This window comes from Rhododendron vialii, chromosome 12a (genome assembly GCF_030253575.1).
Source record: "Rhododendron vialii isolate Sample 1 chromosome 12a, ASM3025357v1".
Taxonomy (NCBI): domain Eukaryota; kingdom Viridiplantae; phylum Streptophyta; class Magnoliopsida; order Ericales; family Ericaceae; genus Rhododendron; species Rhododendron vialii.
In genome coordinates, this window is record NC_080568.1 from 28,246,092 (window position 1) to 28,386,878 (window position 140,787).

At 38.7% G+C, this 140,787-nt stretch overlaps 13 protein-coding genes, 2 long non-coding RNA genes and 1 pseudogene across 25 annotated transcripts in view; 9 read left to right on the forward strand and 7 right to left on the reverse strand.

The window, feature by feature from the left end:
• The first annotated feature begins 4,598 nt into the window (after positions 1-4,598).
• On the forward strand, positions 4,599-12,472 carry LOC131311957 (ABC transporter A family member 2-like). The gene is made up of 16 exons (XM_058339625.1): positions 4,599-5,076; positions 7,571-7,802; positions 7,922-8,091; positions 8,191-8,376; positions 8,499-8,594; positions 8,673-8,873; positions 9,045-9,201; positions 9,293-9,519; positions 9,790-9,907; positions 10,005-10,081; positions 10,203-10,292; positions 10,387-10,530; positions 10,608-10,910; positions 10,991-11,071; positions 11,460-11,633; positions 12,041-12,472. Exons 1-16 carry the CDS (start codon positions 4,705-4,707, stop codon positions 12,305-12,307), a joined length of 2,895 nt encoding a protein of 964 aa, XP_058195608.1. The 5' UTR covers positions 4,599-4,704; the 3' UTR covers positions 12,308-12,472.
• A 3,359-nt stretch (positions 12,473-15,831) lies between these two features.
• LOC131310874 (uncharacterized) lies at positions 15,832-20,340 on the forward strand. 2 transcript variants are annotated; one of them, XM_058338123.1, is made up of 6 exons: positions 15,832-15,979; positions 16,098-16,212; positions 17,917-18,274; positions 19,037-19,505; positions 19,592-19,647; positions 20,055-20,340. In XM_058338123.1, exons 1-6 carry the CDS (start codon positions 15,943-15,945, stop codon positions 20,094-20,096), a joined length of 1,077 nt encoding a protein of 358 aa, XP_058194106.1. In that variant the 5' UTR covers positions 15,832-15,942; the 3' UTR covers positions 20,097-20,340. The 2 variants fall into 2 exon arrangements, with proteins under 2 accessions (XP_058194106.1, XP_058194107.1); XM_058338124.1 differs by having other exon boundaries at positions 19,598-19,647.
• A 751-nt stretch (positions 20,341-21,091) lies between these two features.
• Positions 21,092-25,491, reverse strand: LOC131310873 (putative pentatricopeptide repeat-containing protein At1g31840). 2 transcript variants are annotated; one of them, XM_058338121.1, is made up of 3 exons: positions 22,702-25,491; positions 21,923-22,424; positions 21,092-21,845 (listed from the first exon to the last, which is right to left on the reverse strand). In XM_058338121.1, exon 1 carries the CDS (start codon positions 25,308-25,310, stop codon positions 22,728-22,730), a length of 2,583 nt encoding a protein of 860 aa, XP_058194104.1. In that variant the 5' UTR covers positions 25,311-25,491; the 3' UTR covers positions 21,092-21,845; positions 21,923-22,424; positions 22,702-22,727. The 2 variants fall into 2 exon arrangements, with proteins under 2 accessions (XP_058194104.1, XP_058194103.1); XM_058338120.1 differs by having other exon boundaries at positions 22,634-25,491.
• Positions 25,492-30,237: 4,746 nt separating this feature from the next.
• Positions 30,238-37,725, forward strand: LOC131311509 (delta-1-pyrroline-5-carboxylate dehydrogenase 12A1, mitochondrial-like). Of its 2 annotated transcripts, XM_058339006.1 has the most exons (16): positions 30,238-30,710; positions 31,650-31,729; positions 31,986-32,089; positions 32,192-32,259; positions 32,471-32,528; positions 32,641-32,754; positions 33,033-33,116; positions 33,779-33,883; positions 34,219-34,332; positions 34,907-35,038; positions 35,147-35,236; positions 35,417-35,506; positions 35,934-36,143; positions 36,469-36,579; positions 37,141-37,220; positions 37,307-37,725. In XM_058339006.1, exons 1-16 carry the CDS (start codon positions 30,625-30,627, stop codon positions 37,443-37,445), a joined length of 1,665 nt encoding a protein of 554 aa, XP_058194989.1. In that variant the 5' UTR covers positions 30,238-30,624; the 3' UTR covers positions 37,446-37,725. The 2 variants fall into 2 exon arrangements, with proteins under 2 accessions (XP_058194989.1, XP_058194990.1); XM_058339007.1 differs by lacking the exon at positions 30,238-30,710 and having other exon boundaries at positions 31,644-31,729; positions 32,188-32,259.
• An 844-nt stretch (positions 37,726-38,569) lies between these two features.
• LOC131309931 (pentatricopeptide repeat-containing protein At2g18940, chloroplastic-like) lies at positions 38,570-46,800 on the reverse strand. 3 transcript variants are annotated; one of them, XM_058336650.1, is made up of 3 exons: positions 42,354-42,480; positions 41,070-41,796; positions 38,570-40,958 (listed from the first exon to the last, which is right to left on the reverse strand). In XM_058336650.1, exons 2-3 carry the CDS (start codon positions 41,479-41,481, stop codon positions 38,881-38,883), a joined length of 2,490 nt encoding a protein of 829 aa, XP_058192633.1. In that variant the 5' UTR covers positions 41,482-41,796; positions 42,354-42,480; the 3' UTR covers positions 38,570-38,880. The 3 variants fall into 3 exon arrangements, with proteins under 3 accessions (XP_058192633.1, XP_058192632.1, XP_058192631.1); XM_058336649.1 differs by lacking the exon at positions 42,354-42,480 and adding an exon at positions 46,710-46,800 and having other exon boundaries at positions 38,570-41,566; XM_058336648.1 differs by having other exon boundaries at positions 38,570-41,796; positions 42,354-42,479.
• Positions 43,946-46,854, reverse strand: LOC131309932 (pentatricopeptide repeat-containing protein At2g18940, chloroplastic-like). The gene has a single exon (XM_058336651.1). The coding sequence runs from the start codon at positions 46,628-46,630 to the stop codon at positions 44,060-44,062; it is 2,571 nt and encodes an 856-aa protein (XP_058192634.1). The 5' UTR covers positions 46,631-46,854; the 3' UTR covers positions 43,946-44,059.
• A 1,162-nt stretch (positions 46,855-48,016) lies between these two features.
• On the forward strand, positions 48,017-52,330 carry LOC131310658 (uncharacterized). 2 transcript variants are annotated; one of them, XR_009195286.1, is made up of 3 exons: positions 48,023-49,415; positions 51,249-51,331; positions 52,018-52,330. XR_009195286.1 is itself a non-coding variant. In XM_058337811.1 (2 exons), the coding sequence occupies exons 1-2, from the start codon at positions 48,245-48,247 to the stop codon at positions 52,020-52,022; spliced, it is 1,176 nt and encodes a 391-aa protein (XP_058193794.1). In that variant the 5' UTR covers positions 48,017-48,244; the 3' UTR covers positions 52,023-52,330. The 2 variants fall into 2 exon arrangements, 1 of the variants encoding a protein (XP_058193794.1); XM_058337811.1 differs by lacking the exon at positions 51,249-51,331 and having other exon boundaries at positions 48,017-49,415.
• A 382-nt stretch (positions 52,331-52,712) lies between these two features.
• On the forward strand, positions 52,713-64,233 carry LOC131309625 (uncharacterized). Its single transcript, XM_058336232.1, has 6 exons — positions 52,713-52,781; positions 55,093-55,230; positions 55,906-56,382; positions 63,425-63,610; positions 63,714-63,980; positions 64,080-64,233. Exons 1-6 carry the CDS (start codon positions 52,713-52,715, stop codon positions 64,203-64,205), a joined length of 1,263 nt encoding a protein of 420 aa, XP_058192215.1. The 3' UTR covers positions 64,206-64,233.
• Positions 64,234-80,992: 16,759 nt separating this feature from the next.
• LOC131310659 (low affinity inorganic phosphate transporter 1-like) lies at positions 80,993-81,723 on the forward strand (annotated as a pseudogene).
• A 9,196-nt stretch (positions 81,724-90,919) lies between these two features.
• LOC131310011 (uncharacterized) lies at positions 90,920-106,595 on the reverse strand. Its single transcript, XM_058336771.1, has 13 exons — positions 105,107-106,595; positions 104,421-104,583; positions 102,925-103,037; positions 102,706-102,807; positions 101,248-101,317; positions 100,733-100,788; positions 97,747-97,797; positions 97,512-97,616; positions 96,915-96,959; positions 95,487-95,589; positions 93,350-93,555; positions 91,656-91,739; positions 90,920-91,337 (listed from the first exon to the last, which is right to left on the reverse strand). The coding sequence occupies exons 1-13, from the start codon at positions 106,436-106,438 to the stop codon at positions 91,173-91,175; spliced, it is 2,595 nt and encodes an 864-aa protein (XP_058192754.1). The 5' UTR covers positions 106,439-106,595; the 3' UTR covers positions 90,920-91,172.
• On the reverse strand, positions 99,434-100,726 carry LOC131310012 (uncharacterized). The gene is made up of 2 exons (XR_009195082.1): positions 99,965-100,726; positions 99,434-99,860 (listed from the first exon to the last, which is right to left on the reverse strand). It is a non-coding gene; the product is annotated as an uncharacterized LOC131310012 (long non-coding RNA).
• Positions 106,596-107,975: 1,380 nt separating the features above from the next.
• On the reverse strand, positions 107,976-114,192 carry LOC131311075 (pentatricopeptide repeat-containing protein At1g71490-like). 4 transcript variants are annotated; one of them, XM_058338397.1, is made up of 5 exons: positions 113,853-114,192; positions 112,194-112,291; positions 109,853-112,093; positions 109,546-109,748; positions 107,976-108,691 (listed from the first exon to the last, which is right to left on the reverse strand). In XM_058338397.1, exon 3 carries the CDS (start codon positions 111,974-111,976, stop codon positions 109,919-109,921), a length of 2,058 nt encoding a protein of 685 aa, XP_058194380.1. In that variant the 5' UTR covers positions 111,977-112,093; positions 112,194-112,291; positions 113,853-114,192; the 3' UTR covers positions 107,976-108,691; positions 109,546-109,748; positions 109,853-109,918. The 4 variants fall into 4 exon arrangements, with proteins under 4 accessions (XP_058194380.1, XP_058194376.1, XP_058194377.1 ...); XM_058338393.1 differs by having other exon boundaries at positions 109,853-112,291; XM_058338394.1 differs by having other exon boundaries at positions 109,853-112,291; positions 113,825-114,192.
• Positions 114,193-115,739: 1,547 nt separating this feature from the next.
• On the forward strand, positions 115,740-117,935 carry LOC131310906 (uncharacterized). 2 transcript variants are annotated; one of them, XM_058338172.1, is made up of 3 exons: positions 115,743-116,202; positions 117,059-117,419; positions 117,450-117,935. In XM_058338172.1, the coding sequence occupies exons 1-3, from the start codon at positions 116,079-116,081 to the stop codon at positions 117,757-117,759; spliced, it is 795 nt and encodes a 264-aa protein (XP_058194155.1). In that variant the 5' UTR covers positions 115,743-116,078; the 3' UTR covers positions 117,760-117,935. The 2 variants fall into 2 exon arrangements, with proteins under 2 accessions (XP_058194154.1, XP_058194155.1); XM_058338171.1 differs by having other exon boundaries at positions 115,740-116,202; positions 117,059-117,935.
• Positions 117,936-119,829: 1,894 nt separating this feature from the next.
• Positions 119,830-126,837, forward strand: LOC131311147 (protein QUIRKY). Its single transcript, XM_058338481.1, has one exon. The coding sequence runs from the start codon at positions 123,200-123,202 to the stop codon at positions 126,359-126,361; it is 3,162 nt and encodes a 1,053-aa protein (XP_058194464.1). The 5' UTR covers positions 119,830-123,199; the 3' UTR covers positions 126,362-126,837.
• An 8,496-nt stretch (positions 126,838-135,333) lies between these two features.
• Positions 135,334-140,787, forward strand: part of LOC131311548 (homeobox-leucine zipper protein HAT5-like) — a 7,387-nt gene continuing 1,933 nt past the window's right edge. Inside the window, exon 1 of the mRNA XM_058339045.1 lies at positions 135,334-135,846. Coding sequence (XP_058195028.1) covers positions 135,708-135,846 — 139 coding nt within the window. The 5' untranslated portion in view covers positions 135,334-135,707. The remainder of the gene's footprint in view (positions 135,847-140,787) is intronic.
• Positions 135,347-139,549, reverse strand: LOC131311549 (uncharacterized). Its single transcript, XR_009195505.1, has 2 exons — positions 138,465-139,549; positions 135,347-136,288 (listed from the first exon to the last, which is right to left on the reverse strand). It is a non-coding gene; the product is annotated as an uncharacterized LOC131311549 (long non-coding RNA).

Here is a 140,787-nt window from a genome sequence, read left to right on the forward strand (position 1 = left end):
TTCTCATCACCTACCATATATAGACTATTCAATTTAGCCGTCTTCTACTGCTTATTTGGGCCAACTGAACCATTCAGGAATATGTTCATAAAGCAAAAAATCATTCGGGAATATTACGTGGGAATTGATATTCAAATCTCTTTTATTCAAATGCAATTTTTTTTATTAGAAATATAAAATTACAAAATTATACTTTTATATGTGAAAAAATAATCAAAAGCTAATGTGTTAAGGATATTTATGTAGTTTTACATGGACAAGGACAAAAAAGAGGAGTCCATTCAGGTAAGAGTGGAGCGCTAAAATTATTTTCTAAGGCCATCCACAGTGGTATGATCAAATGTCAATTGTTTTTAAAGTTAACAATGTTGGTGCAAAAGATTACTCACAATGGTATAATCAAACTTAGCAACATCCTTAGAAATAATCAAATTTTGGGCTTTGGATAACCAAAACTAACAACCTTTTTCAATAATCAAAATTTATGGATCCTACACCACATAAGTTAACTAGTTCCAAAATTTGTATACACACGTGTTTCAACTAGTATTTTTTTCTTCCCTTCTTCGCCCACTCTTTTTTTTTTTGGTTAAAAAAATAAAATTGAAGAATAAAAATTTTATGTAGCCAAGCTTTTTCGCTATTATATATCTTTTTCACTTCGCCAACAAACTATTTCTCTTTCTTTTCCTCCAAAAGTGAAACTCATATCTCTCGATCATCTACAATTCAATCCATCGTCGCCGGATTAAGGTGTTTCACTCTTTTTTCCTGTTTCTACTACCCACCTCCGGAAAAAAAAAAAGAAGGAAAAAATCATAATAGGAGGCAAGGAAGTCACTGATTTTTTTTTTCAAAATTAAGAAAGGGAATCGATATATTTTAACTCATAAAAAACGTAAATTGAGGGAAGTGAATGACGGGAAACAGGGGGAGAGAGAATGAAATTGTAGTGGACCCCATATTTTGATTATGGATTAGACGTGACCAAAGTGAAGCTTAACATTGTTAAGCTTAACAACCTCTTAAGTGAATAATCAAAAGCTGATGTGTCAACTTTTAATTATCCTTTTTTGATTATACCACTGTGGATGGCCTAAAGGAGAAGGCTTCTTGACAATTGCGATAACCAAACAGCTCATGCGGTTGGCCCGTTCTTTTTTAGAACTTGTTGTGAACTTTAGTTCCGCCAAAGCTCATGCTCATAGGATATCGATCTAAACATTTTTGAAACACATTTTCTATTAAAATACAAACTGAGAGACACGGGATCAAATTCATCTAAATTCATTTATCTCAAGAAAAATACATTTTGAAAAGATATCATTACATATTCGATGAACATGAATTTTTGCAAAATTAACATTTGCAACAAGTTTTACAAAGTGGACGGTTTGGATCATCAAACGGACCCTGTTCGAACCCGTAATTTGTGGCGAACTGCACACTGCAGTTGGGTTAGCCCAACTGATGAGAGAAGCCTACTCCTTTTTTATTATATATAATTAAGGATCTCTCTCTCTCTCCTTCCTTCCTTTCTTTTTTTTTAAATTAATTTTTGCGCTTCATTTTTATATGCAAACACTCCACTTGAAGTTGCGTATAGAAACGGAGCGCCAAAATCAGCAATTTTTTTGAGTAACACTACAGGTACAGAAATTTTGGGACCGAATCCGGACCGACGGCCGCCGGCGAGCCATCTCCGGCCACCGGACGGCCGATCCGAGCCGTCCAAAAATTCTAAAAAAAAAAACCGAGGGGCCCCACGCGGGAATCAACGTCATCCGAGGTGTGTAGGGTGCTTGATCGGAGCACCCCTTTTCGTATGTGTATATGTATACCTCTATCATTTTTGAATTTTTTTTTACTGACCCTCTCTCTCTTTGTTATTTTGGTCCAATGTATAGTACTCCTATATAGACTTGCGGCACAAGTAACCTAAGATGTTCCATGTTCTCAAAAGATTTTTTTTTTTATGACACGTCTGATTAGCACTACCTTTTGTTTAGCCATGAATCCAGTGGGTCGTGCTTAATCTCTTTCTTTATTTAATTATATTATATCAAATTTAACTTTTTGTACCATTTATAATTTTTAAAGCATGTCCTGTTTGGGCGGTCAAAGATTTTGTTAATTTTTAAACAAGTACTATATGCTTCTCAAGTAAGTAATTGATTTGTACTTTACTCTCAGCTTCACCATCAGTTACGTAGACACTTTTCCTTAGTCTGAAATGACTAGTTTGCCCCTTAGGATTTTCGACCCAAATGACCAATATACCCTTTAACCTTTGACCAAATGAGTCTGACTCTCTTCGCCCTCATTGACAGTGTTGCTTAAAAATTAGTGAGGCTCATGATCTGATCAATTGATCACTTCTTGGTATAAACATTATTATTATTTTTTTTTATGGATCGAATCTATACGATTTCCGCTAATGAGAATGAGGGTGCGTGCTGCTCACCCACATAAAATGAAAATGAACAGAATAGTTCTCACGTCAAATCGAACGGGCCGGGGGAGGCCACAAAAGATTATGCCAATTCTTTGTTGTAGCTCACTCAAAGAATATTCCTGACATATGTCAATTCTTTCTCCATCAAAAAGTCTCATAGTTCTCTTCACACTTGTTATACCTACTCAGATGGAGTACTACACAATTTAACTTTAAAATTAATAGAGTGGTTAGAAATATGTGTTTGAGGGTTAAGAGACTCCAGTACTGGAAGTAACTACATATAATTGCCCAATGGAATGCAATTGCCACTTTGCAACAATCAATAATTGACTTGTCAAAGTCCAAGGAACCATTGTTTAGTACTGCATTTAGTTTACCATGAATTATTTGGAGATTCATATAATCCAAAATTGTGTATTCTACTGTATGGTGAAATATCGTCGGACTTTTTCTTATCTTATTGTTGCAAGTATTTCAAAATATAGCTAGTAATCAGGAAATATGTTTAGGCAAAAGTATCCTGTTTGTAATCGGGTTCTCTTTCTTGTATATATGTAGGTAGTCGGGGCTGTGATTGTTGTTGCTGGGGTTGGTTTCACTAGAGAAGGAAAGACCGAACTAAGCTATATATGGCCAGCGGTTGCCCAAACGACGTAGGGTAAGCGTCGCAAAATATCCGTCTCTGGAAGCTTACGAGGACACTTTAATTTCTCAAGCGTTGGAATTTGAAAAAAACTATATTAGACTTTGGGTTAGCAATTAGTGTCTTTTTAAACATAATTTTTTCCCCTCCCTCTTAATTTGCTGCCACCATGCGCAATTTGTTTACGAAAACAATAAGTGAAAATTAACTATAAGGACGGTAAAATAGTTTTCATTTAGGGGAAGGACGCCAGCAAAATAGTTTTTAGTTGAGGACCTTCAACTTTTTGAGTTTTTTAGCCATAAGGCTAAAATTTTAGGCACTTTCATAGGGTTTTAGAATACACTTACTTAGCATATTATAGGATTTTAGTAATTTAAGCACTTTCATAGGGTACCCTAGGGTTTTAGGCATTTTCATAAGGTAATTTAGAATTTTAGGCCATTTCATAGGCACATTTGTCCTTATGTTTGATTGCAAAAGATATTTGTCCTTGTGCTCAAAAAGTGTAAATATTAGAGATTTTTTGCTAAGTCTCCCAAAAACTTGTAATTAGTGCAAAGGAAACCCCACAACATATAAGTTTCTCATCCTTGTAGGTGTTATCAACTCCTTTGAGATTAGTTTATATAGGATTTTGCTTTAATTTTAATTAGGATCCCAGCTAATAATGCACAGTGGGATTGGTCTCCGGCCAGGATTAATTGAGAAGCACGATAGTTGGTCCGGAAACCTGAGTTACCAAAAAAACTGTATAAGCTTATCAGAACTACTATCTAACAACTGCAATCCAGACACCTAAGTTAGAAAAAAACGTATAAGCTTCTCCACGCACTAGCTCTATTATCAGCTCAAACAACTGCAATCGGCAATCCACAACAGGGTTTAATGTTCGTTCAAACTATTAATTGAGTTTAATCTCAAAGATTTCTACTATACTATTCGTTTTTCTGTCTTCAAGCGTTGAACAATTTTGAGATTAGAAACATTTATTAGTGTTTGGATTGAAGGAAAATAAAAGAGCCTCACTTTTGGGAAAATAGAGTTGGGTCACTTAAGTGCGTAATTTCTGTGTCATTGAATGGTTGTATCGATCGAACTCCGTTTTCCGACGCTGATTTACAGTATGTGCCTATGTCTTGACGATAGAGATTTAGGTATTTCTACTTTGTGCAATTAGTCTCCACCCTATTTGTTTCGGGTTGCCATTAAATTTCATCTCTTTGTATTTTAGGTGAATTCCTTTTGTAAGTGTCGTTGAAATAATATGATTGCTATTGACTCGTAAAAAAAAAAAAAAAAAAATTGATTAACTGTAGCCCATAGGTGCACTTGGGAATCCAAAATGCATTGCCGTTACCGTTACCAATCCAATGGCAATTCCCGTAATTCCGACACAAATACAGGACAAATTCATCTCTCAATCGCGCGTTTTTCATTCCCCAGTACAGTCGTCTCAATATAAACACCAACCACCACATCTCTCTTAAATACTGAAACAGTGAAACAAATTCTGGAAAAAAACACACACACACAGAGAGAGAGAGATAGATACATACGGAGTATAATTCTAGAGAGATTGAGAGAGAGAGAGAGAGGGGTGATGGAGCCGTTGGTGAGGGGATTCCCTCTGCTAGCCCAGCAATTCAAATCCCTGTTCAGGAAGAACCTCATCCTCTCATGGCGGAGCAAGCGGTCCACCTCCCTCCAGCTCTTCTCCTCGGCCTTCTTCATCTTCCTCATCTTCTGCATCCAGAAGGCCCTCGACGCCCGCTTCAACACCACCACCGCCTTCGAGAACGTCTTCGACCCCGTGGCCCTCGTCTCCCCGCCGATCCCGCCGTGCGAGGAAAAGTTCTACACCAGGCTCCCCTGCTTCGACTTCGTCTGGAGCGGCAATGCTAGCTCCAGGATCGCGTCGATCGTCAGCTCGATCATGGCGAATAATCCTGGTCGCCCTATTCCTTCTGACAAGGTAAAGTTTTTAGGTCTTGAGATTTGGATTTCTGCTTGTTCAGTTTTTGGAATGTAACAGTAGCGTTTGCAAAGCTTATTAGTGTTTTTTTATACGGTCAAGAGTGTCTAAGTAAGCTTACGTGCACCTCAACTATTTCCCTCGCTAAATCTCTTGTGACCGCCTTAAGTGATAGCCTTAAGTGATTGCCAAGTTTCGAACAATCTGGGTTATTAGCTTATTAGTTTATTTAATTAGCTGAATAGGCTTTTAAAGACGGGCCTTTTTTTGGGTGGATTTGTTTTTTTTTGTTTTTTGTTTTTTTATGCCGGGGTGGAATTGTTTTTTTGTTTTTTGTTTTTTTATGCTGACCTTTTCAAGATTTTTGTTTATTGTGGAGATGATGGGGAGGGATGGAAAAAAAAAATCTCTTTCCATTCTGGTTTAAAAGAATTTTCAAGAACGAGAAGAGAAAATAGCAAAATAGAATGTTGGAAATTTTGTGTTAATTATAATTTCTATTTATCTCTTTCGTTTATATTTTGTCGACGGAGTGTTTGAGAAACTGGGTTGTTTGGATTGGTGTTTGAATTTTTTTTTGAAAAATAGTAGGGGTAATAAGTGAAGAGAGATAGGGAAAAAATGTTGGAAGTAAGGAGAATTTTTTGAAATTTTTTTTTTAAAAGGGGAGTGAACAAGGTTCTTTAATTCGCTTGGAATGGGCTTAAAGACTGGCCCTTTTGGGTGGATATTTTTTTTATTATTATTCTTACCTTCTCCAAAGTTTTTTGTATCTTGTGGAGAGGAAGGGAAGAGAAGGGGGAAAAAAATTCTCTTTCCATTGTTTGGTTTTACAAAAACCGAGAAGAGAAAAATAGGAAAATAATTTTTTGGGAAATTTTGCAATTCTCTTATTAATTATTCTCTCTATTTTTCTCTTTCTTTTAATAATTTCCGAGAAATAAAAATTACTACCAAGGCCAAGGAATATGGATCAATAAACTATATATATTGCTGATCAAAAAAAAAAAAAAAAACACGTATCTTTTGTATCATTTTTTTTTTGGCTTTTCCGTTTTATCTATGAATTTGTTTTAGGTTTCTTAATCTTGACCGGAAGTTGAAAATCTTCAATAAATGCCAGAAGATTTTAAAGAAAAGAATTATGCTTTTTAGACATCCCAACTTTCCAAATAAAGAGTTTAGTTGAATAAGAAATCTGCAACTTTTTGTCAAATGGTAATAAATCATGAACCTGTGGATCTGTGGCTTCAATTTTTCGAATTGTTTTCTATGTTTTGAAAGTTGAAATGCTCACTAGCAACTGCTTGTCAGACCTTTCTTTTGGGTCCTAAACCATTTGGGCTAGATGTGGTTCCATTTCATTACCCTTTAGATCATCTTCAATGGTAACTTGATAGAGTGGCTAGGTAAAGGCTTTATCGTAAAGCCGGTAAAGCCAGATTCTTGTAATGAGCAGCAGCGCCCAAATGTCATATGTTAGGCTTGATATTCCGATTACAGGACGTTTGGGCAGATTATGTGGGATTACCAAAGAGGCTTGCCAATTTTGGCAATTGCTAAAAATTTGGCAGTTTTAAAACACATTTCACGTCCTCTATTTTTGGAAAATTTACATGCGTGACGTGTCATACCCATGTCGTGTCACGTATACATGTCAATGCCTACCTGAATATAGAGATTCCTCCTCCCTTATACAATTTGACATTCTTGTCTTCTCATGTAGTAGGTGTCCTCTTGTGGTGCAGTGAAATAGCCTCTTTTTTATCCCTCATGAATATCGTCGATGAACTTGACCGCTTATATAGACTTTTCCTTGTTATGTATTCCTCAAAATTATTTGCTTCCTTTTCAATTCCTTGTAATTAGACATCCTTCCTAAGACTTTCTTAAATATAAACAAATCTCAACTCCTCCACATCCCAGGGCCTTGTGTCAAATGTTACGTCTACCAACTTTATTCTCGTGATTGTACGGCTCTCTCTCAACTTGTATTACTCAATTTGTTTTTGTCTTGTGCATTGGATTGGGATCTGAGATGAAATGGAGTGCTTAAAATTTTGAGGAACTTTCCTTGTAGTATCTATCATCAAGAAGAGCTAACATCTCTTGCCACAAATGCTCTTCTAATCATGTCCGAGACACTCAAATGAAAAAATAGAAATTAATGACTTGCAGGTATATATGTGCACTTAGTTTCATACTGAGCGAGCCATTGTCCCAATTATTGGGGGTTCTACATAGATCCATTTCCTCTGGTTGGTTGTCTAGTAGAGAACAACCCAACTGATGAATTCTTAGACCCCTCTTCTTAAAGGTTGAACTTTAAGTTATGTCTATCGACCTACCGCAACTTCCCTCCTATCCCAGGCTAAGGACCAGCCAAGTAGAAGATACAACATTAACCATCACCCAGATATTGGTGAAAGTTGAACTTACATAACTGTTAAAGGAAACAACCACAATATCATAGTATCATACCTTGTTTGTGCAGGTTATGTCATTTGGAACTACAAGTGAAGTGGATGACTGGCTTTTCAGCAATCCTATGACTTGCCCTGGAGCTCTCCATTTCTCAGAGAAAAATGCGACGGTAATAACTTACGGTGTACAGACTAATTCTACTGCTGTTGGAAAACTAGGGCACTTTGAAGATCCCACATTCAAATTCCAAATTCCTCTACAAATTGCGGCAGAGCGTGAAATAGCAAGGTCCTTGATTGAAGGTAGTAAATATATCGCAAGTTCTTATCATTGCAAATCTCAATATGCATCTTAGGTGTTGTAAACCTCGATATCTCGGGTTCACTAAATGCATTACTTACTATTACTCCATACACCTCAGATCCAAACTTCAGCTGGGTTGTCAATCTGAAGGAATTCGCACACCCTGCAGTGGCGACTTTCTCTGCTGTGGCTACAGTAGGACCAACCTTTTTCCTTGCAATTGCCATGTTTGGCTTTGTCTTTCAGATTAGTTCGTTGATCACAGAGAAAGAACTCAAACTTCGCCAGGTATTGATTTGTTACATCGCGTTATCTTAGAACGAAATGTGTACTTTTCTTGTCCTTGCAAAACAGTTTTCAGTCTAGTCATGTCGCATTTCCTTACAGGCGATGACAATGATGGGTCTTTATGATACCGCCTATTGGTTCTCGTGGCTCATGTGGGAAGGAATTATCACTCTCATCTCATCGCTTCTCACAGTTCTCTTCGGGATGATGTTTCAATTTGATTTTTTCTTGCACAACAACTTTGGAGTTGTGTTTCTTTTTTTCTTTATATTCCAACTGAATATGGTAAGCTTCCATAAATATTAGACTTCATTTCATATATTTTTGCCTCAACAATATCATCTTGTCCTTGTAAAGCAAACCTAATTATTAAGAATCGTGCTGGCTGATCTATCTTTCATTGCTAGATCGGTTTCGCCTTCATGCTTTCGGCCTTCATTACCCAGTCATCTTCATCAACAACTGTGGGTTTCTCTGTATTTATTATCAGCTTTCTAAGTCAGGCAAGTTACCCTCTTTTTGATGTTGAAACATGTATTGCTGACCTAATTAGCATAATTGATCTCTCTTTTCCTTTGCAGATTATTACACAATTTGGATTTCCCTACAGTACTGACTACTCTAGTACCTACCGAGCCATCTGGTCTGTGTTTCCGCCAAACCTTCTCGCTGAAGGTCTGACATTGCTTTCTGGTGCAACGGCCACTTCCCTAGATCCTGGAATCAGTTGGCGCAGAAGAGGGAAATGTGCTCCAAACGATACAGAGTGCGTGATCACAATTGTAGGTTCACTGTTCACTTATTCAACTTAAGTCCCTTCCGTCTTTGTGGTTTTTGTGTGCACATGAGCATGCCGTGTATTTCTGATTCTTATCTTACCACCTTTATCTTCTGCAAACCTTAACAATGGTCATTGCAGTTAACACAAGCATAATTTGTTGTGTTTTTGGCAGAATGATATCTATATATGGCTCATATCAACATTCCTTGTGTGGTTTGTTTTGGCAATCTACTTCGACAATATTATCCCAAACTCTTCTGGTGTAAGAAAATCAGTGTTCTACTTCTTAAACCCTGGATATTGGACAGGGAAAGGTGGAAAGGTGGCAGGTAATTGAGTTTGTTCGAATAATCTATCTTCCTTAATTTTCTTGGTTGGATGTTACTGGTAAACTAATGCTTCATCTTGTTCTTCTATTAGAGGGTGGCATATGTAGTTGCACAAGATCGGTTCCCCCGCCGGAAGATGTCACTCCGGATGATGAGGACGTACATGAAGAAGAAAACACTGTTAAACAAGCAGCAAGTGAAGGTGAAGTCGATACAAATATTGCTGTTCAAATACGTGGTCTTGTGAAGATGTATCCCGGTACGACAAAGATTGGTTGTTGCAAATGTGAAAAGACCTCGCATTATCATGCTCTCAAGGTAACAGTGTCCTTTCACCTTTTGTGTTACTATATTTTGGGCTTCTCCTAAGGCAAAAATATATTTTTAAATAATGTGCGCAGAAAGATTTTAGGCTATGCTTACGGCGAAGAGGAGTTATTGCTCAAATAAGAACTCCAGTGTGTTATAGGTGTGAGGTTCCTCTAATAGGATCTACGACAACCCCTCCCCACCATGCAGAGGGGAAAATAAATAAATAAGTGGTATACATTTATGCGTGCACAAATATAACGTGGACCTTACTTTCAGGGCTTATGGGTGAACGTTGCAAAAGATCACCTATTCTGTCTCCTTGGGCCCAATGGAGCTGGAAAAACTACTGCAATTAACTGTTTGACAGGAATTACACCAGTGACAGCTGGAGATGGTAATGACTTCTGCTTCAGATTTCCACGTTCATCGGCTGGGATTTATTTGGATAAAGACCGAAGACATTTACCAAACATAACATGTCTTTTTTGCAGCATTAATATACGGATGTTCTGTTAGAAGCTCCGTTGGCATGTCAAATATTCGAAGAATGATAGGAGTTTGTCCCCAGGTGACTCCTGCTTCATTCCTTTCTGTTTCTTTTCAATCTTTCACTATTTTTATAGATGTGATTGTTCCATCATTTAAAGATTAACTCAGAAACAGAATTGATTCTGTTACACTTTTCATAGTTTGATATTCTTTGGGATGCTTTGTCTGGTCAAGACCACCTCCACCTCTTTGCCAGCATCAAAGGCCTTCCCCCAGCTTCAATTAAATCGGTGCATGCTATGACTGATTTCCTTGATAATGTCTCATTAAGTATCCATTTTCAATTATATTTGTTCTAACATGAGTCTCTTTTCCCAAGCCCAGGTTGCACAGAAATCATTAGCTGAGGTAATGCTCACGGAGGCAGCCAAAATTAGAGCTGGTAGTTACAGCGGAGGAATGAAACGACGGCTTAGTGTTGCAATAGCCCTTATTGGTGATCCAAAGTTAGTCATATTGGATGAGCCGGTATGCTAGACAATCTTCCTTCTTATTACAAGTCCACTTTAATAATTTTCTCACCAGAAGTTTCCTTTAATTTGCAGACTACTGGTATGGATCCAATAACTCGGAGGCATGTTTGGGACATAATTGAGGACGCAAAGAAAGGACGTGCCATTATATTAACTACCCATTCAATGGAAGAAGCTGACATTTTAAGTGACCGCATAGGGATCATGGCAAAGGGTAGGCTTCGCTGCATTGGAACCTCTATCAGGTTGAAGTCAAAGTTTGGAACTGGTTTTGTCGCCAATATAAGCTTCTCTGGAGCCGCAAATGAAACTCCTGTCGGAGGGGGTGATGAGATTGTTGTGAATCACGAGCCAGTGAAACAGTTTTTTAAAGATGTGCGTGGCAAGAGCAGTTGTTTAAAAATTTTAGTTGACTAAAAAACATGTGATTTTGACATGCATATTATTTTTGACAGCATTTGAATGTCGTACCCAAAGAGGAGAACAAGTCATTCCTGACATATGTTATTCCCCATGACAGGGAGGGACTACTGATGGTAAGTACTCGTCACTTCTTAACTGTATCAAGAGTTTTAGTCCCTGCTTATTTGAAACTTCAGTGATATCCAATTGTAATTGAGAACAATGGGAAGTTAACCATGCTTGCATCAATACTGATGTAAGTGGACAAGAAAGTCATGATCCATATGGCTATGACCAATGGCTTCAAATTTGCTTGGGGAAGCATTCCTCTACGTGGATCATGATTCCATTGGCAAAGCTATTTCATAATTGCCATGTTAATAGTATTGAGGGCCTCATTTTCATGTTTTTTGCACCTCTCTTTGGGTTTCTATGAAAATCTCCATAAGCTTTTTTCGTCTGGGTCTTGTAAATCCTGTAAGATTTCACAATTTTGTGTTTTTGTCAAATGCATCCATGTAGAACTTCTTCGCGGAGCTCCAAGACAGAGAAAAAGAATTTGGCATAGCCGATATCCAACTTGGTCTTACAACTCTCGAAGAAGTTTTTCTTAATATAGCAAGGCAAGCAGAGCTGGAAAGTTCTGCATCAGGGAGCTTAGCGACTCTCACTTTGACTTCAGGGACCGCAGTTCAGGTATGCTATATAATTACTCTATCTTAATTGTGTACTGAGAGCATCTCCAATGTTGGATATAGGTAGCTATGGTGGAGTTTCTATATGTAGCTTTCTCGTTATATAACAATGAATAGAGTCAAATTGCTATATTGCAGAAACAATGCTCTAATGAGGTGATGCTATTTTTTCTATTTTCTGACCAAAACCATATAGTTCCTTGCGGGATCATTAAGAGAGGGAGAGAGTTCTTTTGAGCATGCCATGGCCTAGCCAAAAAAAAAAAGGCATAGCATTGGTTTGTAACTTCATGTGAAATATAGCAACAGAAACTCAAATAGAAAGACATTGGAGGTGTTCTAACATAAATTAGTTGTTGTCATGAATTGAAATCGGTTTCCTGTTTCTGTTTTGCAACGACCATGAAGATACCCGTGGGAGCAAGGTTCATAGCAATTCCAGGAACTGAGTCTGCAGAGAACGCAAAAGGTGTTATGGTGGAAGTATACTGGGACCAAGATGATTCCGGTGCCCTCTGCATTTCTGGCCACTCACCTGAAACTCCGGTACCACCTCATGTTCAACTAACGGCTCCTTCAACCGCCACTTCTCGTAGAAGTATCTTAAGACGACCTGGACCAACTTTAGGAATCGTGATTGACCCTAATCAAATTGGTACAGAGACTTTTGGATGATATCTCATTGTTTGTTTCCAATATCACAGAGGTACATACAGGTTTTGAACATTGTAACATTGTTGGACATTCATTATATAGTGGCTCTCTCATTCTTGTAGTGTGAAAGGACCGAAGGTATACAGATTTTGGCTTCAGCAATAGAGTTGTATTGATTTATTGTCATCACTGAAATAATACTAATATTTTGCACCTTTGGCATTGAAAGAGTCTAGGGGTGCACACCAGCCCGGTAGCTCGCCCAACTTAGCCCGTATTTTTAGGGTTCTGAAAAAGTATTTAAGCTTATAGGGTTGGGCTAGGTTGAGATTTTAAGTCCATTTAGTAAATGGGTTAGGTTTGGAAAAATTCCTTAAGGCCCAACCCATTAAAAATAAAACAACTCTTTTTTAATAAGAGGTCCTGACTTGAACCGATATACTAATTACTCATAGTTGTCTTCCTTCTTTTTTTTTTTTGGGCTCTATATGAAATGTTGTTAAGAAGTGTGATTTTAAAGGAGAGTCACATAATTTTTTGCATAATACAGCTTCATGGATGTTGGAGAATTCCAACTTTTTGAGCACTTATAATTGCTTTTTGTGGAGACAATTTAATTGTTAAAACTTTTATGGGTCTTTTTTATGTCGGATACAATGCTTTAGAAAAATAAATGGAGTTATTGGACGGGCTTGGGAAATACAATTTTAATTGGGCAGGACTTGGGACTATTTATTGAAGCCCGATTATTAATTGGGCGGGTTTGGGTATGCGTAAGTCTCTTTATTATGTAGTGTAAGCACGGTTTAAATCCGGCCCGGCCCGATATTTTTGCAGCCCTATGAAAGACTATCTAATTATATAAAGAAATTACTTGTAAGATTAAATTATGCTGCATTATTGCTACTTAAATTGTGTATATGAGCAACAATAGTTTCTGAATAAAACATTGAAATTAATGGAATAAGAATTTGTCATTTTCACGTGGGTGCATGTTGTTGGGTTCAAAACTTTGGACTTTTGTAAATGGAACCTTTTTTTAACCCATTCGGATGAAAGGGTGTGAACCCAAGATTTGCGGTACTGTTCCATACAATGGTGTCGGGGGTTCGGGACCGGTGAGTAGTGGTGGAGCCAGGATTTTAACTCCGGAGGGGTCCGGCTTAGACGCTTAGTAGATATATATTTTTCATCGGAACTTATACCTATTATATCATAAAGTTTTTACTTTTCAATTCATTATATTTGTTCATTAAAATAATTCTTTAGGCTACTATCACGTGCTTATTTTTTTTATTTATGAAAGAAATTGATAAATGAGAATGTAAAATAACTTGTATTTTTTAGTATCAAATTGAACCAAAATTATTAAGATTATAAGTAGCTATACACAAATAATTATCAAATAATATTTAAAATTAGGTATATACAAAATAAAAATTATAAAATTCGGACGCTCGGGGAGCTGGGGCCGGAGCCCCCCCGGGCCCCAACATAGCTCTGCCCTGCAAATAAGCCGAGTCGAGCTTTATATTACTCCGCATTCGAGCTTAGCTCATTTAGTAAACGAGGGTACCCACTTCATTAAAGCCAATAAACTTCTTTTAATAGTTTACATTTACGCGGTGAGAATCCAACTACCAATTAATTGAAGTTACTAATTTCTGTTGAAGCTCGCGAAAGACGATGCATTTATTATTGTGAAGAGATTGCCTTATTCACGGAGGCTCCTCCGCGCCATCCCATTTCAGCGTTCGTCTCGTCAATGAACGGTCCAGATTTTAAAGAAATTATTCTTACGAATAGTTATATTTTCTCCCTTAGTCCACTATATTTCGGTAAATAGTTATTGAAAATCATACATAACATTTCGATAAATAGCTGTTGAAGACAAGATTATATTTCGGTAACTACATGTCGAAAATATGTTCAACCTTCGGTAAACAACTGCCGAACATACATTTTCGGTAAATAGCTATTGAAAAAAATATTTTATTTCGGTAATTGTATACTGAAAATGTATCTCAATTTCTGTAACTAACTGTCGAGTATAATTGAAAATTTTTAATGGGCTAAGAGAGAAAATACGAGACTGCGAATAGTCGCCCCCTCATTATATTTATGCGGCCAAAAAGCTACTACTAGCGGAGTATTATCCAAATTAAACTTACTATTTCTGCAAATGACGATGAAAACCGCGTCGAATAAAAAGTCCGGACCAATCCGGGCATCCCCCACCGTGCAAGCTGGATAATGAAGAAACATACTTTTACCCAAACATGGGGAGGTGTAATCCGTTGGCTCAAAAGATTTCTAACGGTGTAAAAGATTTAAAATTTCGAAATTCGAATTATGTGCGCCTTGGATGGGGTGGGCCACGAAATAGGAGCCGTTCAAATTATTCTTCCCATTTTTCACTTTGATGATCAACCAACCACTCTTTGACTATTTCGCTTTCGTCACCAGAGGGAAATACTAGTAGTAATAAGTAGTAGGAATTTGTACTTAACGTCAGTAGACTTTTTGACAATAATAACAATAATAAAGTTACTTAAGATTGAGATTTGTGTAAATGGTTATGAGAGTTCAATTACTATGAAGAGATGAAGTTATATATTGAGCAGGTTGGATAGTCAAGGGTGATCGCGGTGAATCCTATTTCAAAGGATCAAATTAGAATCCTCGCATGTAACTATCCCCTCATATAATGTGAAATGAAACTCACGAATATCTCCTTTGATGATCTAGTTGTCCATTTTCGTAGATTTCAATGTGTACAATATCTATTCAAAAATCATGTTAATTAGATATTGGTAAGAGTTTGTTCGGGAAAAAAAACATTTTGAGAGGAATTGATGGTTGCAATCTTATCGTCTATTTCTCTCATGACAAATACTCCGTATAATTAGATAATGATGTCCAATTAATGCAACCTTTTATATTGATGATTTACACATTGAGACCTATACAATGAATGAAACAGATTATTAGAGATCTTTAGGTCCCATTTCTGCATAACATGATAAATCATCAAATGAGAGGAACTTGACTCGTGAAGATCATATGAAAGCATCTCCAACCCATCAAATCATTATTGATCAACAGTCTATTTTTTTATTTTATTTTAGGTCACATGAAGGACACACAAGAAAACCCCAAGGGGCTTGCTTCCTTCTAAAGTCTTATATTCGAAATTCCTTAAGTACTATCAACTCATTTTTGGTCAGTTCATACAGAGGTTTTGTTCCGACTTGATTGGGCTCTTTGTAAGTGAACTGTGAGATTGGGTTTCCACCGGTATCAACTGAAGGTGTGCGTAAACTAACCCTTACACTCGAGCTATTAAAAAAAAGTACGACACGAGGACCATGACTATATTTGGCTTAGATTTTGAAGAAGATTTTGCGCAAACGGGCAAACACTCGAGTTATCAAAAAAGAAGAAAGAAGATGAAAAACATCATTGTTCGTGCACAACACATAAAATACCAAAGCCGGCAACGGGGCCCACACAGTTTTATCCCGCCCAAATGCCCAATTAGATCATCCTATAACTGCCTTTGTCTACGTACATATACCCTCTCCTCTTCTTCACTTTCCCCTAATTTTCTCTCTCTCTCTCTCTCTCTCTCTCTCTCTCTCTCTAGCGAAGAACCAATGGAGGACTCCGCTATAGACCAATCATCGGCCCCCGGTACGACAAACCTACGCCCTGCTCTCTTTCTTCTAGTGAAACATATATGTATATAGATATGTATGTACGTATAGGCACTTGAGTCTAATTCGTTGTCGATGATATCCTGATTTTGCAGCCATTGCCGGGAGATCATCGTCCAAACTTCGGTATCCACTGAGATCGGCCGCTAAACCGAAGGACGAGAAGCCGCCGCCGCCGGCCGAATTGTCAAACTCTTCCGTTCCTAGAAGGTATACAAAAAATCTCCTGTTCCCTTTTTTATAACTCTGTTTCGAGAAAATAGCGCCGTAAAATCCGGTGAAGGGGTCCCACAAGAAGGCTCGAGGCCAGGGCGACTGTTCACCAAAAACCACAATTCTCCACGAAGTGATAAAGCAATAAAATGTTTCGGGGAGTTGAAAATAAGCATAGGTTCGGAAATTCTGAATATGTCAACCGTTCGAACTGCTGCTGAATCCATGAGCAGAAAAGAGACTCGTGTGGCGAATTTTTTTTTTTTTATCAGAAAAAAAATCCTCCATGGTAGTTTTTGCGATCACAGATTTTCGTTCCTCCGGATACAATTTATCCGTTCAAATTTCTACAAGTGGTTTAGTCTATCTTCGATTAGACGGACTAGTAATGAGGGACTACATATCCTCATAAGATGATTAAATATTGAGGAAGTATGCAATCTCATAAGATGAGTAATTCTACTGGACAGATAGGGAGCGATTAGTGGTATTACATCCCTGAAGTAATGTATATCTCCTGTTTGGTAGGTGGTCGGGCGGTTACATATGTCATCCATGAAATTTGCAATCTACTCTCATTAGAGTGAGGACTAATCTGGCTCATCAAACAGACCCTTAGAGTATAAATAATTGGTGACTTTAGGTTTCGGTGCGTAAATGTCCCTGGTTTGGTACTGGTGTTCTGCGAATCGGACACTTCATGGTTGAATTGTGTTTGTGAAGGACTATAGAGATATAGTGATTAGTAGGCTGTAGCGCCGACTTCTAATTTGATTTTTCTGGTTGAGATGAGCAAGGCATAAAGAATATTGAATGTTGAAGAAAATTATAGTTTACAACTGTCAAGATGCTTGATTAGCATGCATATGTTAAATTTAGTACCTGTGAAGCATGGATGCCGATACAGGACAAAAACACAGTACAGGTCCGGATGCAGCGATATGGGAAGACCTTAAAAAATAGGGTACGGGCACGGCTACAATACATTTATATGAGTATTTGTCTTTATCATTTTTACATTTTTAGTATTGTAAAGTAGACAACAGCTCAAGAATAGTGGAAAAACATTCCAATATTTGTTTCTTAAGTACAAAATTCGCAAGGACTAACTGATTAAGTACTAGTGTAGGAGCCTTACTTTTTAGTTTCATTATGTTTCTAATGTAATTTTATATGTAGTATGCGCGGATGGGCAAATGTGCAATTTATGTGCAAATGTAAGTAATTGCAAGCGAAAATTGGAGCGGTTGGGAAAGGAGCAGATAAACTTCAGTTTTAATGAATTTTATTCCATGTTGATGCAATATAAGCTTACCTTTGATACTTCATAGTGAAGTTCCCCAGTGTCAAGGAAGAATCAGAGAACAGTTCTCGTTTGCAGTTTTCAGATTCAGTTTCAGCGAACACTTTCAGAAACTTATTTTGTTGATGGTGTTTGGAACTTTTTATCCGGGATTTTTTTGGGAAAAGATGCCATTTCTGAGAGAACATCTATTTTCTTTCCTGATGTCAAAAACTGGTCCGCTTACAATGATTAAGGTATGAAAGCAATGAGTGTTTTGTGTTAAAAACAGTCTCAAAGAAAATGAGGATGACTGGTTCTGAAAAACATTCAGTTTTTTTTCCATATTTATGTCATTAACAGCAACGCAAATTATTTATAAAATTACAGTTTGCTGATATGTTGGGATGCTTCTTCAGGGGAAGATCTGCATCAAATGTAAGTCAGAGTGTGAGTGTCCTTGATCTCTCTAGCAAGGAAAAGTCAGGCAAGCCTCCAAGAAGGCTCTCAATTCCAGCCAAGTCAACTGTTAGCCCTGTTCCAAAAACTGTGGGCGATATTACGCCAATCTTGGAGGCTAGCGCAAGAAGTTCTGTTCGTATTTGTGGGAAAAATGGCACACCGGTTTCTGATGTTCCAAAGTCATCCAACAGAAAGAAGTTCAGTATTCTGTTATCAGCATCGTATTGGCTATCACAGATTAAGCTCTCAGAATGCGCTGCTAAGCACACTATTTCACTTGGTTTCTTCAAACTGGCTTTAGAGGCTGGATGTGAGGTATGACAAATCATATTTATCCTTAATTATTTGCAGAAAATACCATATAGCTGAGATGAATATTTTTGCCTCGAGGTTTAGAAGAATAATTTTTCATATAATGTACCTGTTGGACGCGTACAGGTTTGCAATCCAAACAGTTTACTCCTGTTCTCATGTTACGGGAATACTTAAAATTACTAAAAAATCTGGATCATTTTGCAGACCACTGTTTGCTGAGATTGGCTTTTGTTGCATATAATGTAGTGCTTTTTCCGACAAGGTTAAACAAATAAACAATATAGATATAGTGTTTGTTATTCATGACTTCATTGCAAACCAGAGTTTTTGTCTGATTGACCATTCATTGTCTGAGACTAGGACATTGGAAACAGTTTTATTCATCAATTACACATTCTATTTTCCATGAAATTATTGGGATGTGCCTGACCTGTAACTTGCAATGAAGTGAGTTCGACAAGAGAAAAACAAGTTGGAAAAAATAACTTGACTTGGAGTCTTGGACAAAGAAAAAGAAGTGACTTAATGGTAAAAATTAGCTTACACCCTTTGAAGTAGCGTATGTCCTTTGGAGGGATGCTAGTCCTTTTGATTGTGCAGCTGCTGCAGCATTTAGATGAAACTACTGTTGCTTGTTTGGCAACAGCGACTACATTCACACTTGAAATTGGTGGTGATGATCTATGAATGTTCATTTCTCGTGCCGTTAGAGTGTTGATATTGACTTTTTTTTCTTCCTTCTTTCTTTTTTCCATCTTTTAGTCTATTCAAAGAATGAGGGATGAGCTAAAATCCTATGCACAGCGACATAACTTAGCTGAGCTTGGAGAACCTGTGAAAGAATTGTTTGAAAGCTACGGTATTTCAGAAAAATCTGAGCAGTTGCAAGTCTCTGAAATCTGTTCCCAAGCACCTGAAGAGGGAACACGGTCATCTGATGATGACGTACACAGCTCTTCTTCTGGAACCAGAACTGGGAAACTGAAACCAAAGTCTTCGAGTACTACTAATAATGCTACGCAAGTTTCCCCAGCCAAAGAATCGGCCAAGAATACTCGAATAGATAAACCAGGAACGAGGACCAGAGGATCATGGAATAGGAATTCTGCGGATGCAAAATCTGGTTTGATAACTGCAGGGCGTAACGCATCTAAGAAATCCCAGAAGCCTACTAAACAAGAATCTAATGATAAGATTAAGAGGCAAGGAGAGCAAGCAGCTAGTGAACAAGGTAATCCCTTAAGTGTGTATGTAGCTAATTTCATAGCACATTTTTGCATATGCAGTGTCGTAAATTGATGGGTTTATCTTTTGTAGATTCAGCCAACCCTTGTCAAGCAAACGAAGCACTCCAAGAAAACAAGGAAAATATGGTAAAGTCTAATTTCTGAGATAGTTATGGAATTATACCGTGAGCATCTTCTGCAAGATTGTGTCAATTGATCAGAGCAATTTTTTTTTTCTCTCTGGTCAACCAAAGGTTTTAAGCTTCTTCGATTTTTTGAACAAAAACCTGGCTTGTTAAATTGTTCTTATTTGGGTGACTAAGATATGTGTTTGGTAGAGGATTTAGTCTTTTGTAATTGATTCTCAACACAACCCCAAGTACGTTTCTATAGCGGTGCAGAAGATGCCCCTAACAAAACAAATACTAACCTAACTAGCTGTCACAAACATGTAAATTTTAACTTACTTTGGTCTCTGTATAGTTATATGATATAATTAAACCCGTTTATATATTTCCCTTCATAGTTATCATTTGTACTTTTTATTGTTGTAGAATGCTCCTCAGGTGGAAGAGATCAGTTTGACTGAAGTCTAGACTGAATCCTGCGCCAAGCATGCTGAACTATCCAATTCTCATGTTCTTATTCGATTGTTTTCGATGTTCTTTGTGAAGGTTTTTAGTTTTTCGGGTATAGATAGGACTATTTTGAAATGCTTCTGTGTGTTTTCCCATGTGTTTGCTAATTGTATTGAAATTGTTTTCGCCTGATTCGGGAATTATTCCGGGCTTGATTTTTGTGCATAAGGTATGATATGGTTTTTATCTTTTGGTTGTATTATGATGCCGTCTTGGTCCTGAAAGAGAGTTTTCATTTGAGCTGTTTATATTTCCTGTCAAAATTTCCTGTTTGGTTATTGTGGTCTACAGGAATGCTATCAGTTGTGAGAGATAAGAAGTTCTAACTTAGAACCCATTCACTGGATTCCACTCTAGCTAGATGGTGATTTTGTAATGTGTGATCACATGCTCTGATTCAGTTCAATTATCTTTCGGTCCCTGTATGGGATAACACAAGCCGTCACCAGTTACTAATACCGATCTTGAGCTGATTTTTTTGTGGGGGACCAAAAATTGATTGGGATGATACAAGCCCTTACCGATATCCCCTTTCCGGGCCATCTTTTATCTTTCTTTGTCAATAGTATTTTTGTAGTGTGGAGTCTTGAATACCCAGAAAGAATTGTTCCCAGTAGAACTTCTTGTCAATCATCAGGGATTCAAAGGCCCCTGAAGATTTCCTTGGCCTTTTCAATTTCAGTTACCGTATTCACTATCAACCCCAACATTCTGAGAGAGCCTCATCAATTGAGAGGACGCCCAGAAACAAACTGCTCGTTGGCTTCGATCAAGAAAATCGAAGTGGGTTCCTTGTTTGTTTGCTTCTTCGTGCCTTGTTGATCCTCCTATGGGCTTCAAGCACCGTAATTTCCCCCTTCTGGAATTTGTGAGGGATTTATGCTAGAAACGAAAAAAAATGAAGGAAAATTATGAAATTTCATTAGTAAATCTCCTCTACAAATTCATGATCCAATCATTGCCTTGGATATCTTCAAGTGGAACATTAGTTTCTACTGCAGTAAAAAATGCAACAAAATAATAAAGGGCACTTTCTTTGGAAATTTCATAACCCACAATTCTTTTCTCATGTGGATCATTCTAAAAACAGACAGCTATCTCAATCCCTCAAAGAACACAAACAGAAAATGTTGAAAATTTTCTCTGCTACCTAAATCAGTTTTGACTGCTACCCTTGGGGTGACGGTCCTAAAGTATGTTAACTGGATTTTCGCCGAGCAGTTGAGGGGGACAGACAGCTATCTCAATCCCTCAAAGAACACAACAGAAAATGCTGAAAATTTTCTCTGCTACCTACATCAGTTTTGACTGCTACCCTTGGGGTGACGGTCCTAAAGTACGTCAACTGGATTTTCGCCAAGCGGTTGAGGGGGACAGACAGCTATCTCAATTCCTCAAAGAACACAACAGAAAATGCTGAAAATTTTCTCTGCTACCTACATCAGTTTTGACTGCTACCCTTGGGGTGACGGTCCTAAAGTAAGTAAACTGGATTTTCACCAAGCAGTTGAGGGGGTGCTCGGTCAATAATCAGGCGTCGAATTCTGGTCAGAATTCTCTGTCTCGATAGGTGTTCCGATGGTTGTGATATTGAATATGCATAGAGTGATACCTTCACGATGTGATTCAAGTAGATCAGCAGATTTTATGGTTGCTTCACATGGTCTCCCCCTTTCTTCTCCCGCTTGCACTGGCTCTTACACCTTTCTACATCCATGAAAGAAACAGATTATGTTAAACGAATTCCAATGACTTCATTAAAAAAAACAGCAATTCATACTTACTTTGATTCTCAATGCCAGTAAACTTTTTTTGTCCCGTGCTAAAAAGCCTGGAGGTTCGATCACCACCTCTCCCAGGACCGTAATGATTATCCCTGCCCAATGGGTCTCCTCCCAACTCCCTTGATTACATGACCTAATTTACTCTTCATAATATCTTCGAACTACCTATGGATTTGGCTGAATGCTTCCAGTTCTTCAAATAAAAACTGGAACACGAAATCTTAGTCACATAATCCTTCAATAAGACTTTCCACCGAGCTCATCACTGAAGAATGGTGGCTTGACTTTTGGGAATTAGAGAAGAACTTCTTCACGCGGGCGGCATATGTACAAGGCTGAGGAGGTGGACTGGAATTGCCCAGAGCACAGATTGTAGCTCCCGCTCTCAATACTCCCACTCTAATTCTTGCTCTTACGAATTTCAGTAGTTTGAGATGTTTTTGAAAGACTCTTTCCTGCTAGCGCACGCGCATTAGGTGACTTAGCACAAAATCAACTAAATCTGAACAAATAGGAGGAAAACTAAAACAGAAGCACATCAGTAGTATAAATCACAACCCAATAACCAATTTCATTTCGTGTGCAAGAAACACACAAGGTATTGAGAATCATATGCAATTGATCATTTACATCCCAAAGGTAATTTCCAATTGAAAAAACTGTATAGCACAAGATTGTAATTTGTATATTCTCATGAACAGTGAGACTCACAAGTGGATACATGTACAAAAAGTCAGTCAATAACCAATAGTATCACCAATAGGTTGGAGTTACTTTACAGAAAGGAAGCAGAGTAGATTGTCCGTCAAATGTCAATGTTTCTACGTCCAGATCTACCTATGGCCTTCACTTGAGTATGCAATTCTTTTTCAAAACCAGTTTGAAGATTGTAATCTGCGAGTGTCCTCTGTACAAAACTATCTGGCAATATGTTGTCTCCCAGCATACGGTTATATACCATCGTGGCTTCCGCTAACCGTCCAACTTCACAGTAACCCCGGATCAAAATGCCATATGCTACCACATCAGGTAATAAACCCTGGTTTAAAGCACAATCGAATATATTAGAAGCTTCCTCCACAAGTCCCCTTTTGCATAGACCATCAATCAAGATGCTGTAACTCACAATATTTGGAGAGACATTCTGCCGTAGCATCTCCTCATGAAGCTCAAAAGCATTTTCCATACAATAGGATTTGAAGTGGCCGTCAATCAAACAACTATAAGTGACCACATTGGGTTCCGGACCTTTTTCAATCATTGTGGAGAATAACAACATGGCGTCATCCATTTGTCCTTCTTTACAGAAAGCATCAATAAGAATGGTGAAAGTTATGGCAGTGGGTTGGATCAAGCCGCGTTTCAGCTCTTCATAAAGTTGAACAGCCATGCTCAACATTTTCCAAGAGGAGTAGCCACAAATCATTGTGTTGTATGTCACAATATTCGGTTGTGGCCCACAGTCATGAACCTTCTTGAAAAGTTCCAATGCATTTTTTAACCGACCTTCCTTGAAAAACATGTTAATGAGAACATTGTAAATGGTAATGTCAGGATTTACTCCATTTTTTAGCATCAGCTCAAAAATCTGGAGCGCGGCTTTTGGATTCTTTTGTTTGCAGAATCCATCAATGAGAGCACAATACGCTACAAGGTCCAGAGAAAAACCCCTCTTCAGCATTTGGAAGAAAAGAATTAATGCCTCAAGTGGCCTCCCTTTCTCCGTTGTCCCTTTAATGAGCACAGTATAAGTTACTAAGTCGGGAATTATGGTGTACATACCCATATGGACATATAGCTTCACAGCCTCCTTTATTTGATTCAATCTACACCAACCATCAATTAAGCTGTTGAAAATAAACACATTTGGTCTCAAACCTCTCTTCACAGCCCCATAGAAGAATTTAAGAGCATCAACCATCTGCCCTTGTTTGCTAAGAGCACTTACAAGGACACCATAAACAATAACATCAGGAATATGGCCCTTATTTACCATATCCTCGTACAAGTCAAATCCATCTTTCAAATTTCCCTGTTTGCAGAAGCCATCAATGAGACAACTATAAGTGCAAACAGACTGCTCAATTCCTTGTTTCATAATCTGACCAAATAAACCACAAGCCTCAAGAAGTCGACCCTTTTGACACAAGCCGTTTATGAGAATGCTATATGTGACTATGGTCGGCATGATTCCTTCTTCCAGCATTCTATTGTATATTTCAATGCCCTTCTCTAAATGTCCAATTCTCACATGTGCATTGACAACTGAGCTGAAAATCACCACATCCAATTTGATGCCTCTGTCCAGTGCTGCCAAGAGAAGACGATGTCCCTCCTCCAACTTCCCCACCCTAAAGAGCCCGTCAATGAGAATGCTATAAACGATTAGATCAGGAGCTATACCCATCGTTATCATGAGCTCATAAAGATCAAAGGCCTCCTCCATTTGCGAATCCTGACAATACCAGTTAATCAGAGTGCTAAATGTCACCAAACTTGGCTTTGGACCAACCTTTGCTATCAAGGAAAAGTACTTAGAAGCAACTGCTATAGAATTACCTTTACAAAGACGTTTTATAACCTTATTACAAGTAACAATATCAATAAAAAATCCTCTCTCAATCATTGCGCTATGAAAACAGAAGCCCATTTCAACCTCATCCTTCAAGAAGAAACCATTCATTACAAAATCATACACATTAATACACAGGCTCTGCTCTTCCCTCAACCCATTACCCATTTTTCCATACACGTCCAAAATATCGTCAATCCACTTCGAATCCACCAAAGAACTTAACAATGTGGATAACGCATATGGCGATACTGGGATACCCGACTCAGACATTCTAACAAATATCTCAACCGACCGATCAACCATCCCAACTCTACAATAATTCCCGACTAAGAAGCTATACACCGTACTAGGATTCGAGCCATAACTCTTGAAACCCCTTTCCAACACAGAGAAAGCATCTAAATTCCCAAACTTTCCAACCATTTTGTCAAAAACCCATCTAGCAGAATCAAACATTCTCTTGCTGAGCAACACATGGGCAAGCCCACAAAAGGATTCAAAAGAGTGGTTAAACCCTAGGAAATTCTCAGACCATTCAAAAAACCTGATTGCTGAACTGGGTCTGGAGCGGAGGTGAAAAAGAATTGGTTCCACGTGGTGGGGTCGTAATTCGGAGAGGGTTTTGGGGTTTAAGAGCTTCAGGTTTTCTTGGCGAAAAGCTCTTGTGATTTGGTCCACTACTAGGGTTTTTGTGAGTGAAGAGTAGTGACTGATAGATGAAAATGCGAATAAGGGAGAGGTTGAGAAGGGTTTGAGGAGCAGTGGGAGTACCTTTCTGGATGATGCAGAAGTAGAAGCGAGCACCACCGCCATTTGCTTGGATTATGACCGTTGGAAGTTCCATTTATTGGAAGCTTTCACGGATGCCTGAGGTATTCGCCGCCTCTGCTTGGATGCCCGGAAAAGGTAAGGTCATGTCGATGTTGCGGCGGCGAAAGAAACTTGTTTCGACCCGGATCCAACCCGGTATTAAGCGGGCCATCCGGCAATGTTCCTAGGATCTGTCTACCCTTTTGTTTTAAAAATGGGTAAATTATAGTTAACCCCCTCTAACTAAGCCTTGCATGCACTTTACCTCCTCTAACTTTTTTTTTTGGCACTCAACCCCCTCTAACTAACTGAAATTCAAACGGGCATAACTTCAAACGGTCATAACTTCTTCGTCCGAAATAAAAAACATGCAAATTATATATCGATTTCGAGGTTTTGAAGTCAGTTTTCCAATGAAACCAAAATCACATCACGATTCAAAGCACACAGAAAGTTATGATCAAAATGGTCTTTCTGTCTACCAGCCCTTACTCTTTTGATCATAACTTTCTGTGTGCTTTGAATCATGATGCGATTTTGGTGTCATTAGAAAGCTGACTTCAAGACCTCGAAATTGATATATAATTTGCATATTTTCGATTTTGGACGAAGAAGTTATGACCGTTTGAAGTTATGACCGTTTGAATTTCAGTTAGGTAGAGGGGGTTGAGTGTCAAAAAAAAAATTAGAGATGGCAAAGTGCACACGAGGCTTAGTTAGAGAGGATTAACTATAATTTACCCTTCAGAAAAGGGGGCTGCTATTCGCAGCCCCGTATTTTCTCCCGTAGCCCGTTAAAAAATTTCTACTAATTACAACATGACCCCCTAATGTAGAATGACCTACTTACCCTTATACCTATACATGAATTGACTTATATGCCCTTATGATCAAAACCCCTAAATTATCCACTACCCCCTTCCCCCTTAAAATCATCATTCACGTTTTAAAAGAAAAAAACAGACACAGACCTCCTGTTCTTCATCTTCGACTTTCTACTGTTCATCTTCTCTCCTTTATCTCTAAATCATCATTCTTTTTTCTCCTCTCTCTCAAATTTTTCAATGGAGGAGGAGCAAGGACGAAATATTGTATCAATGGAAGGTTCAAGTTCAAGTCCTTCCATTGATCCATTTTTTGACCCACTTGTAGGATTGGATTTTGAAATTGAATCAAATTCTATTAGCAACCATATGATGACAGATGAGAAGAAAGATACTGTGATGGACATTATATCTTGGAAGCCACGTGAGGAGGTAAGTTTTCCGTTTACAATAGCCTCTGCTTTGTTATTGTGGCGTTTGGATTTACAAAACCCAGTTTTACGAGGGTTTTCGATGTTTCTGGTTTGAATAGAATAACCACTGTAATTTCAGTAGTTAACCACTGTAAAATATTACCATACTCGACAGTTAGTTACCGAAATTGAGATACATTTTCAGCATCCAATTACCAAAATATATGTTTCTTATTTTTGTTGTATGCATTTCCGACATGTAGTTACCAAAATATAATCTTGTTTTCAACAACTATTTACCGAAATGTATGTATGATTTTCCTATATAGTATTAAGTTCGGCAGTTGGTTACCGAAGGTTGAACATATTTTCAACATGAATTTACCGAAATATAATCTTGTTTTCAACAGCAATTTACCGAAATGTATGTATGATTTTCCCTATATAGATAGTTCGACAGTTGTTTACCGAAGTTTGAACATATTTTAGATGTGTAGTTACCGAAATATAATTATTTTTTAACAGCTATTTACCGAAATGTATATATGATTTTCGTATATAGTGGTTCGGCAGTTGTTTACCGAAGTTTGAACATATTTTCGACGTGTAGTTACTGAAATATAATCTTGTTTTTAATATATATAGTTCAGCAATTGGTTACCGAATTTGTACATATTTTCGACATGTGGTTACCGAAAGTGATACTTATGTTCAACAGTTATATACCGAATTCTATGTATTTTCGACATTCACTGACTGAATCCCGAGAAGTAGAAAACTTGTTTTAATGGACTTTTGAATTTTTGATACTTTCTTCAGGGTGATACTTCAACGCATGGCAGTCACATAGGTCTAGTGACCATAGCACTGGAGTTTACGACGGAGAATGTGAGTGCGCACGGCAGCCACATAGGTCTAGTGGCCCAAATGGGAGCAGGCCAAGGAATAGGAGACACTTTTTTCTGCCCAAATAGAAGCGTTTAAGCCATAATATGAAGTGATGTAGCAACCGCCGAGTTCTTTGAAGTAGATTAGTTTTGTTTTATATGTATGGTTATCATGTTGACGCTTTACATTGCAATGTTGTTGACTAAGCACATCCATGGAGTTTGGTTTAGCTCTTTGTGCCATTTATTTTATAATGGGGTTGATGTGAAGAAATTGACTGAGCACAGGTTGATTTCATCATCTGCATTCCGAAGTTAATGTAATGTTCCTGTAGCTACATATCGATATTTTTGTAATTTTTCAGCATTTACAACCCGAAATTGTTATAATATTTCAGCACTTGGATACTGAATCATTGGTACTATTTCATCATGTGGCTGTTGAAATATGCTTCTTTTAGAACAAACAGTTAGGTGGGCTCTCTGAGGCTATCGTGTTCCACGGATTTATTGCCATATTCCCAAACTCTGATCATTCTTTAGACTATTTAAAAGTTCACAGTGCAAGTCCCCAATGTGCCATTTGACTGCTAATGTGAACTTGATTTTTACTCAAACATCCAACCAGGAAGGAAGAGACAAATATCTAACACATACTAAGAAGACATTTTCAAACACACTTGGGTTTAGTGGTGCCGGTTGGATTGGCAAAAACTTGTAAAAGGGTCTCAAATTTTGCAACACCATAGAATTACATATGCGGAAATTAAACCAGAGCTTTTAAAGATGCTGACGTATGATTTAACAAGACAAGAGAAAACCTTGCTGATAAGGTCATAAAGAACATACATTTTCTGAACTTTAGAAACTAACGTATCACCTCTAACCTTCGATATTATTGACTTTAACAACTAAATGTTCACATTAGAAATTGACCTTCACTGTTGTTAGAAGAGAAAGTTTGAGTTAACAAAATTATAGGGGCAACAACAGGTGAACTATGTTCGGCGAATACACTGTGAAAACACAAGTGAATTACAACTACCAAGTCCTGCAGATGAGTCAGATATATTAAGGGAATTCCCATAGTCCTTCCGTGAAAAGAAGAAAAACAGTTTTGTGCGATTGATAAATGTACAAAATCCCCCAAAATCAAGTAACTCACGTTTTCAAGTCCAGAGATGCCAATTCCTCAATGGGAGTCAACTTCTTCTCCAAGGATCCTGCAAATCAAGAGGATAACCCTCTATTCATAAAAGATTAAAAACAAGAATACACCAAATTTGTAAAGTTCTGCCAAAACAAAACAAAAACCTAGGAAATGAATTTGAGCCGGAAAAAGAAAAAAATAGAACCAAGGTGGACAGGAGTTAGCCAGAATGGCCTGCTATATGAACACATTTTGCCTGCCTATCCAGCAAGTACAAAAGCATCAGCATCAAAGCAAGTCCAATAAAATTGACATCAACTAAAGAAACTGTAAGAATAAACACATTAAATATCTACATCGCAGTAATTTACAGAAAAATATAAATAAAATTGGAAACAGAGAGAGAGAGAGAGAGAGAGAGAGAGAGAGAGAGAGAGAGAGAGAGAGAGAGAGAGAGCGGTACCTGAGGCGGTGGTGCGGCAGCAGGAGTGGCGGGGCTGCGGTGGTGGCCATGGAGGTGGAAGTCGTGGGAGATAGAAATGGCGTGGTAGACGTAAATGGGTGGGCTGGCTTAGGGTTTCTATTTGGATGGATGGGTGGAGGAGTTAAAGTGTAATTTTTGAGAAGGGAAGGGTATAATGGGAAGATCAGGTCTATTTAATGGGTTATGTAGAGAAAATTTTGTTTTTTAAAATATTGAAAATGGGCTATGTGAAGTAACGGGCTACGGGAGAAAATAGCGGGCTGCGAATAGTCGCCCCCTTAGAAAATGTTAGGATACAATATACAAGAAACTTGAAATATGAAGCATTTGTCTAGGTGAATTGGTATGTGAAATTACCCTCTTACCCTCATTCCAAAACTCGAAATATGAAAATGTTCATAAGAAAAAATGAACGGTTCAAATTTACAATCATTTTCTTTCATGGATATTTTCATGTTCCAAAAATCCGAATGTCATGTATTGTACTCCTTCCCCTTGTTCTTTTTTTTTTTGACAAGCTTCCCCTTCTCTTAAGTAATTGATTTCAATTATTTTTTTATAACTACACTCCTTTTTTTATCCTCTTGTGATGAGAATTTACAAAATTAATCTTTTATTGGAATACTCTTTTATACTCGGGCTTTGCATAAAAATAACCCTTGTTAGCAATTTCGGTTATCAATTTAATGAAATTTGACGGAAATGGCCTATTTGACTAATGAAAGATAACTTTGGAAGTAAAATTAATTTTTCTTTGAAAGTTTAGGAGTCTATTAGACATCGAATGTAAAGTTTTTTTTCCTAGCTCAAAATGACAACATTGTAAATTCATATTACAAGACAAAAGAAAGAGCGAGGTTCAATGGTTATCAAAAAATGGAAATGTGAAAATCACGACTTTTTAGTCAAGTCAAGGTGAGTATGGTACTCAGTATTTAAAATGAATTTTGCCCTCATTATTATAGTTCTCACAGTTTAAACGTATGTCTATCTTCCAACACTTGCGGTGTAAATATTTGATTTAAGATTATACTACAAAACAAAATAACCAAACATTTGCAATAATAGGGAACGAGTAACACCTAGTCAACGTGACCCAAATTTTATCTCACATTATCAAAGAGCACTCTTTTTTTTTCCTCAATCCTATATTCAAGAACACATGCTTATACAGTATTACCCAGTCCACCCGATTTTGTAGTATCAATCCTTATCCCATTTTAACTTCCCATAACAAAAACGAGTTGTTCATACCCTTCATGCCCGTTCAAAAAAAATACCCTTCATGTAGCTCAACCATATGATCAATGATTCAATCAAAATCACACATTTTTCGTAGAAGTATTTAATTCTCCACCTTTGATGGACTAGGGTACACAAAACGTAACAACCACCCACCACAGGGGATAAAGAATTCTCAAAGTAACGACCTTATTGGGAAGTGAAATGGCAGCAGCCGTAGCACTTCAGAAGAAAGAGAAAGAGAGCCCTTCACTGATTGAACATTCTTAAATCAAGAAAGCGTTTACTGGGTTTTGATCAAATTCCATTTGAAAAGTATGTATAGATTAAGAGTTTGCAGAGAGATGAGAGCAGTTGCTCCCCGAAAGGCTTTGAACTGGTTCAATTCTTTCAATTCATCAAGGTACTGTCTTTTCCACATAATCCTAGGGTTTGAATTTATGGGTCCTCTGGAATTGGATAAAATAGTTCTGGGCTTTGGTGATTTGGGCTATCGTTTCTCAATCCCAGTTTTCTGATGTGGGCTTAATTCCTGATTCTTTCAGCTGTCATTGTGATGCTGTGAGGAAGTTTGTTACTCTTATTTTATGTGATTTGATCTAGTTTTCTGGTATTCTTTCCGTTTTATTAGGAGGGTTCAGAGTCAGTCATGTTTGGTTGCACAAGTGTGCTTATGTTATTTGGGAACCTTGTCATTTGGTTTAAGAGCTTATCAGCCATATGATGCTTAACATAATGTACTCCCACTGGGGCTTGCTAGACCTAAGACTTTCGTACGACTTTCACACAAGAGATTATGGGATAGTCTCGATATACCTGGGATAGCTGAGGCAAAACCCTGGACTTAGCCCCAAAAAAATAAAAGAAAACAAAAAAGAAACCCCTTAATTGTTGACAGGAGGTTATTTTTAAGCTCGTACTGTGGCTGGGATGGGCTATAAGTCTTTTGCATTGTTTTTGGTCTATTGCCCGTTTATTTACTATGCTTAACTCTGGCTTCAAACATGTAGTCCTGCATAATTTTTTTTTTATTGGCTACAATCCTGCATAGTTGCAGTTATGCCACCACAAAAGTTAATCTGCATTGTGGAACTGTTGGGCACTTGTTTTTTGTCAACTATTTGGCTTACTAAGCGGGAGGCTGGTGTACCGGGTAATATGAACCGAGTGACGCGAAGAGAGAGCTTGATACATAAAGGAAGGTGCCTAATTGGAGTTCTCGTGTTGGTTCTTACATACTATAAGATTATATATGTTGGCATATAGTTCTTACTGTGATTTTTGGCTCATAGTATTGAGGTTTTTACAATTAAATTTCATTCCCCTTTCATACGAAATGCAGATCCATTAATTCATTATCGTTTGCGACTGTAAATGCAGAAGAGGTTTCAGGTTCCCAACCTGCTGAAGTACACAACTTGGGTATTTACTGCAACTTGATTAGCATGTTTATTCATTTTAGTAAGTTAAAGCACAAAAAAATAGGGAAGGGGGTGGGGAAAGAACAACAAGTTCGTTATGGTATTCAGTTTTGTAGCTTATGACGACATTGGGATAAGGTTCGCTTGACGTTAGTTTTTCAGTTGTTTAATTAGGTTGTCCGTCCCAAAAGCACGGCTCTAACTCCGTAGCACCTTCACTATCAAATGCTAATTAACCTGGTTGTCACCATTTTTAGTGCAGGGAAAATGGACAGGATCCTCAAACTTGAATACAATTCCGGATCCTTTAAATGGCGAGTCATTCATTAAAGTTACCGAAATGGATGAAACATGCATCCGGGTATGTAATCAATCTTCCTCTTCTTTCACAATGAAAACAATTAAAATTACATCTCATTCTCACACATCTACACCAAATTTGAATTGTTGTCTGCTTAGGCAGCCATTTGTGGAGAGCTTAACCAAGTGCCCCAAACATGGTCTACACAATCCATTTAAATCACCAGAGAGGTTTGTATTACTGGCTCCTCTCCTTCCTTTTCCAAATAGTTCCTTTTTTTATTTCGCTATTTTGTTTCTAGGAAGTGGACAGTCTCATGAGTTCTGTATTGGTAATTTTAAGATTTTTTTTCTCCTTATGAAGTAAAAGTTTTGCTATGAGAAGCCCTGTTACTTGAGAAACAGGAAAAACTCATAAATAAAAAAATATCGAATTGTTCAGGTATTTGATGCTTGGAGACGTATCTATGAAGGCAGCTCAAATGCTTTCCTTGCCAAAGGTAATATTTTATAGGGAAAAAGAAGGGCTCCTTTCTTGTCATTCTTTTCTGGTTCTCGTGAGTGCAGACCAGTCCTTTGTGCTGTAATTTACCTATTGTGTGCACTTTTCAGGTTTCGGAGTTCTTCAGTAGGTTGATACAAAGAGTCTCTCCAAAGAGCTACCAACAGGCTTTTGGGGAAGTTTATGTTACTCGAAAATTTCTAGAAAATTTCTGTGGTGATCAGGTACTGGGGGATCCATCTAAGCATAAGTTATGGAGAAATTTCTCCTTCCAGAATACATGTAATGCTATTCAGTAGCCTGTAACTTGTTTTATGCTTATTCAGATGCTTAAGTTATCAATCAATTATTCTTCCTATGTTTTCCTGCATCAAATTCCAAGACGGTCATGAGTTTTTCTCTGCTCTTCTTTTGTTTCTTTTGTCATCTCAAACTAAAATTTGAATAAAAATCAAATTACATATTTTTAGCACTTCATCCTCTCACTCTGTATCTTTGTCAGGTTCGTTTCTTGGCTCGGTCTTTTGCAGTACCTGGGAATCATCTTGGGCAGCAAAGTCATGGTTTTCGTTGGCCTTATGGTCCCGTAAGACTTTATTTCGAGACTACCTATCTCCTATTCTCTTGCATGCACAAGCAATTAGGATGATGTCATAAATTATTTAGACCATGAGGCAATTGAGGATCTTTTGTGAAAGATTGGGAAAAGATCATCATAGGTAGGGAAACATTACAACTTATGAGTAAAAATAGTTTTCAATCTGTTCGTAACAGTTAACGAGCAAAAAGGCACACATATTCCGTTACAAATGGTTAGAATGTGATGTCTATATTGGGGATTGGTTATAATGTTCTTCTGAAATAATGAGAACTACTTCTAGCATAAAGTAATTCTTGGAGTACATGGCTAGGAGAAAAGTACACTGGGCACAGAATATGACAACAATGAAGTAGATAAACCAGATCTTTTACCTGTAAAATCATTGCCTTATATGTACACTTTCAATGAAAATTTAGTTTTTTTATTCGGACGAGGATGTCAAGATGCTTGTTTCATCATTTATGGTGTTTACTTCGGCCAAGTTTCAGTTTTGCTACTATACATCAGCATGTACAGAAATTTTCACAAAAACTCCCTTTACATGTTCTTGTTTGTAGCGGAAAAAATTCTTGTTTGCACAGTAGTAGATTGTTCTGATGACAGGCATTTTCATTTACCAGTTGAAAAATTAAAAAGTTGTTGTGCAGGTGGCAATAATTACACCATTCAATTTTCCTCTAGAGATTCCTGTTCTCCAGGTGATGGGTGCCTTATATATGGGAAACAAACCCGTTCTTAAAGTTGATAGCAAGGTGAGCTCTCGTAAGATCTTTTAAATACTCTGAAAAAATGAGATTTTATTTCATTGATGCTTTTATTTAGTTCATGTGCCCGGGATAAAAAAATTGTGGGTGACAATAAGCACAAGGGAATTAGTACAAACGTTCAGCACAATGATACTCTAACCAATGGACTTCAGTCAATTTGGTTGCTAGAATTTCCAGCTGCTCTGACTGCTGGTTTAAATTTTTCGCTTTTGTTTTATTACTTCTCTTTCCAAGAATTTTAGTTCTGTTTCCAAGTTTTACTTATCTCTTCTATTTCCTCTGTACATCTAGCATTTTTACCTACCTACTATGTTTCTTAGGTATGCATTGTTATGGAACAAATGCTTCGGTTGCTACATGATTGTGGGTTACCAGTGGAGGATGTTGACTTCATTAATGCTGATGGGAGAACAATGAACAAGCTATTGTTGGAGGTTGGTTTTCACAAAACTGAAAGCTTATTGGATATGCCAATTTTATGTTTATCATTTGCACTGAATAACAACTGCCACCTTTGTGCTATTAAAAAATATCACAAATTTTTGTTTCATCCATCCGTAATGGACTCCAATTTCGAAAATTGGGCATAGCTCCCCCAACTTATATAGCCACATCCTGCACGGTTTCTCATGTGATCAAACTTCTAACACCCTATTAACATGTTTGTAAGAATAGGTTGTGGTTTAGGAATGATGATTTTTTTTTTTTTATTTGTTAAGTAAACTACTGTTGGTTAATCAGTGGGCCTTGGGGGATAATGTGGAGACTGGAAGTACCATATCAGAAAATAACAATGGGATTTAGCTTTAGCCGTAAATATTCCGCAGTTGATTATCTGGTTATGTTTGCTTCAAGGCCATTGTAAGAAGAGGATGTTTCTTTCTTTTGCTCCATAAAATCCATGGATTTACTTTTTTTGCCATTTAACTTTCTGATTCAAAACAATGTAATATGTAGATTTGTGGATATTATCAGATAAATCTTCTGATATGTTGATGGAATAATCAGGCAAATCCACGCATGACTCTCTTTACTGGTAGCTCACGAGTAGCAGAAAAGTTGGCTGTTGACTTAAAGGGCCGTGTTAAATTGGAAGATGCTGGGTTCGATTGGAAGATCTTGGGGCCTGATGTCGAGGAGGTTTTTACTCAAAATTTTTTGACCTCCGCATTTTGTGATCCGCATATATTAAGAACCTGAGTTTTTGGCATTGTTTTTTATTCATCCTTTTGGGTTTCCAAATGGAAGGTGGATTACGTAGCATGGGTGTGTGACCAAGATTCATATGCATGTAGTGGTCAAAAGTGCTCGGCTCAATCAATGCTGTTTATGCATGAGGTAAGCTGCTTCATTCTAGTATCTCTGTGTTAAGTTTAGTGTGCTTGTTTTTTGAACGTTAAATCAGTAATTATCTATATTTTTGCAGAAGACTATTCTACATTCCTGCAGATTTAACTATATCAGAATCTTGTGGGTCATGGACATGGATGCTTACTTTATGTGCTTGATCTGATACAGAACTGGTCTAAGAGTACTCTGTTACGTCAAATGAATGATCTTGCTACAAGAAGGAAATTAGAGGATTTAACTGTCGGCCCCGTTCTGACAGTAAGTATGCACACTTTCTCACATTTATTGTAAATCATCACTCTTAATTGCTCCTCAATACATAGCTCAATGTAGTTCGTGACAACGTTAGACTAATTGGTTAAGCGTTTATCGACTAATGGTTAGCATAGAAAGCATAAGTGGTCTAAATCAAATGCAGAGTAGTAAGAACTAAGAAGTAAGAACCACATTGATTCAGATACTGGAGTAAAAGCGCTTGATGGAAATAAATTAGAATTGTTTTGAAACTGACTTGTACTTATTTAATTGAACATGGAGTATTATATTCCTTATTGAAGGTGAACCTATTCTGGTTAGCTCGTTTGCCTAAATTACCAATAGGATTTTAATCTTATGAAACATTTCCTTTATCGATACTGGATTCATATACTCCTACCGACTTAGAATTTCTCTGTTGTTGTCGCAGTTTACAACAGAAGCAATGTTAGAGCACGTGAATAAATTGCTTCGGATATCAGGATCAAAGCTACTCTTTGGCGGCGAAGCTTTAGAAAAGCATTCTATTCCTCCAATATACGGTGCGATAAAGCCAACTGCTATCTTTGTCCCACTGGAAGAAATATTGAAGGAAAGCAATTTTGAACTTGTAACAAAAGAGATTTTTGGACCATTCCAGGTAAACATTGGGATTACACAGCTGTCATTTCGAGTATTGAATTCAAATTTGTTTCATGCGTACATCAAAGAAGGAAAAAATGAAAAATTATCATTGTTGAGTTGTTATGTGTTGGCTCTTAAATACCACTATGATGAGAGATTATGGTTTCAAATCTTGAAGTTTCATTTCATTTGCCATAGGAAGCAAGTTTTAGGGAGTTGCTAATGGCTGTGCATACGTGCATGTGCATGTGCATGAGATGGAGATTCTTATCTTTTTATTTGATCAACTTCCTCGTATCTGGAAGCTTAATTGAACTTACATTCACTGTGTTCATGTTTAGATTGTGACTGAATATAAGGATCACCAGCTTCCAATGGTATTGGATGCCCTTGAAAAGATGCACGCACATTTAACGGCGGCCGTGGTGTCAAATGATCCACTGTTTCTGCAGGCAAGACTCAATTACACTTTCACATTTTAACGTTGGGATTTATAATTTTGTCGCCCTCTTATGCCATCTCCTCACCCAAAAACTTAGAGAACCCCTCACCTATGTCGTCAAGTTTAGTGTTGATAGAGCAGTTATTTCAATAATTGACACATATCGGAGTCTTCGTGTTTGTTACATGTTTGTCACTTTGTCTGACCAAAAATATTGTCCTGTATGGTGTCATGGGCGTTTGGTTTAATATGATTCTTTTGAGCTGTGTTTTGATCTCGGATTCTAGAGGGATGTGTGGAGGGAAGAGAAAAGGTGAGGTAATCAAGATTTTTCCCAATTATGATGAAGTAAAATCCCTTGCCTTCCTTTTCCTTCCAGAAATCCCTAAATAAACTCAAGTTCCAAATTTCCAATAGTATGTTTTTTGTATCAGGATCTATCGACCCTATTGATTGTGAATTTGGGATCATGGAAGTACTTGGATAAAGTTAAGCAAACCAACCATTTTCCCAAAACTATGAGTTTTGGATTAGTTCAACTTACTAACTTTTGTGAGAACTCAATTTGCAGGAAGTTATCGGAAAATCAGTTAACGGAACAACTTATGCTGGATTGAGAGCTAGAACAACAGGGGCTCCTCAAAATCACTGGTAAGTCAAGAATCCGGCATTCTGTTATTTCGCATCTCGGGGATGTTCCGAATGCTTCATACCTCAAACACAATTGCATGCCACAGGTTTGGGCCAGCTGGAGATCCAAGGGGAGCAGGAATAGGGACTCCTGAGGCAATAAAGCTTGTTTGGTCATGCCACAGAGAAATCATATATGATTTTGGCCCCTTGCCACAGAACTGGGAAACCCCTGCTGCTACCTAGGTAGTCACATTGATGAAGAGAAAAGGAGAAGGAAGTTTTGTTTGAGGTGTCCAGTTATTTTAAATGTTGGTTTTGTTTTATTTTTCTTTAGGTTTATTCTTTCGAATGAGTAGTTTACTCCACGAGCCTGAGCCTATTTGTGCTGGAGCTTTTTTTCAGCTTTTAGGGTTGCTAGGAGAAGTGAAATAAGGTGATTGTTTAAACACTATTGCAGACTTTGTTTCTAGGGAATTTCAGTTCAAATGGGAAGTTTGCAATTGCAGAAAATTAGCCACTGAAACAATGTTACATGTTCCAATGATCGCTACCATTGGGGGTGGTAGCTTAGTGGTTCGAGACGTGCAGGCGACGCCCCCTTGTATATTGCCTTCTTGTCAAACCCGATTGTGATCTACCTTGTGTATTGTCCAGTCAACCCGATTGTGATATACTAGCCCTCAGTGGGCAATAGAAACCTAGTGGGCGATTGGTCCCTCATGGCACCACGACTCGTGTCAAACAGCGAGAATCCTTGATCTCGCTCAACATCTCTATCAATTCTAAAATCCATAATCTTCATTAGTGTATTTTTCTTTTTCGGGTATCGAATAATCGAAGTATTCAAGAACGGCCATGCATCCGTCAATATGATTTTCACAAATATTATCGTCCCATCTGGTTGATATGAACTTTTTTTTAGATATGAAAGCATCATCATAGCGGTATTCTTGCTTGGTTTACAGATTAAAAAAAAAAACATTTTGTTTAAAAAGTGATAGGAGTAAGTTTTTTATACAAAAAGAAGTTTTTTTACGGGTATTGAAGTATTCAAGATCGACCATGCATCCGTCAATGTGACTTTCACAACTATTATAGTCCCATCTGGTTGATATAAACTTCTTTTTTAGATATGAAAGTATCATCATAGCGGTATTCTTGCTTGGTTTACATTAAAAAAAAAAAACATTTTGTTGAAAAAGTGATAAGTTTTTTATACAAAAAGAAGTTTTTACTGTTTTTTTTTTTGTTTATTTTCTGCTGTGACCGGTGATGTTTAGCACTGTACATACTTCGTCCGACTTTCTTCTCGTTCGCGAAATGTCTGAAACTTGCAACAAAACTTGCTTTACAGCAGTATTCTCGTTGAGAAGAATATCCATGCCAAACATAAATATGATTTGAACGGACTTTGTTTGGAATACAAACAAATCGAAAACAAACATAAAAAAAATTCAACACCCTAAAAAAAGGGAAAATGACGGGCAGAGACATGTTTTGATAATTAATTTCCGCCAAGAATATTTTCAGCATTAACAAATGTTCTCTCTCAGCATGTCTTTGGAGAGTATAAATTATCAAAACACGTTCTGGGCCGTCATTTTCCCCTAAAAAAATGCTTTGGTTATAACGGATAGGGCTTGTACACTTCTAACCTTGTATCCATACCCGGCCCATCTTACGGCCTCGAGACCGTATACCGCACTGAACCACCCTCAGTTCTTGAGTTCGCGGTCCCCCTAACATAAGATGCAAGTCTTTGCAAAGATGGCTCGTCCAACGAATTATCCATTTTCCGAATTTCTGACACAAAGTGGATAGCTTCATCGTACTTCTCTGCTTTACGATAACCATCCACAACACTCTTGTAGGTTAGCTCACAGGGTCTGTAATTGTTCTTAATCATATAACTAATCACATCATTCACTTCAATGAAACATCCCGTCCTTGCATATCCTGCTACAATCGTATTGAAGGTGATGATGCAGGGCCGGATCCCCTGAATTGTCATCTCTGATAAAATTCTTGTAGCATCATTCATAAGACCTTTCCTACAAAACCCTTTGATGACAGTGTTGTAAGAAACAAGGTCTGGTTTTTCGCGGGATTTTTGTAATCTTTTGAACATTTCTTCTGCTTTCCAACACTCACCTGCCGAGGCATACATGTCTATCAAGCTGTTGTAGACAACAAGATCAGGCTGCAGCCCGCTCTTCTGGATCAGGTCCAGCACCTTACGGGCACGGATGTACATCTTGTTCCTTGAACAAATTGAGATCATGGAATTGTATACAACCAAATCAGGTTTGTATCCATTCTTTAGTAGTTCCTGAAATGCTCTTTCCGTACCCATCAGGGATCCACACTTGAAATTTGCAAGAAACAGGCACCTCAAAAGCACCCAACTAGGAAAGATATTACCGTTGTAAATTTCATTTGCTATCCTTTCTATCCCCCTTACGTTTCTTCCCGTGGCATAACATTGGAGCATGAATGAGTACGACTTGTCATTGGGCTTGAAGCCCTTCTTCCTCATGTCTAGAATGACTGATTCTGCTGCTTCCCAGTCCCCTTGACGAGCCAAGGCATATAGAAGTGCATTGTATGTTTTAACACACGGAGTATACCCCGATTTCATCATCTCATCATGTACTTTTGCCGCATCACTTCCCAGCCCACACCTCCCAAAAGCTTCTATCAAAGTATTAAACGTGTCTCTCCCAGGCTCGATACCACAATTCTTCATCTCTTGAAAAATTCGGTTCGCGTGTTTGCGCATTCTTCTGTCACTAAACATGCAAAGCATAGTATTCCATGTACTACGATCAGGGGCACATTCATATGACTCCATTTCACGGAATATCCTCATCATCTCTTCATATCGTGACGTCCTTGCTAGCATCACAAGAATGGTATTGAAAGTATACACGTTGGGAACACAACCAGATTCCTTCATCAGGTTGAACAGACTCAAAGCCTTGTCCACCTTTCCAACTTTTCCATAGCCACATATTAAATTCACATACGTAACTACGTTTGGCAATACGCCCTTACGGATCATCGTGTCAATGAGTGCAGCGCCTTCATCGTGGAACCCTGCCCTCACATATGCTATCACAAGCTGATTGTAAGTCTCCAAATCTGGCGGACAGTCACTTTCCTCCATTTCCTTTAAAACAGCTAAAGCCTCTGAATAAATCCCCGACTTCGCAAACAGTTTCAGTAAAGAGTTATAAGCAAGCATTCCTGGAACGTAGCCCTGAGATTTCAAGTCAGCAAAGAAGTTCTTTGCTTCCTCCAACAAGCCATCTCTTGCACAGGCAGTAATCACAGAGCAGCAAGTAAAATCGTCAAACTCAAGTCCTCTCTTATTCATAACATCCAGAAGGCCCAATATTTTATTCCAAGACCGACCCATCTTCCCATAAAGAGCCAGCATGACATTGTAAGTAGCCAAAGTTGGAGAGGTCCCGTTCTCATTAATATGTTCAAACAGAGAAACAGCTCTTTTATATTTCCCAGTTTGAGAATACGCGTGGAGAATAGGTGTGTATACCCGAGCATCGAGCGAGTAGTCCTTAATAGGAATTAAATCAAAGAGTCGGGATGCAATCGAATGTTGTGACTCTCTTCCGAGAATCCTAACAATCATTTCAATAACCCGATTGCCTAGTTTAGTAGTGTTGTGAGCGTTGCTCAACACAAGCCATTCAAACAAGAAAATAGCTTTTTCCCAATTACCCGAAACGTCCAAACCTTTCAACAGACTTTCAAAATCAAGTTGTGCTAACTCAAACTTGACAGTATCAAAGAAAGCATTCAAACTAGATAAAGGCTCATCTACAATAGAATTGATCATCGACTTACAACTCGGGGGCATAAAAGCAAGCTGGTCGACGCCGTTGTCACCCGATCCGGTCTTGGAATTCTTGAGACGGTGTCGTTTTTTTTCTTGGTGATAAGTAGAAGGAAGAGGAGAGATGATGGGTAGAGAAGTCAAAGGGGTACGGGTGATTTGGAGTAATTTGGTTTTGGTTTTGGAGTTTTGGGTATTAATTGGCTTTGTGGTGTTGTTGGGTCCCTGTGCTGAAGAAGAAGAAGAAGAAGAGATTTGGAGAAGATGGTCGATGATAGAGTCGTATGGGAGGGAGGAGGGAGGAGGAGGAGGAGGAGGAGGAAGGACGGGCAAATTTGTTCGGTCGACCTTCATCCGCAAATTTGATTGTGATGTTGGTGGTTTTGGAAAATGCGGCCTGTTTGTCAAGATCGCCGCCTCCATTGTTCCCAAGTTCAGAGAGAGAGAGAGAGAGAGAGAGAGTGATTAACAAGAAGAAGAAGAAGAAGAAGAAGAAGAGAAGACGGACCTACCCAAGTTAGAAGGTATGAATTTGGTCACCAGTCGGAGTTGAATTGGAGCTGGATCCAGAGAGAGAGGAGACGAGAGAGAAACACAGATGTTGCGTGGCGTTTCCAGGTTGAACTGGGCGATTAAACCGAGGATGTAACTTTGGAGAAAATTTTCAGTGACTGGTTCCAGCTTGGTGCATCCATTTCATCCAAAAGTATTTTCAACAACTATTACCGTTAAGAGCATCTCCAACCTTGACCCATTTTAAGACTTAAATTTAAAATTTGGGCAAAACCCATCAAAAACTCTTTCCAATTTTTGACCTAAACCCTTTCCCATTTTGAATTTTACCCATTTCTTTTCCCAAATTTGAGACAGCCCAAGTCTCTACCCATTTTTTTCCCCAATATTCCAACTGCTCTTCTCTTTTCAACTGCTCCCTCCATGCCATTCTGAAAGCATGGCATCGATGGCTTTCCCAAGCTTGGATACCTCTCTCCCTCTCTCTCTCTCTCTCCCCCTCTGGATGTCTGAATGCTGAAGTCTCGACGATCTCTCCCCTCTGGAAGAATCTTGAAGCTGGTCACGTCGTTGATGAGAGATGTGTATTACCCTTTTGGCCGAAATCGTTAGGGGAAACAAAAATGGAGGGAAAATAGTCTTGAAAGCATAAAAAAATAATATATTTGGTAAGGGATCATTTTGCCATTGGAGTGAGCCTAACCCAAAATGGGTTTTCACCCAAATTTTGACCCAAATTTGGGTAAAAATTTGGGTCAATGCTAGAGATGCTCTAATGGTACTCACCAGACACTGAAAATTTTTTCGTAAGTTTGATATAAAAATGAGGGCGCTTAGAACGAACATGTATAATTTTGTTAGGGAATTGATTTTGCTACTTCTTTTTTTTGTTAACGCCACTCACATTCTCTCACAAAATAAATCTTCTTATATAGACACACAGGGGAGTGATATTAACAAAAAGAAACGTGGCAAAATCACTCCCCTTTTGCTATAAGGTGATTGTTTAAATACTACTCTCCCGTCCCTTATTTAGAGTCCAATATTCGATTTTGGGCTGTCCCTTAATAAGTGTCCATTTTGTAAAGTTAATGGATAAAAATTGATGCATTATTTATTTTGTCCCTAAAAGTAGATTTTATTTTGAAAAGTTAATGAGTAAAAGTGTAATGATGATAGATAAATAAGAAAAGTTGAAGAAAAAGTTGATGTGAAAGGTATAATGATGATGTCTTTTTAATAAGTTAGAGTTACGACGCAAGACACTTAAAAAGAGACGGAGGGAGTATTGCAGACTAGGGCATTTCACTTCAAATGGGAAGTTTGAAATTGCAGAAACGAAAATGATTTTAGCAATACACTTTTTTATGATGACCTCCAAAATTTGTCTGTTAGTGTGTCTTGCTATGTATGCCATCATAAAAATATAGAGTGTTAAAATCATTTACCTTGTAGAAAATTAGCCGGTGAAACAATGTTACATGTTCCAATGATCGCTACCATTGTGGGTGGTAGCTTAGTGGTAAATGGGATACTCCCTAGTGGTATGGGCTTAGGAGGTTAGAGGTTCGAGACGTGCGAATAACGCCCCCTCGTGTATTGCCCTCCTGGCAACCCGATTGTGATCAACTAGCCCTTAGTGAGCAATAGAAACCTAGTGGGCAATTGGTCCCTCATGGCACCACGACTCGTGACAAATAGTTAGAATACTTGATCTCGCGCAATCTCTATCAATTCTAAAATCCATAATCTTCATTAATGTCTTCTTCTTCTTTTTTTCAGGTATTGAAGTATTCAAGATCGGTCTTGCATCCCGTTAATGTGACTTAAACAAATATTATCATCGCATCTGGTTGATATAAACTTCTTGTTTAGAATGATATAAAATTCTTGTTTAGAAATGAAAGCATCATCATCGCAATATTCTTGCTTGGTTTATATATATAAAAAAAACTTATTGTTTAAAAAGTGATACGGTTTTTTTATTAAAAAAGAGTTTTTTTTTCTTCTGCTGTGACCGGAGATGTTTAGTAAAAACTTTGTCCGACTTTGTTCTTGTTTGCAAAATGTCTGAAACTAGCAACAAAACATGCTCTAAAACAATATTCTCTTTTCGAAAATCTTTAGTGTTTATGAAACAAGAAAAAGAAAAAAGAAGAAGAAGAAGAAGCATTTTTACTTGTTTTCGAAATACCTGTTGATCTCTTCGCCGTCCTTCGCCAACTTCAACCACCCCACGCCACAAGGCTGAATTCAACAATCCAGTGTCCTTAATGTCCAGTACCATTCACTTTTCGATTTTTCGGGTTTGTTTCCTACTCCAAAAAATAATAGAGACCATTCATTTTGTACAACTTCGTTGAGAAGAATATAAATGCCAAATAAATATGATTTGATCGGACTTCGTTTGGAATAAGAACAAATCAAAAACAAATACCGAACTGATCCATACCGGCGTGTATCCATATGGGCTCGGGCTTGTACACATCTAAGCTTTTATCCATACAGGCCCATCCTCAGTTCTTGAGTTCATCCTCGCCCTAATATAAGATGCAAGTCTTTGCAAAGATGGCGAATCGAACGAATTATCCGTTTTTCGAATTTCGGACACAAAGTCCATAGCTTCATCGTACTTCTCTGCTTTACAATAACCATCCACAACACTCTTGTAGGTTAGCTCACAGGGTCTGCAACCGTTCTCAATCATATAACTAATCACATCATTCACTTCAGGGAACCATCCCTTCCTTGCATAGCCTGCTACAATCGTATTGAAGGTGATGATGCAGGGCCGGATCCCCTGAATTGTCATCTCTGAGAAAATTCTTATAGCATCATTCATAAGACCTTTCCTACAAAACCCTTTGATGACAGTGTTGTAAGAAACAAGATCTGTTTTTTCGCAGGATTTTTGCATTGTTCTGAGGATTTCTTCTGCTTTCCAACACTCACCGGCCGAGGCATACATGTCTATCAAGCTGTTGTAGGTCATAATATCTGGCTGCAGCCCGCTCTTCTGGATCAGGTCCAGCATCTCATGGGCACGGACGTACATCTTGTTCCTTGAGCAAATTGAGATCATGGAATTGTATACAGCCAAATCAGGTTTGTATCCATTCTTTTGTAGTTCCTGAAATGCTCTTTCCGTACCCATCAGGGATCCACACTTGAAATTTGCAAGAAACAGGCTCCTCAAAAGCACCCAACTAGGAAAGATATGACCGTTGTAAATTTCATTTGCTATCCTTTCTATCCCCCTTATGTATCTTCCCGTGGCATAACATTGGAGCATGAATGAGTACGACTTGTCATTGGGCTTGAAGCCCTTCTTCCTCATGTCTAGAATGACTGATTCTGCTGCTTTCCAGTCTCCTCGACAAGCCAAGGCAGTTAGAAGTGCATTGTATGTTTTAACACACGGAGTATACCCCGATTTCATCATCTCATCATGTACTTTTGCCGCATCACTTCCCAGCCCACACCTCCCAAAAGCTTGTATCAAAGTATTGAACGTGTCTCTCCCAGGCTCAATACCACAATTCTTCATCTCTTGAAAAATTCGGTTTGTGTGTTTGCGCATTCCTCTGACACTACACATGCAAAGCATAGTATTCCATGTACTGCGATCAGGGGCACATCCATATGACTCCATTTCACGGAATATCCCCATCATCTCTTCATATAGTGACGTCTTTGCTAGCATCACAAGAATGGTATTGAAAGTTTGCACGTTGGGAACACAACCAGATTCCTTCATCAGGTTAAACAGACTCAAAGCCTTGTCCACCTTTCCAACTTTTCCATAGCCTGATATTAAAGTTGTATACGTAACTACATTTGGCAATACGCCCTTACGGATCATTGTGTCAATGAGTGCAGCGCCTTCCTCGTGGAACCCTGCCCTCACATATGCTGCCACAAGCTGATTGTAAGTCACCAAATCTGGCGGACAGTCACTTTCCTCCATTTCTTTTAAAACAGCTAAAGCTTCTGAATAAATCCCCGACTTCCCAAACAGTTGCAGTAAAGAATTATAAGCATACGTTCCTGGAACGTAGCCCTGAGATTTCAAGTCAGTGAAGAAGTTCTTTGCTTCCTCCAACAAGCCATCTCTCGCACAGGCAGTAATCACAGAGCTGCAAGTAAAATCGTCAAACTCAAGTCCTCTCTTTTTCATAATATCCAGAAGGCCCAATATTTTGTTCCAAGACCGTCCCATCTTCCCATAAACAGCCAGCATGACATTGTAAGTAACCAAAGTTGGAGAGGGCCCGTTCTCATTAATATGTTCAAACAGAGAAACAGCTCTCTCGTATTTCCCAGATTGAGAATATGCGTAAAGAATAGTTGTGTATGCCTGAACATTGAGAGAGTAGTCCTTAATAGGTATTAGGTCAAAGAGTCGTGATGCAATCGAATGTTGTGACTCTCTTCTGAGAATCGAAGCCATCATTTCAATAACCTGATTGCCTAGTTTAGAAGTGTTGTGGGTGTTGTTCAACACAAGCCATTCAAACAAGAAAATGGCTTTTTCCCAATTACCCGAAACGTCCAAACCTATCAAGAGACTTGCAAAATCTAGTTGTGTTAACTCAAACTTGACAGTATCAAAGAAAGCATTCAAATTAGATAAAGGCTCATCTACAATAGAATTGAGCATCGACTTACACCTCGGGGGCATAAAAGCAAGCTCGTCGTCGTCATCCCATCCGGTGTCGGAATTCTTGAGACGGTGCCGTTTTTTTTCTGGGTAATAATTAGAAGGAAGAGAAGAGATGACGGGCAGAGAAGTCAAAGGGGTACGGGTGATTTGAAGTGATTTAGTTTTGTGTTTGGAGTTTTGGGTAGTAATTGGCTTTCTGTGGTTGTTGGGTCCCTGTGCTGAAGAAGAAGAAGAGATTTGGAGAAGATGGTCGATGAGAGAGTCATGAGGGAGGGAGGGAGGAGGAGAAGGAGGAAGGACGGGCAGATTTGTTCGGTCGACCTTCATCCGTAAATTTGATTGTGATGTTGGTGGTTTTGGAAAATGCGGCCTGTTTGTCAAGATCGTCGCTTCCATTGTTCCCAAGTTCAGAGAGAGAGAGAGAGAGAGAGAGAGAGAGAGTGATTAACAAGAAGAAGAAGAAGGGCGAACGTACCCAAGTAAGAAGGTATGAATTTGGTCACACAGTCGGAGTTGAATTGGAGCAGGATCCAGAGAGAGAGAGAGAGAGAGAGAGAAACACAGATGTTGCGTTGCGTCTTCCAGGATAAACCGAAGATGATGTCTTTTTTTTTTTTGTGATCCGCAACCGAAGATGATGTCGGCTATGGGATATTTGGCATGGGCCTATTCACAGGCGATCGGATCCGCTCTACTCTCTATAACAAAAGGCCGAACCAACCCCCGCCCCCCTTTTGGGCCGTGGCTGTTTTAGGGTCACTTATTGGAACGATCAGATATCTTTCATTTTTTTCAGAAAATTAATCATGACCGTTCAAATAAAAGAAAATTAAGCATGCTAAAAATTATGCCCATCGAATACCGATTAATATTACTACAAAACGCAGGTATTTAAATTTATATTGTTTGATATCGCATCAACATAATTTTTGGCATGATTTATGTTCTTGAAGAATATTAAAGGCACTAAATCCACTCCAGCATATCAAATAAATTGACTCATTGACCGATGTTGAGAAAAAAAAAATACTTCATCCGTCCTAATTTACTTGTCCCTCGTTGCACTGTAACCGGATAAAAAACTAGTTAAAGATTTAAATCGATAATGAATTTTATATCCAATATGAATTTTGTTTGATAGATTTCAATTAGTTCTATAATACAATTTATAAGATATAATCAATTAAAAAGTGGCACGAACTCTAAAAAAAGGACAATTAAATTAGGATGGAGGAGTAGATTCACCGATCTAGGTAATAAGGTTGTTTGTGGGTTGTTCCTGAGCCCACCTTGAGGCTTGGAATGCACTTTTTAAAAATCGTCGAAAATATCTACTGCATCAGAAATTATGTTTATGTAGTTTTGGAACATATTTATCTCGAGTGAATAGGATAAATAGTTCTCATTATGTATTGCAATTTTTTTTAAAAGTAAATAATTTTTGAAATTATATTAACCCTCTTGAATTTTTGACATAGTTGATGTTCACAATAATCTGTGAAAACTATAAAAGGTTACCATTATCAAAGTAAGCCCGAGAAGAACTCGTAAAACTGCCTAAATTAAATAAAAATATATCTTCTAGGGATTTTGTCATATTTTCTTTCCTGTAACTTGACAGATTGAGACGGCGGGTGGTTACTTGAATAATAGAACAATAGTTTAGGTGTAAAATTTAAGTTTATGAAAGTTTAGGTGTCGATTAGATATTCAAGTCAAAGTTTGGGAGTATTTTGAAATTTTCCCTGTAACTGCTAAATGAGTACTTGTGACCAGGGTTTCGAAACAGATAAAAAAAAGGCTAGGGTTTCGAAAGGTCCCATCCACCGCTGCCGCCGGGAAATCCGAGCTCCGCCGCTCTGCTCCACCGTCGCAGCCGCACCCTCGGACTCCCCACGGTTTGGCAAATAATCCTCCCCTCGCCTTTTCAATTACTTAGAAAACTCCTGTTCTTTTTCTGCTGAAATTTTCCAAACACGGAATCTTCACATATATCTATCCAATCAAACAATGTCTTTGCTAGAAGTCATAATGAACGCTTCGGCCGACTCCGAAGCACTCACTTACGAGTCAGACTACCCCATCGTTCTCAACCCAGACCCCGTGTTCCTGACCTTAAACCCTAAATGCGATGCCCCGAACGATGTCGTACGCGTCGAGGGTTGGCAGATTTCGCAAACCGATTCCCTCCTTATCGATTCAAGTCGCAAGTTTTTCAAAAAACTGAAACGGAAGCTCAAAAACCCTAGTTTGTTAACCAAGGATGAGTTTCATGAGATGTTGAATTCTTATCTGGAAAAGAGCAGCGAGAGGGCCGGGGTTTCGACTGGGGTTGATCTGTTGGATGAGGGGTATAATTGTAAGTTGGTTGAAAAGGTTGGGTTTTTGATGGGTAGTGAAGTTAATGGTTTGGTTTTGGAGGGGTGCGTTGTTTTGGAGATTTGGGAGTTGTTGGAAACTCTGATAGTTTGTGGGCTTGTCAAGCATTCAAGTAGTTCTAGTTTGGTTCACAATTTGATTGAGAAGAGGAGGTCCGATTTGGTTTGTTTGTGTGTGAAGCATGTTTCAGATCTCCGAACGGCTGATCTTCTGTCAGTTTTGAGGTACTTCCTTTCGCCGCCAAAGGGTGGTTATGAGAGTATGGTAAGAGTGAGGGAGGAATGGGAGAGCCAAGCATTGTCAGCAGTAGAGAAGGCAACGGGCAGTAAACTCAGTGGGAAGAAATTGAAGTTGGCTAAAGAGGCCTCTGTCTTGCTCATGATCGCACACGACGGGTTTTCTGCTTCTGAATTGTGTTTGCATTATTTGCTTGCGTCTTCAAACCTTGATGAGGTGGTTTTGTCGTCCTGTATTAGTAAGTTGATTGGTTCAGAGATAATGAGCTTGATTCAGTACTTGGGAAAGTGGGTGAAAAAGTACGAGAGGTTCCCTCAAGCGGGTCCTTGTCCTAAAGCTTCATCTTCATTGGGGTTGAAATCTTGTGAATGGGTTCCTAGGCTTGAAGATATTGTGAAATGTCTTAGCCTGGTGTTGGATGAGCATTTCTTGTCATTTGTGTTACATTCTGAGTTTCATGAGGAGCTGAGGTCTATAGAGGGGCTTGTCAATGCTTTATCCCTGGAATCGAAAGTTTGTTGTTCCATGGCAAATGTGATTGAAAGTCTGAGAACTGAAGTTAAAGGTGCGTATTCTGAATTCTTCTCGTATTGCTCCAACTTTGCCTCCTCCTTGGTACTTTGTTAGATGCCATTAACAATTTGTGTTATGTGAGTTTTTGAGTTCAATGGTTCTTACGTAATTGGAATTACATGAATGATAAGGAATGCTTTCTTAGTTTCTGTTCCCATCTTTTAGATTGCAATTGTAACTAATGGATATCAGGTTAAGATAGTCCTCTTTTTAACTTAATTTTTGTGGCCTTACATGGATGTTTTAGTTATTTTTTTTGTGCGAAAATGCTAGAGGTACCGATAATGTATTGACGGTGTGTGGAGCCCATTTTTTGGTCCCCCCGCCAAAAAAAAAAATGAACCGTTCATTAATTTAAAAATTATTTCTCGAGTAGCCCTGCAAAAAATCAGCTCAATTTGATATGTATATCAACTTTTCATTTTAGAGTTTAGGATCCTGAATTTTAGATTGAAACATAGAAATTGGATTAACAATTCACACATATTTAATTGAGCTGTTTTTTTTTTTGGAAGGCCACTCTAAACATTATTTTAAGATTCATGAATGGTTCGGATTATCTGTGTGTGTTCCAAAAGTGGGCCCCACATGCCGCCGGTACATTATCAGTACTATCCCGTCGGTACCAACTGTGGGGCACTTTTGTGTGTGCAATTGACGCGATCTAAGGACTACTAGAAGCAAAACAGAAGGATATTTGGACTCAGCAATGGGTGGTGATTGGCAGATGTCTCTTTAGGGAGGAGGAGAAAGTAGGAAAGAGGGAATTAGCGAAACGAACAGAGGGCGAATAGGATTACCATATGCATTTTCCATTGGGATGATCTATTTGGACCCATACATACATATTCTCTCTAGCAGTCTGGCCCCAATTTCTCTTCACACCAATTAAAGATTCTAATCTTATTCATAAATGCCCTAATCTGGTACCAATTCTGAAGTCTTTATTTTGGGATTATCTGAAACTTTATTATGTTGGGGACTACAGGTGTCTAGATTGTAAGCTTGTTGCCTTGTATGTTCTCGTGTGATACTATCTCAGGGTTTGCAACAATTACTTGGTATAGCAGATTCAATATTGTTGCAACATGTTAAATTTAAGTAATAACAAATTGGAAAGAGGTTTGACCTTAATCTGTAATGCTCTATGCAAAAATGGATTCAATTGCCCCTGAATGCACTCTATATCTCACTTGATCACTAAAATTATAGACACTTTGTGTTCTATTAGGTTTTCAGGCTGTTAAGTGGCTTCTGCTAATGATATTTTGAAGTATTTATTGCTTAGTTGCACGAAGTGGAAGCGAGTGTCGGAGTGGAAGGGGGCCGAGTGGGGGTATACAGAAGCTCCCACGTTTACATATATTATGAAAATAATGTAGCATAGAGTATTCACTTTAAAGAAATCAATTTATGAAGTAAAAATATGGGCCAAGTACTCCATAAGTATAAGAAATGGGCTAGTGTTACAATATATGATTTTCTTTTCAAGATATCATGATTTGGGCTAGATATATGAGTTCATCAAAGATCAATTAATAAAGCCAAGTGATAAATCCTAGTTTTTTTGTACAAAGATCAGGCACAAGCTCCCATCTTTGTAAGGAGCGAGCTCCTATCTCAATGGGAGTGGGTTCCCGTCAAGCTCCTTAGTTGGGAGCGAAAAAGCGGGCTCCCGAGGAGGGAGTGGCACCACTTTAGGAGATTCCTGCAACTAAGATTTATTGCCAGAGCATGCTATGTTGCTGTAGTTAACTTCTTCAAAGTTGCACATTGTTTTTTGGAAGTAAGCGTACAGCGTACTCTCTTATGGTTTCACTTTAAGGTCCTAAATATCGTTTAATCCACTTCATTTGAGGGCAAGTATTGACAGTTCATGAAAGAAAGGACAAGAGTATTACCGACAAGGCAAGTTTTCAATTCTTCAAAATAGGGAGTTCCTGGAACTTTACATTTGTTGTGTGTGTGTGGACTGAATAGTTTGACAAGTGCCAGTTATTGTTGCAGAAGTTATAATAATTAGTTTCAGGAGACAATCGAAGAACCTGATATCCGTGACAGGTATTTCCGCCAAGTAGTGTTGATAATGTAATCGTACATCACCGTGGCCTCTGCGGTGGATATAAGAGTTAGATGCCTGTCTCTTAAAACAGAGATGAAAAGAGAGGTAGGAATTGGGTCCGGTGTCTTGGACTTGAACAATTGAACCATAACTTTGACAGGGAAGTGTAATCTTAGAATCACGAGGATAGGTCCTTGAAATTGTCAAAAAACGTACGAGGGTTTAGTGTAATCCACTCTATCACAATTTACTGGGAGCTGGAGGCTGAGTAGTTGAAATCTCAGGGATGTGCAGCGAATGTGTTTTTTGACCATGCTGGGATACCAGATTGTTTTCCTATGGGGAAAAAAGAAAGAAAGATTTCACATGGATAGATTGGGGAGCAGTAGTACATTTTGATTCTGCTTTGTATTTGTCTTGTCACAGAACAAGTATTTAATGGAATTTCCGTTGCCAAAACTGCAACTACTTATTGATTTAACTACTGAATCTAGGACTACTTTTCATGTCTAAGCCCACAATATTTTTGCAGACTAACCACCGCTCAGCTGCAGAGGTGCACAACTTCAGAAAAAGATGAATGGTTTCCCTACAGAGGTTTCCAACTGAATTTTCGGTGCTAAGATTATTTGCTAGTTGGGAACATTAGCACACAGTTGGTGCGAGGTGCTCACCTGAAGGTTGGTTATGCCTTGGTGGCCCTTCAGGAAGCTTTGCCAGAATACTGTATGATCAACTTAATTTTGAACGATTTATAATTTTTCATCTTCCTAGGCGTGTGGTGAAGAAGGTAATGTATAACGTTTGTTATGAGAGAGTGTTTTGTTCTTTTTTCGGAACACCGTGAGTGAGGTTAAGGAAGAGAATTGATGGTAGCAGGATTTTTGGAACAATCGATGAGCTTGCTTTTATGGTTGCTATGAGAGAGTATTTTGTTTCCCCTTCTGGATGAAATTGATTTGAACAATGCTAGAACAAAAAACTCTTGCACGCACAAATGCATAAACTCACTTGTAAGATGTGCAGGGTTTACCTGCACTAAACACCTAGTGTGTGTGTATTTGTATTCTACACACCTAGTGTGTGTTTGTATTTTACTTCCACTAATCTTTGAACTTGAATGCCAAAACTACGTTGGTGATAGACACAACATTATGCACATAATGTCAATGTGGCATTAAAAAACATCGATGCACAACCGTTCATTAGCGCTCCAAATTACCATGTATGTCCAAGCTACTCACTCCGTCTCGCACTGTTGGTTCCTTTTGGGGTTCTAATTTGGAAGGGGACAAGGTAAATGCAAGTCTCATTTGAAACAGTTTTTGGTGGGGCACATTAAAACTTTTTTTTTGTTGAACAAAATGAACATCTCGAGTCATTTGTGTGGGGTATGAGATGGGCCTCACAGAGAGTCGATACACAATTGATTCTTGCTGACCGGTACCCGTAGTCTGATTTTTTCAGTAGAGCCAATCACTTGATCTCGAGCAGCTTGAATTGTTACACATTACAAGCTCAAAGAATGAGTAGTAACTTGTTGAAGCATAATTTGTTTAGTTACAAATCCATTTTAAAGGAACATCTAATGAGAATTGAACACGACCTTGAATTGGAGAACAAAGAAGTTGAAAGAAATTGAAAGAGGAAAAATAAAGAAAGAAGATAAAGATTGAAAGGCAAATTTCACTTCTATTTCTTTGTCTTTTTTCCTTCGTCTTTCCAAATAAGGAATTTACCCCTCTTTTTACTAACCCTTCAAACAAATCCATAAGAAAAATTCGAACCATTGATTATTCTAATGTATGGTCCAGATTTGTGTTGTCCCTTCCAGTTCAAGTTACTTGGACTGATAGGGAACCAAATTGATTACTTGGATCTAAAAGAATCTGAACCAGCCCGATCTCTAAATGCAGTTTTAATATGTACTCCAAAAAAAACACGTTTTAATCTTCTTGGTAACTTCTATATATATGATTTTCAGCGGCCCGTTGTGGCTTAATAATTAAGCCGGATAATTTTTGTCCGTACTCAAATTTTCTTTGCCTTGTTAGTTTCATATCAAATTTTTTTGAACCATTGATTTTTCTCAAACGGGAAGAACCTAAAAGAAAAGAAAAACTATTATAAACATCTTTAAAAAAAAAAATCAAAGTCTTACATAATAAAAAATCAGAAAACCTATAGGGACCGACAAGTCCCTTACCAAAATCGTACCCGTTGTCTCCTGCTACCGGACGGCCAATCCGAGCTGTCCAAAAATTCTATAAAAAAAAACCGAGTGGGCTTGCACGGGAATCAATGGCATCCGACGTGCGTAGATGCTCGATCCAAACACCCTATTTTTTCATATATAATGTATATATGAAAAAATGGGGTGTTTGGATTGAGTACCTACACACGTCGGATGCCATTGATTCTCACGCCGACTCACTCAGTTTTTTTTTTTTAGAATTTTTTGACGGCTCGGATCGGCCATCTGGTGGCTGGAGATGGCCCGACACAGTCGTCGGTACGATTTCGGTATGGTACCCGTCGGTACCAATTGCAGGGCTCATAAAAAATAGACAGTTCTTTTGCATTATTTTTATCTTTGTTCCAAAAAAATTTAAGTGTGATTAATAATTTTTTACTTTTTATATTTATTCTCGTCAAGAGAAATTAATAATTCATAAAAAATTAGAAAATTGATTTTGCCACTCCCTTTTTTGTTAATGTCACTCATCTTCTCTCACAAAATAAATCAAATCAAGACACAAAAGGGAGTGACATTAACGAAAAGGGAAGAGGCAAAATCACTCCCCAAAAATAATGAAAAATATCAAATGCAAAAAAAAAAAAAATTGAATTACAAAAAAAAAAAAATTCAGCTTAATTATTAGGCCAAAACCGCCTCAGGTTAATTATTAAGCAAGGCACCCCTTTTTTTATCTCTTTCCTAGTACTGTAGATTTAGAAACCTATATATAAGAGTAAGAAGTCACACCCCCAAGTCTCTTTCTAAATCCCACAAATCTCGAAGAACTTTCTAAATCTCTCATAAAAATTAGTAGTAACAGGTATCTCTCTCTCTCTCTCTCTCTCTCTCTCTCTCTCTCGTGTCTTTAGTTCGTGCCTTTTAATTCTCTCTCGGTTTTGTTTGTTGTTAATGGGTTTAAGGATGATTAAGAATAATACTTTTGGGATCTGAATTTAGGGTCTTTTGCTAAGTCAGTTGCGTAGTCTTGGCGGCTGTTGATGCTCTGCTTTAAAAATGGTATTGCAAGTGTTTGGTTTACGGAAGTAGTTTTTTTTTTTTGATAATTGAATGTGCGGGTCAGCTTGCGCTCACCTCGACTAATTCTGGAGCCCTGAAGGTAAAGACCAGGCATAATTCCCAATGGCTCCAAGATTTGGACGGAGAAACACTTATTGCTTTCTCATAACCGGCCATTTATTTGTTTATGGAAATATCTGGTTTATGAAGTACCATACAAATGTTACATGTAATTTTGGTGGATGTAATGCGTAATTTTGGCATATGTAACACATGTTTTTGGTTAGTTATGAAGGGGGTTTTACCTTGGATTCCAAGTGGTACGAATATTATTATTTTTTTGATAAGTAGGTACGAATGTTTTTGAAGAATGGTACATACTGTATATTTTTGGAGAATGATACACATATTTTTGGAATCTGTTATGGAGGGTCACATTTTTCAAGGATTCGGCGGGAAAAAGAGAAAAAAGAAACTACAGAGAATGGTGTACGTAGGAAATATGTATACTGAAACGAAGACACGTGAAAATCAAAAAAGCTACTTATACAGACCAAACTGTACCGACAGGAATGCGGGGCCCACTTTGGGTCCCGCGGCGAACGATCCGAGCCATTCAATATCTTTTTTAAAAACCGAGTGGGTCCTAAGAAATCACCTCAATCTAATATGTGTAAGTGCTCGATTCAATCAACCATTTTTTCATTCAGATTTCAGGATCTTATAATTTGAATGAAAAAATGAAAGATTTGATCGAAGACGTACACATTAAATTGAGCTGATTTTCCACCGGCCCACTCGGGTTTTTAAAAAAAATTATTGAACGGCTCAAATCATCTGTACGGGATCTAGATTGGGTTCCCCGTGCCGGTCGGTACCCATCGGTAGGGCCGTAGGGGATTGGTCGGTGCATGTAACACGGCTCAACCGAGAAAATATTTCAATGTGTTTTATCCTCGTTCAATGATAGTCTTTTTCGTGCTAATTGAACATGAATTTTTTTTTTTCTTTTCCTGTTATTTGTTGCATTGCATCGTCTTCTTTTGCGTTTTTGGATTTCTAAGCAAGATGGGAGCTATCATTGTTTTACCTCTCTGTTTTTGGATTACAAGATGGTAAATTTTTTCAGGAAATCTGAACACTTCTGTTTTTCAATTTTTGCAGTTCCCAACTATGACTACTTTGGAAAAGATGATCATAATACCTGTTGATGCTCTTCTTGGATTTAAGTCATGTGGCCAGTCAGTGTCCTCTGTCAAGGGATGTGGCAAACGTAGCCTTCCCGGAGTTGGTGATGGTCCAAAGGATAAGAGACAAAAAATGGACAAGGGGCATATTTCAAGTCAAAGTGCGAAACATGCATGTAATGTGGGGGGAAATGACCATAAAACATCTCCCTTGGAGCTTACTTTGTTGCACAAAAGTTCAATGTCAGCCGATGAAAAACAGAAGTTGAGAGAACAACTTTTGGAAGTATCAAGAGGAAATGTGCCACCATGCTTGCGAGGTTTCCTCAAAGAAATCGGTGTCAACTGCCGGAATGAAGAAGGAAGGATTGAGTTGAATATGGACGCCTTTGCTGAAGAGATTTTGTTGAAGTTCAAAAGAATTGTACGATTCTTGGGTGCAAGAGCTGCAAAAGTAAGTACTCCAATTTCTAGTTAGTCTATTACGTTTTCATGAGTTCACATTTCGTGGAATTAATTAGTGGTGCATAATTCTTTGGGCTATTCTGAAAAACTATATTACGTATTTGAGGCAGTGTTTAAGAACGGACAATTTGAAGGATCAATGTTAGGTGTTTATTCTTTATGTGGTTGCTTCGTGGTCTTCTCTGCATATGATGCTCTGGAACATATGGGGGTAGCTGCTTGGGGATGTTTCTGCATATCTCTACTTTTCAGCTTTTAGATTTTCTTTTTCCTTAATGTTTCTGAAAGTCTTAGTCAGTGGTTCTTTGCCTTAGTTTGCTTCTTGGGTTCGATGAGACTTATGTATGAATGTTGCTATTGTGCAGGGTGATAAAGAGGATTGTGTGGGATTGCAACAAGAAAAGGATAGATTAGAAAAGCAACAACGTGAGAAGGCTAGAAAAGATGACCAAATCAGAGTTGCTTTGGTAGCCTCACGTGAGCGAGAAAGAAAAGCTGCCCGACTTGTGTTGCAACAGGTATGATTTGAATTCACCCCCTCGTTTTGAAAATTTTGTTTACATGCATCATATTTTGGATAGGAAATGTATTTATCCCTGATATGTCTCTTACTTAATGCAGATTGAGAAGACGGTCGAGTTTGATGACAATTTTGATCAGGTCTTAAAAGATTTTCAAATGCTAAGTCAGTGTCCATTGACCGAACAATACCGCGGCTTTGAAGGGGGCCCTGAAACAATATTGGAGCTGATTAAGTGTTGTCGTTGTGGTAACCCCTGGGATGATTCTGTTGAAGATGAAGAAAACAAGAAGCGGGAGCAAGAAAAAGCTGAACTGAAAAAGCAACGGGAGCTAGAACGAAAAACTGCCCGACTTGCATTGGAGCAGGTTTAATTTTACTTCACCCCCTCATTTTGAAAATTAGTTAACATACATTTATTTTGGAGATCAACTTGGTAACTTGCAAAGACAATGTATTAATCCTTGATATGTCTCTCCCTTAATGCAGATTGAGAAGACGGTGGAATTTGATGATAATTTTCAGGTCATGAAAGATTTTTATGCACTAATTCAGTGTTATCCGAACCATACCACGGCTGAAGTCGAGGAAGGGGAAGTCGAGGAAGGGGAGATCTTGACTGAAGATTGAGAAGAAGGCAAGATTTTTGGATGAATATGACCGTATGGTATCCAGCTTTGTTGCTCGCAACAACAGTGGGGGGTCTCATTTTGTTTACTGTCTAGGTGGTGGTCATTGTGGTTCAGAAGGGTCAGGGTTCTTTTCTCGTCCCCGTAGATTCTCAATGTGCTTTGTACCGATAACAACACCTGGACTCCGGGTCCTAGCATGCTGCGTGCTAGAATTACTCCCGCCTTCGTGGTTGTAGACGACAAAATATATGTCTTTGGTGGTGTAAATCCCGATACATGCCATCCTCACCTCTGGACCGAGGTCCTGGACACCAAGGCTTTGGTTCCTGTGTGGAGTCGTTTGCCACGTCCTCCTATGCTTCTTCAACATATTGGCTTATTCGCCGTAGTAGTCGATGATGGCAAGGATCTCATTTTTTGAACGAGGCATGAGAACGAGCAAGAGGATGCTGCAAGCTGTTATAGCGTACGTCTCTTCAGCTCAGGGTGGCAAAACTATTTTGCTGGGCTCAAGCTTTGACTCTGTTCTCCTTGTCTATATCCCAGAAAAGTGTACATGGCGAGTAATCCGCACAGTGTGTGGTCTCCCGGGATGGCCTGGTCCCAAACCCATGGCAGTCAGACATATGTTGTTTTGGCTTGGTGATTATTTCTACGCATATGATCTCCGGCAGCACTTACTGTACGGAGGTGTCATTAGAGGTCTCGGCTTTCACCTCCAAAGTTTCATGTTGCTCGATCGTCCTTGTGAACAACAACTTAATCATTTAGATGGAGAAGATTTCTGCTTGACGTGGTGTGACTGGTTTGGAGATTTCACCTTCTGATATCAACGGCTTCACACCACCGTAGTTCGGGTTCATCTCTATACGGACAGGTCCTCCGATGTGGTGAACCACTTGATGTTGGATGCTTTTGTCTTGTCTTCCCGATCTAATATCATACCGCACCACTTTGGGTTCAAGAGTAGCTTTCTCTTGGATAGATAGGGAAAAAATCTTGGAGTATGTTATGAATATGGAGACCCGGGAAACAAATTTGCAGAAGAGAATGCTTTGACTGCTTAGGGTGGAGTTCTTGTAACAACTAACCGGTGGCCAGGCCATCTTCTTGGGTGCTGCATGCTGAGGTACAGTGTTCGTGTGAATTCAAAGATCTCAACCTCGGAAACTCCTTTTGAAACTTGTTCCTTAGTCTTATGTACAACCGGTTACATTTGCAAAGCTAATAAAATCTCATGCGACCAATTATTATTTGGATTTTTGTTTAAAAAAAATTGACTTTTCCCACATCGCTTATTTAAGCCACCAAAACTTGATGTCTAGATTGTAAACTTGTTGCCTTGTATGTACTCGTTTAATCCTATCTTGTGGTTTGCAACAATTACTTGGTATAGCGGTTTGAATATCGTTGCAACATGTTAAAGTTAAGTAATACCACCAAATTGGAAAGAGGTTCGACGGTAATCTGTAATGCTCTATGCAAAAGTGGATTCAATTGCCCCTGAATGCACTCTATATACTCTCTTTATCACTAAAAATATAGACACTTTTGTGTGTTCTCTTAGGTTTTCAGGCTGTTAAGTGGCTTCCGCTAATAACATTTTGAAGTATCTATGCCAGAGCAATAGAGCATGCATGCTCTGTTGCTTTAGTTAACTCCTTCAAAGTTGCACATTCTTTATGGGAAGTAAGCATACTCTTTTATGGTTTCGCTACTATATTGGAGTGACGGACACAACATTATGCACATCATGTCAATGTGGCATTAAATCCACCCCATTTCATTGACATTGATCCACCCCATCACCAATGCCATGACATGTTATGCACAATGTGTGTACAAGTTGTTGTGTTTTCCATGGTGAAAAAAATTCTCCTATAAGGCATACAATATATTTCAATCGTTCATTAGTACTCCAAATTATGTATGTCCAAGCTACCCCTTTTGTTCCACAACGTTGGTTCCTTTTGGGGTTCTAACTTTTTAAGAGGACAAGATAAATGTAATTCTCATTTGAAATATTTTTTGGTAGGCACATTGAAGTATTTCTTTTAACAAAACAAACATCTTGAGTCATTTGTGTGTGGGATCTAAGATGGGGCTGATGGGCCTCACACAGAGTCGATACACCACTACAACACGGAAGGCCTATTGCGAGGAAATATGGCGAGGAAAAGAGATTTCGTCGCTAAAAGTACACAATCTGCGAGGAAATTTAATTTCCTCGCCAAAAAGTTACATTTAGCGAGGAAATAATAATTTCCTCGCCAAATGTAACCCTTTTGCGAGGAAATCTATTTTCCTTGCTAAATGTAAACTTTTGGCGAAAAATATTTTGACACCTTTTTTAGGACTCATTAATTTTTTTATATGTAAGTCATTATTAATTATGTTCATGTATCTTTAATATCACGATGGTAAGGGATAATCAACTACATAGTTCAATATCATTAGCAAATTTATTAAAATAAAAAAGTGATAAATGGAAAAAAATAGTTTCCTCGCTAATCGCATTGAATTGATGAAATAAAAAATATGTTTCACACGAATTATATGAATTCACTTTTCCCCAACTGAAATTAATTGTTAACAATGTCAGTATGTTCAAATTCTACTAATTTATTGTTTGAATACAAAGATTTTTAAGTCGCTCGGGGTGATTTAACCGTTCAATATATTAGCACCAGGGATCAAATTGCCGATATTTTTACACAAAAGGACTTGCGTCTTCCCGCATCAGACACTGCGTTTCAATCTGAAGGTCATGCCTCGACCATCAGCTTGCGGGGGGGATGTCAACCAATCAGTGCAAATCAATTGATCAAGAAAAGAAGTCCTAATAATGTTAGCCATTTCAGTGGTTATATTTTATCATTTGCAATATCTTTTGTAAAGCTTATCACTTGTAACCTTATTTGTATATAAATACCCAAGGAACAGAACACTCTAGGTAACAGAGTGCATTCATCAATTCTATCGTATTGTTCTTTTGACTGTTATAAACCCAAAAAAAGGATTGGACATAGGGATTATAAGTTTGTGGATGAATGATGTGCTTTTCAGAAAAAGAATGCATGGGATATATGGATTGCTTTTCGTAGAGATAATTGATTATTAATTCATACAAAAAAAATTAATGAAAAGCTAAACAAAAGATAAAGTACTTAATAATTGCGAAATGTATTTTCAAAATATCACTAATCTATTTTCAAAATATGTAAGGTTAACCCCATTTAAAAAGAAACATAACAAATTATTACTATTGTAATATTGTAGTTGAGTTAAAATTGTTATGGGCGCATATACACAGTAAGAACAGATTAACCCACCAAAAAAAATATCGTATTTGCAGAAATTTAAAGGGCTCAAACTAATTTAGGCACTACAAAAGGTTACTAAACTTAGAGAGAATTAAAACGAAGTATAAAATAAACAAATTTAGAAAGGTATAAAGATTTATTAAAGATATATAACAAAACATTAAATTATAAAAAAAATTCAATAAAAGCGAATAATGTTAATGATTTAAAAAAACAAGTTTAAAGAAACACTACGAAGAGACTAAAATTAGAGAGAAATGTTTAAAGAAACAAATTTAGAGAGGTGAAAGGATGTACAAAAAGTTTATATATAAAAAAAGGCAAAGGTTTGAACTGGAAAGGAAGTTGGTGTGATGGATGGAGTGAATGCCTCCATACAAGGAGGCCACGGTTAAAATTCGCCCGGAACTATCTATTTTTAGTTTCAAGAGTTTTAGCGAGGAAAAATTTGCTCGCCTAAACTATAATTGGCGAGGAAAAAATTAGTCTAGCGAGGAAAAATTTCCTCGCCTATTCTGTAAACATTGTATTAGTCTAGTGAGGAAAAACTATAGCGAGGAAAAAATTCCTCGCTAATTGGGTCAGAATAAGTGAGGAAAATTTTTTCCTCGCAAATTCTTTTTATGACAAGCTTTTTGCGAGGAAAACGGGCGAGGAAAAATTTCCTCGCAAATACATTTTGCGAGGAAATCAACTTTTTAGCGAGGAAACTAAATCCTTGCTACAAGCCTCTCGTGTTGTAGTGCACAATTGATACTACTGATCGGTACCATAGTGTGGTTTTTTTAGTTGAGCCAATCACATATTGATCTTGAATAGCTTGAATTATTTCACATTACGAGCTCAACAAAAGAGTAGTTACTTGTTGAAGGATAATTTGTTTAGTTACAAATCAATTTAAAGGAACTTCTAATGAATCATTATGAGTAAATTTTTTTATCACGTGTACGGATTCTACTATTTATTTAGATCCTCTTCCGCTAATGGAAATAAGTACTTAAAAAATTAAAAAAGACCTATTGAAACTTTTCTTTGAGTAGCCAAACAAAAATTCATGATTTATTTATATTTGCATACTGTTAGCGTTTTCATCTTGACAAAAAGCATGTGTTGGTTTGCCAAATGTTCCATTTTCAGTCCCCGAAGATGCAAAAAAAAATTACATGCTTATGTGTATAAAAGCATTTCTATGCCGGGTTCAGATTAATATAGTTCCGAAAAGGAATTGGATCGTCCATTGCTGTAATTAATTATTCAAATTTACTCAAAGACTATTACCGGAGTAAATCCGAACGATTGATTATTCCAATGTGTGGACCAAATTTGAACGGTCCCTTCCAATTCAAGTTATAGTACTTCGGCCGAAAAGAATTCAAATTGATTACTTGGATCTAAAGGAATCCGAACCAGCCCGATCTCTAAACGCGGTTTTAGTATGTACAAAAAAACACATTTTAATCTTCTTGGTAACTTTTGTATGTATGATTTTCAGCGGCCCGTTGTGGCTTAATAATTAAGCCGGATAAGTTTTGTCCGTACTGAAATTTTCTTTGCCTTGTTAGTTTAGTATCAAATTTTTTTGAACCATTGATTTTTCTCAAATGGGAGGAACCTAAAAGGAAAAAAAAAAACTATGATCAACATCTTTAAAAAAAAAAAAACTATGATCAACATCTTTAAAAAAAAATCATCAAAGTCTTACATAATGAAAAATAGACAGTTCTTTTGGATTATTTTTATCTTTGTTCCAAAAAATTTAAGTTTGATTAATATTTTTTTACTTTTTAAATTATTCTTGCCAAGAGAAATTAATAATTCATAAAAAATAAGGGAATTGATTTTGCCACTCTCATTTTTTATAATACCGCTCCTCTTCTCTCACAAAATAAATTATCTAATCAAGACTCAAAGGGGAGCGGCATTACAAAAAAAGGAGTGACAAAATGACTCCAAAAATAATGAAAAATATCAAATGCAAAAACAAAATTTGAATAAAGAAAAAAATAATAATTCAGCTTAATATATTATTAAGCCAAAAAACCGCCTCAGGTTAAATATTGAGCAAGGCAGCCCTTTTTATCTCTCTCTTGTGTTGCTAGTAGATTTTTAGAAACCTATATATAAGAGTAAGAAGTCACACCCCCAACCCCAAGTCTCTTTCTAATTCCAACAAATCTCGAAGAACTTTCTAAATCTCGAAGAACAATTAGTAACAGGTATCTCTCTCTCTCTCTCTCTCTCGTCTTTCGTTCGTGCCTTTTAATTCTCTCTCGGTTTGTTTGTTGTTAATGGGTTTGAGGATGCTTAAGAATAATGGTATAGTTTTGGGATCTGAATTTAGGGTCTTTGGCTATTAGTAAGTTGTGTAGTCTTGGTGGCAGTTGATGCTCTGCATCTCTCTAATTTTCATCTTTTAGATTTTCTTTTTCCATATGTTTCTGAAAGTCTTAGTCAGTGGTTCTTTGCCTTAGTTTGCTTCTTGGGTTCCAAGAGCTGCAGAAGTCGTTCCTTCCTGGGATTCGATGAGACTTATGTATGAATGTTGCTATTGTGCAGGGTGATAAAGAGGATTGTGTGGAATTGCAACAAGAAAAGGATAGATTAGAAAAGCAACAACGTGAGAAGGCTAGAAAAGATGACCAAATCAGAGTTGCTACGGTAACCTCACGTAAGAGCGCAGAAGCTGAACTAAAAAAGCAGCACGAGCAAGAAAGAAAAGCTGCCCGACTTGCGTTGCAACAGGTATGATTTGAATTCACTCCCTCGTTTTGAAAATTTTGTTTACATGTATCGTATTTTGGATAGGAAATGTATTTATCCCTGATATGTCTCTTACTTAATGCAGATTGAGAAGACGGTCGAGTTTGATGAAAATTTTGATCAGGTCTTGAAAGATTTTCAAACGCTAAGCCAGTGTCCATTGACCGAACAATACCGCGGCTTTGAAGGGGGGCCTGAAACAATATTGGAGCTGATTGAGTGCGGTCGTTGTGGTAACCCCTGGGATGATTCTGTAGAAGATGAAGAAAACAAGAAGCGGGAGCAAGAAAAAGCTGAACTGAAAAAGCAGCAGGAGCGAGAACGAAAAGCTGCCCGACTTGCATTGGAGCAGGTTGAATTTTACTTCACCCCCTCATTTTTTAAATTAGTTAAGCTGCCCGACTTGCAAAGACAATGTATTAATCCTTGATTTTTCTCTCCCTTAATGCAGATTGAGAAGACGGTGGAATTTGAAGATAATTTTCAGGTCATGAAAGATTTTTATGCGCTAATTCAGTGTTATCCGAACAATACCACGGCTGAAGTCGAGGAAGGGGAGATATTGACTGAAGATTGAGTAAGAGAAGCAGGGGAGATGTTGCCATCAATCCTTGGAACAGTTTCCGTGTGTTCTGTAAGAGTCGAAACTCATATCCCCAAATCTCAAAACATCTCTCTCTCTCTCTCTCTCTCTCTCTCTCTCTCTCTCTCTCTCTCTCCCTCCTTTTCTTCTTCTATGCCATCTGATCTTTGAATTTCTTTAACTACCTCAAGTTTGATTGTCTAACTAGGTTGAGCCAAGTCACCATCAGAACAAAAAGAATATCTTTTCTAATCTCCTATGTTCTTTGTAATCAGGATACTTCAGATACAACCACAGTTAGCAGTCTGAAAGAGGTTCCAAACAGAGGCAGCCGTGGCCAATGACCAGTTACAAGTGCTCAATGCACTTGATGTTGCCAAGACACAATGGAACGACTTCACTGTCATAGTAATTGCTGGAATGGGTTTTTTCACCGATGCCCACGATCTGTTTTGCATCTCTCTGGTGACTATAAATTGCTCGGTCGCATATACTATCACCATGAAAGCAATCCTAAACCCGGACTCTGCCTCCTAACGTCTTGGCTGCAGTCAATGGGGTTGCTTAGGAGGCGAATGGCGTGATGGCCACTCATTGTTTCTTCCGCTTCTCGCTAGATTTTGGCATAAGAGGCGACTACCCTCTCTCCGCCACCATTATGTCAGAGTATGCCAACAAGAAAACCTGTGGTGCCTTCCACTGGCGGCTCCAGGAATTTATGGTAAGGTGTTCAAAAATTACCTTAACTCTACTAGCTAATTTATTAACCAATAATATATGTACAAAATCTCATGAATTAGTATAAATAGTGCGGTAAAAAAACATAGCTTCTATTCTAAAAAAAAAGAACTACGAGACAAAATGAGAACTAAAATATATACTGTGTTTTTTACAAAAAAAATAGTTTTTTTTTGAAGTTGTCGTATTGCGTACTAGACAGTGTTTCGAGAATGAGGGGGTATAATTTTTTACAGTTGTCTTAGACGAGTTTTCATATTTTGTATCAACGTTTAACCAGCGTATTAATCTACTAAATTCCCTTTGAATAAAATTGTAGCAAGTATGTTGGGTAGACCTTTTAAAAAATATGTTAGCTTTTTAAGATGACATGATGAGATATTTTATCGTAGTCTTAATTCGAAGGAATATTAGAAAGTTAAAGGAATTTTGCAACGTAGTTGAATTTTTTAAAGCTTTTATCCGTAATTCTATAAGCTAACTAAACAAAAAAAAAAAAAGTTATTGTCATAAATGCAAAATTAACACATTTAAGCCATCAACAATATAGATGGAGAGAGAATGTATAACATAATACTTACCCCTATAGATTCTTCTTTCTTTTTCTCTTTCTTTTTTTTTTTATTATGATTGTGAGCTATATTTGAGGTAATCTGTTGAGTATTCAAATATGAATTACCTGGATTGATGGGTTGTAAGTGGGTATGGAGTGTTTAATTGGTTTTGGGTTAAGTGTTCAAGACCATAATTGTTAAAAACTTACAACATATGATACATATCTTACGATTTGTATCGTCTCCTTTGGAGAAGGATGCGTATCCCATCATGTATATTTTTTGTATAAAAATCATATGATACGATCACGTATCTTACGATTTATACGCGTATCCTATTCTGTACGTATCCTACGATTACTTATTCAAAAAAAGTCAGACCTTATTTCAAGAAGCGAAATCCCAAATGCATTAATCTAAGCCGTTTGATCTAATTATGGCATTTTTTAAACCCTTTAATAGAAATTCAACCTCAATGTAAGTTTTGTATAAAAGAAAGAATCATACTTCGATTGTATTTTGTCTTACTTTTATTTTCCTAACAAATGTAGCATAAAGCCTTAATGAATAGGCTTCTGTTGAGAGACTTGAAATTTTGCATCTTAAATTTTTTTTAAATATAAGCATAGTTTGTTGGTGTTATTAAGTGTATCTACTTCTTAATTATATTTTAATTATGATTAACATTGTTAAAACATAAAATAAATTTAGAATTTTGACAAAGCTCCAATTGACAAAACCTAAATATGATAGATATAATCGAAAAAGATATAAATATCTAGTTCTTAGAAACTCTAAAATATTTAGCGCTCTAGAATATTCTTGTGAAATATCTAGAATTTTTTTTTTTTTTTAGAATTTGTCTCATGTGTAATTCTAGAATTATCTCAAAATTTATCTTATATGAAAATATCTTTATACTAGAGTCGTCCATGGAGTAGTACAAATAGGGATGAATTCTAACCATTTTGTACCAAGCCAAAAAAAAGCCCCACTCTTGTCTTTAGTATTCTCCCTCTTCCAAAAATGTTGTCTAACTACATAACAGAAACTCTTACTCTTCCAGCAAACGTATTTCAAGATATACGATATGAACTATACAAGTGAAAAAAACGATACACAATACGTATCCCGATTTGAAAACATTGTTCAAAACTATTACAATTGCATTGACATTTGAGTTGGGTGTTCAAAGTAATGTTAGACCAAAAACACTTTATATGTATTCTAAACAAAAAAAAAAATTGTTTTGGGTGTTCAGTTGACCATGGAACCATCCATGTAGAGCCACCTCTAGAGCCTTCATTGTCGCGGAGTTTGCCATGCAAGGTTTGGGATTTTGACATGTGGGGTGGTTGCGATCATCATTTCTGCGGCTTTCAACGCCAGGTTTCCTGCCCGCCATATGGAGTTAGCCCTAGTGCATCTATTCTCCCGGAAGCCGATTATGTCTGCGCATTATTCTTATGTTTGGTGCTATTCCAGCTGCAATGACTTATTGCTGGCGTATGAAGACGTCCAAAACTGTCCTTTACACCGCCCTAGTATACAATATATTTCTCTTATAAGGTATACAATATATTTCAATCGTTCATTAGCGCTCCAAATTATGTATGTCCAAGCTACTCCCTCCGTCCCGCAATGTTGGTTCCTTTTGGAGTTCTAACTTTTGAAGGAGACAAGATAAATGCAATTCTTATTTGAAACATTTTTTGGTGGCCACATTGAAGTTTTTTTTTTTTTGAACAAAATGAACATCTCGAGTCATTTGTGTATGGGATCTAAGATTTGCCTCACAAAGAGTTGACACACAATTGATACCGTAGTGTGGGTTTTTAAGTAGAGCCAATCACATATTGATCTCGAATAGCTTGAATTGTTTCACATTACGAGCTCAACAAAAGAATAGTAACTTGTATGTTGAAGCATAATTTGTTTAGTTACAAATTCATTTTAAAGGAACTTCTAATGAATCGAACACGAGCTTGTATTGGAGAACAAAGAAGTTGAAAGAGGAAAAATAAAGAAAGAAAATAAAGAGTGAAAGTCAAATTTCTCTTCTATTTCTCTGTCTTTTTTTCCTTTGTTTTTCCAAATAAGGAATTTAGTTCATTACCCTCTCTCTTTTTTCTAACCCTTCAAACAAATCCGCTAGAAAAAGGAATGGGAACAATATATAAAGTATTATAAGTAAATTCTTTTATCATGCGTTTAGATTAATTCTACTATTTAGGTCCTGTTCCGCTAAAGGAAATAAATACTTAAAGGAAACTGAAATAGACCAATTGAAACTTTTCTTTGGTTCAGATTAGTAGTTCCGAAAAGGAATTGGATCGTCAATTACTATAATTAATTGTTCTATCGAATTTGTTCAAAGATTATTACCGGAGTAAATTTGAACCACTGATTATCCCAATGTGTGGTCCAGATTTGAATTGTCCCTTTAGTTCAAGCTACTTGAACCGAAAGGAATCCAAATTGATTACTTGGATCTAAAGGAATCCAAAACCGCCCGATCTCTAAATGGGGTCTTAATATGTTAAAAAAAAAAAACACGTTTTAATCTTCTTTAGGTTCGCTATTCAGTTGATGGGATTCTTCTTTATGACAGTCTTTATGTTTGCCTTGGCTATTCCTTAAAACCACTGGACTCACAAGGACCGAATTGGATTCGTGATAATTTACTTGTTAACATAATACTAGGAAATATTATATTGCCATATTTTCTAAACTTTATTATTTTGTTTCTAGTTTAGGCATATTATTATTTATGTTACCTAGTTAGTCTAGGTTTCCTTATTATGCTTATTTCCTTATTATGGGTCTTGGAGCTTATATAAAGGCGTGCTAGGTTATGGTTTGTAGCTTCTCTCTCTCCCTCTCTCTCTCTCTCATCATCCCGCAAGAACAAACCTCTGCATCTATCTCCCTGTCTCTCCGCTTCGTCTCCGTCGAAAGTTGCGATTCCATTGACGCCGACTGCAGCAATTCACCGACGGTTGGATCTGCGTTCGGGACGTTCGGAACCCTAATTTGCCGACTCCAACGAAAGGGCCGATTATGATGCAGGCACCCTCTACAGTACCTTTCACTGATTCCTATAATTTGTGTTTGGAGGGAGGGACAACAACATCGAGTGGGTCTTTTGGCCAGGCAATTGAGAAGGAATCAGAAGCAGCCGCAGAAGTTGGACTCTTACCAGAAATAAAAGGATCTGGTGGCGGCATTAATAAGTCTCTCTATGTCATCGCCACTGATTTGCATAGGAAGGACGAGGATATGAATGACAAAAGCAGCAGTCCTTGCGATTTACATGAGGGACTCGTTGGTGTTTGGTTGCAATGTTACCTAGTCCCCGACATCTCCGGGTGGTTGTCTGAGGAGGAGCTAGAGAAAGCAACCCAAGCTATCGCCTCTGAGCAAGAAGAAGAATGCGGTAGCATGCTCGTTCCGCTTGTGGAGGATAAATGTGACCGTATGGTATCCTGCTTTGTTGCTCTCAACAACAGTGGGGGGTCTCATCATTTTGTTTACTGTCTAGGTGGTGGTCATTGTGGTTCAGAAGGATCGGGGTTCTTTTCTCGTCCCCGTAGATTTGTCAATGTGCTTTGTACCGATAACAACACCTGGACTCCCGGTCCTAGCATGCTGCGTGCTAGAATTACTCCCGCCTCCGTGGTTGTAGACGACAAGATATATGTCTTTGGTGGTGTAAATCCCGATACATGCCATCCTCACCTCTGGGCCGAGGTCCTGGACACCAAGGCTTTGGTTCCTTTGTGGAGTCGTTTGCCACGTCCTCCTATGCTTCTTCAACATATTGGCTTATTCGCTGTAGTAGTCGATGATGGCGAGGATCTCATTTTTGGAACAAGGCATGAGAACGAGCAAGAGGATGCTGGAAGCAGTTATAGCGTCTCTTCAGCTCAGGGTGGCCAAACTATTTTGCTGGGCTCAAGGTTTGACTCTGTTCTCCTTCTCTATATCCTAGAAAAGCGTAAATGGCGAGTCATCCCCGCAGAGTGTTGTCTCCCGGGATGGCCCGATACCAAACCCGTGGCAGTCGGACATATGTTGTTTTGGCTTGGTGATTATTTCTACGCATATGATCTCCGGCAGCACTTACTGTACGGAGGTGTCATTAGAGGTCTCGGCTTTCACCTCCAAAATTTCCTGTTGCTCGATCATCCTTGTGAACGACAACTTAATCATTTAGATGGAGAAGATTTCTGCTTGACGTGGTGTGACTGGTTTGGAGATTTCACCTTCCAATATCAACGGCTTCACACCACCGTAGTTCGGGTTCATCTCTATACGGACAGGTCCCCCGATGTGGAGAACCACTTGATGTTGGATGCTTTTGTCGTGTCTTCCCGATCTCATATCGTACCGCACCGCTTTGGGTTGGAGAGTAGCTTTCTCTTGGATAGATAGGGAAAAAATCTTGGAGTATGTTATGAATATGGAGACCCGGGGAACAAATTTGCAGAAGAGAATGCCTTGACTGCTTAGGGGGGAGTTCTTGTAACAACTAACCGGTGGCCAGGCCATCTTCTTGGGTGCTGCATGCTGAGGTACAGTGTTCGTGTGAATTCAAAGATCTGAACCTCGGAAACTCCTTTTGATCTTGTTCCTTAGTCTTATGCAAAGCTAATAAAATCTCATGCGACCAATTATTATTTGGATTTTTGTTTTAAAAAAATTGACTTTTCCCACATCTCTTATTTAAGCTACCAAAACTTGGTGTTTAGATTGTAAACTTGTTGCCTTGTATGTACTCGTTTAATACTATCTTGTGGTTTGCAACAATTACTTGGTATAGCGGTTTGAATATCGTTGCAACATGTTAAAGTTAAGTAATACCACCAAATTGAAAAGAGGTTCGACGGTAATCTGTAATGCTCTATGCAAAAGTGGATTCAATTGCCCCTGAATGCACTCTATATACTCTCTTTATCACTAAAAATATAGACACTTTGTGTGTTCTCTTAGGTTTTCAGGCTGTTAAGTGGCTTCCGCTAATAACATTTTGAAGTATCTATGCCAGAGCAATAGAGCATGCATGCTCTGTTGCTGTAGTTAACTCCTTCAAAGTTGCACATTCTTTATGGGAAGTAAGCATACTCTTTTATGGTTTCCCTACTATATTGGGGTGACGGACACAACATTATGCACATCATGTCAATGTTGTTGAAATAAACAGTAAGCTTGATTGGGTTTGTGGATTTAATCTTAATTATTGGCAGTCTTTGTGGACTTTGTGGAATGGATGAGGCTCAGCCGAATTCGTGGAATTGGCAGCCCACGCTTGAAGACTTGGCTCAGCCGAATTCGTGGAATTGGCAGCCCACGCTTGAAGACTTGGAAGCCTCGCATGGCTATGAACAATTGTATGAGTTCCTCTATAAAATACAGGTTGTATTGAGAGAGAAAGTGTGAGTGGAGTAAGAGAATAAGAGAGTTACAGAGAGAGAAATTCCTCCTCTTTGTATGTTATTTTCAGATTGAATGAGTTCAATATATGTGAGTGTGTTTGTGTAATTCTCTTGTGAGTTTCATACATTATAAGTGTGTGATCAATACTCCTCCACCCAAAAAAAGTGGTATCAGAGCCCCAGGCTCATCCGTAAAAAAAAAAAAATCTCTCACAAAAGAAAATACCTTCGGTATTCTACTGCTTGTGTAGCCCGCCCAGAAAGCAATTCACTCAAAATCATATTTTTGAGTTCAAGATCGTCTCAGCCACACCAGTCGGTCGCCATAAAATCCAGCAACAAAAACGAGCCGCCTCTTGTCCAGTCGAAACAACCACTGGGTTGAAGGCCAAAATTTCGAATTAATCGAAAACTTGTTTTGACACATAAACGAGTTCTTTGGACTCAGAAGTTCACCAGGGATTTTTCCGTCGCCGAAAAAATTCCGGTGTGGCCCTCACGCGCTGCTCGAAGAGCTGTTATCCAAAATTGCAGAAACAAAAATCTTATCCAAGACTCAAATTGATACCTGAGTCTCGTGCATCTCGACGATACGAAGAGATTTATGCAAGACCCATCTTGAACGGAGGTGTACAGAGGTTGCAATTGCCGTTCGACGGAGTTGCGGCAAACACGCGTCTCTGTTTTTTCCTTGAGAAGAAGACGGAAGAAACAGAAAAGTGATAAAGGGAAAAAGAGGTGGTTGATTGGGATCTCAATTATTACAAACCAAAGAGGTAGTTGGTTGTCTGATCCCATTACTCCTACCGAGCTACTTTCCATAAAAGCTGGTCCACCGAAGGTTCAATTGCAGTCTAACTCCTGTACTTTTGAAGTTATCTAGTCAAAGTTCAAAAGTTGCAAAGATTTCACTTTGACCCCAGTAAACTAGATTCCATCATTTCTAGTTTCGATGGCTAATGGAACATCCCAAGCTGTTATTCCAAAGCTCACCAAGGACAATTATGATAATTGGTCCATCCAAATGAGAGCACTGCTGGGTGCTCAAGATGTTATGGAGATGGTAGAAGAAGGTTACGATGAACCCGCCTCAAAAGAAGCTGAAACAGCTTTAAAGGAGGAACAGAAGACCACACTTCGTGCCGAGCGAAAGAAGGATTGCAAAGCCAAGTCCATCATCTATCAAGGACTTGACGAAGCCACATTCGAGATCATCGCTTCCGCCAAAACTTCCAAAGAAATTTGGGAGAAGCTGCAGAAGACCTACAGAGGTGCTGACAAAGTAAAGAGGATTCGCCTTCAAACACTACGAGGTGAATTCGAGTCTTTACGAATGAAATCCTCAGAATCTATTTCTGAGTATTATGCTCGAATTATGGTGGTTTCAAATCAAATGAGAAGAAATGGCGAAACTCTCACCGACACGAGAGTTATAGAAAAGATCTTGCGATCTTTGGATCGCAGATTCGACTTCATCGTTGTTACGTTAGAAGAACTTAAAGACGTTTCAACCATGTCTATTGAAGAGCTCGTGGGTTCGCTGCAAGCCCACGAACAGAAGTTGCACAGAGACGATGATAGAGCCCCGGAACAAGCTCTACAAATGAAGTTATCCCTCAACGAAGGAAGGTACGAGCAAGGGGGGACATCTCAGAGGGGACGAGGCTATGGTTCCCATGGAAGAGGCTCTAGAAATTCAAATTCCAGAGGCAGAGGTGGCAGAGGATTCTCCAGAGGAGGGAATCAAAATCATGCTCCAAGAGGAGGTGGTCGAGGACAACAAAATTATGCTCCAAGAGGAGGTGGACGAGGACAACAAGGTCATAATCCACGAGGAGGAGGACAAGGCAGAAGAGGCAGTTACAACAATCGTTCGAACGTTGACAAAAGTAACGTTCAGTGTTACAATTGCGAAAAGTATGGCCACTATAGCAACGAGTGCCGGGGAAGATCAGCATCAGATCAAGTTGGCGAAATAGCCAACTATGCAGACAAGGAGCCATCAGGAGGAGATTCAATGAGTCTCATGGCACACAACCCAATCGAGCAGGATCAAGGTACATGGTTTCTTGATTCTGGAGCCAGTAATCATATGACTGGCTCAAGGCAGCTTTTTACTGAACTTGATGAAAAGGTTCAGGGAGATATTTCTTTTGGTGACCTCTCTAAAGTACCAGTTCGAGGGAGAGGTGATATTATAATCAAAAGGAAAAATGGAGATCATGCATTCATCTCTAACGTCTACTATGTTCCAGACATGAAGACTAATATTCTTAGTCTTGGACAATTCCTTGAGAAAGGCTATCAAATTAGCCTGAAGGATATGCAGCTGACGGTTGCGGATGCTCGAGGGAAGCTGATAACTCGAGTAATGATGGCGAAGAACAGGATGTTTCCGCTAACTGTTCTTCATGACACGCCAAAGTGCCTCAATGCCATTATCAATGACAAAGATTGGATATGGCATCTCAGATATGGGCACCTCAACTTTGAAAGCTTGAAGCTGTTGGCGAATAGGAAGATGGTTAAGGGCTTACCTCATATTCAACGTCCAAATGAGGTATGCGAAAGCTGCATTCTTGGCAAACAACACCGCAATAACTTTGGAAAGCAAGTTGATTGGAAAGCATCTATGCCTCTCGAGCTAGTACACACAGATGTTTGTGGTCCATTAAAGCCAATCTCAAACGGTCAGAACAGATACTTCCTCACGTTTATCGACGACTATAGCAGAAAGACGTGGGTATACTTTCTGAAATTGAAGTCAGAAGTATTTGAAAAGTTTAAAGAGTTCAAAGCTCTTGTTGAGAAAGGAAGCGGCTACCACATTAAGACATTGCGGTCAGACCAAGGAGGAGAGTACACTGGAGATCAATTTGAGGGATTCCTTAGGCAACAAGGAATCAGACACCAGTGCACACCTGCCTATACTCCTCAACTAAACGGTGTAGCTGAGAGGAAGAATCGCACCATTCTCAACATGGCTAGAAGCATGTTGAAAGATAAAGACATGCCCAAGAGATTTTGGGCCGAAGCAGTTCAGTGTGCAGTTTATCTACTGAACAGGTGTCCTACGAAGAATGTGCAGTCGAAGACACCACAAGAAGCATGGTCCACTCACAAGCCAGGTGTGGGTCATCTCAGAGTGTTTGGTTGTATTGCCTATGCTAAAGTTCCGGAGGCTAACAGAACCAAACTCGAAGACAAAGGAGTTAAGTGTATCCTTGTTGGATATGGTGACAGAACGATGGGATACAGGTTGTATAATCCCATCACTCAGAAAGTGATTTTCAGCAGAGATGTCATTTTCGAGGAAAATGAATCCTGGAGCTGGGGTCAAATAGAAGCTACCAAGAATATGGAGCTAACACTTGAAGATGAAGAACAGGTACAAACCAAAGATGTACCTGGTAGACCAGAAGATCAACCAGCATCTTCCCGTGGTTTCTCTTCACCACAACAAGGTGAACCATCCTCACCAGTTGAACGAGAAATTTCAGACATGAGGCCCAGAGGAATTCGGAACTTGAATGATCTGTATCAGAATACAGATCAGATGGATGCAGATTTTACCATGTTCTGTCTGCAAATCAGTTGTGATCCAGTTAGTTTCGAGGAAGCTACCCAAGAAGGAAAATGGAGGAAGGCTATGGATGAAGAGATTCAGTCCATAGAGAAGAACAAGACTTGGGAGCTGACTAACCTCCCAAATGGTCACAAGGCAATTGGAGTAAAGTGGATCTACAAAGCTAAGAAGAACGCTCAAGGAGAGGTTCAGAGATACAAGGCAAGGCTTGTAGCAAAAGGATACAAGCAAAGAGAAGGCATCGACTATGGCGAAGTATTCGCCCCTGTTGCCAGGATGGAGACAATCAGGCTAATGATCGCATTAGCTGCTCAGAAGAGATGGAAGATCTACCAGTTGGATGTCAAGACAGCATTCCTGAATGGATTTCTAAAAGAAGAAATCTATATTGAGCAGCCACTTGGATATGTGAAGAAAGGTCATGAAGACAAAGTGTACAAATTGACGAAGGCGCTATACGGGCTGAAGCAAGCGCCTCGTGCATGGAATACCAGAATTGATAAGTACTTCCAGGAGAATGGATTCGAGAAGTGCCCCTATGAACATGCACTCTATATGAAGAAGGAGACTGATGGAAGCCAGCTGTATGTATGCCTCTACGTTGATGACTTGATTTTTACAGGCAACAATCCAGCCATGTTTGAAGCATTCAAGAAGACAATGTTTCAAGAGTTCGAAATGACGGACATCGGACTTATGGCTCACTTCCTAGGCATTGAAGTGACGCAAAGTGACGAAGGAATTTTTATCTCCCAAAGCAGGTATGCCATGGAGATACTGAAGAAGTACGGGATGGAGACATGCAATCCTGTGACGACTCCAGTCAACAGTGGACTGGAACTGAAGAAAAGTGATACTGGGAATGTTGATCCAACCTATTTCAAAAGCTTGGTTGGAAGTCTGCGATATCTAACCTGTACTAGGCCAGACATACTCTATGGTGTTGGGCTAGTCAGTCGATACATGGAGACGCCAGATCAGTTACACTTGTTCGCAGCAAAGCGGATTCTCCGCTACATCAAAGGAACTCATAATGACGGACTATTCTATCAGTCAGGCGGTGACCTGAATCTTTCCGGCTATTCAGATAGCGATTGGGGAAGAGACTTGGATGAAAGGAAGAGCACAACAGGGTTCGTTTTCTTCATTGGAGATACTGCCTTCACTTGGACATCCAAGAAGCAAGCGATTGTGACATTGTCATCTTGTGAAGCTGAGTATGTTGCCGCTAACTCAGCTGTCTGTCATGCTATATGGTTAAGGAATGTGCTGAAGCACTTGGGCTTTCTGCAAAAATTGCCCACAGAGATCTATGTCGACAACCGCTCTGCAGTTGCGCTTGCAAAGAACCCGACTCATCATGAAAGAAGCAAGCACATCGATACCCGCTACCACTTCATCAGAGAGCATGTAAAAGCAAAGGAAGTGGAGTTAGTTTCTTGCAGGACATATGATCAAACAGCAGATATCTTTACGAAGCCCCTCAAACATGAAGCTTTCGTCAAAATGAAGACAATGCTTGGAATGAAGAATCTCTGAGAATCAAGCTTAAGGGGGGATGTTGAAATAAACAGTAAGCTTGATTGGGTTTGTGGATTTAATCTTAATTATTGGCAGTCTTTGTGGACTTTGTGGAATGGATGAGGCTCAGCCGAATTCGTGGAATTGGCAGCCCACGCTTGAAGACTTGGCTCAGCCGAATTCGTGGAATTGGCAGCCCACGCTTGAAGACTTGGAAGCCTCGCATGGCTATGAACAATTGTATGAGTTCCTCTATAAAATACAGGTTGTATTGAGAGAGAAAGTGTGAGTGGAGTAAGAGAATAAGAGAGTTACAGAGAGAGAAATTCCTCCTCTTTGTATGTTATTTTCAGATTGAATGAGTTCAATATATGTGAGTGTGTTTGTGCAATTCTCTTGTGAGTTTCATACATTATAAGTGTGTGATCAATACTCCTCCACCCAAAAAAAATGTGGCATTAAATCCACCCCATTTCATTGACATTGATCCACCCCATCACCAATGCCCATGACAACATGTTATGCACAATGTGTGTACAAGTTGTTGTGTTTTCCTTGGTGACAAAATTTCTCCTATAAGGCATACAATATATTTCAATCGTTCATTAGTACTCCAAATTATGTATGTCCAAGCTACTCCTTTTGTTCCACAACGTTGGTTCCTTTTGGGGTTCTAACTTTTTAAGAGGACAAGATTAATGCAATTCTCATTTGAAATATTTTTTGGTAGGCACATTGAAGTATTTTTTTTAACAAAACAAACATCTCGAGTCATTTGTGTGTGGGATCTAAGATGGGCCTCACACAATTGATCCTACTGATCGGTACGTGTGGTTTTTTTAGTTGAGCCAATCACATATTGATCTTGAATAGCTTGAATTATTTCACATTACGAGCTCAACAAAAGAGTAGTTACTTGTTGAAGGATAATTTGTTTAGTTACAAATCAATTTAAAGGAACTTCTAATGAATCATTATGAGTAAATTTTTTTATCATGTGTACGGATTCTACTATTTATTTAGATCCCGTTCCGCTAAAGGAAATAAGTACTTAAAAATTTGAAAAAGACCTATTGAAACTTTTCTTTGAGTAGCCAAACAAAAATTCATGATTTATTTATATTTGAATACTGTTCGCATTTTCATCTTGACAAAAAGCATGTGTTGGTTTGCCAAATGTTCCATTTTCAGTCCCCGAAGATGCAAAAAAAAAAAAATTTCATGCTTATGTGTATAAAAGCATTTCTATGCCGGGTTCAGATTAATGTAGTTCCGAATTGGATCGTCCATTGATGTAATTAATTGTTCGAATTTACTCAAAGACTATTACCGGAGTAAATCCGAACGATTGATTATTCCAATGTGTGGACCAAATTTGAACTCTCCCTTCCAATTCAAGTTATAGTACTTCGGCCGAAAAGAATTCAAATTGATTACTTGGATCTAAAGGAATCCGAACCAGCCCGATCTCTAAACGCGGTTTTAGTATGTACAAAAAAACACGTTTTAATCTCCTTGGTAACTTTTGTATGTATGATTTTCAGCGGCCCGTTGTGGCTTAATAATTAAGCCGGTAAGTTTTGTCCGTACTGAAATTTTCTTTGCCTTGTTAGTTTAGTATCAAATTTTTTTGAACCATTGATTTTTCTCAAATGGGAAGAACCTAAAAGGAAAAAAAAACTATGATCAACATCTTTGAAAAAAAAAAACTATGATCAACATCTTTAAAAAAAAATCGTCAAAGTCTTACATAATGAAAAATAGACAGTTCTTTTGGATTATTTTTATCTTTGTTCCAAAAAATTTAAGTTTGATTAATATTTTTTTACTTTTTAAATTATTCTTGCCAAGAGAAATTAATAATTCATAAAAAATAAGGGAATTGATTTTGCCACTCTCATTTTTTATAATACCGCTCCTCTTCTCTCACAAAATAAATCATCTAATCAAGACACAAAGGGGAGCGGCATTACAAAAAAAGGAGTGACAAAATGACTCTCCAAAAATAATGAAAAATATCAAATGCAAAAACAAAATTTGAATAAAGAAAAAAATAATAATTCAGCTTAATTATTAAGCCAAAAAACCGCCTCAGGTTAATTATTGAGCAAGGCAGCCCTTTTTATCTCTCTCTTGTGTTGCTAGTAGATTTTTAGAAACCTATATATAAGAGTAAGAAGTCACACCCCCAACCCCATGTCTCTTTCTAATTCCCACAAATCTCGAAGAACATTCTAAATCTCGAAGAACTTTCTAAATCTCTCATTAACAGGTATATATATCTCTCTCTCTCTCTCTCTCTCTCTCTCTCTCTCTCTCTCTCTCTCTCTCTCTCTCTCGTCTTTACAAGTTCGTGCCTTTTAATTCGCTCTCGGTTTGTTTGTTGTTAATGGGTCTAAGGATGCTTACTCTGAACTTAGGATCTTTCGCTATTAGTCAGTTGTGTACGTAGGTACTAGTTACATTTTTTTTTTTTGGATGAAGTTACAAATAGAAGCCTCTAATCTTTTTAGGAATTATGGAGGGTCACATTTTTCAGGGTTTGGGGGGCAAAAAGAAAGAAAAGAAACTACATATAGAATGGTATACGTAGGAAATATATGTATGCTGAGACGAAGACACGTGAAAATCGAAAAAGCTACTTGCACCGACCAAACTGTACCGACGGGGATGCGGGGCCCACTCCGGGTCCCGCGACGAACGATCCGAGCCATTCAATGTATTTTTTTTAAAAAACCGAGTGGGTCTTGAAAAATCACCTCAATCAAATATGTGTAAGTGTTCGATCCAATCAACCATTTTTTTATTCAGATTTCAGAATCCTATAATTTGAATGAAAAAATGGAAGATTTGATCGATGACCTACATATATTCGATTGAGCTGATTTTCTACCGGCCCACTCGGGTTTTTAAAAAAAATTATTGAACGGCTCGAATCATCCGTGCGGTACCCGGATTGTGCCCCGCGTGCCGGTCGGTACCCGATCGGTAGGGGATTGGTCGGTGCAAATAGCACGGCTCAACCGAGAAAATATTTCGATGTGTTTTATCCTCGTTCAATGATAGTCTTTTTCGTGCTACTTGAACATGATTTTTTTTTTTTTTTCCCAGTTAGTTGTTGCATTGCATCGTCTTCTTTCGCGTTTTTGGATTTCTAAGCAAGATGGGAGCTGTCATTGTTTTACCTCTCTGTTCTTTGATTACAAGATGGTAAGTTTTTTCAGGAAATCTGAACACTTCTGTTTTTCAATTTTTGCAGTTCCCAACTATGACTACTTTGGAAAAGATCATCATAATACCCGTTGATGCTCTTCTTGGATTTAAGTCATGTGGCCAGTCAGTGTCCTCTGTCAAGGGATGCGGCAAACGTAGCCTTCCCGGAGTTGGCGATGGTCCAAAGGAGAAGAGACAAAAAATGGACAAGGGGCACATTTCAAGTCAAAGTGCGAAGCATTCATGTAATACGGGGGGAAATGACCATAAAACATCTCCCTTAGAGCTTACTTTGTTGCACAAAAGTTCAATGTCAGCGGATGAAAAACAGAAGTTGAGAGAACAACTTTTGGAAGTATCAAGAGGAAATGTGCCACCATGCTTGCGAGGTTTTCTCAAAGAAATCGGTGTCAACTGCCAGAATGAAGAAGGAAGGATTGAGTTGAATTTGGACGCTTTTGCTGAAGAGATTTTGTTGAAGTTCAAAAGAATTGTACGATTCTTGGGTACAAGAGCTGCAAAAGTAAGTACTCCAATTTCTAGTTAGGCTATTACGTTCTTATGAGTTCACATTTCGTGGAATTAATTAGTGGTGCATAATTCTTTGGGCTATTCTGAAAAACTATATTACGTATTTGAGGCGGTGTTTAAGAATGGACAATTTGAAGGATCAATGTTAGGTGTTTGCGCTCTGCATTCTTTATGTGGTTGCTTCATGGTCATCTTTTAGATTTTCTTTTTCCATATGTTTCTAAAAGTCTTAGTCAGTGGTTCTTTGCCTTAGTTTGCTTCTTGGGTTCCAAGAGCTGCAGAAGTCGTTCCTTCCTGGGGTTCGATGAGACTTATGTATGAATGTTGCTATTGTGCAGGGTGATAAAGAGGATTGTGTGGAATTGCAACAAGAAAAGGATAGATTAGAAAAGCAACAACGTGAGAAGGCTAGAAAAGATGACCAAATCAGAGTTGCTACGGTAGCCTCACGTAAGAGCGCAGAAGCTGAACTAAAAAAGCAGCAGGAGCGAGAAAGAAAAGCTGCCCGACTTGCGTTGCAACAGGTATGATTTGAATTCACTCCCTCGTTTTGAAAAATTTGTTTACATGCATCGTATTTTGGATTGGAAATGTATTTATCCTTGATTTGTCTCTTCCTTAATGCAGATTGAGAAGACGGTCGAGTTTGATGACAATTTTGATCAGGTCTTAAAAGATTTTCAAACGCTAAGTCAGTGTCCATTGACCGAACAATACCGCGGCTTTGAAGGGGGGCCTGAAACAATATTGGAGCTGATTGAGTGCTGTCGTTGTGGTAACCCCTGGGATGATTCTGTTGAAGATGAAGAAAATAAGAAGCAAGAGCAAGAAAAAGCTGAATTGAAAAAGCAGCGGGAGCAAGAACGAAAAGCTGCCCGACTTGCATTGGAGCAGGTTTAATTTTACTTCACCCCCTCATTTTGAAAATTAGTTAACATGCATTTATTTTGGAGATCAGCTTGGTAACTTGCAAATACAATGTGTTAATCCTTGATATGTCTCTCCCTTAATGCAGATTGAGAAGACGGTGGAATTTGATGATAATTTTCAGGTCATGAAAGATTTTTATGCGCTAATTCAGTGTTATCCGAACCATACCACAGCTGAAGTCGAGGAAGGGGAAGTCGAGGAAGGGGAGATCTTGACTGAAGATCCTAACAATACCAGTTGAAGCTAGCCAAGAATGCCAAACAGAACAAGAAAAGGTCGAAAAGATGACGGAAGAACAGGGAAATTCATTCGGCTTGTTTTCCAAGCAATTTCTTCGTCGCCACGGACTCCACTTGCTTGGAACCACCACCACATGGTTCTTGCTAGACATTGCTTTCTACAGTCAAAATCTTTTCCAAAGGGATTTTCAACTCAATCGGGTGGATTCTTCGATGCAAGAACAATGAATGCGATAGACGAGGTTTTCAGAATTGCTAGGGCTCAAACTCTCATTGCCATTTGCAGCACTGTGCCCGAGTACTGGTTCACCGTGGCTTTCATCGATAGAATATGAAGGTTTGCTATTCAGTTGATGGGATTCTTCTTCATGATAGTCTTCATGTTTGCCTTGGCTATTTCTTACAACCGGACTCACAAGGACAACCGAATTGGATTCGTGATAATGTACTTGCTCACTTTCTTCTTTGCGAATTTTGGTCCAAACGCAACAACCTTGCTGTCCCCTTAGAGATTTTGCCCGCGAGGCTGAGGTCTACATGTCACAGCATATCAGCAGCATCAGGCAAGGCCGGAGCAATTGCTGGGGCTTTTGGGTTTTTATACAAGAGTCAAAGCAAGGATCCGGAAAAAACAGATAAAGGATATGCCCTGGTATTGGTGTGAGCAACGCTCTCCTCATTCTTGGTGGGGTTAATTTCCTGGGTATGGTATTTACTTTCTTGGTGCCGGAATCGAAAGGAAAATCATTGGAGGAAATGTCTTAAGAGAATGAAGAAGACGATGACGTACCGGCACCCGTGAAATTAGGACAGTACGTTCCAGTTTAATTCCCAAGTATCTTATATAAGTCTTTCATTGATTATACACATGGTATTCAAGATGAATCTGCTCTGCTACCGAATCTGCTACGATGTTGGTGAAGTTGTCTTCCTTCCAAGGCCTTTATCTTCTCCAGCATTAAGATGGAACTCTTACTTTTTGGTCTCCATTTGGTCCTCACATTCAACTGGGACTGCTACTGAATCTGCTCTGCCGATGCCATTCTTGGAGGATATCCAATCAGCTACTGGTTTAATTTACAACATTCTCCGTTGGTGTCATAGCTAGAAATCAATCCATGTAATCTTTGTTGATTTTTATGGCCTCAAAATTTCTGAGGATGTAAGGTTTATATGGTTGAAAAGGGCCAACTGTACATGGGTGTTTGATTTTTCGGAAGTTGGGTTTGGCATATGATTGTCGAGCGTATGGGGTGCCAACATAGTTGGGATGTCATTCGCCTCGTTGTGATGCCTCCCTCCCTTCTCTTTGTACTATTCTTTTGGTTATTAATAAAATTTTGCTTTTCACTGTTCAAAAAAAATAATGAAATAAGCTGTTAGTATTAGCCTTCATTCTCATTTAAAATATAATTGGCTTTTTTTCTTTTGGTTTGTACTGTTGAGTAGTAGTCACGATGTAATCATAGTTGAAACAAAATTCCATAATTGTTTTGATTTTTTCTCAAGTATCCTGTGTCTTGGCTGGATGAACTTAACATAGGCATTTGGACTTTTTGTTCCATTGTTGGTTAGGTTTTGGTGGATGTTGCTTGATGTTTCAAACCAGTTCTTTTTTTTTTTTGAAATGGTCAATGGCATATATCATTCAATGCCCGAAGGCATTACAGAAATCATCAAAAATTAGGAGAGAACCAAAACTACCTAATCCTAGATACAGACACCTATGCAAATGCAGGCCGGCGATGGAAACCCGATTGGACCCATTTTTTTCGCAATAAATAAAAGATCCTATCATCGTATGGTTTACTGATTTATTCTTATTGTTGAAGGTTGGTTATGCCATGGCGGTCCTTCAGGAAGTTCTGCCCGAATACTACTGTATGATCAACTTAATTTTGAAAATTTTATAATTTTTCATCTTCCTAGGCTTGTGACGAACAAGGCAATGCATAAGGTTTGTTATGAGAGAGTGTTTTGTTCTTTTTTCGGGATTCCGTTTACTGAGTGAGGTTTATAGGAAGAGAATTGATGGTCGTAGGATTTTTTGAACAATCGATGAGCTTTTTTTTTTGTTGCCAAAACGATAACAGATGATATTAGAGCATCCATAATGGTAATAATCAAAACCAATAACCAAAATGTGCTGCGTTAACAATTGATTATCGATCTGTATTTATTCTTTTTCCATTTGGGTTTGGGAGGTTATTTTATTTTATCTAGATTAGATACTCCGCCCGTTGGTTCAAGAATTGATCACGAAGGCTGTGCCGTGCATTTTGCTTGGAAAGGTATATGCATCTCATGTGCATTTAGCTTTAATATTTTTCCATGCATCATTAAAGCTTTTCAATGTCTTAATCTTTTATGAAATATCATGTATGCACTGACCTTATATTATTGGCCTTGTTTTATTTGAAGGGAAATTTTGTCTAAGGCCTTTTAAGTGCTTGTGTCTTAGCAGCGCCTTACCAAACTAAGGCCCTTGCATGCGTGTTAAGAGCACCTTAGTAGTGCCTTAGCAGACAAAGGCCCTTGTGCACATGCCAAGAGCGCCTTAGTAGGGCACTCCAGGTTTTTTCCTTGCTTGGTCATATATAAGCTTGTTTTTCATTATTCTAGGACACAAGAGTGATATAGCCCACTTTAGAGAGAGAAAGCATTATCTCTTTTACTCTTGTGCCTTCATTTGCATTTGGATGAATTGAATCTTGCATTCAATCATCTTTGTTCAATCTAGAGGAATACTTTCTTAATCCATGTATTCTCTCTAGGTTGATTCTTTTGCATAAAAAAACTTTCACTTTCAATATCCATATTTTCATGCCTATGAATCTATATGGCTGGATGATACCGGAACCGTTCTAGAGCGGATATCGAGATGGTGTTGCTCGAGGAGTCCATAGAATCAAGAAGGGGCATAGGGTGCTAGGCAAGAAGTGGAGTTAGGTGTGATTTGGGATAAAAGTCAGTAATTCCTTACTTGTAGTCTTTTTGCCTAACCTTTTGATTTATGGAAATTTGAGTAGATTAGGTTGTGGTTTTATGCTTAGGGTGCGTTGACCATAAGTAGTTTTCACATATATCTCGTGTTTGCATTCTTTAATTTTATTGTTCTTTACTTATATTGTTGACTTGAATAGTTTGGCATGAAGGATAGTTGTTTAAGTCGGTGGTTGAGTTAATTTTAAATCGGTCGTCTCTTCCACCCCCCCCCCCCCCCCCCCCCCCGGGAGACTTTGTAGTGCATTAGATAATTTCAGTAAAAATTGTTAAGTTTGGTTATGGAATGAGTGAAATTTGGTTATTTGCTAAAAGACTTGTAACTTTGCTGATTACAATGTGTGGTGTTTTTTGAGCATTGTTAAATTTGCTTATCACACTCATTTGATTATTACAATAAGGATGCTCTTACAGATCCAAGAAATAGTACATCAAAAGGAAACTCCATCTCTAAACAAGGGATCAAAAAACCAAACAAGAGGGGACTCAATCCAAATACTATACCCAACTCCAGCTAAACTCATTACTCCAAACAGTCGGAGCACTGCAGCAAACAAAAACACCCACACAAGGGTGATAGAAGCCCCACAAACGAGGAGAAATCCCACACAGTGGACACCAAAAAAAGAACAAAAAAGAGAAAAATCGGTAATGGAACCAGACAGAGTACGCTATACCAAAGCAGACTTCATCCACCAACCTAGATCTCCCACTCTGGCAGGGAGGACGCCTCCGGCGACCACGATTTGTAAGGCACTACCTCCAAAAGCCGTTGGACTGCACGGCTGAAGAGGTGGAGGAGGGGCAGCGGATGGTGGTTTGGGGAGGAGGATGGGGGTGAAGGGGGATGGAGAAAAACCTCCGAGATCTAAAATGGGGAGATGGAAATATCCCAAGAAATTCCTCCCCTTCCGTCACCCATTAAGGCGTAAAACCCTAGGGGGGCGGAGGGGAAGGAGGAGATGCGGGACGGCAACTTCTTTAGGGTTTTAGAGAGAGAGAGAAAGAGAGAGAGAGAGAGAGAGTTGGATTGCAGTTGAACAATTGATGAGCTTGCTCATATGGTTGTTATGAGAGAGTATTTTGTTTCCTTTTCTGGATTAAATTGATTTGAACGATGCTAGAACAACAAACTCACAAATGCACAAACTCACTCGCAAGATGTGTGGGGTCCGCTCACACTACACACCTAGCATGTCTTTTACTACAGTGTTTTCTTTCGCTACTATATTAATGACAGACACAACATTATGCACATCATGTCAATGTGACATTAAAAAACATCGATCCACCCCATTTCATTGACATCGACCCATCCCATCACCAATGGTGAAAATTATGTATGTCCAAGCTTCTTTTTTTTTTTTGGTAAACGTATGTCCAAGCTACTCCTTCTGTCCCGCGATATTGGTTCCTTTTGGGGTTCTAACTTTTGAAGGAGACAAGATAAATGCAATTCATATTCCTCTGTCCCGCGATGTTGGTTCCTTTTAGGGTTCTAACTTTTGAAGGAGACAAGATAAATGCAATTCATATTGAAACATTTTTTGGTGGGCACATTGAAGTAATTTTTTTGAACAAAACGAACTTCTCGAGTCATTTGTGTGTATCGACAATTGATACTTACAAATCTGTACCCGTAATGTGGTTTTTTTAGTAGAGGCAATCACATATTGATCTCGAATTGCTTGAATTGTTACACATTATGAGGTCAACGAAAGAGTAGTAACTTGTTGAAGCATAATTTGTTTAGTTACAAATCCATTTTAAAGGAACTTCTAATGAATCGAACACGAGCTTGAATTGGAGAACAAAGAAGTTGAAAGAGGAAAAATAAAGAGTGAAAGTCAAATTTCATTTCTATTTCTTTGTCTTTTTTCTTTCCTCTTTCCAAATAAGGAATTTAGTTCATTCCCCTCTCTCTCTCTTTTCTAACCCTTCAAACAAATCCATGAGACAAAAGAATGGGAACAACAAAGTATTAGTGTATTACGAGTAAATTCTGTTATCAAGCGTTCGGATTCCACTACTTAGGTCCTGTTCCGCTAAGGGAATTAAGTACTTAAAAAAATTTAAAATTGACCAATCAAAACTTTTCTTTGAGTGACTAAAAAAATTTCACCATTTATTTATATATTTGCATACTGTTCACATTTTCATCTTGACAAAAAGCATGTGGTGGTCTGCCAAATGTTCCATTTTCAGTCCACGAAGATGGAAGAAAAAGAGAATAAGTTCTGTCCAATCAACCGGACAGGCCGGACAGTCCCTTGTGGGCTCCCTTCGTGTGTTTTTTTGAAAAATTCGAACCGTGCATCTTGTAGGGCCTGCAAAATAATGTATCTATGCAAAAAATCAGTTTGTCTGGACATCGATAGATATGTCAAAAGTTGAGTTTTTACACGGAAAAATAGACGACTGTAAACAGTTTAACTTTAAAAACAGTTGACAAATTACGGTTGTCCATTTTACCGTGTAAAAACTCAACTTTTGACATACCTACCGATGTCCGGACAAGTTGATTTTTTAAGTAGATACATTATTTTACGAGTCCTACAAAATGCACAATTTGGATTTTTCAAAAAAATGCGCGAAAAGGACCCACACGGGACTGTCCGGACAGCCCCTTGTCCGGTTGATCCGGAAAGAACTTTTTCTCAAAAAGAAAGAGAATAAGGTCGATCTCAAAAAGAACTTTTTCTCAAAACATGTTTATGTATAAGAGCACTTCTCCGCCTGGTTCAGATTAATAGATCCGAAAAGGAATTGGAGCGTCAATTGCTATAATTAATTGTTTGAATTTACTCAAATACTATTACCGTTGCAAATCAGAACTATTGATTATTCTAATGTGTGGTCCAGATTTGAACTGTCCCTTCCAGTTCAAGTTACTTGGACCGAAAGGAATCCAAATCGATTACTAGGATCTAAAGAAATCCGAACCAGCCTGATCTCTATATGCAGTTTTAGTATGTAAAAAAAAACACTTTTTAATCTTTTTGGTAACTTCTATATATGCTTTTCAGAGGCCTGTTGTGGCTTAATAATTAAGCTAGATAATTTTTGTCCTTAATTTTCTTCGCCTTTTTAGTTTTGTGTCAATTTTTTTTTTGAATTATTGATTTTTTTCATATGGGAAGAACCTAGAAGGTAAAAAACTATGATCAACGTATTTTAAAAAAAAATCATCAAAGACAACATAATAAAAAATAGTAAGTTCTTCTAGATTATTTTTATCTTTGTTCAAAAAAATTTAAGTTTGATTAATAATTTTTCTTTTCGGGTTACTCTCGTAAAGCGAAATTAATAATTCACAAAAAAAATATTAAATGCAAAAAAGAATTGAATAAAAAAAAGTAATTCAGCTTAATTATTAAGCCAAATCCGCCTCAGGTTAATTATTAAGCAAGACACCCTTTTTATCTCTCTTATGTTACTAGTAGATTTAGAAACCTACTCCATATAAGAGCAAGAAGTCACACCCCCAAGTCTCTTTCGAATTCTCACAAATCTCAAAGAATAATCTCTTTCTAAATCTCTCATTGTTGCAACACAAGCCCAATAAAAAAGTCCAAACAGTAGATATTATTGGAGGAGTATAAATATCTTGTTTCTAGAAGAATTCTAGAAGATCCTTGGGAAGTATCTAAATATTTATTGTTAGTATGTCACATGTGTAAAATCTAGAATGTACCTATAAACTATCTTATAAAATGTATCTAAAACCTTCCATAGAGCACTATAAATATGGATGGATTCTACTTATTATGTACTATGTCAAAAAAGTTCAAGTTATAAGTGAAATACGAGTACTCTTTCCTTTCAAAAATCTTGTCCAAATATATACTCCCTCCGTTCCAAATTGAGAGTCCATTATTCTATTTTGGGTTGTTCCAAAATAATGGTCCTTTTCCAAGAATGGAAGAAAAAATTTGGTGATTTTCTAAAAGTGTCCCTCATTAGTGAATATAAGTGTTATAAAGTAAGTAGAATATAGGGGTAATGGTGGAAATGATAGATATTATAGGTGTAATCATTGCATGTACCCTTAAATAATTAGAATCTCCAAAAGAGACTCTCAATTTGAAATGGAGGGAATACTAGATACCCTCCTCTTCCAACACTCATAACAATTAATAGGTATCTCTCTTGTTTAGTTAGTGCCTTTTCTCTCTGTTTATTTGTTGTCAAGGATTTTTAATAGGTTTAAGGATGCTTAAGCATAATATTATTGGGTTCTAATTTTACGTATTAAACTCCGTACATCTGAAACTTAGGGTCTTTTACTAAGTTGTGTACTTGGCGGCAGTCAACTACATCGGAAAGTATTGTCACAATGAACCAGAAGATCATAATAATACCCGTCGAAGCAATTCTCAGAAAAAAAGGCATGTGAATGTGCTCCGCCCGTGTTCATGAACAAGCAATGCACTCAGAAAGTATTGTCACAATATACCAGAAGATCATAATAATACCCGTCGAAGCAATTCTCAGAAAAAAGGCATGTGAATGTGCTCTGCCCGTGTTCATGAGCAAGCAATGCACTCGCAACACTCTTCCGAATGGGAGTAAGAAGTCCGAGGCGAACAAATCGCAAAAGATGGTCAATGTTTCTACTGATGACAGAACATTGTATGCTGTTGATAACCCAAAGGTGAAGCCGTCTTCGATGGGATGTCGCTAGCATGGCCTACCTGGGCTGGGCAATGTTAATGGAAAGGAGAAGAGACGGAAACTAGATCTTATTGTGCCAGAACAACATTCGAGAATTTTGAAACAAGGTCGCAACACTTCAGCGAACGGAAGTAAGAAGCCTAAGGTGAACAAATTACAGAAGGGAGTCAATGTTTCTGCAAGTGATGGGAAATTATTTGCTGCTGATAACCTAAAGCCTAAAGGCTAAGTCCTCTGTCAAGTGATGCCGCAAGCGTGGCCTACCAGGGGTTGGCTGTGGTCCGAAGGAGAAGAGACAAAAACTGGTTCGTAATGCAATGGAACAGTGTTCAAGCGTTTTGAAAAAACTGACGGTTGCTCCTTCTGGGCGGAAGAGTTTGGAGGCGAAATGGAATTGCGGGTGCACAATAATGGACGAGGGGTGTATTTTAAGTCAAGGTGCGAAGAATACATATAATCTGGGGGAAAATGGCTGTGAAGCATCACCCTTGGAGCATAGTTTTCCGCCCGAAAGTTTGATGTCAACCGACGAAAAACTAAAGTTGAGAAAATAGCTTTTAGAAGTATCAAGAGGGAACGGGTCACCATGCTTGCGAAGTTTCCTTAAAGAAATTGGTGTCAACTGTCGGGAAAAAGAAGGAAGGATTGAGTTGGACATGGATGCTTTTGCTGAAGAAATTCTATTGAAGTTAAAAAGAATTGTGAGATTGGTGGGTGATAAAGTGGATCATTTGAAGTTGCAACAAGAAAAGGAAAGACTGGAACAACGCAAAGGTGATTTCCTAGTCTAGGAAAGATGGCCAAATAAGAGCAGCTACAGTAGCCAGCACGGTAGCTGCACGAAAAAAGAAACTGGAGCAAGACAGAGAAGCTGAACTGAAAACGCAGAGTTAGCGATAAAGAAAAGCCGCCCAACTTGCATTGCAACAGGTTAAGAAGACTATTGCGTTTGATGACAATTTTCAAGTCTTGAAAGATTTTTAAATTCTAACTCAATGTCCGCTCTCCGAACAATATCGCGGTTTCCAAAGGGGTCCTGAAACCATATTGTAACTAATTGAGTGTTGTCACAGGGGTTACCCGAGGATATTATGAGTTCGAGGAATGGGAGATCTTGAGTGAAGATAAAGAAGAAGGGGAGATGTTGAGTGAAGATATAGATGAAGGGGAGATCTGTGAACCGCGATAGAGAGAAGTGGAGATTACTTATCATTAATCCTTGTAACAGCTTTGTTATAAAACTGTAATCATCCGATGGGAGTCAGATCCTGTCCAGTATGGGTTACCCTCCAGTCCGGTTCAGTTCGGCCTTTTGTGGGCCCTTTTTGGGTCCACAACAATGATCGGAACCGATCACATTTTAGAGCTCGTTGAGACCAACGACCATACCAAAAATCACGTTGATCGAATACCGGTTGGTATCATTTCAAAATGTATTAAGTTTCGAAAAAATTTGTTGAAGGGTTGTAATCCTGTGTTTCTCACCTTTTTTTTGACAACATTAATGCATTTTGAAATGATACCAAACGGTATTTGATCAACGTGATTTTTGGTATGGTCGTTGGTCTCGACGAGCTCTAAAATGTGAACGGTTCTGATCATTATTGTGGGCCCAAAAAAGGCCCACAAAAGGCCGAACTGGACAGGACTGGAGGTTAACATACTGGACGGGCCGATGCAATGGCGGTGGGAAGTTGTAAATGGTAAATTCCATCTGTTTTCTACACACGTTACCTAATAAGCTTTCACACCTCTATCGATCGTGCCATGATTTTGGAATTTTTTCGGTCCGACTTCTATTTTCGTTTTGATATTTCAAGCTCTAATAAAACCAGAGCCTTCATGACTGTAGCATTTTGTACATGAACCAAATGAAATAAACAGGCAATGTACCACTTTTTCTGCAATGGGAAGATTAGCTTTGTTTCCATCCTCATGTCCATATGGAGCAAGGCCTGCCTTATCTTACTTTCATCGATTCCTATTGCTATCGATGGCAACCCTAAATCTGAATCCTGCCACAAGCCGCGCGGCGCGTGCACAATGATGGCTACATGATTCATTGAAAGGTTGGAAAGGGTAGACGATAATAGCTTATTATTTGCTGAAACAAGAATGATGACATTAGCCACATTAATACACAAAGTTCAAAAAGAAAGGAATCAGAACCGAGGTGAGTAAAGTCCCATGATTGGGATCCGGATCCTCACAGAGGATCCTTAGAGGATCCGGATCCCTTAAGTTTGTCCTATTCACACACTAATTTTAAAAGTAATGTACCATGCAAGTTAAGAGAGGCTCACACTCGTATTACACTGCAACTTTTAATCACAAAATTGGATGAACTAGTTACCACCACCACTGCAATACCTCATCCTAGGTGATGATTTTACCATTAGCTCAAAGCCATCAAGATTGTACAATTACAAGGATGCGGAACGAACAACTATAACTCCTCCCATCATCTACGATGCCTAGTACTACAAGAATTTTCAAAAAAATCAAGAAAACTTGGAAAACCCACTTTTCTTGTACTATTATTCCTCCTCCAGGTTGAGACCGCGGATTCGTTGTCGCCTCTTGTCAAAAACGGCTTTAAAAGACTCGCGTTCTGCACGGATTCTCTCTTGGAATACACTTTGCCCTTTCGATTTGCCAGTAATCCGGGTTGACACAGGTTCTTCTGGTACAGGGTTGGATATCTGCATGTGTTACCAATGAAAATAACTAGGTCACAAGCGCGAATCCTCATGCAAGAGGATGCATATAGATAGTTATTAGATGAGGAAAAAAGTCAAGAAAAACCATGAACCAAAACCTACATGAGCGTCCAGAAAAGTAAATGCACAGCCAAAAAAATAAAAACTTGCATCGCCATAAAAGCAGACTCCAAACCAACCCCCACCGCCAAAACCATTCACCAAATTTTCAATCGTTTCAGAAAATAATACATGCCTATGTGTCTATTACAAACATCACAGAACAAGAAAGAAACAGGAAGTGATATCCAGGGTACCCACCAAGTTGTATCCAGCTCCAGGCCCAATAACTAAGGATACGTTTACTCGTCTAGCCACACCTATGGAAAAGCCAGTAGAGCCAACCTGCAAAGAGGATAAGCAGAGGAACAAGATATAAGATACTGAGAGTTAAAATAGGCTTTCCAGAATCCAGGGAAAAAAATAAAGTTGATTTCCGTGCATCGAAAACAACAAAACATCTGCCAAAATGAATGGTGCAAAGAAATAACTAGATATCTCTGAGATTGTCCAACTTTTTTTGGTACAAATCGATCATTTGAGTTGGGAATTCTCTTAAACCTTTTTTGTTTGAGTAAAATGGTTAAACAGTAGGGCAATTTTACAAAGGTGGTGGGTACGAATTTAATGTTTGATTGTTCAATATCTAAGAATCTCCAGTAAAATGGAGAACAAACATTAATATTAACCCAAACAATTGAAAACAACAAATGATGGATAATATTACAATGAAGTGACCCAGCTAGTGACCTAGTTATAAGGAAGCACAGTTTTTTCTGAAAACTTCTCTTGTGCTTTACAAAACATTTACAACCATAATACTTGAAGGCCATGACTAAAATGAAGTATCAGAATAAAAAACAACGAAAAAGGAAAAAACAAAAACCACCAGGATGGTAAACATAAGCAATGCAATCCTAGAGTGTGTATCATTATCCTTAATACGCATGGGACCATCAACATCTAGCATAGCATACTGTGTCATCGGTAATTTATAGCAAATCAAAGGCCCATTCATGCTTATGTACGGAAAAGGGCCTACTTGCTATGATTGGGATAACAATGCTAAAGCTGCTAAAACGTTCTATATCTGAGACGAAAAATATGATTATGTGCAAAAAGCGCAATTTTGTACATTCGCTCCCCTTTCATGCTTTTAAGCACCATTGAATGAACAGTAATTAGCCAATCAGGGGATTTCTTTCTTTCTTCTCTCTATTTATTTATTTTTTGAGCATACCGCCCTGCCATAGTCACGAGTCCACTCATAGTCATGACTGTTGTCATAGTCAACAAGGTAGAAATTTTCAGAAAAAAACTTTGAATTGGGAGGGTGATCCTCCCAGTGAACTGACCGTTACCCCAAACCACAGGCGAACAAGTAGAGTATACTAGGGCGCTCGAGAACCATGTTGAAGGAACTAGGCAAAATGACCTTTTAACTTCGGGAGAACGTGTGCTTTCCTATCTTTTCGTAAGGGAAAGAAGCGGGGTACAAGAATTGGTCAATTTCAGACTTTCAGAAAAAAAAAAAAACACTTGTTCCAAGGCCTAAAGTTTGGAAAAACCAAAAGCCAGAGCTAGAGAGGTTACTTGTTTCAAACTTGATTGTTAACATTATTGCACAAGGTAATCAACAATCATTTCCAACCTAAGCTTCTTCCATTTTAAAGCTTGATTTGTATTATTTTGGGGAGACTACCAGCTTATTTCACCACCCCTCAATCATTCTTGTCACAAAAAGTAGAAGTAATAGTGATAATGTATCATAAAACATCAGTGAATATTCTCTTTATTAATGGAAATCCTACACTCTCTCAAGTACAGAAACTAGCACCAAATGAAGACACAAGAAAGAAAAACAACAGGTCCCTTTTTTTTGTTTGACATATAATAATGAGAACAATGGTTGTGAATGCCTCATAAAAATTCCAAATCCAATATGTATCACATACCTGGTCACCCCAATGCACAGATTTACCTCCCTTGGCATAAGCCTTGATCAACCCAGAAACGGAACTTAAATTCCTTTTAGTAGCTTCAGTTCTTTTGGCATTACCATCATCCAAATCATCTGACCATTTACTTCTGCCCAATTCTTTCACTTCTTCCGCAAGATGCTCTCCTTCAGCATCCCATTTCTTATCATCCTTCGATGAACCTAAATAATCAAAAGGATGTAAGTAGTATGACCAGGATCCCGGCCTCACAAGACATGAAACAACTAACAAATGGTGTACTATGAAAACGTTTCAAGAAAATCCTCTCATGTGTATTAAATTAACTAGCTCCACAGTTTTTCGATTTCCATAGGTATCTTTCTCATATACAGTAAGGTAAACTCATTTTCCATCTCAACAGCATAAATCCAAAAAAAAACATTGGCATCGGAAAGGTGAATAGTATTAGCTAGCTACTAAAAAAGCGACCCCAATCACAAGGAACTAGAGGCCTTAGCATATTTTCCAATTAAAGGTACCATGGGTATCCAGAAGGACCTCACAAAAAGGCAATTCTGACCAACTGGTAAGGCAAGGAGCCCTTCTAGAACCATGTCCTCCCTCCAATCAAATTACACAGGGCTCCATGCAATAGACCCCCTCTGTGAAGCCTCTTATCATGCTAGTACAAAACCCTAGCAACTCCACGACACCCTACCCTAATAAGGGCTAGGGTACCTTAGTCGGGACCAAAAAACACACTGGTTTGAAGGCCATAAAGAAGAGTTTGTCAAGGCTCAAGCCACTCAACCTCCGAGAGAGGAGCACTACCTTGACTGGTCATGAAGAGAGAGGGGTTGTTGGCCAACATACGATACTACCTCCGTCCCTAAATAAGTGTCCGGCCTGCAAACCTAGGTCTTTAAAAAGATACATTTTTTCAGTTAAAAATTTTGAAAAAAATTCCCGAACATAAAAGAACTCATTGATATCTATTGATTTGTGAAAAAAAAATTTGATTATACATCTTTTTAAAGGCCAAGGTTTGCGGGCCGAACACTTATTTAGGGATGGAGGGAGTACATCGTAAGTGTACAACAACTAATGATTGACATCAGGTAGCCCGCATCACATCTACCACCTGACTCAACTCTAAGTCTCCACATATCACTTAAATTACATCTGTGAATCCCATAAGATGGAGTCCAACATTCCAATGGTAGGACTCAGAGAGCCTTGTCAACGTCCATTCTGTCCACCATCATAGGAAGCTTACCAATTGGCTTTGTTCTCATCCAAGGTTGCTTTACAAGGATGGTTTGACATAGCATTGAGGACAAACATCCAATACACACTAAGCATACTTCACTCTCTAGTTGGCCACTATACTCTGACATCCCTCTCTCTAAGTTTGTCTCTCTCCTCCTCCACCTCTGGTGGTCTTGAGCCGTTTTAGTGCCCACCATAGTACTGGATGGCCAACTAGATATGTTGTACCTTAACAAATATCTATCAGACAAAGTGCTGCTCTAAGAAGCACAAACACAACATAGACTCAAATATAGACACATGACACGACAATTCGATATAAGTGGACGGCAGGGGACACAACAAAATTAAATAAATATATGTATTAGAGCAGCACATACCCAAAACTAACAAAATCAACTCCAACTCAGCATATATATGAAAACTAAAACTGCTTCTACATAATAAAAAGATGATCCATGAAAAGACAAACAACAGGGCACAAGTGACATGTTTGTACTAGTAGTATAATTTTTAACCCTTGAAAAAAGTATCCTATTGTGAAGTGACACCACGTGGTGTCCCCTTAGTGTCTCAAGTTGCGACACGCATGTCGTGTTCTAAACGTTTACTGCTAAAATTTTATCATAACTGTCTCATATGACTCCTCGAGTGCTCCCTCCGTGTCATTGTCAGTGTCCCCGATGCGTACGACATGGATTTGGCGGCCGCTTAGGCGTGTCGATGCTTCTTAGGCACGCTGATTCTACAACATACAAATGAGATACCCCATTGGCAATAGGAAGACATAAATATCCGGAGATCAGGAGATGTCCAGAAATCACGAATAATCAGACACACAAAAAAATTCCAAACTGCATAACGAGTGATTGACTCAGCATACCATCGGGCAAACAATCATGCGAGAGAAGGACTGTGATCTCATTTCTTTCATCCAAACCAGGGAGGGCATGTGCAGAATCTCCATCTTCTGTATCCATATCTACCTGGAAAATTTTGACATGAAAAAACAATATGCAAGCCTATTACTTGCAGAAACTATTAATTTCAAAAGGACGAAAAAGAAGAAAAAGGTCATAAACTACTAATGGAAACGGATTAGACATCATTGACTATGTAAAGTACAACACAAGAACCGATAAAAAAATGTACAACACAAGAAATTTTGGGCAAATATTAACAGTTTTATTTCTCTTCTAGATTTCCTTTCTTGTTGTGACCAAAATCTTCTCTACTTCCTTTCTCATTCATAATAAAATATGCACTCATTAATGGTTTACATGCCCAAAACTTCTCCATATAGGTTGGCTACCATAGCATGACAAATATGCCCACTTGTTTTAAACCAGTTCAGACATCAACAATATCAGTTATCCTTCATTAATCAAAAAAGTGCACAACCCCACTTTTCATATTTCTAAAACTAGTGGCAACGCAGAAATTATTTCAAAAGTCCCTTTCACCCAACCGACGGATCGTATCACAATCTTACTAAACCGAGGCAAGTAAAACATTATTTACTAGGAAAAAACATTTGACAGTTACAATCAGAAAAAAGAAAAAAAGAAGATGAAGGGGCTGTTTGACATAAGTGACAAATTACTGAAAACTTTTCAGTAATGAGTTTGAAATTGAGAAGTCAAGCATACAGAAATCTGTCAATTGAAAAATAAACTTCACCATATATGTTAAGCGTTAAAGTGTAATTCCAGTCTATCTGGAAATTCAAACACCAATGAGCAACTTAGATTAAGTGGTAGCTGCTGATGCCCTATCAAACGGCTAAATGAAGGATATTTATGAAAAGCTTTGGACTTGAGAACTGCCAATTAAATGCAAGTGTAGGTGTTTCCTAGAAAAACAAACAATGGCCAGTCCAGTAAATAAGTAAAACTAGAACGAATGAGCAATAAACAAAGACGGCTCAGACAATAAATCAGGCTCTTCTTAGGGAAGCAAGATATCTCCACCAGGCCTCACCTAACACCTTAAAGGTCTTAACTTGGTTTAGTCATTATCGAATTTCACTTATATGTACCTCAATTGACAAACAACATACCACAACAGTAATTTGCCAAGAATTACAATGAAAACAACCACAAAGGAAAAGCAAGACAACAAACGTAAGAAGCAAGAAAAAAAATCAGGAACCATCTCTTATGCAAGAGAACCAGAATATACGTAACCTTCTCCACCAGGAATTTAGAACCGCGCTAATTTTTTCTATTCAAAATATTACTCCACAGCAACTTCCAAAGCAATCTATAGTGTATATTTATATCGAACCAAAGCATATAATAGATCAAATTACCTCTTGAATCCCGCTTTCCTTCAAGTCGTCTCCTTCGAACAATGACTGCCAGGAACAAAAAATTCATACAAGTGAACAAAAACATCTCATTATAGCTCAAAAACCAATTCAACTATTTACGCTAGAATGAAAAGCCAACTCAACGTCATAGCTTTTCTTTTGTACCTATTAGGGGTGTGCACGGGTCGGACGGACGGGTCGGGTTCGGCCCCGAACCCGACCCCCGACCCGACTGGTCGGTTATCGCTTTTTTTGGACCCGAACCCGAACCGAAGGAGGGGGGATACCCGGCCGTGTAACCGATTTTTTTGGTCGGGTCAGTTTTTGGTCGGGTCGGGCGGGTCCGACAAAAAACGAAGTAACCTATGTGAATTCGTTACCTTTTGCCGGGTCGGGTCGGGTAAGAAAAACAGCCCCCGAGCCCCGAACCGAAAACTGATTTTTTTGGAAACATGTACCCGTACCCGACCGAACCACATGTTCGGCCCCGCCCGAAACCCTTCGGGTCGGGTCGGGTCTCGGTTTTTTTTTTTTTTTTGCACACCCCTTGTACCTATAATAATTGTTGTAAAAAATGTAACCTAATTAAAAACAAACCTTTGTATTCAATTTCAAGTACAATGATGGTGCTTCTTCCCACCATCCAGCCATCTTTTCTACGTCATTCCGAGTGAAACCATGCAAATTTCGAGCCGCGCAACCCTATAAGTCCATAAAAAACAAGTTACCAAATTTTAGAAAAAAAATCTGTTCAACTGCTATGGCCTATGAGAACACCAAATAAATTTTTATTACTGCATAATGAAAGTGCTGGAGTGTGATATATACTCACCACTGGATCCTTATACGGAGCTTCTACTAAATAAACTTCATAACCGGATCTCTGAAATGTAAGCAACAAAAAATAAGCAAACCTAATAAAAAGCAATGGTATCTCAAGCAAGTACTTTAAGTTGAAAGTATGAATCATAAAAGTAGCAAGAGTACTGGTACTGGCAGTAGTAACAGGCAGTCTACTACAAAAGACGCGAGCTTGGAATTTGCATGTAGCCTTTATAGGTAAACAAGCAAAAGAGATTTGAAAGCGCATCTCACCAAATAAGCTCCCTCTATTACACTCTATTATATGTTTCCAATAACCCAGATAAAGTAAATGTAAAGGTCTTAGAGGCACAATCATAGCAAGTAAGCTATCCCTGAAAAGTAAACGTATTTATAATACCCTGACAATTCACTAACTTCACAGAAGCCTACAGTCCTATAGATAAGAAAAAAATCAACGAGAATCGCATCAATCCACCCCCTCGGTGAAAGACCTTAATACGGCCTGAGGATTTCCGAACTGGTGCTTAGCTTTCTAACAAAGCAAGTTGCATCAATCAAGCAAATTGGGCGCAAAACCCACAAATTTCCAATTTATAAAGAAATGCCTGAGCCTCTATATCTGTCCGTACAATTCTGAATTCCCCAATGTTAGCAGATGACAAATACTCCGTAACAAAAAAAATTGAGCAAATGATGTTGCCGAGTAGAACTAATTGTACAGAGTGAGGACCTAAATGTTTACTGTCCCAAAAAACCTCTAAAGTTTCCGAACTCAAGTAATGCATATGAAAGATTTTTTTTTTTTTTTTTTTTATCAGCAAAGAAAGGTTTCTCTATCATTAATAAAAATGATACAAAACAGAAACCTGTAGTGATACACCAGGGACCATCATGCACAGAGAGTAGTACCCATAGTTCTGAATACCGTTTCGGACAGGGTACCGGTTTTCCTACTGGTACGGTACGTACCGGTACCGGTCAGGTACCGTTTCGGATTTACTGCAACTACAATATATATAATAATTATATGTAATTATAATTCAAAAAAATCCCCCATATCATACAATTCATCATGAAATATCTCTACTAGAGATTCTCTAGTCCCACATTGCTTAGTTACAAAACTCTTTTTCACTTTAAATGACTTTGCACACTAGTGAACTTGTGAATGAGAACCCAATAAGAGGTCTCGCGCGCTCGGGAAAATGTGCCGTGACCGAAGGCAATTTGGAAAAACTGATTCGAAAACCAATTAACCGGGTGCGCGTCACGGGTTATTCGTGCGCAGGGGGGGTGCAAATCCGGGATCTAAGCCTCGCGCACGTACTATGGTTAAGCCCGTGTTTTGCTAAAATTTTTAAAAACGTTTCTTTAATTTTTTGGGCCTAAAACGTTTTTTTTTTTTTAAACGTTTCTTTATTTTTTTGGGCCTGAAACGTTTTTTTTTTTGGGACCAGAAAAAGTAAAAAAAAAAAACTCTGCAAAATTTCGGCCGGAAAGGCCGGTATCGGGATACCGGCCGGTATTTCCCGAAAAGTCCGGTACCGGCCGGTACCAGCCGGTATTGAGACCGGAACGAAATTGGGGGGTTAGGGTACCGGTTCTTCGTCAAAACAGTACGTACCGGCCGGTACGGAACGGTATCCATAACTATGGTAGTACCTCACCTCACTTTTTTTTTTTAAAAGCAGGGGAAAAAAAAAAAAAAACCCAAACGTTGGTAGGGCATCAACAAACACCCAAAAAGAACCCAACCCAAACAAGTGAACTAGGCCCAAACACCCAAACCTAACAACAGCAGCCCAAACAAAAACCCACCTGCAAATGAAAGAATTTTTTTGCAGCAAATGAAGTTTGTTTTATAACTAATTTGAGAAACAATTGCAACTCTTTTTGATAATTGCAACTTTTTTTCATAGTATTAACAAATTTGAGAAACAATTGCAACTTATTTTCATAGTATGAAATCTTTTTCTACAAGCTTGACCAAAAATTTCTCAAGCAAACATACAAAATGAAGACAACTTCCAAAAAATACAGCCTACTTTCAGCACACCAAACCGACAATGAAAAGACCAAACACATGAGAAATCTAGGTAACGGCCACCACCAACCCACTAGCTGGTATCCAGCCAAACAAACTTCTTTTCACTTCCAGCTGTCCAAAAAGGAGAAACCGAAGCCTTCCATGCAGTTCAGCCATTAATTGGGAAAAAGTCGACAACATGGTGTACAACGAACACTAAGGAACAAACATGTACTCAATCAAAGCATCCCTATCATGTTGTTTCTACGAGAGTGGGCAGTCTATAGTAACACTTTAAGCTCAAGATTAGCAGACATGCACTATAGCGCATGCACAACGAGCTTTTATAGTGGAAATATAAACATGATCAACGAGCAGATATTTTCCGGAAAATCTTACAAGACCCAAGATTAGTAAGTAAGTAAAGACTGTCCATTCATAAAACAGCTGGGATAATTCCTACCATTTGTTATTTGTCCAAATAAAATTACAAGCTTACGAGCAACACACGCATCCATAGACAATGACCATATGCTACTCACAGGAAACGAGAAACCACCAACTGCTTGGGAAAATTTTGATAGACTTCCGACTCCAGTCTTCAGAGCCAAAATTGTTATTTGAAAAATTATCCTTCCAATCACAGTTTTCCTTCTATATTCTGCTAACCTTTCCAATTAAAATAGTCCCACCCTAGGATCTCAGCTCCTTATAGGCTCTTTATGCACTTAAAACTAGAATCGTAACTTTTGAAAGTTAAAAGTGCAAAGGACACAAATGATTTTGTTAACAAAACAAATAAATTTTGGATGAACACTGTTTGAAACAAATTAACTGCAAGAGGTCTCTCACTAAAGAAAATCTACATTCAAGGGCGAGGACTCTCAGACCTCTAAATCCCCAGGAAAAAGGATATTGAAAAACAAAATACTCGGAGCGGTTGTGAGAGAGAGAATTGAGGGTATACCTTTGCAGTTGCCCAAAACTGAGCAAAATCAGCTACCCGCAGATTGCGGTCATCCACTAACGAGGCACACATACCAGCAACAAATGGGTCAATTTCCGAACATAACTGCATCTGTTGTTAGTGAAAATGAAGGCAGTGCATAGGCACTGCATCACCTTAACTATAATCAAACTAGATTTTTGAACTTGTTCATCATGGCAAGCCAGCATAATTTAGAATAACCTTTCTAAAAAATTGCTTAATTAAGTGCTTTAAAAATTTTGAAATGTTTAAACTCTACTGTCCCCTAATCTAAACAAATATCAGGCACAAAATCACCAAGATGAAGGGTAGTGGAAGAAGGAAAGAACTATAAAAAATGCCAAAGCACAACCAAGCAAGTAAAGAACTCACGTGAATCAATTCGTACCAAGCTACAAATTGATTGGTGGAGGGGATAAATGCAAACAATAAAGCACTATTTAAAGCTTTCAGTTTTAAAACAATTTGGGTGTCTCGCCACGGAACATGCTTACCAATTACAAAGGAGAAAACCCCTTCATCAAGGGTCTTTTTGAATGCCTTCAACATGCTTGACCGATAAGCCTGTTGCAGAGACATACCATCAACTCAGTAAACTAAGAAAGAAAACCATTATCACATAAACAGTAGTTTACTACATGAATTGACGGCAACAATGCCAAAGATATGAACAGAGTCGTCGAGTCGACGCCCTACAAAAAATTGTATCAACCAATATTGGTCATTTGAGAGCATTGATAAAATTACAAGGAACAGTGAAAACACTTCCATCAATATGAATCCTAATTCACACTTAAGACTCATAATGAGAGGATAGTGGGACATCTTGCAGAGACGATGTGCGTTTATTTCTTACAAAAGTTTATACCACACATGAGGACCCCTTGCTATTTATATACCAGGCATGCAAAAGAGTCAATGTTAACCTACGCCATTTCCTTTTGAACCGCATGTAGAGTCTATGCTGCATGGACTCAGGTATGAAAGTCTTGTGGTAAGTGTCAGGTTCATCCAACCCACATGCCCAAAGACATTGAGTCGTGGGGAAATAAACACATTTCATAATACTTATAATACCCTCACGGGGTGAAATGGTGTCAACAAAGTGTCAAGAGTCTTTCATGAAGCTTATTTGATACTAATATTGGAAATTGAATTAGTAAATAAGTTTGTGGGATTCATCCACTATACAGATGGGAAGGCAACTCACACTGTTACTCAAGTGTTGAGTATCCATGGGTACTTCATACATAAAGTATAGCCCATGTAACAAAGTGCACGTTAACCTGCCTCTAAGGTGTGCCTTTCATACTCCTCTATACGCCCAGGTATCTAATACTCGAATATACGCCTTTCTTTAGACAGCTCACGCTTCTGGCCTATATCTGTGAACCAGATAGGAGTTTCGATTGGAATAGTCTCCCTTTCGAATACGTTCCTTAGGAAGGTCCCTTGAGTGGCCTATCAATGTTGAATTGAGAAAAGAGAATTTTGTCTTAAGCCAAATGGAGCCATTCTTAACCTTCATAAAAGTTTTGGAACTCCCCAAACAGTAACTCACTTTTAAAAAGACCACTAGAACAGACTGTTTCCTCCATCAGAACAAATACATGGATAAATATTTTCCATCCATGCACATGGACCAAACCAACAGAAAGTGCCAGAATTTTTCTAGAAAGAGAATTAGTTCCTTTTCTATAGGGAAATGGAAATCCATATGGTAACCTTCACCATGGCTAATGTAAAGAGTACCAGCTTCTTCACAAAGCGGGCCAACCGTAGTAGCCCAACTGCCCAAGTATGTCCAGAACTTCTTTACAGATTCGAATATATTGTAGAACACTCGTTAACCTTCCCATAACAGAAGCCAAAAAAAAAACAGCTATACATGTCTACACAATGAAAGTCATTGAAAACCAAATCCATAAGATTTTTGAGACTTCTTGGATTACCTCTTCCATCTCAGGTTCATAACAGTACTCCATGACCTTCTTCATAACTGGTTTCTTTCCTCTCACAGAACTTGAAGACTTTGAAACATCACTTTCCTCCAACTACAGAGTAGGTAACAACTCAAGTCTCAGATATCCAATAGTTTTTCATCTCAGAAATCAAGGTTTTACAGATTTTTTGAAGCTCAAAATAAAGAAGATAAGAAGCTAGTGATAAACCTTTTCTACTTCAGTCATGAAGTAATCATCCATGGAATGGATTCTTGGGGCATCACCACCATTTTCAACCTCAAGATCACGCAGCATCTTTGCCAAGTAACTCTTTCCGCTACCTGAGAGTAGAATGCAGCTGTTAGCTCTACCTACCAAGAGATGCTAGGGACACATCAATTGGTCGCACCCCTGTCACATACATGCATGTGGGTCCCTAGCATTAATTGTGGAATGAGACCCACATGCATGTATGTGAGAGGGGTGTGAATAATTGATGTGTCCATAGCATTATTGCTACCAATATGGTCTATCCAAACCATAAAATTGCTAATTTAACAAATCAGAAGACCAAACTTCAATGGAAGACAGAATCTTTATTCTTCTGCATTATTTTATGCAAGTCCCCAAAGAACAAGTACCCAAATCACGCGGAAAACTTTTGTGGTCATCAAAGTAACATTAGACTTCCCACCACCTTTCCTTCCCATCAATGCAAGTAAAAAACTAGCGATCCAATAAAATGTCAAATTGCTTGTCTGAATCAGCCACTCTCAAAAGAAAGCAAAGAATAAAAAGGTCATACAGCCAGAACATCCAAAAGAGATGAATAAAGGAAAAATGGGCTCATACACCATTCTAAACGCCACAACTATCTAACAAGTCAAGGAATCAATCCAGGGTTGGGTTAGTCTGCTAAACTCCAACGGAAATACCGTATGTTTCACAATACATTTAATGTGGTTGATTTCAATTCCTAGCTTCAAAGGTTTCAGTGATGGTGCTCAACGGTTTTCTAAACTTATTGTTGGAGAGATTCAAGAACAACCTATGTCCTTGGATAATGATGCCAATTGTTCATATCATATTTTCCTTCATCTGGTTTAAGCCTTTTGAAAATTAAATAGGAAAAGTTTCTCAACCCGGTAAAACTGAGATTTGAAAATAAAAAGTATATTACCCCACCAAGAGCGGCCAATTCCAGCAAGTATTGCTGGTAATAGCGTACACATAACCAACGAGCACAAGAGAAAACAAAATAATATTATAGTATGAAACTTTAGATGAAATAAAGTCAAAGAACGTTAACAAATAAACCTTCATCTTGACTATTTAATGTTATGGACAAATATTCCAAATGTGCAATCACCATATACACATTTCAGCTAGATGTATTGATGACACACATGGGAAGAAGGGAAATGCATGTGAGTAATAAGCTTGCAATTCGTGTTTTATTCTAATGTATTTTACACATGAAAAAGTATCCGGAAGGATTTCCAAAGGGTGTGTTTTACTATTTCCAAAACTTTCTATGGCTGTTGGATCGGCCTACTGGTCATGTTACAGATAAGACATTCTCAGGGTGTTATATGGAGTCTTTATTATATCTAGAACAATTTAATTAATCAACTAAAAATTCAGAGTTCTGCAACATCGGAGTCATTATCCTAGTAAAATTAAAACAACCCAACAGGTAAAAGTCCAAACTCAAAAAAAGATACCTGGAAGCCCCCGGAGGATTATCACAATATGATCAGGACGGGTTGCTCGATGTGGCTGCTTAAATATGTGAGATGCATCAACAGCTTTGGGCTTGTCTGAAGATGTGAGTGGAAGAGGGCGACTCTGTCCCAGATATTTGCTACCACTATTGTTTTGAAATTCCTAAAAGCAAAATGGCAATTAGCCACTAGAAGCCAAAATCATGCTCGAACAAAAGATATGTTCTAAATAATAAGAACAAACATCTAAAAGCTCCAATGAAAAAGGGCTGCCAATAACTATCCATGCTTATTGTTCTTTTTTCGTAAGAATGACAACGTCAGAAAGTGAAACTCTCCTTAAATCCCATGTACAATCTCAGTTCATAAAAGTATCTGCTAGCATAAGCATTCCGAAACAAAAGATCAAGGAGACGAATTATCCTATTTTGTTTCCAATTCCTTTTCTTAAATGGTTCCAAAGTCAATGTATTATAATCTCAAGTCTCAAATAAATACCTGGTAAACAACGAAATAATTTTTCAGAAAATAGGTGCAGATAATACAACTGTTCAATGGTGCAGAACTACGCATAACTAAAAAATAGACTCCAACAATTATAACAAAGGCAACCAAAAAAGACATAACTAACCATGACAAGTGCAACAGCATGAAGGATGCCGGAAAATAAAGAGTGCTAGCCATACCTCAGTAGCAAAGCTAGTTGAAGAATGAAGACGTGATCTACCATGGAAATACGGTCGCGCCAACGAGTTGGTTTCAGCAACTGAAGCATACGATGCAGGCATGGTAGGTGCAGAACTAACAGCAATAGGAAATAATGAAGAGGGTGTTATAGCTGGTGAAGACGAGGCATGTGGCCCAGATAAAGGGTGCCCAGGAGGGTCCACTGGAAGAGGTGGCGGTGGTGAAGCAGGAAGAGGAGGCTGGACATTAACCATTCGAGAAGCTTGCAGCGTATTCGTATTATCGAACGGAAGAGATACATAACCATCTTGTCTGTTTAAATATTGATTTCCACTCCTATCATTTAGTTGGCCGTGAGAATGAATATCATGGTTCAGCTGCATAGGATTCTGCATTGCATATGGCTGCAACATATGATGGTTACGATTACGGTTCTCTGTTGAGAAACTACCACCCTGTTGACTCTGAGGATAGCTGTTACCCAAATTCGAGTAATGCTGAATTTCTCCTTCATAATAAAGGGCTTCCGCATCCGACCTTTGTCGAGTATGTCCATTAGGCTGCCCATATTGGCATTGCCCAAATTCTTCATTATTTCTATAAGCCCGCGAATTCTCTTGTTCTCCTCCATACTTATGCGGGTTCTCCAAGTGAAAATACGACCCCTTCCTATCAAAATTACCAAATCTAGGATCCCGAAACTCATTCATCTCAGAATTACTATGCGGTTTCAATGTCATACCATTCCTACCACCTCTCAACTCATCGAATCTTCCACTCTCTGCACTATCAATACCACCAAAACCCCTGTCGAAAACCATATTTCCCCTCAAATACCCTTCGGCCACACAATCACCAGCCACGCCACCGTGATCGCGAATCAACTTCAACCTACGCTCGTTATCCATTGAAGTATGCGGCGGATTCATTGCGTCATCGTTCGCAAAAGCGCCCCTTCCCATCTCATCAACTCTCATCCTCTTGAAACCCGTACCCCCGTGATCAAATCTATCAGAGGCAAAACCGTCCCTATAACCCCCGTGAACCATAACAGAGTCTTCGAAACTAGGGTTTCTATGCCAAGGCCGTGGATCTACGAGCCGATCATCCGGAAAGGGACGGTGGAGATTGACGTTCGGCGGGGGAGGGTCGAGGAAGGGATCGAATAAGGGTCTTTGGAAGGGGGGAGGGGTGGGGGAGAGAAAGCTAGGGTTTTGAGTGAACGGGAGGGGTGGGGGGCAAAATGGAAAGTGAGAGATTGAGCAAGTTGGGCAGGTGTTATTACCTTGGATTGGCGGCGGCGGCGGTCGGGGACGCCATGAATGCTCCATCTTTGTAGGTTGATGTTGTGGTGGAGGGTGGTATGAGGAGGATGGGGTAGATTGGAGAGAGAGAGGAATTAGGGTTTCGAATGTGGGGATTTGGGGTTTGTGGGGAGGAAGAGAAGGTAAAAAAAGAATTTTAAGTGCTGTTAATGTAAAAAATTGGGGTTTCGCTTGCCCGTTCCACCTAACTTTTTTTGCACTTAAAAAAAAAAAAAATACCCGTTTTGTCGATATTCATTTTTTTGGCGTTTGCGTAAAGGTAAGAAAATTTTTTTGTTTGGATTGATGTTTGAAATTTTTTTTGAAAAATAGTAGGAGTAATAAGTGTAGAGAGATAGAAAGAGAAATGTTCGGAATATGGGGAATTTAGGAGGAATTTTTTAAAAAATGCTTTTTGAATCCTAAAGAGATAATTTTTTGACTCATTTTGTCGAATCAATAATTCATAAAAATTTAACGTAAAATTAACAAACGTAAAAGAAAAATTTAATAAGGACAAAACGTTCACTTGTTTCTTAAAGTTAAGTGAAATGAACAACATCTACCATGTTCGTTTTGAAATTTGAGATTCTCTCTCTGCGCATCGTTCTTAATAAATTTTCTCTCAATTATTACTCGCATTTCTCTCTCTCCGTTCATTACCCAAAATCTCAAAACCAACATAGTTGATTTGAGTAAAATGGACTAGCTGCCATTAGGAGAAAAAAGAAAAACGACATCATGAAACTTAAGAACTACTCCCACTAAACTAGGGTCTAGAATTTAATCTGAACCGTCCAATTATTTTATCAATGTGTTGGCATATTTTGGTGCAAAGATGTGGTAGATGTGGGGAGAGAGTTATGTAGAGAGGACCCGAGTCCATGAAAAACCCAGAAATTATTTACCCCTCAAGCTCTCACAAACCCACAAGTTATCTACCCATCAAGCTCTGGAAAAACCCAGAAATAAGTACAATTGGAAACGGTTTGGGACAGGCCAGGGCTCACTCTATCAATCTCAAGAGGTAACCATCAAAATCAAGATCAAGGAGGAAACGGTTTCCATCAAAATCAAGGAGACAACGATTTCTTTTTCTCTCAATCTCAAGAGGTAACCATCCACATTTAATCCGATCGGCGGTGGCACACCGACGCCGTTCCAGTACTTTGATGTGTTGTTGGGACGGAGAAGAAGAAAAGTGAAAAGAGAACAAAGAAAAAAAAGTAATATTTTGATAGAGAATAGATAAAATAGATAGTATCGGTATAGTATTGAAAGAGATATAGGTAGCGACTTTTGTTGAGTACCTACTGACAACAGAATACCAAGGTCATGAGGATACTGTGGTACGACCACTTACATTAATGATTCGGTCTTGCTATTGTCAGCCCACTGGGCTGACGATGAACACACTAGAAGACAAAGAAAACACGCATTTCGGTATACTTTTTACACCCTATAATACACATTCACACACTTATTATTGCCAGCCCATTAGGCTTATTTTGAGAATTTTCCTTGATGATTTATGCATAACAAAACGTCACTCCCTTGGAACATAGTATCAAAGTTTATAGAAAAAGCCTTTAATTGCATAAATCATATCTACTAGAACACTACAAGATTTTATATCAGAAACTCGAGTACAGGAAATTATCAACACAATACATACACATCATTCCTGAGGAAGCTGTCTACGCGGGGCCTCCCAATCATCTAGCCAAACGATCCAGAATTACCGGTCAGGATTTTGATGATGTGTTGCAAACTTGCAATCTTATGCATTGAAACAGAGAGGAGGACCAATATTAGCTAGTACTAGATGCATATACATACCAACCAGATCTTTACTTTAAAATTATTTTGGGTAGAGTATTCAAGCAACTTTTCAGAGCAGTAGCAACAGAAAACCCCCAAGTAGGAGCTGACTTGGGGCAAGTCCACCTGCCTTATTGGAGATGCCAATGCAAGTTCAATAGAGGAACGAGAAGACAAATACCGAGTAAACGAGAAGAAACAGACCATTTCTTCGGCATAAAGCTTCTCTTTCGCCGCGGTCCCATGTGAATCAGTAGACTTCTTGGCTGCATCGTTCAAGTGCAGGTGCTCAGCTTTGCCAATTTATGTAGATTTTCGGAAGTTGGTGTACCAAGTTGTCGTACTCCTCGCATACTTTTGGCATCATGAATTGGTCTCGAAATTCTAGTTCGCTTAAGAACGATACTTGCTTTTTACGTGATTCTGTGCTTGCAATTACTTCAATGAACTTGTGTGTTCCTGGAGAAATAAAATCGAATTCATTCAATAACCAAAAGCCCATTTACTTTGGAAGCATAGAAATCGTGTAAAAGGGCTAGCCAATAATGTCATGGCTCATGGTTTTATTGTTGTTAGTAATCATAATTATATACTTGAACCTGTCATCCCCAATGTAGGACTCAAAAATTCACCGAGAGCAATAAAAACGATGAGGATAATACCAATGAAAGGGGAAATTTTATAGAAGAAGGGGAACTAGGACGAATTACTATCTAATGGGATAGGATGGGGCAGAATTATTGGCAAAGTACACGCATTACACAGTAATTGGTTAAAATTCAAAGCTGAAAATTCAACAGGAGGGATGGAGAGAGTCCCTCAGGTAGCTTGGTGAGCTATAACCTGCCAATGAGACCGGCCAGAGGGGAGGCCGGCAGACAGTTCTGCTAGCGAAAGGGGCTACCGGGCCAAGGGGTTTCGGTGCACCTTTTTTGCACTATCTCTCCCACACAGAGTAGACCCACAATGCCCAATACCCCTTTGTTGTGCTCATGTGGGCAGCACATGGGAGACAAAAATTGGGCGGAATGTAACAGAGGGTTGACATTGAAACTCATCAAGAACTAAGGTTAAAATTGTTCGAAATTAAAAGTACAAGGACTAAAGTGGAATTTGCTTCAAACTCGAAGGGATATACGGGAAATTTACCCTTAAAGTAATATTAAAAAACTTCTCTTTTCCTTTGCTGAACAAGCTTAAGATCCCAGAATTGCCTAGGTGGTGAAGAATGTGCACACTTACTGTACCAATAATCATGCCAAAATAGAATTACCATAAGTGAAAGTCATTAATGATTGAGGAATATAAACTACCTCCTAGAAATTTGCTTGTGCAATTCCACTGAGATATACCCTGTGTGGCATTAAACCCTTTCATGGATAGCAGATTCACACCATCCGATTTAGGCTTCAGGCATCTAAAGAAATTGGTCTCCCTTGCCATGTGTATGACTGCTTTAATCTCATGCCACAACTTCAGAGTTCACACTAGTTGAGCTATGGTGCTCTAGAATTTCCTATTTCAAAAAGGAAAACCCATATTAATAAAATGATGATCAGAGGATGTCCTCAATAAGAAAATAACCAGAACTAAAATTCCATTAATGCTATAGGTTATTACCGAGTTGTTGTAACTTGGCATTTCAGAAGGTTCTTGAAAAGAATATCCACGAAAATATGAAACAGCTTATTTTGCTAACAGAAGTTGTTCATTATACTCCTCAAATTCATCGTCCAAATCCAAATCCTCAGCAACAACATAACCAGCATCTTTCATTTGCTTTGTCAATCCCCCCAACAAAGGGTATATCTCATTTGCTTGGGAATTTGATGTGTCCTCCACCAAAAAAGGGGAAAATCCAGCACCCGCATCCACCCAAGCACAGCCCGGAGCCTTTGTCACACCCAAGTCCCTCATTAAGGTCCTTACCCTAGCTAGCTTGTTCCAACAGCCAGCTGAAGCATAGATATTAGCTATCAGAACATAGTAGCCAGAATTTCCAGGCCTCATTTCCAACAATTTTTCAGCCGCCCATTCCCCCATCTCTGTGTTTCCATGTATGCGACATGCTCCAATAAGAGTGGCCCACATAGCAGGGCTTGGGTGGTAAGGCATCCTTCTGATAATCTCTTCTGCTTTCTTCAGTAAACCAGCCCTACCAAAGAGATCAACCATGCAAGCATAGTGCTCTAAACGAGGAATTACGCCATAGACGGCCAACATCTTTTCAAAAAGCATCTGACCTTGGGTTACAAGACCCGAATGACTACAAGCAGACAAAATAGCAACCATAGTTACATGATCTGGCTTTATCTGGAACCTGATCATCTCTTCAAAAAGTTTTATTGCAGCCTGTCCCTCTCCTTGTATTCCATAACCAGCTATTAATGAAGTGTAAGTCACTTCATCCTTCTTGCTTAGCATATCAAAAAGTCTTCTTGCTAGAAAAACTTTTCCAGATCTTGCGTACATATCCACAAGAGAATTCCATAGCAGTAAGTAATCATTGAACCAAACACGCCTTATAATGTAACAGTGAAACTCCTTGCCATGTTGCAGATTCGCCACTCGGGCACAAAGTGGAAGAATGCTTGCAATTGTCACATAATTAGGCTCAATGCCAGAAAACAACATTTTCCTAAATAGAAAGGAGGCCTCCTCAGAGAAGTCCCAGTGTGTGTAACCAGAAATAATGGAGTTCCAACTTATAATACTCTTAGCTTCTAATGATAGGAATAAATTGTGTGCATGCCTAAGGTCTTTGCACCTGGCATACATATTTATTAAAGCATTTTGAACATTATGAAGTCCACTAAAATGACTGCGAATTGCAACGCAGTGAATCTCCTTCCCTAGTATCAGCGAACACATATGGGAGCATGCACCCAAACCAATAAGCACCGCAACAGAATCCATATGAATGCCAGAGGTCATCATCTGTGGTAGCAATTCAACTGCACCCTTATAGTTTCCAGTTTTCAAGCACCCTCCAGCTATGGTGTTCCAGGTTATTATATTCAATTCTATTCCCTGCATTCTCATGCTTTTAAAAAGCTCAAAAGCTTCTCCCCACCTACCTTTGCAGGCATATCCAGAGATCATTGAATTCCAAGAAACAGCATCCTTTTCAGGCATTTCGTCAAACAACTTCCGAGCATCATCCACTTCCCCACACCTTGCATACATCAAGACTAAGGCATTTTGCACAAACAAACACCAATCGAGACAGCTAGCATCAATAGATTTATGAACCTCCCTCCCAAAATCAAGATTTAGTTCTTGACCACAAGCCTTGAGAACAGATGGGTATGTGAAATTATCAGGTCTAATTCCTGCATTCACCATTTGCCTGTAGGTAGATAGAGCCCCCTGCCATAGCCCATTTCTCACGTAAGTAGAGATAAGCAAATTCCAGTGCAAAGGGTGCAAACTTTCCGAAGTCTCAATTACAAGATGGGCATCAACAAGGAGATTAAAGGCCGAGTAAAAGCTGATCAGCTTGCGAACCAATATGGGATGTTTGTCAAGACCTGAAGAGATAACGAAGGCATGGAGCTGTCTACCCTCTGAAAGTGACTTAAGGTCGGAGCAAGGTATCAAAAGAAAAGAAGTGGCACACAAAATTTTGTCACGGGCAACACCAAAAGAAGACTGGCATCGGATGAGAGAGAAGGTCCTGAAGGCTTGAAAAAGATGGCCTTTCGATGCAAAGTCTTTGAGAGATGTGAGAAGAGAATCAACCATGGAATCATCACGTTGCCTGGTTCCAGATGTTTCTAGCAATGTTTCTCCGGAATTGCATAAGTTGGATAGGTTCTTGTCTTCAGGCTTGATTCGTTTCCACTTCTTAGGGATGAATTTCTGGATTTTGGATATAGAAAGGCCTCTCAGTCGCAGATAACATGGAGAAGACGGCATATACCAAAGAAATATGTCTTATGCATAGCATGTAGGTACTCACCACATGACTGGAAGCATGTTTCCGATGCTCTTTTTGCTAGGACTTAGTTAGCAAACTTATGCCCCTTCCACGGTGCTCTACCTGATTCAATGTTTTCCCTGCAAGCCAAGCAAAGTAACAGAACAGAAATGGCGTTCAAAAACAATAGACAAGCATTGACAACTACAACACAAAAAAGTTTATATCCATCAAAGTACGTAGAATTTGAAGCCCGTGTCATCACATAATCGATCAAAAGCCTTTAAGATAAGTTAAGGCCCTATTCAATAATAAAATATGTATAATTCCACCGAGTAGCCACATCCAAACAAGGTTTAAGCCTACATTCAATGCCCTCTTTTTTAACACATGACAAAAACTCTGTCATTCTAGATGGGGAAGACCTCACATACCTCACAATGTTTAAGCCTACATTCAATGCCCTCTTTTTTTAACACATGACCAAAACTCTGTCATTCTAGATGGGGAAGACCTCACATACCTCACACCCTTCCAATTGAGACATCAATTGTTTGCAATCCCTCGCATACGATTAGATTTAAGATATGTGCCGAATATCTCACATTCATGAACTCGTGATTTAAAATGGTGGTCTTCCTATCTTCGGTCTTTCTCTTCAAGTAAGCAATCAAAAGATTATTCGAGGACGCATTATCAACCGTAACAGTAAAAAACTTATCAATCCCCCAATCCAATAACCATTGTTCAACCATTCTACCAAGAGTCTCACCCTTGTCATTATGAACAACACAAAAATTCAGAATTTTCTTTTGATATTTCCAATTCTCATCAATAACATGTCTCGTAAGACACATGTAATTCAAATTTTGGACCAAAGTCCAAGTGTCCATTGTAAGACACAACCTTTGACTCTTAAGTATTCGTTTCCATGCTTTTTTCTCTTCCCCATATATGACACTGCTTGGCCATCGTAATCCTACGGTCCTACCAGGAGGTCTCCGCCTTGGTTGAACAAGGCTTACAAAAAGTTGGAATCCTTCACATTCAATAAATGAAAATGGCAACTTATCAATTATTATCATCTGCGCTAGTGCCCTTTTACATGCGTCAGCACTAAAGGTCACAAGCACAAGGTTTGCAATTGTTTCACCATTGTGTTCCTTTTATTGTTGAAAACTAAGGATTTTTTGCGAGCACCCGTAAATTTCTTGCTTATGGGAAATTTGGTACACAGATATGGTAGATGATGAGCCGTGGATTTTGTACCATTGTTCTTCGAATGACATGCATGGACCTGGCTTGTTCGTTTGGAGATCTCAAAACCCCTGCGCACGGTCCCCAATAAGTTTTCTCTACCTATCTCTCTCCACTCACCTCCCTCAAAACCCATTAGACCATCACCAACTTTTTTAGACTCAATCCGATTTTCAGGCACTTAGATCATCATTTGCATTTTCAGAATGTTCAGGAAAATCAAACTCAACAACATCATCATGATCAATATCATCAATCTAAAACAAATCAAAATCAACATAATAACAGTTGGAAAAAGCGGAAACAAACCGTATTCTATTGTGCTAAATTTAATCTGATTTTCAGGCACTTGAGAGTTTCACTGAGAAGAGTAAACCCTAACTAGTAACTATTGAGCTAAACCGTGTTCTAATTACCAAAAATTAGGGTTTTGAGATTGAATACCTCGTGGCCAGACATTTCTTCCCACTGAGAAATGAGCGCAGCGCGGGCGTCGTCGACGAGGTTCTGGCGTAGACGCCGGAGAGAGTTTCTTGAACTTGGCCCTTCTTAACTGTGTGAGACGAGGCCACTAAAAAAAAAACTGTGTGAGATGAGAGATGAGAGATGAGAGCCTGAGATTGAGTGAGCCCGACGTAGAGAGAGGCGCTGAGATCTGATGTTGGTCGGCGGCGAAGAGAGGAGGATGGGGGCGCTGATGATTGAGAGAGAGAAGGGGTACTGGGAGGCCGGGTCCCTGTAGTGCCTCACAATGGCGGCAAATTGCAGCGCCCCAAAACAATCACTTTGAGTTTGATCCTATCTTTTAATTTTTTTTATTGAGAAAATTGGATTTTGAATGAATATCGAAAAAAAGTTAGACAATTGTGTATCCAATATTCCCGTGATATTAACCGTTGATATTTAATAGCTTGTTAAGGAGAGCATTCATTTAAAAAATTATCTCGATCGGACCCCTACAGATATCAAAGTGCAAATATTATTTTAAAAATATAAATTGTTTTTTATATTTATCGGTGTCTGATTAAGATAAATTTTTAATAAATATTTTTCTCAACAAGTCCAACAATATCGGTAGTCCAGATCATAGGAATACAAGGCACATAACTGTCCAAATGTTTTTTCAATATTCATTAAGTAAGATCCTAAATTTTGAATGAAAAATTAAAACATTAAATCAATTACTTAAATTATTTAATTGAGTTGATTTTCTACTAATTCACTCAAAAAATTATTTTAATTTTTTTAAACGACACAAATTACTTGTGTGGGGGCCCTTACGTGAGCCTCACACAACCATTTGCATCATAGGAAATAGAGGGGAGCAAATGGTTGGCCCCCAAACCACATTATTTTGGGGCGTAGCAATCTACGACCATTGTGAGGAGATACAAGGGCTTGGCCTTTGAAGTATTGAAGTGTTTTGGAGTAAGTTAGGTTTGTCGTTTATGAGAGATAGACGGTTGAGATTAAAAACAAATATATGAACGAACTAGGTTAATGTTAACCTGGAATATGTATAGGTATTTTATAAGCTATTTGCGGGGATCCCAATTAAAGTCAGAGCACATGTCTGATATGTTATGTTGTTTACTTTAATGCATAAAACCTCGTCTATCGCTATCATTGTTCTTGCAGCTGGAATCCACCCGATTGCAGTGAAAATGTCCTTTTGGAATATTTTTGGACTGTAGAAAGCAATGTCCAGCAAGAACCATGTGGTGGTCAGGTGGTGGTTCCAAGCATAGTGGAGACCGTGGCGATGAAGAAATTGCTTGGAAAACAAGCCGAATAAATTTCCCTGCTCTTCCGCCATCTTTTCGACATTTTCTGGCTCTGCTTCAATCTCAACCTGTAACACGTTCGCAGTAGCTTGTTTGGCATTCTTGGCTACAAGAGCGGTGTAATGGGCAGTTTCGGGCCCGTTCCAGAATCTCAAAAAAAAGTACTTATTTTCAAATAAGTATTTTTTTTTATATTTTTTAAGTTTAAAAATAATGAATTTACTAAAATATAAAAATATGCAATATAGATCTTGTTTAATCGAGATCTTATAGACGATGAAAAAAAATTAAAAAATTTATTTTCGTATACACATTATTTTTAAGCTTTGAAAATTGAAAATATGCATTTATTTTTTAAAAAGGTTTGTCGAATGCGCCCTAAGTCGAATTTAATTGTTTTTACCCTCCACTTAATAGGGTGAACATTACCCGCTTTCATATTGGTTGAAATTGTGGGGATTCCAATTCAAAGGCCCACCCAACTGTGCGGGCACATTTTGTGTCCCTGTCATAAACAAAAAATAGTAGAAACCTAAAAGCGTGTTCATGCTTTCAAGTTTATAAAGAATCACAAAAATGTGAAAAGGATCAACCAAAAGAAGCCATTCTGAATTCAAGTAAAGTAAAGAATAGTCCTCTTCCTTTCTTGGAGACTAGGGTCTTCCCTCCAAAACCCAAAAAACTCCAACTTCTGCAAAAAGTTTGGAATAAGAATGCAAGAATTCACAAGAAAAGCTACGCTATACTTGAAAAATGGCCACCCTGAAAACTCAGAAACTTGAGAGATCAGCTCCTGAATTTTCTCACCTTATATACGACAGAAAGCAAAACCCGTTTTGATTCGCTACCAGTTCGAGACCCAAGAACCAAAGCCCACATCTCATCAATGACGGACATTGGAGGAAGACGACAGGCGTCTAGCAGTGATAATAGCTTAGTTGAGGAAATTGATCCTCCTTCGGCTTGGACAGAGGATTCGAGTTGTCACTATTTGTATGTTCATGTTCCTGGTAATATTCAAGCTTTGTCTACGTGCTTTTTATTTTTCTGATTCACATGTGTAGATGAACAGAGGCAGGAGTCGCAACCTCCCAAGTGGTAGTAATTGACCCAACGTTACTGCACTGGTTCAAGTCACGAGAATCACCGTCTCTGTCAAAAATTATACTAAAACATGCTGCTACAATCAGGAGTCTTTGCATGCACTACCTGTATATATAGATAGACGTATAATAGGCGTAGAGGTCCAGAAAGCCTCAGAGAATATCTGCCCAATTGCCCAGAATTCATGGTGTCACCATTCAAAAAAAGCCTTTTAACACTTGCACATCTCTGTTATTTGGAGATGCATTTTGCCTCAATTTAAGGGCACTGAGACCTAAGCCCTGGGCCATGGCATGGACATGAATACAAGATTTCTTAGGAATGTTTTGCCATGGAAAGGAGGGGTAAGTTGCTTATAAAACATTACGGTCATCAAAATCATTGTCCCCGTTCGTTTTCTGTGTTTGAATCAGTTTATCAGCACAATTTTCAGTAGACAATTTTTTTGGAAATATGAACAATCATCATTTTCACAATCCCTTTACATGCCAAAACCGAAAGCAAAAGTTCTCGAAAATGTTCCCTACCCAGTTCACATAAACAAGAGGCATGTCTTAACCTTCTGGCTAATATCAAAGAATTATCCGATCATCATAATTTTTGGTGTGGTTGACGTTCTCGATGAGGTCTTAAAAATGCACGGTCTTCATAATCAACGTGGACTGGGGAAGGGCCCACAAATAGGTGGACTAAAGAGGATCCAAGTCCTAACATAAACAAGAGGCATGTATGTCATTAACTTTCTGACTGTTACCTCTTCAGGTTTCAAGAAGGAATGGTTGAATATTCAGGTTGATGACCGCAGTCATATAATGGTCGGGGGAGAGAGACAGACCGAGAACAAAATTTTCCGCTTCGAGCAGACGTTCAAAATCCCAGAAAACTCGGACACTGAAAAAATCAGTGGAAGATACGAAAGTGAAATTCTTTATGTCATCGTCCCAAAGCTAGTCAAAGACAAGGAGAAGGAACCTCTGAACGCAGCTACTGACGACAACATTAGAGGAAAACAGCATGAACACAAGCGCGATCAAGAAGAACATGATGAAAAGCACAGGCACCATCAAGAAGAACATGACAAAAAGCACAGGCACCATCAAGAAGAACATGATAAAAAGCACAGGCACCATCAAGAACATGATGAAAAGCACAGGCACCATCAAGAAGAACAAGATGAAAGGCACAACCATGAGCACGATAAGGAAGAACACTACGGTGGGGGCCACATCAGCCATCATGGTCAGAATGACGATGACAAGAAAGTGGTTGAGGAAGGAGGTTTTCAGGGAGTACCTACAGCGACATGGACGCTGGCAGGTGGTATTTTGGGAAGTGTTGTGGACATTCTAAGTAAGAACAAGGGGATTACTGTTACTGCTGTGCTAGCATTTGCACTAGGGGTGTTATTGTCTCAGAAGTTCCAATCGAATGCTGGAAGTGAGGGAGGCCTTACACCAATGTAAGCATGTATACATGGTGATAAAAACTAATATGTAAGCATACATCCATTCTAGTAGGTCTAGTTATGTGTATGTTTATACCAGATCATACTGTAGGCTTGAATAAATGTCTGTACCCAGAAAATAGAAACTCGGCAGAGAAACTTCGAATATATGCAATGTGATGTCTACTTGTCTAATATTTGTGTGTCCTTTCATATTAATTGCACCGGTTACCTTGTAAAATTTGGACAAGTTGGTACATAATCAGTGCAACTACAAGGCCCTGGGGTTCAAATCCCGCTGACCCCGCCTTCTCCCATCCCCATAATATGATATACTACCCTGTATCTTCTATAAACAAGTGCAGTTGTCATAATGCAAGAAAATGAATATTAAGAGCATATATCGCCTCAACGAAATAAAATACTTTTCCCAATATGTATATTGGCAGAACAAATAAGGCCAAGTTGAATTAGGTGGATGACAAGTTCAGTTACAAAGCTCGTGTAAAAAAAAAGCCGATAACAGGGGAAATGATTTTGCCACTCCCTTTTTTGTTAACGCCACTCCCCTGCAAGTGTATTTTTGCAGCAAAAATACACTTGCAGGGGAGTGGCGTTGACAAAAAAAAAAGAGTGGCAAAATCAGCAGCCTAACACAGCAATGGCATGGATTTCCGAAGTGGACAACGAAATTTACCCACTGAACTCTACTTGGAAGAGTACTCAAAGATGTTAAAAATTCAGCACATGCAGTTTTTACATTTGGCAGGATATATATAACTCTTCAAAAAACAGAGGGAAACACATATATGAATCAGAGTTATTGAACTGAAAAATGCAAACGAATATATCTCTATAAATCAATCAGAGTTATTAACTGAACAACGCGATGGCTTTCTGAATTATCTACAGGCAGTAATGACCGCAACTGACATCAATCGTAGTAAATGAACCTTTTCAAATATCATGAACATGATTTTTGTGCTCGTCAGAAGCTGGTATCCTGTCTTCAAGACGGGATGTAGGGATTATTGACGGAAGTAATAACACACGTGGTTGTAGAGTCGCTGTTTATTTCCCTGAATAACATTTCGAACCTCGAACATGGATGGATCACAAATTTGAGAGGAAAAGCATCCTTTCGTTTCCATTTAAGTGAGATTGAATGGGAGATGTCTGTAAAAACATGCGCTTTTTGGCAGTGATAAACGAGCAGTCAATTATCAGCCTTCATTCTTTTGTTTCTGATCTCTTCCTGGAAGTTGGGATAATTAAGCATGAGGAAATACATTTATGTCAATACCCAGATAACCTACGAAATATAAATGGTTAGACTAATCACACACCATTTGTATATTATTATATCATCATCTCCATCATCACATGGGCAACAAAAGAATGACGGATATTATCCCAATACACAGTGAAATTCAGATATGGCCAACAAAAGCCATCTATTCTTTACAATCACTCACAATAGCCTATCTGAATCAAATTTTAAGGACAACTACATGCTCAAGTGTTGATATTATGCTCCAGAGGGCAAAGTCGTATGGGTATCCTAAAGATCCAGGCAAAGGTAGTTTGAGAGCAGGCTAAAACAATACACAGGATCAAGCAATTTAAATACAGAAAGTTGGTATTTTCCGTCGTGACCAATGAAAACCATATCTCTACACAAAGTCTAGTACAGATGTAACTTCGCACGAACACAAGAGTGGACAGAAGTATACTTATCTGGAAATACAAAAAAGGAACAAAAAGAAGGAAACATATACAAGTAAGGATTGTGAGTTACTCAATCTTTCTGCTGTGGTTTGAACTCATCTGGTAGTAGGAATAAGCCACAAACACAAGCATCAATTCAAAATCACTTTTATTTATCTAAAAAGGATCAGATTCCATTACCAGTTCATAACCTACAAAAGGTGAAGCACTGCATATATATTCCACTAACGACCAACACAAGACGAGGAAATGAGTTCGAAGCTTCTTCAATTTGTGTGTCACTTTAATATGGAATGTCCACATGGCACAACCAGAGCTCTTGTGCCTGAAGCCATCAGTAATTGGATTAGCAGTTGTTTTTTAATGTACATAACTTCCAAATAAGTTGCTTTCCCTACTTTTCAGTCTGTGGGTCCTTCAGTTTTCCAGTTTCTATATCCAAGCAGACACCAGTATGAAGCTAGCTATGTTGTTTTGTCTCCTTAGTGATTCACATGTAATCGATTAATGTCTTATTTTCTGACGTTAGTAACCAAAGACTTTATCTTTCGCAATTGACATAGTCTAGTCTAATACCGAATCAGTACATCTTGCAACGGCATCCAGTTGTAGTTGAGACTTGACTAAAGAAAGAGTAAAAGGAACAGATCAGCAACAGTTTTAATAGGTTTCTTTTGAATCCAAATATAATCCCATCCCAGTACAATTAACAAACTTTTAAGATTTAGGTAATTAGGTTAGCATGTTGCAGTTTAATCTAATTTGAAGCAGGCTTACGGTATGCTTGGAACTTGTGGAACAGACATGAAACTCAGGAAAGTAAGAGAAGGCGAATGAGGGAGAAATTAAAAGAAAAGAAAGTTTATTTTCTCTTATTTGGTTTTGCAAAAAAAAAAAAAGAAAGGAAAGGAAGAAAGGAAACTATTTTCTCATGCTTGATTTTAAAGAGCAAAGGGAAGAAAATAATATGCAATGTGCCAATGTGAGTGTAAAAGAGAAGAGGAAGAAATAATGAAGGAAAAGGGAAGGGAATTGACTTTTCACTGCTTTCAGTTGAATTTTTTCTCTTTTCCTTTCCTTTTCTACCAAGAACCAAACAGAGAAGAAAAATAGAATCCTTTCCCTGAAGCGGTGTTCCAGTAAATTTTCGGCCATTGATCACGGGACACTGTTACGAGACGAGAGGATTCTCACAGGATCTAAATAGCAGGAAATGCACTGGATCACTTATTATTATACAGAGAATTTGAACTCATGTTCCAAACAGAGTGTTAGCCTCCCAATGCAACCTAGGAAATTATAGGCTCAATTGTGAACTTAAATTGTCCTGATCCTCTCTCACTTGACACAATCTACTTGACAGCTATGGAGTTGAAAATGGGTATACGAGAATAAGGGTCCCGAAGCAATAAAGTGGGATGCTTAGTCCTCAACTTTATTCAAAAATGTTCTTTCTTGCTTTTGACAAAAAGGAGGGGCCTATTGTTCGGTGGTGGAATCCTGTGCCTTGCTGAAGCATCTTGGTTCTGGAATGGCTACGTGTGGTGAGATTTGGTTTTCATTCCAAGAACAGGAATGAGTTAAAGAACAGTAATAACTAAGCTACATAAAAAGAATCCGGGAAGGGCCTGGAAGCGACCCAGACTAGACCGTCCAGTGGCTCCAGTCTAAGGACCGGAGAGGATCCATTCCAAAGAACATATACCTCAGTCAAACAATATACCCGGGGCATATTTCGAGAAAATTAAATCCCAGGTGAATGATTTCAAAATATGTATAAAAAAAAATTGATGTACAGAAGATAGTCTTGTGGAATTTTTTAGCAAATATGTTGTGCTGGACTTTGAATAGATATGACATGAAAGTACAATTAAAAATGCTATAAGTGGAAGTTAATGCCAGTAAAAATGCATTTATATACCAAAACACAAAAATCAACAACTAATAAAATATGCATTAACAAGATACTATAGTTAACACATGGTCCAACCAAAGAGATACCACCAAATATAATTGGATGAAGGATAACTTTAGGAAGTGATATTTTATCTTCTCCTGTCCCACAGCATTTCTATTACTGCTGGTCTTAACAAAAAACAGGTCCATAATTACTTTTAATGAATGGGCCTTACTCCAATTTGTTTTTAGGTCATCAGACTACTTTGCCAGGCATTTTGCTCGTCGTAATTCCCAACGGGCCTTTCTTCCGGCCGACGATGGTGAATCCAGCATTGCCATTTTTGTCACTCATAAATCTACAAAACGAATCCTGAAAGACAAACGATAGTGTTACTGATTAGTTCAGGTACTTGGAATTGATGGGAATCCGAAGCTAATAAGGTTGTATTAACTAAAAGCAAATATCACCCAACATGATTTTTGTTACAATTAACTTTCTGACAAATTCTTAAAAAATAAACAGTTTCGATCATTGAAGCAAGCTAAAAAAAGGCCCACAAAGACCCTAAGCGGACAGACAAGTGAGAATCCAAACCCACAAATTTAGAATCTTATTCTATATTCCAAGAGTCTTAATTAGCAATCCACACTTCAGGAAAGACTAGAATATTTTACCCCACCGAATAATCAAATCCATATATTCTATGGCATCGAGTGATAGACTTAGGCTCCGTTCTGCAACCTTAAATAAGCCCTTATTTTTTAAGAAGGCAATTTCAAGTTAAAAAATAATGTGTTTACGTAAATAATTTTTCTATCAATATGGATCTTGTTTGATAGATCCTATCAAGATCTTTTATACAGTGCAAAAAAAATTAAAAAATTATTTTTCATTTACATTATTTTTTAGTTTAAAAATGTGAAATAAACTGTTTGTTTTTAAGAAGGTTTCTGGAACGGGCCCTTAGAACCTTTACAGCATAACTTAATCCAATTCTAGAGACTAGCAACACATGACAAAATCACAATCTAATGCAATACTCACCCATTCAACATAGCCACTAGCTCAAGCGATTCAATTAGACAATTAGTATAAATATAGATCCCAATACTTTTTTTTCGGGTAATGTAGGGTGTCCCAAGCCAAATCTCGAAATAATTCTTAAAATTCATCTCACAGTCTTTTGATATGCTTACTTTTGATATGCTTACTTGTAGGGTAAGATGATCCCAAAAATTGCTTGTCAAGATAATCAAACTTGTAATCTTAGGTGAGAAAGAAACTCGTAAATCGGGTTAATACATACCAATACTTACACAGAGAAGAGATGTATTTATCACAGTTCGCAATTTGGGAATGGAATGGTCGACAGGTAGAGGTGGTTTGAGCCTTTGAGGAAGAACCCATAAAGGAGGGAAGCCGAAAAGTTGAAAGAAAAACTTCACGAGAGAGAATGGAATCCAATCTGTCTCTCTCTCTCTCTCTCTAAAAAAAGATGTCTCTCTCTCTAGGTATATATATTTTCGGATAGATACACTGCCAAGCATCAGCAGCAACCAACCACCTCAACAACATCCCCCGCCAAAAACATTCCCGAATCCCAAGAAACAGAAAACACGCTACCAAAAAATCGGAAAAATCCAAAAAAAAAAAATTAAAAAAAGGAAAAACCACCAACGGAAATACTACTCCAAAGCAAGGAACCAATTCAAAAAGGCCACAGCAAAAAGCCAACACTCCCCACCACCACCACCACTCACCCTTCATCTCCTCCGCCATCAACGGCCACTCCTCCCCAACCCACCACCGCAAACCCCCCAAAAATGACACCATGACGACGTCGTCCTCTATCCATCCCCACCCGCCGAAAACCAGACGGAAACTAGTCGTCGACGTCGAGAACGCCAAGGACCTCCTCCCCAAGGACGGCCAGGGCAGTTCCAGCGCCTACGTGGTGCTAGACTACGACGGCCACAAGAAGCGAACCTCGACGGTTTACAGGAACCTGAACCCGGAATGGAACGAGACGGTCGAGTTCGACGTCTCGGACCCGAGCACGATGGAGTACGAGGTGCTCGAGGTCGAGGTCTTCAACGACAAGAGGATGAGTAGCGGGAACGCGAGGAAGAACCAGTTCCTCGGCCGCGTAAAGTTATACGGCAGCCAGTTCAAGAAGAAAGGCGAGGAAGGCTTGGTGTACTTTCAGTTGGAGAAGAAGAGCGTGTTCAGTTGGATCCGAGGAGAGCTAGGGTTGAGAATTTACTACTTCGATGAGGTTATTCAGGATGATGAGCCGAGAAATGATGGTGATAATACTAATGTGCAGCCGGAGAAAGAGGCGGAGCACCACCCGCCGCCGTTTGCCACGGTTGTCGGGGAGGAAGGGAGGGTTGTGCCGTCGGAAATTGCGATGGAAGGATCGCAGTTTCCACCTATGGTGACGATAGAGGAGTCTCCTCCACCGGTGGTGATGGTTCACCAGTCAGACCATCACCACCGGTATTATTATCACCAGGAGCCTCCGCCGTCGCATCAACCGGAGCCTCCGCCGTCGCATCCTCAGCCGCAGCCGGAGTATTATCCAGCGGAGGTGAGGAAGATGCAGTGTGCTACGGGGAGGAATACTGGAGGAGAGAGTGAGAGAGTTAGGGCTTATAACAGGCGGCCGATGAACGGAGGAGATTATGCTCCGAAAGTGATTAACAGCAAGTTTAACAACGGTGAGCCGGAGAGGGTGTACGGCGGACTCGTCGAGCCGATGCTGTATTTGTTTATAAGAATCGTGAAAGCAAGGGGAATCAATCCGAGCGCGGAGGCTCCCTACGTGAAGATCAGAACGTCGAGCCACTTCGTCAGATCTAAAACGGCGTTGCGCAGCAGCCCCGAGTGGAACCAGGTCTTCGCCCTCGCTCACAACAAATCAGACGCGAGCTCCTCGACGCTGGAGATCTCCGTCTGGGACTCGCCGTCGGAGAATTTCCTCGGCGGCGTCTGCTTCGACCTCTCCGACGTCCCCGTACGGGATCCGCCCGACAGCCCTCTCGCTCCTCAGTGGTACCGCCTCGAAGGCGGCGGCGGCGGAGGAGAAGGTACAAATTCCGGTGCCGTCTCCGGCGATATACAGCTGTCAGTCTGGATCGGGACTCAAGCGGACGACGCTTTTCCCGAGTCTTGGAGCTCGGACGCGCCTTACGTGGCCCACACACGCTCGAAGGTTTATCAATCGCCTAAGCTGTGGTACTTGAGAGTGACGGTTATCGAAGCTCAGGATCTCCACATTGGTTCGAATCTACCGCCGTTGACTGCTCCGGAAATCCGAGTCAAAGCGCAGCTAGGGTTTCAGTCGGTACGGACGCGGCGAGGAGCGACTAACAGCCACTCGACGACGTCGTTTTTCTGGTACGAAGATCTCGTCTTCGTCGCCGGCGAGCCGTTGGAAGACACTCTGATACTGCTCGTTGAGGACCGCACGGGGAAGGATCCGGTGCTCTTGGGGCACGTTATGATTCCTGTGGCCTCAATTGAGCAGCGATTGGACGAGCGCCACGTGGGGTCCAAGTGGCTTGGTTTGGAAGGAGGTGTGGGGGGTGGTCATGGTGGTGGTGGCGGCGGCGGCGGCGGCGGCGGGAACTACTGCGGGCGGATACACCTGAGGATGTGCTTGGAGGGCGGGTATCACGTGCTGGAAGAGGCGGCGCACGTGTGCAGCGATTACCGGCCGACGGCGAAGCAGCTGTGGAAGCCGGCGGTTGGGATTTTGGAGCTGGGGATCCTGGGGGCTCGTGGGTTGTTGCCGATGAAAACCAGGGGCGGAGGGAAAGGGTCTACCGATGCTTACTGTGTCGCGAAGTACGGGAAGAAATGGGTCCGGACCAAAACCATCACTGACAGCTTTGATCCACGCTGGAACGAGCAGTACACGTGGCAGGTTTATGACCCCTGCACTGTTCTCACCATTGGGGTGTTTGACAACTGGCGTATGTTTTCGGACGGAACGGAGGACAAACCTGATTTCCGTATCGGGAAGGTCCGGATCCGGGTCTCTACCCTCGAGAGCAACAAGGTCTATACCAATTCGTATCCATTGCTGGTGCTGTTGAGGACCGGGTTGAAGAAAATGGGCGAAATTGAGGTGGCCATACGGTTTGCTTGCCCGTCTTTGTTGCCAGAAACGGGCGCGATATACGGGCAGCCATTACTTCCTAGAATGCACTATCTTCGTCCGTTGGGGGTGGCTCAGCAGGAGGCATTGCGTGGGGCCGCCACAAAGATGGTGGCAGCATGGCTGGCTAGGTCGGAGCCTCCATTGGGGCCTGAGGTGGTTCGGTATATGTTGGATGCGGATTCGCACACTTGGAGCATGAGAAAGAGCAAGGCCAATTGGTTTCGGATCGTTGCGGTTTTGGCTTGGGTAGTTGGGTTGGCGAAATGGTTAGACGAAATCCGAAGGTGGAGGAACCCGGTTACAACTGTTCTTGTCCATTTGCTTTACTTGGTGCTTGTTTGGTACCCGGACTTGATTGTCCCGACCGGATTCTTGTACGTGACTTTAATCGGCGTTTGGTACTATCGGTTCAGACCTAAAATCCCGGCCGGTATGGATACCCGTTTGTCCCAGGCTGAAGCGGTGGATCCGGACGAACTAGACGAGGAATTCGACACCATACCCAGTTCGAAACCGCCCGAAATACTCCGGGTCAGGTACGACCGGCTGAGGACACTGGCTGCTAGGGTCCAAACAGTGCTGGGTGATTTTGCAACACAAGGGGAGAGGGTTCAAGCCTTGGTTAGCTGGAGGGACCCAAGGGCCACCAAACTGTTCATAGGGGTGTGTTTGGCGATCACAGTGACACTCTACATGGTGCCACCAAAGATGGTGGCAGTGGCTCTTGGATTCTACTTTTTGCGCCACCCAATGTTCAGAGACCCCATGCCACCATCAAACTTGAATTTCTTTAGAAGATTACCCAGTTTATCTGATAGATTAATGTAGTTGTAGAAGATCAATAATCACTTGGGTAAAAAATCAGCCCCTTTTAGGCTCTTTTTGGGGACCCAGAAATTGTGGGGGATTTGTGGTGTTGGAGAGGTATCTGAAACTGTTTTTGTTTCTAATATTTGGGCTGAAAATGGAAAAGGGTTTTGGTTAATAATAACATGGGAAGGAGTGAAAAAAGTTGGGAGCTGAAAAGGGGACAAAGGTGGGGGAGGAAGTTTTTCCTTTTTCTTTTTGTAGTTGAATTGATGGGCTCACTGTTTGAAAATGGAGAGATCAAAAAGGGGGAGCAAGGAGTAGTAGATTGAGGAAAATAGGGTTATTAGATGAAACATAATGGCAAAGTTTGAAATGCCAGTGATTTTTTTGCTGTAGTTTGTTCTTCGATAACTCGGATGTTCGAACCAATTTTGGTGTAGTTTATTGCCGGAAGTATTAGCATTGAATTGCACTCTAACTTGTAAGATTTGCTTTAGGCACCCTCTCAGTGGACTGATCGTGGGATAGAATTCCAATGTTTAAGAATTCTGCGTTATTTCCAAGCTCAGCTGGTGATATCAAAAAAATGGATTTCTTAGCTCAGCTGGTGAAATGTTTAAGAATATTCTGCATTATATTTCTTAGGCTCCGTTCCATTAAGATTCTTATTTTTTGAGTACTTATTTTCCGTTTTACAATACAGATCATTCTTTTATAAAACATCACCTTTAATTTAAAAAATAAGTTTATTTTCGCTTACAGAACATGACCTAAAGTCCAGAACAAACTTGACCTTGTTGTTGCTTCCTTTTTCTGCTACCCGTATGGCGCGTGCACATATGGAGAATGAAGATAAACACCAACTTATTTAAAATTCTAAGACATTAACAAAAAATATTTTGGTCTTTATCTCTCTAGGTCTAGGATATGAGAAAACACATCCCAGGTGAAAGAGTGATAGGGAAACCCCGCCCCCCCCATTCATTTGTTTTAATTTGCAAATGCATGCCTAAGTCAACCGTGTTAATTCACTTAGGCCCATTTTGCCGACAACGTACAGTAGCGAAGTTTTTACGAGGGATTACTAAAACTGAACCTTGTGTAAAATTTCAAAAGTTATCGCAAAGTAGGCCGGTGCACGAACTAGAAAAGCGTAAATACTTCTGGAGAGTCGATACATATGCAATCTTAGATGCCGGGTCGAATTATTTTGTCATTACACATCTCCTAAGTCAAAAAGAAGGAAAAAAAAAATTGACAATCAGTTTTTAAATTATGGAGTACCATTTAATGTTATTTTGGGAATATGAAAATTGACATTGGGAATATGAAATGTTACATTTTTTAAATGTTATTTTGGGCTTCTTTTTTTTTTTGTCCTTTTAATTTTATTCGCTTTTCCAGATTTTAGAATAAAAAAAGCCAAAGCAATGGGCTCTTTTGCAAACCAGGCGCAAGATTTATGGCATTAAGTCGAGACCAATTGGAAACGGGCCGTACTGTGCCTTGGAGCACATTTTAGGCTCTGTTTGGAACATATGGAAACGAAAGGAAAAGAAAGGAAAATTAAAAAAATTTCCTTTCCATTGTTTGGTTTGAAGAGAAAGAGTGAAGAAAATAAAAATTTTAAGTGTCATGAATAGTAAACTTTCCCTCCAATTTCCTTTCATTTTCTTTCTTTTTTATTTTCCTTTTCTTTCCCTAGGTTCCAAACAGAGCCGCGCGAAATAGCCTTACGGAAAAAAAAAAACAAATTGACCGGACATCGATAATGAAAATTACGGTTTTTCATGAACGAAAGAACAACGAATTGTCGAATTGACCGCTAAGATTCGGTAGCCCATTTCCTATTTTGTCCATTTTATGAAAAGTGAGATTTGCTCGATCGCTACACTATGAATGTCCGATCTACGTAATCTTTTGCAAGACTTATCTACACATTGAGGTATATGACTCGAACGGTCCAAATCAAATTTTTGGACTAGGAGCGAAGCCCGTTTATTACAGGGCACAATAGTTTATTGTGTAGGAGAGTAAACATTTTTAGGAATCAGCTCCTCATCGGCTCGTTTGTGAGTCATTCTCAGATCCACTTTGATGATTCAAATCGTTCATATTTTAGAGTTTGTCGAGAAAATTAGTCACTCCAAAGATCAAGTTGATGGAATATCATTTGATATGATTTTTGGAACACATTTGTATTTAGAATATAAAAAAAATTACAATATGAACCTATCTAACTCATTTATCTTAAGACAAATGCATTCCAAAATTATATCAACAGGTGTCTGATCTACCTAATTCCTGATATGGTTGATATTATCAACAAGCTTTAAATTGTCAACGGTTTAAATAGGCCGACAAATGAGCTAGCTGGACTATCCAGAACCGGCAATGAAAACAGAAAATTAAAAGGAAAAAAAATGCAAATGGATATTGGTTTGCCGCAAGTGGCAGAATAGAAAGCATATCTGAATAACATAATGAAATATCGCCCACCCTTCATATTTTACATGCATGATTACTATACTTGATGTCACTATTTATTTAATCCCCATCTCCAAATCCAAGATTTTATTTGCCTTGGAACTCCGTCTCGGGATCGGCCTTGAAATTTTCGGCTCTGTTTTATACTTCTTCCGCCAAGAAAGTACATCCTTGTGCAGGTCATTTCTATACAATTCATACTCTACCCTCAGCTAATCATGCGCGTGAAGTAATGCGATTGAGCTTTACTTCATTTCCCCATATGTTGTGCAGGTCCTTTCTGTACCAATTTCACAAATTTTCATACCCGGCATTACAAATTCACATACCCCTCATTCGCAAATTTGCATACTCCATCATTCACAAATTCACACACCCCTCGTTCTCAACCAAAATTATGCCAATCGTGTTTGGGTAATATCTCTATTTTTATTAACTAGACGCATGGAAAATGCTAAAGCTCGTCCATCTTTACTTATTTGCTTCACCTATGAGAATTTCTACCAATTCTTGTTCTCTTCATCAAAGTTCATCCTAATCTCTGCCGAGAATACTGCCTCATCAATGTTCTATCATTTGTATAATGGAGTTCCTCAATTATTCACGGATTTTTCGAGATTTCTCTTTCCTGGGAGAAAAATGTTGGAATGACTATTCAAAATTTTGTCTATATACTGATTGGACTAGGGTTTGATGTTTTATATGTTTGGACCAAGGCCTTGTGGATATGTTGGATCTTGTTCAAAATGATGAAATTTTTGGGAAAATTTCAAAATGGCACCTGAACTTTCATTGCAATGTCACAGAAATACCTAAACTTTACTTTATTTCAATTAAACACCTGGATTTACAAAATCCCCAAAATAAGGTACCTGCCGTTAGCCTCCATCCATTCCATCCACAAATTTGTTGATGTGGCACACTTCACCCGTTAAGTGGGCCCATTTCACATGTTAGGAAGCAAATGAAATGCACACAATCACAACCCAACACTATCCTACGTCATTTTTCTTCACCTTTTAATTGTGCGCATAATCAAAACTCCACGGATCAAAAAATAAATAAAAATAAAAACCCCACAAACCTCCAATCTAGTCCCCTTCACTAGACCAATCGGAGAAGTTCCCACCGCTACTGATGACGTTTTTTAGGAGCAATTTCGGTGGTCAAAGCAGAGACAAATCGCGTTCCAGCCCAATGTTCAGAATCAAGGATTGTTGAAGAAATCGAACCAAATTTGGGAGAAATTGTGGATTCGGTTGATGGGAAAGCAAAGGAAATTAGGAGGGTTCAAGAAGTAGAAGCGACGATGGATTTAGCGCAGTGGAAGGGTGGGGTTTTGATTGTGTGCATGTCTTTTACTTCCTAACATGTAAAATGGGGGCCAGTTAATGGGTGATGTGTGCCACATCACATCAGCAATTTTGTTGACGGAATGGATGGAGATTAACGGCAGTCGGCAGGTGCCTCATTTTGGAGATTTTGTAAATCCAGGTGTTTAATTGAAATAAAATGAAGTCTAGGTGTTTCGGTGACATTGGAGTGAAAGTTCATGTGTCATTTTGAAATTTTCCCGAAATTTTTTTGGCACTAAACATGATTTTGACAGGATTTGATGCTGATTGTTGAATTTAGTGAAGGGCTTTTGTTCACACGAATCATGTTCCAAATGCTGAGAGTTATATCGTATGCGTTGTTATTGGTAGCATTAAAATATGCTCTAGGTATCCTTTACCTAGGTGGAATATACTGAATCCTTCAATATACGGGAAACCTCACACTGGTTATCCCATCTTTGTATGGTGTACTTCGGAAGTTTTTGGTCAAGATAAAAATAATGCACTTATTTGAAACAAGGCAATGTACAATTGTGGTGTGATTTCATGGTTTGTCTATACAAACAGTTGAGGAATTGATTTTCGCACTCCACAAATTTCTATTTGCACTTCAAAAGTGGAGTGCAAAAATCAATCCCGGTATACGATTGATTTTCGCACTCCACTTTTAGAGCGTAGATTGTAATTTTTGAAGTGTGAAAATTACTGTCCAAATATTCATTTCTATGTTTTGAAGGTCCAATATTAATTTTTTTTTAATCAACATATCGTGTTGTGAATGAGGAGATATATATATATATGTGAAGTTATGAATTTATGAGTTTGAGCTATGTGAATTTGTAAATAAGTGGATGTGAATTTATGTGAATGAGAGGTATGTGAATTTGCGAATGAGGAGGTATGTGAGATGAGTTTGAGAGTATGTGGATTTGCGAAGGAGGGGTATATGAATTTGTGAGTTTGGGGGTATGTGAATTTGTGAACGAAGGGTGCGTGAATTTGTAAACAAATGTGTGTAAATTTGTTAGTTTAGGGATATATCAATTTGTGAATGACGAGTTATGTGAATTTGTGAATGACGAGTTATGTATGTGAATTTTTAAGCATATGAATTTGGTGAATGTTGGGTATGTGAATTTATGAGCTTGGAGTTATGTGAATTTGTGAATGAGGGTATGTGAAGAATAGTTAGAGGTTTGTGGGCTAGCTATCTAGCCGTCGCAGGTCGTACTTGTCTTTGGCTAGTAGACGTCCATGTAGGGATTGCAATCAAGGGCGGAGTTATGTAGGGTTCAAGGGGCCCAGCCCCCCGGCCCCAACTTCCCAGGCGTTTAAATTTTAAAATTTTTATTTTTTATATATTTGATTTTAAATATTATTGATAATTATTCGTATATAGTTACTTATAATCTTAATAATTTTGCTTCGATTTGATAAAAAAAACTAGTTATTTTACATTCTCAATTTCTTTCATAAATAAAAAACAAGCACGTGACAGTTGAAATAGCCTAAAGAATTAATTCAATGTACAAATGTAATGAACTAAAAAACAAAAACTTTATAATATAATAATTACACGTTCCGATAAAAAATATATGTCTGGTAAGTCGACCCATCCGGTAACAACATCCTGACTCCGCCACGAATTGCAAGCTTAGCAGGTTGTTAAGTGGAGAAGTGGTCTCACGTAGCCGCCTCTCCCTCATTCATTATCGGCTGTTGCGGTTACCTCAATCGTTGTCGGCCTATTGTTAGCCAATAAGTGGGCTAGTCACTCCCTTGGTATGGCCATTCTCGAATTTGTGCTTTATCATACTCAGCTACCCATCTCGGCCACATGGGCTTAGTAAAAATGTCTTCATCACTTGCCAAGGCGTGATGGTACATAGCGCTACAATGATATAGAGCTGGATGGTGGATGGTAGAGAAGATTGATGAAATATAACGTGGCGGTTCAGCAAATGTTAGATTTGTGGCGTTCTAGCAAAGATTAACCAGGACTCAACTCAAGTTTTCCTTTGTACGAAACAGTGTTTATGAGGCTTGAGAGGGGAACGAAAGGGAGTTATTGAGAGTTACAGCCTTGTTTATTTTGGGACCTCAAAACTCCTGAGCATGGCCTCCAATAATTTTTCTGTATACATCTCTCTCAACTTATTACTCTCAAAACCTTCCCTCAAAATCCAAACCAAACAGCCTCGTTTTGAGGTCTCAAAACCCCTGTTCAATATAAAGGTGGTAGCCGACTAGAAGGGTATAGGTAGAGGAATAGTGATGGGAATGTATTTTTTTTGTTGGTTAATTCTATTATGTACATGAATTTTAGAAAATGCTTTGCTTTAACTAGTACAAAGAAAAGATAGAGACTGTTGTCGCAGTGTTTGGCTACAGTGATAGAAGTTGAATTTTTTTTTATTTTTGCCACGGCGATATACATCAGCGGGGGTTAGTGGGGGTGTTAGAGTTGGCACGGGAAGACCAGAAGCTATCCATAGCCTTGGTCCCCTTAAGGGCCTGCCCTCTGTAGGGCTCAAACCCAAGACCTTCAACAAAGGAGAGGCAATGACTGTAACGACCCGCTCCATCTTTGTACAATATTGTCCGTTTTGGACGCCCAAAGCCCATAGACTTCCCAGTAGGTCACTCATCCCTGGACTACCCCAGGATGAGCACGCTTAACTGTGAAGTTGCTATGTGCTTTGGCCCGCCCTCACGGCTTTAAAAGGCCTTGTACAAGTAGGAGAGATCTTTTCTTATAAATCATGACTTACCCCCTCCCGTCCGGACGAAGCCTGCTTCCTGCAGTACCGCCGGCCACCGGAAAAGCGGAGTGTCACAATGACTGACCAACTGCACTAAGCAGTGGTTGTTGATAGAAGTTGAAATTTGATTTGGTGGATTTTAATACTTTCCATAATCAGGGGAGATAATTATAGGAGTAGATTGTAAGAAACATATGAGATGATGAAGTAATTTGATAAATTTAAGAGTAGAACAGTATATAGTTTCCCCAAATTTCAGTATTTCTTGGAAAAAGGTTCCCGGGATTAGAAGGGTGACTCTCCAGAGGTTTAGTGTGCATTCTACTGGCCCAAATTTCGAAGGAAATTTATAATGCTACGGTTGCTACTCCTGAATTTATAATGTCACTCTCAAACGAAGGTGTATTTAAGGAATGACATTATCAATCTCTATATGAAATTGATTTTGCCACTCTTCTGGGGAGTGGCATTATCAAAGCTCATTTCAAAGTACTACGTATCTTACATGTAAGATGCTACATAAGAGCATCCACAGTGAAATAACCAAAAGTCAATAATCAAAAGTTGCCACGTCATCTTTTAATTATGCATTTAAGGGGTTGCTAAGGTTAGTAATGTAGATGTCTACAATGGTACAATCAAAATTCAATAATCAAAATTTGCTACATCACCATTTCAATTTATAAAAATCTAAAAATTGTGAACATAGAAAATACTTTTTTAAAAATAGGTTTCAAATTAATAAAAATAGGTTACTAGAAAAAGAGAAAATAGTTTTTTGAAAACTTTGATTTAAAAAAAAAAATTTCAGGAAAAAGTTAAAAAGAAAAAAAGAAAACAGTTTTCGAATAAAAGAATAGTTTTTGGATTTTTTTTAAAAGTACAGTTTTTGAAAAAAATAATAATAATAAATAGTTTTTGCAAAAATAAATAAATAACAGTTTTGAAAGAAAAAAAAACAGTTTTTGCAAAAAAATAGAAACTTTTTTTAAAAGTATTTTTCTTATAAATATGTTGAAAATGGAAGAGAGAGAAGATTTTTGTGTTATGATGGTGTATTTGATTGAGGAAATGTGGGGACAATTAAATTTGATTATTGACAAAAAGTTGCTAGTTTTGATTATCCAATGGTTAAAATTTGATGAGTTACTAAGAGGTTGCTAAGTTTGATTATTCCACTGTGAGCTCTTTTTTGAGCAAATGTTGCTAACCTTAACAACATTTTAATTTTGATTATACCACTGTGGATGCTCTAACATATTTTTTTTGATATACACTATCGGAAACACTTTTGAACGGTTAGATGCTATACTACACTTATGTAGTGCACCCCTTCCATCACAGGTTCCCAAATCTATTAAAAAGGACCCGGCTTCTCTCTAGTTGACTGCAGAGAAGACAATTCTTTCTTCTTTTTTTTGTCAACATTGTATACATCAATGAGAGTTTAATGAGGAGTGTTAGAGTTAGCATGAGAGGGTCCAAAGGCTATCCCAAAGCCCCGCTCCCCGTGGGACTTGAACCCTGGTCATCACTCGAACCACTAGTGAGCGGTGTTAGAGTTAGCACAAAAGAGTTCAGAGGCTATTCCAAAGCCCTGGCCCCCAAACCCCCTCCTCCGTGGGACTCAAACCTTAGTCACCATTAGGGGAGAGAGATGAGCAACCAACTTTACTAAAAGATAGTACAATTCAATTACAATTAGTTCATATCGGTATAATCAATGAGAAATCCTATGTGTACCGACGAAAAGTGTAGGGAAACCGTACCGACCGCCTCGCTCGGCCGTCTCCGGCCACCGGACGGCCGATCCGAGCCGTCTACATATATACACGAAAAATAGGGTGTCTAGATCAAGCACCCTACACACATCGGATGCTGTTGATTCTCCCGTTTAGCCCCTCGATTTTTTTTTTTTAAATTTTTAGACGGCTCGGATCGGCCGTCCGGTGGCCGGAGACGGCCGTGCGCTGCGGTCGGTATACCGCCGGTATGTAAATATCGGTGCAAATAGCACCACTCATAATCAATACTCCAATTCAAATGGAAGTGATTTTCACACTTTTTTCTTTTAACAATACCACTTTTTTTGTTTTTATTTTTATTTCTGCGAATTTATAATGTTGCCCCTGTTCTATATACTCAAATAGGTATGATTTGATTTCCGAAAACATTCAATTTCAAAATTTTAAAATAGAATAGAGTAGATGAGGCTTAACAATGATACGACAAAAGAACGTAGTGGAAATTTATTTATTTTTTTTGATCCGCACGTAGTGGAAATTTTTAAAAACACTTTAATACGATTGCGATCACGAAACTGCCTCTCCGGTCCACTTTTGTCCGAATTTGACAGCAGCCGCTATCTCCTATTTAAATAAACGAACAAATTCCCACCCAAAGCCAAAGGTCTCCTCTTTTCATCCTCTTTTCACCAGAAGAAGAAGAGAAGAAGAAAGAGAATACTCTCTCTCTCTCGCTTGCCGGCAGATTCGGAACTGCTGCCGTATTCAACCCTCGTAAAAGTCTCCTCCGAAATCACAACATCTTCTCCGATCAATCAACCCGCGTGCCTCTCCGTTGGCTCCTGAGTCCTCTTGATGATGGCTGTGTGCAGCAGCCGATGCTCCTACACTTCCCACATCACAGAGATCATCATAACCAGCTTCTTCCGTCACAAGATCTGAATTTTACCCAACAAAAGATAAGCCTAAGGACCTAATCATCGGGCGAAAAGAGAAGAAACCCGTTTCTGGATTTGTCGCGGCAGCAGCAGCTATGGCGTGTCGGAGCTTGGTCTGCGGTGGTGGATCGAATAGTACCAATCCGGTCTTGCTCCGAAGCGAAAGGTTTTCTTGTTGTACTGAGCCCCTTGATTCTCTGTTCACTTCTGGTTCTTCTTCCCCTTCTTTCCTCGGTAACACTCTCGCTCAATCTCGTTGACTTTGTTTTATTATGGTTTATATGTTGTTATTTTTGATTAAGTAACGACTTAATTGGAAAGGCATAGTGGATGCCACCCGTGTACAAATTATAGCGAAGAACAAAAGGCCAAAAAGCCGGCAATACCAAAAAAAAGACCGAACAATAAATAGAGATGGTTTGAAATTTGGTGATATGTAAGGGTACTGGCAGATACGTAACGGTATTGGTCTATATGTAACGGTGGTAACGGTTTGCTACGATATGGGCCATTATGGTAAAATTATGGCCAGAATCTTTGATGTGCATGTGTGTGCTCTGCATAAGTAAAAGATAAGGAGTAAAAAATATCTTATTGCACGTTAGAATCAATATAGAATCTACTTTGGACCTTTACGCCAAACACCCCAAATGGATATGGAGCAGAACTTTTGAAACTTTGGTTTCCTTGACTCATGGTAATGAATCCAGTGACAGCCAAAACTACGATTATGAATCAAGTGATAGCCATAGCTACCCTAATCCGCCTCATTATCCTCCGTCGTATGGTCTATGCCCTATGGTCATAATCCTACGTATCCATATCCATCCAGCAAGCAGAGCAACAAAGACAGGATGGTAACATACCATTGTCTAGTTATGTATTCTCGATTCGGATGGGGTGAAGGTAGCAGCAGTAGCAATTAAGCTCAATCTGAATTTGAAGAGGCTCTGATTTTTTGTGGTGAATTGTATGTCATGTACTTTTGTATAGTTCTAGCTAATCTGTTTTCATGTGAGACACTTAAGACTAATTGATTTGCGTTGGTTGTAATATTTAATTATATTATGATCGATCATATATTTCATAGTATAATGTGTATATAACAAAAAGACATAGGCGTTGTAGCATAATAACTTGCGTCTTTTATTCTTAACTTACCCAAAAAAAGCTTGTCTTTTATCTTCTTTTTGTCATGCAATGATGTAAGTTTATACTGACATTAAATTGAGAAACTACCAAATTAGAACACATAACTTAATAAAGATTAATTGCAGAGCTACTCAAAGTTAACTCGAAAACACGCAAATACATGGGATTAGGTAGAAAACATACAGAAAAATATCCAAACACCATTATAGACCCCAACAAATGTGATTTTGAAAAACAACATGCAGATATCGGTAATTCTTTCATATGTTGGGTAAAATTTTAAAAAATTCACGCCTCCGGTTATTGATACCGTTATGCTACGACTGTTACGCCCAAAAACCACGTCAAGGCAAGCATATTGTTATGGCGACCGATACTTATATTTCAAAATATAATAGAATGCTGAAAATATCTAACGTATCAAGGAATTGATCAAGGTTAGTTTACACTCTCTCGGCTCCCTACAAAACAAACTAGAAAGGAACTCTTAATTTTAAGCCTACACCCGTCGTGAATATTTTGTTTGATGATGTTTGGTGTTTGATGGTTTGATTCCGGATTCCCTGCTTTTTGATTTGTTACTGCAAGTAGTTTGCTGAATGGTGATTACTTACTTGCAGTGTTGTCTTAATTCATGTATAGATAAGCCATATCCCTCCCCGTACTCAAATTTGTACTTCATTTATGCATTTAGGTGAAGGCTTCATTTCATAGAAAGAGTTGAAATAGCAAACCCAGTATTGAGTATTAAAAAGATTTTATATATGGCGGAGTGGTAAATTTAAAAGCCACAAATCTGTCTTGGAAAATTTGGGTAAAAGGAAAGTGTTCTCTTGATAACACAAAATTCTATCTTAATATTTGTTTGAGATTTAAAGGAGTGGGGAGGAATTTAGGGGTTTCTATTCTAACTTAAGTTTTGAGTCAAGATCTGAGTAAAGACTTCATTTGATCTGAAGCACTCGAATATGCAAACTCCAATCTAAGTATAAGTTTGTGTAAAAGCATCATTAATGACATGTTTGGGTATTCAGAAGACATAAATAGCTTTTAGACTTTTAGTCTCCCTTGATTTTAGTATAACATGGAGTGAGGTTCAGGTTCATATAGGTCAATCAAGGAGACAGGGGAATTTAAGGATTCCTTTTAACTCAAATTTGAGTTGATTAGAGATTTGAGTGTGGGAAATCAATACCAAAATTTTGCATTTATGTTTGTAGTAGTGTAGTTATTTTCCTCCTCCCTTTTTGAGTTAATGTCTTCCTTTAAGATAAACTTCCTGTTGCTTACTCTATGAACTAGTTTCTGTTTTTGATTCGTGTAAAAGTGTCATTAATGACATGTTTGCATATTCAAAATATACAAAATGGCTTTCAAACATTCTAGTTTCCCTTGATTTGAGTAAGATTCAGGTTCATATAGTTCAAGGGTTTCTTTTTACTCCTATTTTGAGTTGATTAGAGATTTGAGCAAGGGAAAGTAATACCAGAACTTTGTATTTATGTCTGTAGTAGGGGATTTATTGTTGTCCTCCCTTTTCCAGGTATGTCATCCTTTTTTTAGATGTTGACTCTATGAACGAATACCAAACTGGTATTCTCCCTTTTTAAAGTTGTTAGTGTTTCTCCTTGTAGATTGATGTTTTGCTGAAGGTTAAATTCAATGACTTTGCACTGTAATTGATTTTTGGGTGGTTGAACTGGTGTGGTTTATGGTTTTAATTGAGCTGGGTTGTGTGTCATATTGTCTTTCTGTACTGCTCTGGTCCTTCAGTGCTTGTTTGAATGCGTTTGATAGTGGCTTTTCAAATCTTTTGATCATGCAAATTAGACCCCTCCAAAGCATATTGTTATGGTAAATTGTGAAGAGAGGATTTAATGACTTCTACCATTGTCCTATCATGCCACCAGCAGTCAATGTGGAAATCAATCTAAAAGTACACAGACAGCGCACTTAGGACTATGGTAGACTCGACGATCATTTCTTTTCTGTTAGCTCGGAAAGGGAAACTTTTCGGAAGGGTAAGGAAAGAATGAAAGAATTTGGTATCGAAATGGATTGTGTTTGGAGACAAAACTAGAACCTATAAATGTTAATGCATGTTCAATGATTACCTAATTGATTAGCTTGAGGTCTATCAATACTAGGTGTAAGGCAAACTCTTGCAATCATTGGATTGCTACTTGAAGGAAGCTAGTCTAATCCTTCCTTGGCTCTCTTCTTTTGCCTAAAGAGCTCTTTGTTTTCCTGCTAAGGATGTCGTTTTGTTTTGCTTTACGTTGTTTTCTTTCTTTTTCAGTAAGTGTCATGATTTTGATATGTTGCAGTCTATTTTGGCGTGTTTCGATGTCTTTGTTGGAAATATTGGTATTTCGGTATTCTATAAATGTTCCTTTATGTGAGTGCCCTAGAAAAAGAAACTATGATTATTGGAAAGAGGTTGAAGTTAAACACATTTTTTCTCCCTTTTCCAACTCATGTTCGGCAGCAGCACAACTAGGGCTGCTGAACAAACCAAACAGCTCGAGCTTGGCACAACTCTTGGCTCGTTCAAACTTGTTCACTAGAAATACAAGCCAAACTCAATCACTTTTGATTGTTTGTTTAGAAATTCGAGCCAAGCTTGAGCATAAGGGTGTTTGGCTCGATAGGCTCGTGAACAGAGGACCAATCCGTAGATACAGTAAAGATTGGGTAAATTAATAAATAGCATAAAGATACAAGATGTGACATTTTGGCATTCCTTTTTTCAGAACTTTTACCTAGTCTGTTTCCTATTTTCAGCTGAGTTTGGCAGTTGGCAGTTGGCAGTGTGCATTCCAATACGGCAATACCTATTGGTTCAAGTCCTCTCGTCTCATAGAATATGTGCAAAATATGATAAGTTGGGTGTGGAAGGCAAAAATTACTTTTTCAGTGTTTTTACAGACATAATAAGCCTGGACATTCAGTTTTGTCCAGATGTAGTCATGCAAAGCCTTTTTTCTTTTTTTTTAGCTCTTGTCATTTGGAACTTCACAAGATTAACTTTGGCTTGAAAGCTCGAGATTGATTTGCATATTTCACAAGCCAAGCCAAGCTTATCATGATCATAAAAGTCCAAATGTAAGCTGAGCTTGAACAATTGGTCTCAAAAAATTCTCAAGCTCGATCCAAGCCCGACCAGGTGTAAAAAGAGATCGAGCCAAGCTTGATCAATTCTGTGTTCAGCTTGTTTGGCTCAATTAACACCCCTACGCACACAACTAAAGTCTCAACTGAGAAGAAAATCATAAACTATACAACTAAGAATCATGGAAAGAAGTAAAATAAAGACAATTTAAACACCAAGATTTTACAGTTTTTAGAAAATCCTACCTACGTGGCTACATCCACAGAGGTCTCCATTCCTTAGCCTCTCATCGGTTGTTAGGCATTTGTATTTCTTCTATTTCATGGATTGAGTTGGGCTCTAACCTACACTACCTTCTGGGCCTGGCTGGGACTTTGACTTGAATCTCTTGATGCTAGGGATTGGGTGCTTGAATCGGGACAGATAACTAGTTAATTGAAGATTGCAATCTCACTGGCTATCCTATTGCTTTGGTTGGGCTTGCTGTTGCCCAGTGAGGGTCATGACTACCTTGCTTCCATAGCACTAACTTAACTAACTTATGCATTCAAGAATTAGGCCATGGGTAGTTTTCCTCCTGTCAATGGAAACTGTAGACCATATATAGGCCATCTGTTCCTCCTCAGAATGTTGGCATGCTCATTCATATCCTATGATAGCTTCCTCATTCGGAAGTCCAGTTCAAGCTCAGAAGTATGGTGATGGCCTGTCTTTGTTTCGGGCTTTCAAGTCTTCGTTTGGATTTGAATCGTGATTCCTGAGACATGTGCCTAAGGAACTCACCTTGTGTTCTGTTCTTTATGGTGAGAAAATCATACACAGAAAACCTTGAGTTTGAAAAGCCAAACGCAAGTTCCTTGTACACCTATTCGAAAGTGTCACCTCTAACGAACGCAATCTCTTACCCAAGT

Bases quoted from the DNA above. Each gene is read 5' to 3' on its own strand.
- LOC131311957 (XM_058339625.1), top strand. From the start codon at position 4,705: ATGGAGCCGTTGGTGAGGGGATTCCCTCTGCTAGCCCAGCAATTCAAA. The intron at 10,082-10,202 runs GTGACTCCTGCT...CACTTTTCATAG, and splicing joins TGATAGGAGTTTGTCCCCAG to TTTGATATTCTTTGGGATGC. The intron at 10,531-10,607 runs GTATGCTAGACA...TTTAATTTGCAG, and splicing joins TAGTCATATTGGATGAGCCG to ACTACTGGTATGGATCCAAT.
- LOC131310874 (XM_058338123.1), top strand. From the start codon at position 15,943: ATGGAGGACTCCGCTATAGACCAATCATCGGCCCCCG. The intron at 18,275-19,036 runs GTATGACAAATC...TCCATCTTTTAG, and splicing joins CTTTAGAGGCTGGATGTGAG to TCTATTCAAAGAATGAGGGA. The intron at 19,648-20,054 runs GTAAAGTCTAAT...TTATTGTTGTAG, and splicing joins AAGAAAACAAGGAAAATATG to AATGCTCCTCAGGTGGAAGA.
- LOC131310873 (XM_058338121.1), bottom strand. From the start codon at position 25,310: ATGGCGGTGGTGCTCGCTTCTACTTCTGCATCATCCAGAAAGGTACTC.
- LOC131311509 (XM_058339006.1), top strand. From the start codon at position 30,625: ATGTATAGATTAAGAGTTTGCAGAGAGATGAGAGCAGTTGCTCCCCGA. The intron at 32,090-32,191 runs GTATGTAATCAA...CTGCTTAGGCAG, and splicing joins TGGATGAAACATGCATCCGG to CCATTTGTGGAGAGCTTAAC. The intron at 33,884-34,218 runs GTGAGCTCTCGT...TATGTTTCTTAG, and splicing joins TTCTTAAAGTTGATAGCAAG to GTATGCATTGTTATGGAACA.
- LOC131309931 (XM_058336649.1), bottom strand. From the start codon at position 41,481: ATGGAGGCGGCGATCTTGACAAACAGGCCGCATTTTCCAAAACCACCA.
- LOC131309932 (XM_058336651.1), bottom strand. From the start codon at position 46,630: ATGGAAGCGACGATCTTGACAAACAGGCCGCATTTTCCAAAACCACCA.
- LOC131310658 (XM_058337811.1), top strand. From the start codon at position 48,245: ATGTCTTTGCTAGAAGTCATAATGAACGCTTCGGCCGACTCCGAAGCA.
- LOC131309625 (XM_058336232.1), top strand. From the start codon at position 52,713: ATGTCCAAGCTACTCACTCCGTCTCGCACTGTTGGTTCCTTTTGGGGT. The intron at 56,383-63,424 runs GTAAGTACTCCA...GCTATTGTGCAG, and splicing joins TGGGTGCAAGAGCTGCAAAA to GGTGATAAAGAGGATTGTGT. The intron at 63,981-64,079 runs GTTGAATTTTAC...CCCTTAATGCAG, and splicing joins CCCGACTTGCATTGGAGCAG to ATTGAGAAGACGGTGGAATT.
- LOC131310011 (XM_058336771.1), bottom strand. From the start codon at position 106,438: ATGGAGCATTCATGGCGTCCCCGACCGCCGCCGCCGCCAATCCAAGGT. The intron at 96,960-97,511 runs GTTTGTTTTTAA...TGTTCCTGGCAG, and splicing joins ACTTGAAATTGAATACAAAG to TCATTGTTCGAAGGAGACGA. The intron at 93,556-95,486 runs GTATGCTGAGTC...TTGATTATTTAG, and splicing joins GCATGATTGTTTGCCCGATG to GTTCATCGAAGGATGATAAG.
- LOC131311075 (XM_058338393.1), bottom strand. From the start codon at position 112,150: ATGCCGTCTTCTCCATGTTATCTGCGACTGAGAGGCCTTTCTATATCC.
- LOC131310906 (XM_058338171.1), top strand. From the start codon at position 116,079: ATGACGGACATTGGAGGAAGACGACAGGCGTCTAGCAGTGATAATAGC. The intron at 116,203-117,058 runs GTAATATTCAAG...TTACCTCTTCAG, and splicing joins TTTGTATGTTCATGTTCCTG to GTTTCAAGAAGGAATGGTTG.
- LOC131311147 (XM_058338481.1), top strand. From the start codon at position 123,200: ATGACGACGTCGTCCTCTATCCATCCCCACCCGCCGAAAACCAGACGG.